General features: G+C 42.2%; 4 protein-coding genes across 4 annotated transcripts; 1 reads left to right on the top strand and 3 right to left on the bottom strand.

The window, feature by feature from the left end:
- Positions 1 to 228: 228 nt before the first annotated feature.
- Positions 229 to 9,811, bottom strand: LOC138967696 (uncharacterized). Its single transcript, XM_070340350.1, has 4 exons — positions 8,942 to 9,811; positions 7,475 to 7,601; positions 5,631 to 5,791; positions 229 to 364 (listed from the first exon to the last, which is right to left on the bottom strand). Exons 1-4 carry the CDS (start codon positions 9,109 to 9,111, stop codon positions 229 to 231), a joined length of 594 nt encoding a protein of 197 aa, XP_070196451.1. The 5' UTR covers positions 9,112 to 9,811.
- A 30,787-nt stretch (positions 9,812 to 40,598) lies between these two features.
- On the bottom strand, positions 40,599 to 46,050 carry LOC138966509 (uncharacterized). The gene is made up of 5 exons (XM_070338776.1): positions 45,780 to 46,050; positions 44,143 to 44,257; positions 43,122 to 43,258; positions 42,574 to 42,694; positions 40,599 to 42,057 (listed from the first exon to the last, which is right to left on the bottom strand). Exons 1-5 carry the CDS (start codon positions 45,979 to 45,981, stop codon positions 42,033 to 42,035), a joined length of 600 nt encoding a protein of 199 aa, XP_070194877.1. The 5' UTR covers positions 45,982 to 46,050; the 3' UTR covers positions 40,599 to 42,032.
- A 1,412-nt stretch (positions 46,051 to 47,462) lies between these two features.
- LOC138966508 (putative Polycomb group protein ASXL2) lies at positions 47,463 to 70,981 on the bottom strand. The gene is made up of 9 exons (XM_070338775.1): positions 70,892 to 70,981; positions 68,127 to 68,460; positions 65,672 to 66,048; positions 63,263 to 63,376; positions 61,346 to 61,455; positions 59,796 to 59,869; positions 57,887 to 57,995; positions 56,464 to 56,713; positions 47,463 to 55,565 (listed from the first exon to the last, which is right to left on the bottom strand). Exons 2-9 carry the CDS (start codon positions 68,218 to 68,220, stop codon positions 53,142 to 53,144), a joined length of 3,552 nt encoding a protein of 1,183 aa, XP_070194876.1. The 5' UTR covers positions 68,221 to 68,460; positions 70,892 to 70,981; the 3' UTR covers positions 47,463 to 53,141.
- A 92-nt stretch (positions 70,982 to 71,073) lies between these two features.
- On the top strand, positions 71,074 to 101,705 carry LOC138966507 (coiled-coil domain-containing protein 178-like). The gene is made up of 21 exons (XM_070338774.1): positions 71,074 to 71,171; positions 74,555 to 74,719; positions 75,333 to 75,389; positions 75,872 to 76,084; positions 77,207 to 77,347; positions 77,927 to 78,157; positions 79,276 to 79,426; positions 79,756 to 79,825; positions 84,778 to 84,920; positions 86,023 to 86,176; positions 87,066 to 87,161; positions 87,675 to 87,811; positions 88,554 to 88,737; positions 90,804 to 90,935; positions 94,907 to 94,999; positions 95,426 to 95,539; positions 96,674 to 96,819; positions 97,567 to 97,652; positions 98,375 to 98,448; positions 98,982 to 99,131; positions 100,021 to 101,705. Exons 2-21 carry the CDS (start codon positions 74,587 to 74,589, stop codon positions 100,318 to 100,320), a joined length of 2,805 nt encoding a protein of 934 aa, XP_070194875.1. The 5' UTR covers positions 71,074 to 71,171; positions 74,555 to 74,586; the 3' UTR covers positions 100,321 to 101,705.
- The last annotated feature ends 22,635 nt before the right edge of the window (positions 101,706 to 124,340 follow it).

Genomic DNA, 124,340 nt, shown 5'->3' with positions numbered 1-124,340 from the left:
TGTTTTCCTGATGAAGCTTTCATAAGCGAAAATTCGTATCGTCTTGTGTCGTTCTTGTATCGGTGAGTACAGTAATCCTTTGGTTTTTTTAATTTGTTCATCTTACCACATGCAGTCACTTCGTTGTTTAGATTTCTTTTTCAACGGACATCAACATAGCAATATCAACTGAAGATGCGATAAAAGAGCCAGAAGAAAACGAACAACTAGAAGAAATTTTGACCGACCTTAGCAAGTTTCAAATTTAGGTGTGGCATCGTACTTCCGGAGGGTACTCTGTATGGGCAAATCCTTTTTGGAGCGGGCCTCGCACTTTCTGAGAAAGTGACCATGGAAGTCGAAGCCGGCCTTCACGCTGTGAATCCTGGTGACCCAACATGAAGAAATTAGAATGTCATGTAAATCCTTTGCAGGGTTTGATTTACAAGTGCGCCCTACGCCATTGGCGCATTAAATCTCAAATTAATGTCCCATCACAATTCCCTTAAGTGCGTCAAAGGGCGCATAGAGATTACGTACCACTGCGCCACCAAATGTACACTTTACATCGGATCGCACACACACACACACACACACACACACACACACACACACACACACACACACAACCACACACACATACATACACACAACAAACACACACACACACACACACACACACACACACACACACACATACACGCTCAATGCTCACACATACAAAGATAACACGATATAGCGGTTAATTCTCAGATGGCACCATGTTGCACCCTTTTGCATCTTTGGTCAAAACGCGTACAGGCCTCTTTTGCGCTTCTTGCCTTCGATTATAATTTGATGTCCCATCGGAATTTGGTTGATGGGGACAAATGTCGACCCATTGCCTTTTTCTCCCAGGCTAAACCCTGTTTTGTGAGGACTTCAATGATGTCCGTTATCGCGGGCCGAATATAGCATGCCAGCCACTGCGGATGTCAGTGCGCATTTTGACACTGCGACAGTGACAAGCCGACCAATAGACACCTGGCATTTCTATTTACTAGTCTCCAATTGGTCGTTGCCACTACGTTTGACACTGCCGAGGTCAAAGGTTACACTGCGGTCCACAGGCCTCAGTTCGAATCTATTCCCGCAAGACTTACGGTTTACCAAGTGGATCCCTAAGTATTGCTAAGTCGAACCTTCGTTGGGTTAGGCTTGCTGCATTAGCGACCACACTGGTCTTTGTGGCACTGACTCATATCTTATTCCCCCCTCTGCTTCTTTACCTCTGTAAACTTGTAGAGCTAGTTATTTTTCGATAATGACCCAGCAACCAAACAAATAGCGAGCCAGCAACAGCCTGAATCCTCGATAGTGCAATGGGTTGAGAAGCTGTTCTGTTTCGGTACTACTTTTGCGACTGAAAAGTTCCGAACGCTCTAATGTACGAAGTATACATTTCTGGAGCAAACAATACAAACATACCGCATTTAAATTAACAACTACAGGCCTGAACACATGAATCTCCATATAAAATCCATGAGTTCGGTTGTTTTCTGAATCTAGATCTGCCGTGCACAAACCCGTTCATCACAAGCAAATTCCCAAGGCAAGTAACTCATACTCTAGCGACAAGAGTAGTTCCCCTTCTTTTAACGCAGTTTCTTCGACAACACTGACTGCAATCCGCCGGTCAGTTTTTAACAATATTTCATTTTATAAACAGATCACACGCAACCAAATGCACACATCTCATCAATTTAAACAACATAAAGCGGTTTCATACACTATTTTCCCCAGAAAACTGAACTTCATACAGTAATTAACGTTGGAACACGGGTGCAAATGTTCGTCTGCTAGTCCCATTTGACGAAAGAACATTATCTTAAGCGATACTAAAACATAAAAAGAACACACAATATCTGCCTTTACCGCCACAGCAGAATAACAGTATATCTGTGTACTTGATTTTAGTCCAAAACAGGGAAACTGACAAGAAGTGTAAACAGAATGGAATGATTTGCACGGAACTATACAACCGCGCATTAGTCGATCGCCTGCGCAGGTTGACTGGTTGAGTGATTCGGATTCGATCAAACTTTCGCACAAAAACTCCTGTTTTCTTTGAATAACTGAAGAAATGAGGAATAAAGAGGTTACACACCTCGTCTCAGTGATTATTAAAAATAATGGTCTCAGTTCGCGGTCATGAAAAAGCTCGCTGAAGCTCGCATTTTTCATGATCCGCTAACTTCGACCATTATTTTTAATAATCACTGAGACTCGGCATGTAACCTCTACGTACGTGTGTAGATCATCAGCTTGAACTGAGGTGCCATTTGCGCGCTCTACTTAGGGATGAAGCCTTTACGACAGGCGCAGTGGCGTAGTAGACACGACATCGGCCTCCTAATCGGAAGGTCGTGAGTTCAAATCCCAGCCTCGGCCGCGAGGTGGAGATTTTTCCGATCTCCCATGTTAACTTATGTGCAGACCCGCTAGAACCGTATCCCCCTTCGTTTGTACACGCACGCAAAAGACTAAGGGCGCAGGGAAAAGATCCTGTAATCCATGTCAGAGTTCGGTGGGTTACAGAAACACGAAAATACCCAGCATGATTCCCCTGAAGTCGGCGTATGCAGCCAGAATGGCGGGTAAAAACGGTCATACACGTAAAAATCTACTCGTGCAAAAACATGAGTGAACGTGGGAGTTTCAGCTCATGAAAGAAGAAGAAGAAGAAGAAGAAGAAGAAGAAGAAGAAGAAGAAGAAGAAGAAGAAGAAGAAGAAACCTTCAGGGCCAACCGTAGCACACACATCGGTATGAAGCCTTCCTAAGAGGCTTCATACTGCAGCATGGCTGGCTCTTAGGAAGGGCCTATACCGCGTCATGGCGTGACATTCCGCGTGTTTCCTTCCGGTTTACTGATCATGTTCTTCGGTTCCTTTTTTAGATTACAACCCTCTTTTCGATCACATTCAATAGGGCACTTGTCAAGAAGGGTGTTGCAGGTTGCGAGCGGATGATGTTGCTGCTTGTTTTGATAGTGTTTTACCGATAGTCATAATAACTAGCCAATCAATAAATATTACTAAGCAAAAGAAGAAGAAGAAGAAGAAGAAGAAGAAGAAGAAGAAGAAGAAGAAGAAGAAGAAGAAGAAGAAGAACACAACCGTAGCGTCCTCTTAGAAGGAAGGAAACACGCGGAACACGCGGAATGTCACGCCATGACGCGGTATAGGCCCTTCCTAAGAGCCAGACATGCTGCGGTATAAAGCCTCTTAGGAAGGCAGAAATGTGTGTGCTACGGGTGTCAGGGCACATTCCTTCCCGTGAAAACTGTCAGGGCACATTCCTTCCCGTGAAAACTGTCAGGGCACATTCCTTCCCGTGAAAACTGTCAGGGCACATTCCTTCCCAGGAAAACTGTCAGGGCACATTCCTTCCCGTGAAAACTGTCAGGGCACATTCCTTCCCGTGAAAACTGTCAGGGCACATTCCTTCCCGTGAAAACTGTCAGGGCACATTCCTTCCCAGGAAAACTGTCAGGGCACATTCCTTCCCGTGAAAACTGTCAGGGCACATTCCTTCCCGTGAAAACTGTCAGGGCACATTCCTTCCCGTGAAAACTGTCAGGGCACATTCCTTCCCGTGAAAACTGTCAGGGCACATTCCTTCCCAGGAAAACTGTCAGGGCACATTCCTTCCCGTGAAAACTGTCAGGGCACATTCCTTCCCGTGAAAACTGTCAGGGCACATTCCTTCCCGTGAAAACTGTCAGGGCACATTCCTTCCCAGGAAAACTGTCAGGGCACATTCCTTCCCGTGAAAACTGTCAGGGCACATTCCTTCCCGTGAAAACTGTCAGGGCACATTCCTTCCCGTGAAAACTGTCAGGGCACATTCCTTCCCGTGAAAACTGTCAGGGCACATTCCTTCCCAGGAAAACTGTCAGGGCACATTCCTTCCCGTGAAAACTGTCAGGGCACATTCCTTCCCGTGAAAACTGTCAGGGCACATTCCTTCCCGTGAAAACTGTCAGGGCACATTCCTTCCAGTGAAAACTGTCAGGGCACATTCCTTCCCGTGAAAACTGTCAGGGCACATTCCTTCCCAGGAAAACTGTCAGGGCACATTCCTTCCCGTGAAAACTGTTAGGGCACATTCCTTCCCGTGAAAACTGTCAGGGCACATTCCTTCCCGTGAAAACTGTCAGGGCACATTCCTTCCCAGGAAAACTGTCAGGGCACATTCCTTCCCGTGAAAACTGTCAGGGCACATTCCTTCCCGTGAAAACTGTCAGGGCACATTCCTTCCCAGGAAAACTGTCAGGGCACATTCCTTCCCAGGAAAACTGTCAGGGCACATTCCTTCCCAGGAAAACTGTCAGGGCACATTCCTTCCCGTGAAAACTGTCAGGGCACATTCCTTCCCAGGAAAACTGTCAGGGCACATTCCTTCCCAGGAAAACTGTCAGGGCACATTCCTTCCCAGGAAAACTGTCAGGGCACATTCCTTCCCGTGAAAACTGTCAGGGCACATTCCTTCCCGTGAAAACTGTCAGGGCACATTTATTCCCGTGAAAACTGTTCTCACTCGTTCAGATCTGCCCAAGCTTGTTCATTAGGCACAACAACAAAACAAACGTTTGTTTAGGGTAACGTGACCAAAAGAAATATATAGGGTCGGTAGTAAGGCTTTTATTAGAATTTAGTAGTTGACGTCATAACAATATAAAAACATCACAAACACCATTTTGTCTCAAGCCCAAAGGAGCTTACTTCCCTTTGTCTCGGTAAGGTTGACAAAATGTGCCAGCTTTAGGGTCGGCGGCTGGAAATATAGGGTCGGTCGGGTAATATTTGTTTTCCTTTTGGCCTTAGATATTAGGCCATCCCTCTATTTGAACCTTGTCAGATCTTAGATGGTGAACCTAATGGATCGTTCACACTTAAGGGTGAGTTTTTAATCAAACAAGTACATTTTTGACGACATATCAGACCAACAGATCGTGATCTGCAGTAAAGTCTTTAAAATAAATATCACGTACTCCCATAGGAAACGTTCGAATCACTGATGAGTCGAGCTGACAGGAGCAAATTCAACTTTCTTTCTGAACAAAGAGGCACAGCACACATTGAGACAGCGACGCAAACTCGGTCAACCGGCCAAGGCACTGCATACCATCAGCGAAGGTCACACAAATATACATGCACAACCTCGGCATTTAACTTAAACCTCACTGATGATATTCCCCCAGGCTAAGGTCTAAGACAGCGACGTCTACTTGGCCGAACGAGAGGGCCCGGTAGCTCCGGACGTAGAGCACTGGACATGTGAACGGAAGGTTCGAATCCTGGCCGGGATGGGCCTGGGTCAACTTTATGGGCAGACCCAGGGACGGTATCCATGTCCCATCCCCGTGTCGCCACAGTGGCACGTAAAAGACCTCGGTCATTCTGCCATAAGTGCACATGGCTGATACCACCTAAACACGCATACACGTGTGTATCTCATCAAAAGCTGTGAGGGCGTAAAACTCCAATAATCATATAACCCATATCTTGTCCTCAAGAGGCGAAATATTTAGCCTGTATGACATTACATTCTCTATTTTTTTATTCGGTCGAACGTAAACTCGACTTAGAACAGGGCAAGGTTTCTCACCTTTGCTCTGACTCCGCCAGGTGATTCTTGATGGCGTTGAAACCGGAGGTTGGGCACTGATGCACAGTGCTGAAGTCCTTCAGAAATGCTTCACCTCCTCGTTTCTCGTGCTGTTTCTTCACCTCAAACTTCTCAAACTGACTGCGAACTGCTTGCCATACCTGCCACAGTCACAGCCAACCGCTCCGTCATTATAATTATACATGGTAGTCGTATTCAGGAAAAAATAAAATTGTTTAGGTGGCTTCAGCGGCTGGAGCCATTTTAGCTAAAGGGATCTAAATTCCGATTTTAACTGGCATTCATGAGACCATCTTTGAGCGCTTTTATCTAACGAGGTTGTTACCTCGCTTCTTGCTCTGTACGCATGCGCGCAAACACCCTTACCAAAGGAAACCACCGCCTTTCAACGCTTCCTACTAGCCGCAATAAGCACGATCAGCGTGGCGCCCCATGGCATACAAGACCACGTGCGGACACAGCCATCCAAACATCAACAGATCATCGGCGGAATGATGCCGTTAGCGACTGTTAAGCCGAGGGGTAGATCCGGTAAGTTTAAAGCCGTCACGTGACGTCGGCGGGTCGAAACAGGGTTTAATGAATGGCATTTAGGGCGACTAACAGCACAAACAGCGCCACCATGCGGCCAAGTGCCGCTGAGGCGGTTTCCTGAATAAAGGTGCATTTCTTGCCGTCTGAACTGTCTTGTAAACCGCCTCAAAAGAAAACTCCCGAAGGAACAATAACGAGTGAGCATTTCGATTTATTCCGTTCGGTGTCTTGCTTTTATGGGTTGCATGATAACTAGTACTGGATAAGACTTTTTTTTATTTTTTTTTTATTCTCTTTTTGTGGATTTTTTTTTTTTTTTGTACATGTATATATATGCCGTACATTACAGGACATCACCTAAACAAGGGGACAAAAACATAAAACAGAAACACACTTGGACAATTACAACACACAGTGGGTGGGTGGGATGGGGGGGGGGGATGAGGGCTTGCATGGTGGTCGCAGTATCAAAGGTATGTAGAAAGAATAACCTAGGAGTTACATCAAAACATGCATATATATATACTAGCGCCAATCCTTGTAAAATTTATCTAATGTATTATTCATAACTGCGTTATACTTTTCTAAAATAAATCTTTGCTTAAGATTTCTACTAAATGTCTGAAAATGAGGGATCATTTTGTTCATTTTGGAAATATATATACGTGGTGTTTGGCACACATTACTAGCACATCAAAAACTTTATCTGTGACTACATTGAGGGCCCCAAAGGGGGGGTATCATCACGATCACGGGAAGGGAAATTTTAGCTTTCACGATCACAGTTACCTTGATTTTTGTTTTCACGATCACGAACACCTTGACGAATAGAGGATCATAGAGTGATACAGCTGTGAAAAATGTACGTTGAAAATAAAATGCTTTGCAATAATGCCCATCACGATCACGAAAACAAATGACGATCACGATCACGAGACTTGATTTTGTTGTCATCACGGATCACGGGCAAAGTCCCATCACGATCACAGAAATGGAAATTTCGGCAATCACGGTCACAGAAAGGTCAAAAAACGCCAATCACGATCACGATTTTAAACCCTTTGGGGCCCTCTACATTGTTCGCAACTCCAAAAAGAATCAGTTCTTTAGAGACTTTTAAATTGTCACAATGGGTGCAGTACCGGATAAGACTAATTGTCTAAGACTCTGGCATCATTATATGCTAGATAGAACATGCAACATGGTCTGTCAGAACAGACAACAATATCCGCTGCACGAAAACCTGATACCATCAACTTCACTGCAATACAAGTCGAACTGACACTGACCTTTTCGTCAAGCTGGTCAGCCATGGCGGTGAGGACAAGGTCATCGAGGTTGAGCACGGGCCACCCGGACACAGGCTCGTAGGGCTTGTGCTGCGGGTTGAGCAAGCCGATTTGGTTGTCGCGCAGCCTGTATGAACAGCACGCAGAAAAAAACTAGTTTTGTGGACAGGTAGGAAGAGCTGCTGTTGCTGTTGCTGCTGCTGCTGCTGCTGCTGCTGCTGCTGATGATGATCCTGATGATGACGACGACAACGACGACGATGATGATGATGATGAGGGTGATGATGGTGATTATGATCATCATAATAATGAAGATCATGATGATAATGATGATGATCATGATTATAACTACGACGACGATGATGATGATCATGATGACGATGACGTTAATGATCATGATTATGATCAGATCATGATCATGATGATCATGATGTATTCCGAGACTTTTCACTGCAGATAGTTCCCCCCTGTAAAATACCACAGCACTCTCCTTCCAGGCCAGCTTCTGAAAATCAACGCTGCCTAAAATTCGTTGTTTGGAACGGCTTTCTCAATTCTTTTCAAACCAAGTTCTGAAGCTCACCTTGACAGAAGATGTTTGTAGCCCTGCAAAAGCCCCCTCCATCCTCTACAAACTGGCTTGCGAAACTCACTGTTTCTCCATCAAAGCTTATACCATCCTCATTAAGCTAACCTTTTGAAACTCATTGTCAACTGCATGTGGTTTGCATTAAAAAAAAAACCAAATACTCAATCTTTTTTTACACTGACTTCTGAAACTAATGGTTGCAAGTTCTCTCTGCGCAACATCGTCTACACAATTGCTTTCAGCCGTAAATCTAACCAATCTCACCCCCTACCCGATCCACCAGGGGATACCATGCAGCGAAAGCATTGCGCTACTCACTTTTACCTTCGCACAAGTTATTTTCTGCTCATATGCCTACCTCCCCTTCCCCCTCTCTCTTGACCCTTTATGGCGTCAGCTGACGTCGGCGGTAACTTGCTTTAACGGGCAACTAATCGTTCAATAAACAATAACAGAAGAAGAAAAGCTACACACACACATACACAAACATGTGTATAATTGTGGTATATTCATGTATACATCTACGGCACACTGTAAGTTCTCAATTCAGGTAAACAAAGGCAATGCTTTGTATGCAAACATTTCCTGGCAGAGAACGGGTTAACTTGTACATGTACCAGTGCCGGACTGGGGGGGGGGGGGGGGGGGGGGGGGGGGGGGGAGGGGGGTCCTGATGTACCTCGTTGAAGACAATTCTGTTTTCAGACACGAGGATAGACCCACAGATTACCATTGGAATGTGAAATTTTCTCACCGTTCGCCACCCTGCCCCCCCCCCCCCCCCCCCCAACTGGGCGGCCCCTGGACACCTGCCTCATTTTTAAAATCCCCCCCCCCCCCCCTCTATTATACTTGATCCAGCCCTGTGTACAATTCACCGTTGTAAAAGTCTGGAGTTGATGTCTTCTCGGTCTGCCTGTTCTGTGCGGTGGATGTCGCTGCGCAGTCTGACCTTGATCTGGTCCATGCCCGGCTCGTCCTTGAAGAGGAAGTACTGCCGGCAGTACTTGCCCAGAACGTTGATCATGGCTTGCTGCCTGATCGCCATCTTGGTAGTCTGTGTAGTTCGTTAGCGTTACCGGTTAAAGGTTAATGCTGAGGACGATGAGGTGAGGCGTTGTGAGGTGAGGTGTGCCTTGTTGTGGTGGTGATGGTGTTGATGGTTGTGTTGGAGGTGGTCGCTGTGACTGTTGTTGTTGTTTGTGTTGTTGATGGTGATGGTTGAGGTGGTGGTGGTGGAGGTGGTGTTAATGTTGCTACTGCTGCTGCCGCTACCACTGTTGTTGTTGCTGCCCGAGTTGCAGAATGTGTGTCTAGTTTTTGTTCTCCGTGTCGCTCCTCATTTCAATATTTTGTAGTTGATGTCGCTGCCGTTGTTGTTGTTGCTGTTGTTGTTCTTGCTGTTGTTGTTGTTGTTGTTGTTCCTGCTGCTGCTGCTGCTAGAGTCACTAAAAGATTCGTGTTTTGTTTTGTCTGAAACTTGTGTTCTGTTTTTAGACTTCTTCTGACGAAACTAGTTCCTTCCTTGCACAAAAACAAACTTTTTTTTTTCTCCTTTTATTTGTCTTCTGAAAACTATCAGTGCTGGTTGCTTGTAGATGGACACTTTTCAGTCCACAATCATGTCATTACTTGGGCTGTCAACATGGAAATGTGTTCTTTTTCTTCTCTCTGCTCATCGTCGTGGGGAAGGAATTTGTCCAAAGTTTTGTTTGACGAGAGAAAGAGGATGTGCGTCATAGAGTTTAACATTTCACGTCATTGCTTTCTTTCTCGATCTCATGACGCAAGATTATAAATTGAAGATCGGAAAAGGCCAGAAAAAAAAAGCCTAATGCCAAGAATTTACCTATCTATCAATATGTCAAATGATTAACAAAGTGAGAAACTAAAATTGAAGACAAATTCACACAAAAATAAAAAGGGATACATGAAGGAATCCTTGCGTTAGTGCATCCGTCTCAATGCAAGGTCTTTCCGTCATAGGTGAAAGTGTGTGTGTGTGTGTGTGTGTGTGTGTGTGTGTGTGTGTGTGTGTGTGTGCGTGCGTGCGTGCGTGCGTGCGTGCTTGCGTGCGTGCTTGCGTGCGTGCGTGTGTGTGTGTGTGTGTGTGTGTGTGTGTGTGTGTGTGTGTGTGTGTGTGCAGTATGGATGTGGCGGACGTGCCTGTCTGGAGTGCTGTGGGTGTTCTTACTTCGTATGTTTTATTGTTCTTATTTTTGGTTTAAGGTTGTTGTCATAATATATGTTGTTTTGGTTGTTTTAAGAGCAGATGAACCACACTTTTCCATCCATTGTAATTAATTGTATGGACAGTAAATGATCTTATGTCTTATCTTATGTCTTAACATCGCGAAAAATGTCGCGTTTCAGTACGTATTGTTTCAGTTGGTTGTCACGTCATATGTCGCGGTACAGGGTCCCCCTGTTTGGATGGTGACAGTTTTTGGATCGCTTATGCACACACAGTTGTAACTATGACCGTTGTCTTTATGTTTCTCTCTGTTAATTCACCAGCGGCACTGTAATATGTATTAGAAATAGCACCAGGGTAAGGGTTTTTAAATGCACTGCTCTTCCAAGTCCTCTCAGATCAATTGACGGACGCAGGTAGATGATTCGTAATAGCAAAAACTCACAAAAAGCGGTTGTTACTCACTTTTCAATGACACATTTGGGAACTTGTATTTTATGGGTCATTCCTTATTCATAATCAATTAAAGCAGTGAATGTGTTTGATCATCACAGTAGGCCTAATTGCGTCACCTCCAAGTGTCAATGCTGTATTTGTTCTTACTCTTATGTTCAGTATATTTTCTCTACATGAAATCTGTCCGAAAGTAAACGTAACTAAAGCTGGTTGGCTTGGCATTGTAAGTGGGTGAAGAAAATATATACATGATGGGATGGAGAGGGGTGGTCTGAGGAAGAGGGGGTGGGTGGGTTGTTAGAGGAGTCGTGTGTTATGGAAAGGCCGTTAAATACAAATTAACACCACAGCAGATGTGACAGAGAAATCCGTATGCAAGACTGCTGAAACGAAGAGGAGAGAGGCGATGAGGCGGGTATTCGGTATCAAAAACCCGATTGACTGAAGGGGTTTAGGTGACGATTATCATAACTCCAGTGCTAACACCCGGTCATTTTGTCATGTTTTCATTGGATACAATTTCCTTGCAGTCGTCACCTTGCAAAAAAAGTTACCCCAGAAGTTTAGGCTCTTATTCAAATTAACCCCGTTTAAAAGCTGTACACATCCTCTCGACGAAAGAGAAACATCGCGGGCTATAATCTTTGATAATCCCCTCGATGTATGCAACTTTCTGGTCTGTCCACACCCTGCACGAGCCAGGTAAGTAGCTAGCACTCGAATCTGATGCGGGCGACACGCGAGTTTGAGATGGGTCAAGTGTGGATGAGGTAGCGCGCGACTCGTACGAAACTTGCGAAAAGCGGTTGACTCTGCGTGAAGTAGGAGTTAGCTTCGCTTGCCGTATTGAGTTTCGGAAACATTAGCAAAAGTTAAGTCTGGGTTTTCCTCGTATTTATGAGTGTGTTTTTTTTTTTTTTTAATAAGAGTTCAAAATGTTTTGCTTTTGGTTCAGAACTGTTTTGTGCTACTGCTGCTGCTGCTACTGATGATGATGATGGATGATGATGATTAAATAGATTATGTGGTTGTGGAGGAGAAACAAGTCGCGTAAGGCGAAATTACAACATTTAGCCAAGCTGTCGAACTAACAGGATGAAACTGAACTCACTGCATTTTTACAGCAAGAGCGTATACTCGTAGCATCGTCAGTCCACCGCTCGATGCACAGGCAGTGAAATTGACAAGAAGAGCGGGGTAGTAGTTGCGCTGAGAAGGATAGCACGCTTTTCTTTATCTCTATTCTTTTTAACTTTCTGAGCGTGTTTTTAATCCAAACATATCACATCTATATGTTTTTGGAATCAAAAACCCACAAGGAATTGGATGAAATTGTTTTTAAATCGATTTCGGAAATGTTATTTTAATAATAATTTTTATATTTTTAATTTTCAGAGCTTGTTTTTAATCCGAATATAACATATTTATATGTTTTTGGAATCAGAAAATGATGAAGAATAGGATAAACGTAAATTTGGATCGTTTAAATTTTTTTTTTTTTTTTTACAATTTTCAGATTTTTAATGACCAAAGTCATTAATTAATTTTTAAGCCACCAAGCTGAAATGCAATACCGAAGTCCGGCCTTTGTCGAAGATTGCTGGGCCAAAATTTCAATCAATTTGATTGAAAAATGAGGGTGTGACAGTGCCGCCTCAACTTTTACAAAAAGCCGGATATGACGTCATCAAAAAAATCGAAAAAAAGAAAAAAAAACGTCCGGGGATATCATTCCCAGGAACTCTCATGTCAAATTTCATAAAGATGGGTCCAGTAGTTTGGTCTGAATCGCTCTACACACACACACACACACACACACACACACACACACACACACACACACACACACACACACACACACACATATCATACATATCGTCTCGATTCCCCCCTCTACGTTAAAACATTTAGTCAAAACTTGACTAAATGTAAAAAGGAGAATGAGGACAAAGACAATTTGTCCTTCTGGTTTTAATTGCTCATAATTCTACTTGGGTCTCCATTTTTATTTCTATTTTTCTTCTTCGGGACGGTTGTAAGGACATGAACAATCAACAATTTATGTTAGTTCACCTGTGATGATTTTCAATTTTCATTTTTGTTCTCCTCCCCGAGCGTTTGACTTGGGGTCAGTTTAGCAACGAAGAGTTTCCTTATAAAGTTATAGTATTTTCTCATTTCCTTTCTTTGCCTTTATTTTGCCCCTCCTCCCCCACCACACCCAAACACCCCCCCCCCCCCCCCCCTCACTTTAACTTTAGTCTCTCGGCCTCAAGAGCACACGAAATAATTATGTAAAACTGAACACCCACGCGGCCACGCATCCACTGACACGCGCAGAACAGGTTCGTGCATGTACTGATATGATGAAGTATCTCGGCTTGCTCCACAGGAGCTTGTATCCAATCGCTGGTCGATCAATATTTACTCTTTATTCCCTACAGTCTCCTTACTACTACTATTCACTACTAGTAGTACGGGTATCAATCAATCAATATGAGGCTTATATCGCGCGTATTCCGTGGGTACAGTTCTAAGCGCAGGGATTTATTTTTTATTTTAATTTTTATTTTATGCAATTTATATCGCGCACATATTCAAGGCGCAGGGATTTATTTATACCGTGTGAGATGGATTTTTTTTTACACAATATATCACGCATTCACATTGGCCAGCAGATCGCAGCCATTTCGGCGCATATCCTACTTTTCACGGCCTATTATTCCAAGTCACACGGGTATTTTGGTGGAAATTTTTTACCTATGCCTATACAATTTTGCCAGGAAAGACCCTTTTGTCAATCGTGGGATCTTTAACGTGCACACCCCCAATGTAGTGTACACGAAGGGACCTCGGTTTTTCGTCTCATCCGAAAGACTAAGGGTAAGGATGCAGCAGTAAATAATAAGCATTCAGGAGTAAATAATGGTTGGATACAAGCTCCTGTGGCTTGCTCAATGACTTTCAACATGCAGAAAATAATGATAGTACTACACGTACATTGTATCACTGATAACACTGGGATGGGTCCCCGAGTTGAAAACATGTATTTTTAGGTTTACAGGTCACACTTGGATATCATTTTCAAGTGAGCATACCAAATGATTTGGAGAGATTACTAATGTGATTACTAAGCAAATGTATGGCTGTTTGGTTTTGAGATGGGAGGAGTACGTATGACATGGACATGCTTGCTGCGCTGCACTACGAACGCGCCACCTGTATGACTGTCAAAACGGCCTACCGTTATGAGCGTTTGAAGACTTGCTTTGTAGGCAGTAGACTTTTTGCCTTTTCGTTTTCTATTTTTCTTTTTAGCAGTCTCTTACACCATTAGCAACTTCATTTGAACCTGTTGCATACCTGTGTCCTTAGTAATAGCTTTATTCTTGAGGCAAGATGATCTGGCTCGTCTTTATTTATTTAACTTTATTGTTTTCCGTCTTTTACATATTTGCAATGTATTCTCCTCGTGACACATTTTATTAGAAAAAAGCAAAAATAACAACAACACTTAAAAAACGATACAACAAGCAGTGCATGCTTATTGGTAACTTAAGCAGTATTTTTGCGATGGAAGAACTGATCTCCTAGCAGCAGCAGCAGCAGCAGCAGCAGCAGCAGCAGCAGTCCTTTGCCTGTCGTACGGGCGTGCATGTATGCTTGGGTCTGTCTGCCTGCCTGCCTGTGTCCTTAGTCACACATATATTTAGCTTTAACAAATAATTGAAGCTATGTTCACAATGGCCATCTTTTGCAACCAATCACGACTCAACGACTCTGGCGTATTTTGTAGCCATATTTTACAGACTTGCATGACAAACTGTCGTCTCCTTCAAGCTGAAGCGACACAAAGCCTCAGCCGTATTTTCGCTGTAACATCATACCTTTATGATTAGCATGAGGGATAAAAAGTAAATCCCCTCAATCGTCAGGTTTCGTCTCTCGAGCCAGAGAAGTGCAACGCGAGTTACGAACGCAGCCGGGCTGTTGAGCTGTAGGGTAAACACTAGGCTGATTAGGGTTAAGTAGAAAGCCACCGCGTCTTGATTACCCATCTTTTCATGTCCAGCTTTTGCTGCTTTGGTCGGCTTTGTTTTTGTACTGAACGGGTCGTAATACAGTGGAACCCCCCTTTTAAGATCTCACAAAATCTGAGGAGAAAAATCATGGAGGTACATTTTACAGAAGTTATGAACCGATAATGTGAAGAAATAATTGGGTCTTAAGAAGGTGGGAGTCCTACTAACTCGGGGGGGGGGGGGGGGTCTAAAAAGGGGCGGGGTGGGGAGGGGGGGCGGGGCGAGGGGGAGACCACTTTTTTTGTTTTTGTATCGTTATGTTGTTTCTTGCTTCCTCTTTTCTATCTTCGGTATAATGTTCCTGCCCCAATATCATTCTTAGTGATCGACTGGAGGACTTCGATCCAAACTATGAACTACATATGCAGATGCAGACGTTACAAAGACAATTCTAAGGGCAACTGCATGCAATTTTGTCGTTGGTGATTTTAAACTGCAAAATATAATGTTACCTTCTATTATTCTTCTGATTATTACAGGATTAAGCACAGGCCGATTGTTCTGATCAATCAGTACCTAAAAAAATATGAATGTTAGAAATGCACTGAAAAACAATTGTCTTCAGCAGAGGTGTTAAGGTTACAACTGTCTTTTACCAGTGTTTACCAGTAATCTTTGACAACATGGATAAAATTGTCTTGCAACAAAGGCCACCACTCCCCCATTAACCACCAACCCCCAACACACACACACACACACACACACACACACACACACACACACACACACACACACACACACACACACACAAGCTTAACAAATGTGTTGCGTTTTACTTCAAAGAACGAGGTCTATTATAATTATTATATCTAAATATCAAGCAAACAGGTTTTTTAAAAAGCCGTAGGCTTGTTGTTGTTTTTAATATTTATAAAAGTATGAACATTTCATATGTAAACAGTAATAAAACATTGCTTTAACCAATTTTAAAAAAAGACTGCTCAAATATTCTGTGGCAAATCTCTGCAGTTAAACTGAAGCTACCCCCCTTTAAGCACTTGTAACTGCTCAATGTGTCAAGGAGAAAGATAGGGTCTTAAATTCGATTACGGGTATTATCAGTGTACCCGGCAGACGATCAGATCTACCCGGGGTGTGCCATAGGGGGGAGGTGCCTGGACAAGTATAACTGGAAGGGTATTTGATGGTGGGAGAAAATGAAGAAATCCGAGGATGGTGCTTGCACAGGGAATCCCGCTACTTATGTGACATCTCCCCTTTTGCCCTTTGACCCCGTGGGTCGAGGTGGGATGGTGTTTTGTGGGTGTTGGAAATAAGACCTGTGTCCCTCTCTCTCTCTCTCTCTCTCTCTCTCTCTCTCTCTCTCTCTCTCTCTCTCTCTCTCTCTCTCTCTCTCTCTCTCTCTCTCTCTCTCTCTCTTTGTAGAATGTGTTGTAACATGCTGGAATCGTCTATGATTATAGGCTGTGGCTATATCGGATATCCACGGGTCAGTGTCTCTAGACTCGATGCTATATCCACGTCACTGACGTCATCGTACTCAAGGGACGCTACTCTCGCCTTATATTTTCCTGCTTTCGGTTGGGCACTTCAGTTCACTGACTTCAGCTGTCAAATTGTAAAAGTCAAAATTCCCTTTTATTTTTAAATAACGACTCAGACTCCATGAGTGGAATACAGGGTCCAAAGTTCGATCAGCAGCACTTTGAAGAGGGGGGGGGGGGGGAGGAGGGGAGTTTATGTGATAAAATGTAAACAAAGCCGGCTGCCGTCCTACCGTTGCATATTTGTTGTAATCTGGTTCTGGTTCTGGTTCTGGATAGGTTACGTTGCAGGAGCCAGTAGCATTCTGATAATCCTCGCTCCACGGCTATCGCCAGTTGTCTCTCTGACCGAACGCTACAGTCCTACGCAAATCTATCAAAACAAGAATACAAGAGTTATCTCCCATATGTTTTTTGCGAGCACTGATCTAAATTTGAGATCAGTGTTCGCGAGACGAAAATGATTGCAGATTGGCCGACTTCGACGGTGATCTCCGTTCTGTTCTTCACAGTTATGATAAAGACATCGTTCTAAGGTCAAAACAAGTCGAAATTTTGGGACAGCTGCCGGAAGGAGACCGTAATATATGGTTGCATCACTGTCAAAAAAATCGTCTGCTCCAGCGAGCGCGAAACCAATTCAAACGGTAGATTATCACGTGACACTTATGCCATATTTAGATTTTTTTGCACAGTAAATACATCCGCGAAAAATAGCTCGCTTGAAACTGTCTAAAATAAAAATTCCTCTGTAATTTGAAAATTACAAAACTGACACCATGAAAAATCATTATCGACGATCGCGAATCTGCTTATATCAATAATACATTACAAAAAGCTCTAAATATGTTAAAAAAAATCGGTTTCCTTGCCAGACAAGGAAACTCAAGGCATCCTGTCAGGGAGAGAATGAGCCGAACTCATTTTAACTTGAGGTCAGGATGGAGCCAGTAGTGGCTATCGTCGCAACGGGTGAGAGAGCGCAGCATAAAAAGGTGTTAAAATGTTTAAAAGTCTTGCTATACATGCCCTTCCAGGTTGGTGATGTCAACCGATGGAATATGGGCAGTGTTAAAATCTGGATAAAAACACCGAGTGGTGCTACTCTGGTGGTGGAGCCCTGCCAACACCAGATGTGAATGCGCTGGTAGTTGCTAAGGGCGCCACAGGGTCTTTCAGGTGGTTCCACTCAGCTGGCGTCCTAACAAAAATGAGTTCCTGTACAGTTCTGATCTACTGTCTGGAATTTTGAAGGGCCTCGAGTTGTTATAGGCTTGTTTTTCAACTGGATTATCTGATGTACACCCGTGGAACTTTGTTGGTCTGATTTTCCGCTTGTTCTTGTCTGCGGGGGTGAGAAAACTTTCTGGGGGTATGGCTGGTATTAACCCTCCAGCTATCGTGTACAGCATCGTCAGGCGAAGTTGTCTACGCCGGTCTGCAAGTGGTGGCAAGTTCAGTCTCTGCAGCATCTCTGTGACGCAACCGGGTTCTCTGGATCTGTAATCTTTGCAGATGAATCTCGCTGCTTTGTGTTGAATCTTCTCGATTTTGTCGGTATCCTGTTTTAAATATGGGTCCCAGACAACTGCCCCATACTCTAGGGTCGAGCGAACAAGGGTGACATATGCCATGCGCCTACACTCTTGCGGGAAGTTGTACAGGTTTTTGCGTAGGAATCCGAAGACGGATCCTGCCTTGTTGCAGATGTTGCAGATGTGGGGTGACCATTTCAGATCGGAGAATATTTGGATGCCGAGGTAGGTGCACTGGCTGACATGTTTGAGGATGGTATTGTCCAGTGTGTAGAAGTACTGGGATGTGGGTTTGGTGGATAATCTCAGCTCTATCAACGAAATGCTTTGGAGAAAAGGAGAGTAGAGCAAAATAAAAGAAAGGAAAGTTAAGAAGGGGGAAAAATAAGTCAACACATTTATTTTAACAAAAATTAAAAAAAGACTAGGGCCAGGCTCGAACCGGAGGTCTCATGGACTGTTTAGCAATTCACTATCGTCTGAGCTACGGAGACAACATGTTCGTTATCGGAAAAATAGGAATCTATATTTTGTGCGATACTCCTGATGACTGCTATCGATCTCAACGAACGTTTTGAAAGTTGCACATGAGTGCACTCCTGGAAGGCTTTCAGTTTAGTTTGCAGGTTGTCAAAAGAGTTGATTGTTTCGTGGTAAAAACAAAATGGCGCTTGATAAGAGTGCCAACGCGAGGCTTTTCGTGCAACGATGACGTCAGTGACGTGGATATAGCCTGGGGACTAGAGACACGGACCCGTGGATATAGCCACAACCATAATTATAAGGTTGAGATTTCTAGCAAGACCAGCCTCTCTCTGTCTCTGTGCGTGTGTCTCTCTCAGTCTGTCTCCGTGTCTCCGTGTCTCTGCTTCAGTAGTAGTAGTGGTAGTGGTAACTAGTACACTTGTAGTAAGTAGTAGGTTCATACACAGTAGAAGTCATGTGGTGGTATTTGGCGGCGGTGGTGGCAGTTGTTATCGTCATTGTAGTAGAAGTAGTATGAATAGTGGTAGCAGTAAGTGTTGTTGTTGTTGTTGTTGTTGTTGTTGTTGTTGTTGTTGTTGTTGTTGTTGTTGTTGCCTTGTTGTTGTTGTTGTCATTATGATCGAAGATGTGCATGGTGTTTTCCTGTGTGTGGCAAAGTAGACACGAACTTTGCATCAAGCGCAGGATTTGAATTGTTTGAAATTCATAAATAAGCACGCATTAAACGATGCGAGTGCAGACAAGCCCAAAGAAAATCATCCTGATTTTCATTCACACTGAAAAACACATTCGAACTCTCTGTCCCATCTCCTACCCTCTCTGCACCCCAACCACTCCATCCCAACTACTATCAGCACTTCAGTTATCGCTGCTTATGAAAAGACCGTTGAATGACAACCTCTTCACACGCAGCATTCCGCAACGCGCACGAATCTCTCCGCCAGTGTTATCACCCGAAGTGTAAGTTTCTTCGGCATTATCACACTCGATTATCATCCAAGCAGCTCTAGTTAATTCACTCTAGGCCAGTTCCTATCACCGCAGCAGACGAAACAATCCCCTTCAATCCGTCTTGTTCAAACTTCTTGGTAATCAAGTTGTAATAGGTTTTTCGCCGGATCAGGGGACGGAATCCAACACAGAGCGAATCCTGTCAGTGGTCTCCCGTAGATTTTGTCAGACGGGGAAGAAGACAGGTAACGCTAGGAAGAGTAAAAGTCCAGAGGTTGTGTGTGTGTTTATTCGGCAGATTTGATGGAGATAGCGGCACCCTGGCGGCACTGATTTCGCTATAATTTTAGTTGATCCTGTTTTAATCTTGGGGTTGGTACAAGTTACGCGCTGTGGGTTTGGTCCTAGCCTGGTACGGATCAGTCAAGTAAAGGTAAGGGGAGTGCCGGGTATGTGAAGGGGGAAGTATGTATACGGTCCAGTTTTGGAGGGGTTTGTGAACCTTGGAGGACATTCTGGGATGGCTTCAGTGGGCCTAGAATCGACACCCCCTTCCCCAAAATATCCACCCAACAGGCGCGGCCGGGATTGAACACTCGACCTTGAGGCAGGCGTAACGCGTCTTATCCACAAGGCGCCCGTCTAACTGAAATCGAATCAAATCAAGCAGACTGTTCATATTTCTCTTTCTCTCGCCAACTTTCCTCCGACTTCTCGCTGACAAAAATTGGCAGAAAATCGCCATTGTGAACAGAAGTTTAGATGGGTCGTGGTCGGACTCCGCAGCCGGGGCTGCATTGCACGGACGGAGTGTGGCGGTTTAAGTTTACGACCACTAACTGCAGGCCTCGGAGGTAGAATAAATTACTCGTCAACTCAGTTTGAAGCTGGTCAGGTGACAGGTTTAGCTTCTTCAACTGAGGAGTTTAAATCTGGACTGAGCCAAGAACAAATCTTGGGACAGGTGGGTAGAGTAGGATGGAGCCGAATGCTTTGAATCGTCCGGATGATGTGGTGAGGGGGACAGAGTGGGTAGAAATACGGAACACTGTCAAGAAGATGGAGTAATATTAACACAATATTGCTTTCGAAACTTCAATATCTACAGCAATAATAATTACACTTTATTGTCCATTAAAATGAATACATTAAAACGAAAACTTTCCTTCGACACATCTAACCTGTCTATCAACGATTATCAAATAAAAGTCTGTTTTTAAAGCACCATAAATCAAACATTTTGTTTGCAGTCGTTTTTCGAGCTGTGCCTTGTCAGACAAGTTTTTAAAGAGAATTTGAATCTACAACTCCATTAAAGGTCTTCCAGGCCGCTAATCTTTGACACCATTACGGAATCGTCAGCTCCGGATCTGTAACATCGACATGCAGAAAAAAAACAGGAACCTAGATTTTACATCCCTGTCTTCTTACTTGACGCATTCAGAGCTTCTGGCAAGCCTTACGAAGTAGTTTCCTTCTACGGGTTTGACGAGAATGGCTCAGAAACTCTGCCTCCATGCACTTGACGTACTTCCCGTAGACGCTCGTAAATCTGATTGGCTAAGAGAGCGTATCGGCAACAGTACAGGCCGCTGACAGCCGCCATCTTGTCTGCCGTCCCGCCATCCTTTGCGGGTACTGGTCTGGCGGACAGCTAATCGCGGCCTGTGTTTTAATTACCGTGGGATTGCTGATTAAATCTGACCGGACGAGGATACCAGGAAAGAGGGTGTAATTGATTTACACGCACTTTTCGGACATGGGCTGACCAGTTGAAGTTTGTCGTATGTCCATGTCAGTTGAAAAGGTATTGTCATCCGAGATTCAAATGGTGACTTGAAAGTTTACCCGTATTCCATCATTTTCTTAAAAATAATAATGTTTTTTGTTGGAGACAAAGCAGTTTGGTGGTGTGGTGGTTTTTATTTTATTTTATCGAGAGTGACATCTCTTTTTTAATCAAATCTGAACTGAATACAGTAAGCTAAAGCTTAAGGTTATATTCGAATACCTATGACAGAATTGAGTTAGGCAAAGTAGATTTTATTCATGATCCTTACTGTAAGGTGTTTCGGATGTAAATTCCAGATACACTCTTTAGTGCATAAAAAAAGAGTATTTAAATATCAAATAGTGCGCATTCGTTCGTCTGCTTTTTTGCAGCATTTACATATCTGAATTAGGACATGCTATCATCTAGGCTTGTAGTAGGTTGAAAAGTGCTTTAGTCAAATATCATGTCATTTGACTATCTTGTGAATTAAAACCGTCACACACTGAATGCCACTAGATGCTCACAATTTCGGCACAGTCGAAACTTGGCAGGTTGAAGAATAACACGCAGGCCTTTCAATTTGTCAGCAAGTGGTATAGCTACCTCCACGACTGACACAGCAGATACAAGACAAGACGAAATTTATTCTTGGAAAAACCCGATATCTGAAAGTCAAGAAATCCCCCTTTTACATCTAGAAGGCCAGAAGAGCGGTCTGCTGTGTTGGTTTATGATCACGTTAGCCGCTTATCGTTAGAAGGAACCGTTAGGAGACAAGCAGCACAGGGACAACGGTTTCGATGAAAGACAAGGCTGCGCAGCGCAGGGCATGCACGTGAAAACCGTGAAGCGAAATTGCTCGAAGTAACTTAGCGTCCAGTGCAGGTTAGAGGCGTTGAAGGACGTTGTGATGTCACGACCAGTTAATTGTCGCAGTTTTGTGACTAGTTTATTGTTGCCGTTTTAATTTGTGCTCGTTTTCAGTGCTGAAGTGATTGTGGTTCTGTTGAGATGAAAGACGAGCGATGGCTGGACCGAAGGTTATCTCTAGTCATCTGGGCGCGGTTGAATTGTTTGTATGTGTCTGTATTCGTGTGTATCAGTCAGTCAGTCAGCCTGTCTGTATGTGTGTCTGTGTTTGTGTGTGTCAGTCAGTCAGTTAGTCTGTCTGTCTGTCTGGCTGGCTGTCTATCTGTCTGTCTGCCTGTATGTCTGTCTGTCTGTCTTTCTGTCTGTCTGTCTTTCTCCCTCTGTCTGTCTTTATCTCTCTTTTTTTCTCTCTCTCTCTCACGCTCCCTCTCTCTGTGTCTGTCTGTGTGTCTCTCTGTCTCTGTCTCTGTCTCTCTCTCTCTCTCTCTAATAAAGAATTGTCATTGTCATTGTCATTGTCATTCTCTCTCTCTCTCTCTCTCTCTTTCTCTCTCTCTCTCTCTCTCTCTCTCTCTCTTTCTCTCTCTCTCTCTCTCTCTCTCTCTCTCTCTCTCTCTCTCTCTCTCTCTCTCTCTCTCTGACAACGAGCTGATTTGCAGGTGAATGACAATGATACACCACAATTTTAAGTTTCCTCATTTTATTGGTAATATTATTATGCGCAAAAAACTCTGTCCCATCATACCACAAAATATCTAAATCGCTACTTGTAAATGGAACAATTCTACATTGTCCTGTAAAAAAAAAAGTGGGGGTTTGGGTTCTTCGCAAAATCCAATACTGCTTGATATTTGCTAATTTCAAACTTGTCGTGGGAACCTGTTTCATCCTGGTAATGGACTGTTTGTTAGTTGTTGATACTGTAGGACGGGCAGTGAAGGAAGGGTTAGTGCAGATTTTGTGTGTGTAGTTTTAACACACCGTCTTTAGCCCAAACCGGTGACATAACAATGCGACCGGTGGGCCCCCCCCCTCCCCTCCCCCTCCCCCCTCCCCTCCCCTCCCCCCTCCCCTCCCCCCGCAACACACACACACACAAACAAAACAAAAAAAAAGACGACCTCCTTATGTTGTCATGATTTATCGACTTAAAGCGGAAAAAAATGATGTACGTATGTCTATCCTCCGAAATTCCCCCTTTTTAAAACTTTCGCCGTGTGCTATCGTCTGCCGTTTTCCCCCTCAAATTCTCATGGGGGTAACAATTTTATTTTTTTCAAAAAGGGGATCTCTTACTCACATCAAAGGAAGAAGGAGAAGGTTAAATCTGTGCAAATAATCGTGCATCATTGTTAAGCGAGTGGCTGCCGCATTCTGCCGCAGCGGCACAATCATGACAAAATATACAATTTCTGTCGCCCCACAGCTAACCGTAAAACTATTCCAGGCACATCCCCGCCCCCCCTCCCACACCCCCCTCCCTCACCCTCTGGCTCCTTGAAAACTATCTCTTTCCCTGTTTCGCTGTTCATCCCCGCCCCGCTTATTTTCTTCTTCTTCTCTTTTCCCCCAAACATTTAGTCAATTCACAATAGGCCTATTTGACTAACTAAGCTACTCACAAAAAGTTAAGGATCACTATGAGAAAACAGGTGCTCAATAAAATCAGTTCGCTACTGTTATGTGGAGACTAAGTCGACCCTGCCCGGTTTACGAATTTCGGCTAGTCAGGCCTAGACTCGGTGATGACTGATCCTGGGTATTTAGTGTTTATCTGTCTTTTAGTTTCAGGCCGACAGATTGACTAAATGTTTTTATATCGCTTTCTGCAGCGGCTTGTTCTTTCCTTTCTCTGCCGTATTTCTTTTTGTAGGGGTATCATGACAAAAAAGTCTGCACTTTAGCAATGATTTGGTGGATTGCTTTGAAACTTTCGGAATATTTTACCAACATACTAGAGATACTTTGAGCGAAATTATGGATTGTTACAGGTGTTTGTTAAAATGTTATGCAATTTTTCGAAAGAAGTTTTTAATCTCGTCATAGGATTGTTCCCTTGGGTCCAAAAAATTCATGACTTTGCATGTCTTTAGAAAAATGATTGATACTGACACACACTGAGCGAGTTTTCGCGAGGAACAGGGTTGAGCTACGGTAGGGTCACTGCGCATGTCTGGTTTTTTTCTTCGCGGAAACGCTGTTGGGTTGTGTCCAGTCGCGTCCCTTGCAACAAGATGGCGACAAGCGCGTTACGGATTTACTGTTGTGGAGAGTTGATGGACGACGATGATGAACAAGCAGTACTGTTTTATTGTTGATGTGAATGTAATGCCAAAACATCGAACTATCGATTCGAACGTCAATGAAGAAGTGAGCGTGAAAATCGAGCGCAAAACAGCCGGGTAAAAGTTCAGGGCGCTAAAGTACATTTGAGCCGAAATCGCACCCAAACTCCTCTGTTGACCTCATTTCTTCCCAAAATAAACATCACTGCTAAAATAAAATGCATTAAAACCAAGACAGTATAGTATCCAACCCAGTATCCTTAATTGTTGAAAGGCTAAGTGATTTACAACAAATGTCTTCTCACAATCCGTAACTTTGTCAAAAAATATTTGCAGAAGTTTCTCACCTCGCCTTGGCAGCCATCTTGGAACTGGAGAGACCCTACGCAGGAAGCAAGGTTGAAAGTTGGTTAACCGGTGACGTCACTCCAGTCGTACCGGACCGAGTTTTTGCGACCTCCGGTTCAACTCGAGTCACCTTAGTTGACGCTAAAACTCGCTCTCTGCTAAAGCTTTATGTGCGTGTAAGCACTGACGCAAATTTGCTGGGCCTGTAAACACGCTACATTTTAAGCGATGATTCTGATGCCACAGCGATGCCCAACCAAGCGTGACCGTAGCATGTTTTAAGAGGCACCCAGCGATAACAGCTATAAGCGCGAAACAGCGTGAACGTTCCATTTTTGGCTCACGTAAGTGTAGCCTATGCGATGATAAACTTTGTCTGTCTGTGCGTGCGTGTGTGTGTGTGTGTGTGTGTGTGTGTGTGTGTGTGTGATAGAAACTTTAACATTTCCGAGTCTATGGATTACGTCAGTCTCGGTCAAAAGTGTTCGACGTGTGTGATAGAAACTATTTGAAGACGTCACATTATGACGTAAGAGGGTTAGACGTCACGCAAAGGAATTACTGAAAGTCTCGGTCATTGTTATTGTGAGCGGGCCGAGACTACTTGGCAGATCCAGGGTCTCGCTTTCTTGCACAGTTTCACCTATGCTTACTGTGTGTGTGTGTGTGTGTGTGTGTGTGTGTGTGTGTGTGTGTGTGTGTGTGTGTGTGTGTGTGTGTGTGTGTATGTGTGACGGAGTGATTGAGTTTGTGTTACTGTTTGTCGATTTCTTACGTGAGCCTTGAAGGCTTCGCCTCTTGTTTTCTCATGTGTTTGCATGATTAGCAAATTAACGCCAGCGGCTACACGCAAATAAAACTTAGACAGAATCTGTATCAATCATTTATCTGTGGATATACAAAGTCATGAATTTTTTTAAGACAAGTGAACAATCCTATGACAAGTTTAACAACATTTTCCGAAACATTGCGTCACATCTGGATAAACAACCGTACCGATCCAAACTTTCGCACGAAGTATCTCTAGTATGTTGGTAAAATATTCCGAAAGTTTCAAAGAAATCCACCAAGTTATTGCTAAAATGCTGTTCAGGGTAGATAATTGGTTTGACTTTCTTCTCGTATGTCAAAGTTGCAAAGATTTGCCTATTGTGATTTCTTGTCAATTTTTCATTCGGCTCTTCCGTTTTTGTCTGGTCGATTTTGAGGGTACCCTTACTTGAGCGGCGGTCACGTGATCCCTGTAAAAGAAATATTTAATCCAAAAGGTGATCCTGGAGGTTAAGTGAACGGTCATAACTGGCATATACAGTTTTAATTAAATGACACAGGAATTAATGCTTTAATTTGGGTTTGAAATTTGTTGCAATAATTTTTTGGCCAACTTTAGTAAGCACGTTGTAATTCATGTGTTTATGGGTAGTTGGTTGGGTTAGGGATGCAAAACAGTAGTTCTTACTGGGTCACAATGACTACGAAGGGCGTCTGTACTGCTCAAACTTGTAGATGCGTAAAGAAGGAAGGGGAAGTGAGTGGGAATTTCTTATTAAGTGGAGTGGAGACAATTTAATTCATATGTTCAGCCTCCCCCTTCCCCCCGCCCCCTCCTCATACACACACGAAGATACGATCAGACTAGCTGTACTACTCAAACTTCTAGATGCGGAAAGAAGGAAGGGGAAGTGAGTGGGGATTTCTAATTATGTGGAGATAATTTAATTAATATTTCCAGCCCCCCCCCCCCCCTCATACACACACGAAGATACGAACAGAGTAGCTGTTTACTGGGTCACATAATCAACGAAGAATGTTTTGCTGACGGAGGGTGGGGGGAGAGAGGGGGGGGGAGGGGGATAATACTCCTGAGCGAATACTGAAAGACAGTCAATATTTCTTAGCCGCCTCCCCTATCCCCACCAACATAAACTGTAGTTCCAATGACTGGTTCAACGTAGTACGGTTCTCACTCACTCCCCCTCTACCCTAGACCCGCCCCCCCCCCCCCCCCGGCTTTTTATTTTTTTATTATTATTATGGGTTTATTTTTCACGTCAAGCGGACTGAAACGGAATAGGGTAGTGACTCAAGGGAAGCAGCGGTTTAAAAAGGCGATCACTGAGCATACGCGTGAGGACACGTGGGCGACACATGCGCCACCTTGCGAAATTTGCTGTTACTTAACCCCCCTCACCCCAAGATGACGAGCTGGGATCTGGCTGTAGACAAAACAAGATGACGAAGTGATTTCTGCTTTCTGTGACGGATTTTTTTGCTGTTGTGGCTGATGCTTTGACAGGATTTTCACGCTCTTTTTCCCTTGCATGTGGCACTTTTGTTGTTGTTTTATTATTGTTGCATGATGTCTGCCTTCTGCACTGATGAGGCATCTATAGTGTTTTATTGTGATTGCATGCCGAAGTTTATTCTTGCTGTTGATGTTCGTGCGTGTTTCTTTGAGGGTTGTGTTATGAGTTGTTTCGGGTTTGTTTTGTTTAGTTTGGTTTGGTTTAGTTTTCCCCTTTGTTTAGCAAAAAAATAGAAGAAGGAAAAAAACAGTTCCCACAGGCCACTCAAGAGGTTTTCATCATGTGCGACACTTCCAGCGACAGTTGCATTATACACTGTACTAGTGTACTACCGCCACTGCAAAGAATACACATGTGTAGGGTGTTGGGAAAGGGAGGTTTGGCCATCTTTCATTGAGCGAATGTTATGTTTCAAGGGGAGTCTTTTGATGTGTTACGGTTTTTTTCTCTTTCCTACCTTTAGAAATGTGCAAGAAATCTACGTTTAGCTCGATTTCTTTTGGGTAATTTGAGATCAAGGGACAACCACCACCAACAGCAATGAGAAACACGTGTGCAGTATGTCACGGTACTGATGTTACTGCCACCGCAAGACAGGGTTGCTGACCAGCAACTTTCTTAGAGCTTTACTTCAAGAACACACTACGAAAAACTAGTACGTCCACAATAAAAAAACAACAAGAAAGGTAGGTTGTTGGAACGTTTGTTATTGACATTATAAGATGTTTGGTGGCTTGTTGACAGACCAGCTTTTTTGTTGGTCCAAGGGGACCATATCGTCTTTTGTTTCATCTTTATCGACCAAGGCCGAAGGCCGCGGTTGATAAATATGAGACAAAAGGCGATATGCTCCCCGAGGACCAACAACAAAATGCTGGTCTGACGACAAGCCACCAAACATCGTTTTTGTCATCATTTTGGTTGTGCAACAAAATGCACAATAACCCACAGGGAGACGAATTTTTAGAATCCAACTCCGGGCCACAAAGCATCGTCACAGTAGCACGAGATAACACGTCAAACTTGTATGTGACGTCAAACGTAGCTTGTTGACGCTTTTCTTCTGAAAATGTACAGAGCTGCGATATGTGAGTTCAGTAAGTGTTGAGCATATTTCTTTTCTTTTAAGTGTTTATGACTTTTCGTTGTGGATTTTGCGATTACAGAGATAAGTTGCAAATTGACCATGAGTCGCCGCGGTAATTATCAACATTGATTGGGTCTTTGAGAGTGAATGCTTACAATCGTTGTCCTCGGAAACACAAATCCAAAGCCGCGATGGTTCCACACATCAAACAATCAGCCTGATTGGCTTTTACTTCAACATCAATCCACGTTTCACCTGAAAGCTCAAACCCATTCACCACCTCGAGTTATTGCATGGGGAACATGAGATTTATTTCCCAGATGTTTGTGAATGAAAACTCGTGAAAATGATGACAAAACAATACATTCACATATATTTCGACCCAACGGTCTTTTAAGGGAACATACAAACAAATATTCACACAAAACTTATCTTGATAGAATCAGTTTACGTCCACTCGTCAGGAAGCCGAGCAAATGAATAAAGATGATTAAAATGTAAAGAGGCAGTCTCTTTGTTTTTAGTACGTCCACTCCAAATCTACTATTGCCAGAACTAGCAGATTCAAGCCCATATGTGACTATACTAATCTATAGATACAACAGATTTTTATCTCTCCAGAAGTGAAAGCGGCTAATCAAACTTATAGGAAAAAATGAAAGTCGCACACATTACCTACCCTAAATCACCTCGAGTCTTCAAAAAGATCTCCCCAAAGTCGGGTAGCATATGGAACTCTCTCCAAGCTCAAGGGCCGTTATTCCTAGCACGAGGGGCGTAAGTGTGATGTTTATACAACAAATATGAAAAACAACGATCATAAAATTACGCCCCGAACACTTGAGCAAACAGAACTTGTGTAAATCAGTCTCAAGCTGTGTGAAATGGGGGTAAATAGGGCAGGAAGGAAGGGGAAAAGTACGTGGTAATGTGCTCCCAGGGACATAAAACGAAATGGATATGTGCTGGGATGAATATTAAATCCCCTAACAGTGGGTTTAAATTGCATATTAGTCCTGGGTGAGTGGTGGTGGTGACGGGAGTTTGATGGTGTTTACATGATCATATTTTGGGGCACCCTCATCCAACCCCCCTCCCTCCCTTTCTTTTTGGGGTGGGGCTGGGATGAGGAGGTCGGGTATTGGTCGTGATGGGTATGTAAGCTCAATCAAGTGATGATGATCTCTTGTATCATTATTCAATATTAAACTGCTCAGAACATTGTCTGGGGTCAGATTTCAGAATCTCGCCTTTGGAGTGCCAAAAAAGATGTATGGCCCGTTGGATGGTTTGCGATGCGTAGAAAGACAGAAGGGAGGGGGGCAGGGCGGGGCGGGGACGGTGGGGCTGGTGACTCTTTGGCTTTTAATTTAGAAGAGCGTTCTATTGCTATGGTTTCTCACTCAACTATCCAGGGAGACCAAGCTATTGTATGTTTCTTCGTGCAGATGTTTCAGTCTCCAATACACGAGTTTGCTCCATTTTGGCTAAGATTCATAACTAATAATTATAATAATCCAAACAGAGTTATAGATACAAGAGACTCCCGTGGCCTGCACCAAACCAACCAAGCAACCTGAACCTCAGACCAATAATCTCAAACGCTGCGCTGTGTGTGAGAGATTCACGACCTCAGAACAGGCGTGTGGACAGACACGGGAGACAATCGTCTTCCCAAGGCCGATAACTCCCAGGCGGCATGACGGCAGCAGACGACTTGGTGTCAGGACCGTTAGAAGGCGCGCAGAAGCTGAAAGGACGCATGTGCTGGTATCGGGGGGTCGTAACTTTCAACGTCTGCCAACAGGGTGCAGTCTAACTGGGTGTTGTATGCTGCCCTAAGATCATCCATCTAAGTCGGTCACCTGAGGTTCATGACGATGAAGATGATTTGAAAATGGTGGAGTACGATGACGTACCGGTTGACCCCTTTGAGGAAGTTCTTTATCGTTCCTGTCTCTCGTCGTTTTGTCGTGAAAGCATATAACACTGGTGGGAAAAGGTTTGTGCCTCGGTGGGTTAGCGCGATCATATCTTAGGTGCCACAGCATTTTTAGTTTGATGTAAAGCTAGGCAGTGACAACACGGTCGCGTTTAGCTGAACTTTATAAAATGTTAATTAATTAATATCAACCTCTGGCCATAATTATTCGAAGGGGCCGCTGGCACGTCCTGTCACTGATAAGCACAAAGGATTTGCTTCAATCGGTACACGGTGGTACTCACCAGAAGTAATGGCGCGATGTTCCACTACCTGGCGACTTTATTTCAACTTCGTCAATATTATAGAAACCATTTTGACAACCGGGCGTATGGAAAACAGTTCAACATGATCAGGTGTTCTGCTAATAAATATAGTCTGGAGATGACTTTCAACGGTCCACGGCAGGCTGGTGCTTGTACTTCCCCACGGGGGGCCTTGTAATGGGGCTTAATGGGCAGCCTTGATCAAGATCCACAGCTACACGCCACGAAAAGTTCTACATCCATACCTTGGTTCTACAACTACAGAATCGAATCATGGTCATCTTCAACCACAGCTTCGGCCTGTGTAATAGGGCTTAAAGGCATATTAACTCGATGAATATACACGCTAATTGCTTTACCAACAGCTGGAGACATGCTAAATTAAGTTCCCTGCAAAATATTGTGGTCTAGGACCCCTTAAATGTTGAGATATTGGAATTTTTATTTTGATCTAGATCGTCCTATTTATAGATTTGCCAACAGAGGGAACGTTGACGCAAGGGAAATAACTCCGCGTCTTTGTTGACATCCTCACTTTTTCAGAGGCTAGAACAAGCTGTAATGCATGTATATGGTCCGCGCATTGCGACATATCGTCATTATATGGCCTTATGATGCATTTGACATCGATTGTGGGCAAACTACACTTTGTAAACACGGGAGCGCGTACATATGCCTTTAATGAGCAGCATTGATCAAGTTTTACAGCTACACGCCACGAAAAAGTTCTACATCCATACCTTGGTTCTACAACTACAGAATCGAATCATGGTCATCTTCAACCACAGCTTCGGCCTGACTACCAGCGTCAATCCAACGTCAACAACCACACCTTCTATTCATCTACCTCGACTAGAGCTGTGATGCATCAACCACAGCCACAGCTTTGACTCAACTACCACAGCTACTGCTTCGTCCAACAACACCTTCGGCCAGCCTTCAGCTTTTTCCTCATTCTTCGAACTTTTTGTGGTTTTCTTCCCCCCTCCCCCGGCCCCCCCCCCCCCCCCCCCTTCTTCCTCATCTGAAGTCGGGGTAACACCCGTACCCGGAAACACATGCCTTTAGTGGTTTTACCGTGAGGGCGTAAAACAACATGTAACAACCTGCAACGTTGATTCAAAGTTAAAAGGTTAACTAAAGGTAGTCCCATAACCGTTTTCGGTCATTTGGGATATCTCAACTTCTCTAGTGTCAGCTTTATGAGGGCGGTGCCCATCTCCCCTCCCTCGCTGCTTTTACCTTCCAAGACAATTAATCAATAGGATTCAAAGTTACAGATAAGCAAGAAATAAAAATCTGCTTGCTGCACCACCGAACGGCTTATGTAAAATTTATGGGCGATACTGGTCGATTCGTACGGATGGTTCTAAGCGAAAATTTCCAAATCAGTTTCTTTCGACTGAAATCTGAAAATATCGTGAAACATAATGGTCAAACAGTAAGGGTTATCATCGGTACGTATTTGTTTTGATATTTGTGTGATCCAGAGTAAAAAGTTGATAACCAATTTCTGTGGGAAGAGGCTTTGTGAAAACGTGACTGACTTTGAAATTTAGGTCAAAATAGAATGCTATTCATATTCCCAGATTTCAAGATGACAACATTTGTTGTGTGCGTGTGATAAAAATGGCAAAAACACCAAAAATATTAAAAAGAAATAATTTGGAAAGAATGCTTTAATTAAACTAAGAAATAATTATTTGCAAGGGTTGTCCGCGAAAAATAACCAAGAGAGTAATAATAATCATATGTACTTTCACGTGCTAACATAGCCGCTCTTGCCTTTCCATGGTGTGATGTGAAGGAACAAATGGGAACTTCAAGACTTCTTAAATATATAATATTAATAAATCTAGTATTTGAGATTTCAGTCCTATCAGTCCGGATTGGAGATCACACACACACACACACACACACGCGCGCGCGCGCGCGCACACACACACACACACGCAAACACACACACACACACACACACACACACACACACACACACACACACAAAATCATGCTATGACGGTTACTTGTTCACTGGTGTCTAATATTATGGCTTAGCGCGATCACTGTTAAACGCACCGCCATGCACTAGCTACCATGTTGTATAATGTACCAGGAGCACCGCACACAACCACACCGTCTCAATCAGGGCAGCGTGAACGCAAAACTTGACAAGTAGAATTCCAACCACCTTTCAAGGTACAGGGATAAGATCATTTTGCGGATGATGGATTGTGGCGATAAAACAGCCGATGTGAAAAAGGCTTGGAGAGGCAGAAAGCAGAAATGGAGAAGTGTGTGTATTTCTCTGTGCAAGTCCCCCGAGCTGACAGAATCAAGTGAGACTTTGTAAATCAGCCTGTCTCAGATTTGGGTCACACTGCTAAAGGCACAGTCGGAGCCGCCGTTACATATAAAGACGGCTTGATTATATTCTCATGATTTTTGCTTTTTGTGGTGCTTGGTTTTTTTTCCTGCAAGGACTGTAGCCAGGGCCGGACTACCGGGGGGGTTATGGGGGTTGCGCAACCCCCCCCCCCCCCCCCAGCCTAAACATGTACCTCACTTATTTAAAACATTTTTTATTATTGTTTATTTTATGCCGTTTCATGCAAGGAGCGACCATTTTCCTATCTCAGAATATGACCTACCCATCAGCTTCAGGGGGATTCGCCCCCTGACCCCCACAAGGGGCTCTGCCCCTTGACCCCGCCAGGGGTAACATCCCACTGGACCACCACTGGCACCCCCCGTCCTCTTAGCCTAGTCTGGCCCTGGTAGCTGATTTCAATTGCTTTGTGTTGGCAAAGTTAAAGGCTGACATAATTATAGTCCTATTTAATTAGTTTAATTACTTCCAGGGCTTTTCCCATCGTTGCGGGGATGTATAAATTAAGCTTCCTGCAAAGTTTTAGGTTTGAAGTCCTTACCAATTACGAGAAATAATTAATTCTTTATTGCATTGTTTAGCAACAGTTCTCCAGGGATTGGGCTATTTTTAGACCGTTGACGTCACTTCGTGACGTTTCGTAAACCAAAGATGGCGTCGGAGACAGTCAAATGGCAAAAAAGATAGAAGTAAACCCGTCTAAAGCTGTCAAGGCCACTAAATCTGCTGAGAAGAGAAAGTGGACTCCTTGCTTCATCACCACGCAGCACCAGCGCTGGGTCGCGCTGAAAGAAAGATTGTTTTCGTCAGAGGCCCATCGCTTCAAATTGAGAACCAAGTACAAAGGGAATACTGAACTCGCCAAAGTTTTGCTGGACACGTGAGTACTTAGGCCTATTAGAAAATTAGATGTACTTGTAGCTTGTCAGCTGAAGCGAATATGTACTGTGAGAGATCGTATATTTCCGCCTGCGCAATTTCCGGAAAACATCCACTTTCACTATGAGACTGTTCTGTTTACATTCGACACTATCAACACCACTTTGCAATACTGAAATAATTGTTTCTGTGTTCGAAAGCTACAGCCAATCGTTATTATATCCCCTTAGGTACAGTTTTATAACATTATTGGCACATGTAAACAATATGAATTAATTAATGAACGCTACGAATATGGCAGCCTTTAAAACAGATATGATTTGACAAGAAAAGAAGTCGAAGCAACGAAACTATTTTATTAAAGTAGGCTACATTTTGTTCTTAAGTATTTGTTCTCTTCCGAATTAAATACCTTCTTCATGGAAACAAAACCATAGTTGATGAAAGCTGGCTATGTTTTGAACTCGACTTGAGACTGTAACTTCTGATGAAAAATAAATTGAGGCAGAACTATGAAAGCTGGCTATGTTTTGAACTCGACTTGAGACTGTAACTTCTGATGAAAAATAAATTGAGGCAGAACTATGCAGCTGGTTGATGAAAGCTGGCTATGTTTTGAACTCGACTTGAGACTGTAACTTCTGAGGAAAAATAAATTGAGGCAGAACTATGCAGCTGGTCCCCCCCCCCCCCCCCCTTTCCCCGTCGCGATATAACCTTGAACGGTTGAAAACGACGTTAAACACCAAATAAAGAAAGAAAAGAAAGAATGCAGCTGGTTGATGAAGGCTGGCTATGTTTTGAACTCGACTTGAGACTGTAACTTCTGATGAAAAAAAAATTGAGGCAGAACTATGCAGCTGGTTGATGAAAGCTGGCTATGTTTTTGTCGTGTTCCGAGCGTACGTAAACAACACTCACATCAGGTACGTTCATCTAGTTTACTTGTCTAGCAAACTGCTACAGATGACAACAATACAAGGTCGATGCGGTAAGCCATGCCTAATCAGTGTCCCGCGTGCATGCCAGAGAGCGAAGCGAGTAGTGGGCGGAAAGGCACCGTTGCACATGCGCGCCCCATCACATGACCGACCGAGTTCGACCGACACGACCCGAGAGGTACCGAATACCGTCACATCTCCCCCCTTCAAATAAAAAAGATATAATGATCTTGATGAAACGAAACGTTATCGTTATCATTTAAAATTAAAGTTCAATAGGGGTTTCAGTAACAAATCTTTCGACCGGAACCGAAACAGTCATTGTTTATTTGCTGTTGATCTGCGGAGTCGATGGTTCACTCTTCGAAGCGGGACGGTGGTCTCACAGTTCGTCCGCTGCGGGTTTTGATGACCGGAGTCGACGGTTGCTGCCCTGGGTTAGGCGCCGCTGGAGGACGTCGCGGGGACCCAGGCGTCGGTGGAGGTTCCGGAGAACGAAGACCTGGCTGGTCTGCATTGCGCTGGCTTGGCGTTTCAGGAACAGGACTCTGTTGGGTTGGGACAGGGTAAAGGACAGGGATGTTGGTCATGGTAGGCCTGTCTAACACTTGTCGGGAAGACAATCTGAGGTGTCGTCTGTTCCGACGATACTGTCCCCTTTCTGACCGTATCTCGTAGGACCGTGGTGCACATTGACGCAGGACTGTTGCTGGTTTTCCCCAGGACTTTTCGTGGTCTAGTTTCTGGAGAACAGTGTCACCTGGTATTAGTGGCGGCAGGGTCTCTGTCCCATGACGTCTGTCGTGGTCACTCTTGTTTCTGAGCTTTGCTTGCTCGTCCCGCGCCTTGATCGCATCCCTTCTGACCGTCTTTGGGATGAGATTGCTTGCGAGAGTAGGGAGCGTCGTTCGCATCTTTCTTCCGAGTGCTAGCTCCGCTGGGCTCGTTCCTGTTGGCGTCGTAGGTGTAGCCCGGTGACTGAGTAGGGCTAAGAACGGGTCTTCTTGAGCGAGAATCTTCTTGGCCTCTTGTACTGCTCGCTCGGCTTCTCCATTCGACTGAGGAAAGTATGGACTGCTAGTCGAGTGAGTAAACTTCCATGCTGCTGCAAAGTTCTGGAACTCTGTTGATGTGAACTGAGAACCGTTGTCCGTGACGATGACATCTGGTATTCCGTGGTGTGCGAAGATGTTCTTCATCCGTCCAATGACGACTTCAGATGTCTCTCTCGGAAGATGAGCGATTTCAAGATATCTTGAATAATAGTCAATCAGAACAAGATAACTCTGTCCCTTGAAGTCACACAAGTCTGCAGCAACCATCTGGAATGGTCTGTCTGGGAGTTCTGTTGTCATAAGTGGCTCACTTCTTTGGGATGGCTGCTTCTCTTCGCAGTGTTGACATGCTGACACTCTTTGCTTGATGTTTTCGTTGATGCCTGGCCACCAAACTGTCGACTTTGCTCTTTCTCGACATTTGGTTATCCCGAGATGGCCTTCGTGAATCCGGTTCAGCATTTCTTCTCTCAAGACCTGCGGAATGACGATCCGGACGCCTCTGACGAGAAGACCTCGATGTATGCTGAACTCCCCTCTGAATGCGTAGTAGTCTTTCAGAGCTGGCTCTACGTCAGTGACGTACCTGGGCCAACCGTTGGCCGTGTAGTGTAGAGCTGCTTTGACGACAGGATCTTGCTGACTCAGTGCTGCTATCTCGTCTAGTCTTTTGTCTGAAACCGGCCATGAAGATTGGACAGCGTCGACGTGAGCTTCCACATCTTCCGCCAGTAGTGTGGCAACATCGGCTCTGTCTTCCGATGTCTCTTCTCTCCCCTCTTGGACAGGCGACTGAGGACTTCTCGACAAGGCGTCAGCCACCACAAGTGTCTTGCCTGGTGAATAACTTGCTGTCAAGCTGAATCGCATCAGTCTCATCAGCATCCGCTGACATCTGATGGGCGTTTCGTCCAAATCTTTGGTGTTGATGAGAGGAATGAGCGGCTTGTGGTCGGTTTCGAGCGTAAATTTCTCCAGACCGATCAGATAACGTTCGAACTTTTCGCACGCCCACACAGCAGCTAGACATTCCTTCTCAATCTGGGCATACCCTTGTTCCGTTGATGTCAGAGTTCTTGAGCAGAAAGCGACTGGCTTCATCTTCTCCCCGTGCTGCTGCAGGAGTACGCCGCCAATACCGTAGCTGCTCGCGTCGGCACTGACCGTTGTCGGCTTAGTCAAGTCGAAGTAAGCGAGAGTAGGAGCTGCTGTCAGGAGCTCTTTCGCTTTTGAAAACGCGAGTGTCTGTGGCTGTCCCCAGTTCCACGCCTTGTCTTTCTCCAGCAACTCGGTGACAGGCTTCAAGACTGACGACAAGTTTGGCAGAAATCGTCCCAGAAAGTTCATCATGCCCAGAATTCTTCTCAGTTCTGTGACGTTGGTCGGGTCAGGCATGTTGATGATGGCATCAATCTTCTTCTTGTCTGGTCTGATTCCGTCGGCGTTGATCACGTGACCAAGGAACTCGATCTCTGACTGCTTGAAGCTGCATTTTTCCTTGTTGAGCTTGAGCCCGGCCTCGACAATCTTCTTCATGGAGCTCTCAAGATGCTGCTCGTGTTCTTCATCTGAGTTGCTGTAGATGAGAACGTCATCGAAGAAACAGATCGTGTTTTCTTCTCCCTTCAGGATCATCTCCATCGTACGTTGGAAAATCTCGGGAGCGGAGGATATTCCGAACGGAAGTCTTTTGTAGTAGTACCTTCCGAATGGCGTGATGAAGGTTGTGTACTTGGCAGTTTCTGGGTCGAGAGGAATTTGATAAAACCCCGACGTTGCGTCCAGCTTGCTGAAAATCTTCGCTCCTTTGAGTCGATGCAAAATGTCGTCGAGAGTCGGAATCGGGTACCTCTCCCTCTTGACTGACAGGTTCAGCTTTTTCAAGTCCGTGCAGATCCGGACCGCTCCAGATTTCTTCAAAACTGGCACCATCGGAGAACACCAATCTGTAGGCTCGGTTATTTCCTCAATAATTCCGGCCTTCTTCATCCTTTCCAGTTCTTCTTCTACCTTCTTCATCAAAGGTATGGGTACTCTCCGAGCTGTGTGCAGACTGTAGGGCTGGCTGTTCTCTTTCAAGACGATCTTTGCCGGTGGGCAATTGACTGGTTGCTGGTCCAACTCACCGAACGCTGGCTGTATGCTGTCGAGACGTTGGACAAGTCCCATGCGTTTACAGGCTTCTCTGCTTAATAAGCTCTCTGTCTTGCTGTCGACGACATAGATATCCAGGTGAAACTCTTGACCGTTGATGTAGGTAGTGTCCCTAAAGAATCCTATGCAGGATATCTGTCCGCCTGCGCCGTGCATGACTGCACAGGTGGGGATAAGTTTGGGACACGGGACAAGGGTCAGGTAGAGGGATTTGGAAATGATGGTCACATCTGCACCTGTGTCGATCTTGAACTTGATCTTGCGACGTCCAAATGATAGGTCAGTGTACCATGCTGGTTCAGCTCCCTGCTTGTGTACGACACCCATGTAGTACACTTCTTCTGCGTCGACAGCGTTGACTTGCTTGGAACGGCAACAAGAAAAGTAATGTCCGTACCTGCCACAGCCGTGACACTGCTTCCCTTTTGCTGGACAGTCACTGTCTTTCTTGTGTTGTCCACGTCCGCAGCGTGAACATGATGCGTCACTTCTCCCCTCCTGAGGAAAGCGACGACCGCCACCACGCGGATGACGAAATCCACCCCTGGAACCGGCGTGCTTGGTTGCTGGACCGCTGCTGCCACTGTCACAGCTGGTACCTGCTGCACCTGCACCGCCGCGAGGGCGTCTGTTGAATCGCTGCGTACCGGTGTGTACAGCGTCAACACTGGAACGTTGCTCAGACAGCTGTCTCTTGACTTGCTCGTACTGCCTGGCTTGCTTAATGGCGTCTTGCAAATTCAGGTCTGCTTGCATTTGTAACTTTTCTGAGAGTTCTCGGTCGTTCACACCAAGGACGAACCTGTCGCGAATGGCTTCGTCGCGGTTATGAAAATCTGCGTGCTCAGAAAGTTCGTACAGGGCTCTGACGTAAGGTTCGATTTGCTCGCCGCTGTGTTGGCTTCTGGTGTTGAAGACAGCTCGAACGTGTATGACGTTCTTTTGTGGAACGAAGTGCGTGTCAAATAACTTCAGTACGTCCTCCAGTTTTGCTTCGTCATTGTCCTCGTCATATTCGAACTGTTCGTAGATCTGTTCGGCTTGTATGCCCATAGCATAGATTAAGGAACTGACCTGGACTGAAAATTGTTCTTTGTCTAGTTTAGAAGCAACCCTGTAGCGTTCGAAACGCTTACGCCACGTGAGCCACTGGTCGGGCCTCCCAAAGTCGAGTGGTTCAGGCGGTTTGAATGGCATGCTCTTCTTCTTCCGTACGACTATGCTCGACTATTTCAAAACTCACGGTTGGGTAAAGAATCCCACCGCTGCCACCATGTCGTGTTCCGAGCGTACGTAAACAACACTCACATCAGGTACGTTCATCTAGTTTACTTGTCTAGCAAACTGCTACAGATGACAACAATACAAGGTCGATGCGGTAAGCCATGCCTAATCAGTGTCCCGCGTGCATGCCAGAGAGCGAAGCGAGTAGTGGGCGGAAAGGCACCGTTGCACATGCGCGCCCCATCACATGACCGACCGAGTTCGACCGACACGACCCGAGAGGTACCGAATACCGTCACAGTTTTGAACTCGACTTGAGACTGTAACTTCTGATGAAAAATAAATTGAGGCAGAACTATGCAGCTGGTTGCTGAAAGCTGGCTATGTTTTGAACTCGACTTGAGACTGTAACTTCTGATGAAAAATAAATTGAGGCAGAACTATGCAGCTGGTTGATGAAAAATGGCTATGTTTTGAATTCGACTTGAGACTGTAACTTCTGATCAAAATTAAAATGAGGTAGAACTTTGCACTGCGCTGGTTAACCTAAATGCATGCACAGGTTAATTAGTTATACATGCATCTATTTCATTGACAGACAGATAACAAGTAACAGCTTTTACAAACGAGGTAACACCTTCAACGGCAACAAAACTGCATCATTTCAGTTAAAACATCAATTGCGCCGATAAGCGCAGTACACGTGTACCAGCAAAAGATAATTTTAAGACACTCGATCCACTGAGCCACCGAAGAACCGGGATGGGTGGCACTGGAAAGGAACGCATGACAGTAAAACAGGGCAGGGGAGATAACCGAGACAGGAACTGTGACACTGGTGGTGGGAGTACCGCGCCTGATGCGACATTCCTGGAATTCCAGACTTCTCCACTAGCTTTTCTCATCCTGTCTTGGAATGGTACTTTTTATTGAAGCCGTAGAGCATTCCTGTACATGTACAATGATCCATGTGACTGTAGCAGCAGATTCGTACTTTTTTTTTATTATTATCCATTGTATTGTAAACTTGAAAACGTAGTTAGTCTTGTGCTGCTTGGATATATATAGTATTGCATAAATAGCAACAAAAACGAAACATAATAATAGGGGCTGAAGATTCACTGCGCCCCTGCCCCCCCTCCCCCCCCCCCCCCCCCCCACCTCTCTCTCTCTCTCTCTCTCTCTCTGGGCGGGGACGTAGCTCAGTTTCAGTTGGTAGCGCGCTGGCTTTGTAGCCAGTTGGTCGCTATCAGCGTGGGTTCGATCGGAGAGATTTATTTCTCGGAGTCAACTTTGTGCAGACTCTCTTCGGTGTCCGAACACCCCCGTGTGCACACATGCGCACGAACAAGATCCCACGTTCACAGCGAAAGTCTCAGGGCTTGGAAAACACGAAGACACGCATGCATCATCTCTCGTCTCTGATTATCATGTTCGTATTTCGATACTCTGACGAGACAAACCCAATGCTGTTGTGTCGAAGAACTGACAGCCACAGCGGGCTTGTTCGAATCAAAGTATCACACCATATCTTCAGCGTACAATTACCCATACAATACCTGTCCCAATATAGACCAGTTGGTCTAAGAGGACGTTAAACCCTAATAGTCAGTCAGTCTCTCTCTCTCTCTCTCTCTCTCTCTCTCTCTCTCTCTCTCTCTCTCTCTCTCTCTCTCTCTCTCTCTCTCTCTCCAAATCGACAATAAAAACACCTGTAACTTTCCCTCACATAATGCATTCTAGACAAAGTTCGTTTTTCTTTTTAAAAAGTGAACTTTATTGCTTTTATTTCAAATATTGGCATACAGACAAGACTTTGAGAAATTAGCATAAAACACTACGACCAGCGCAGCAAAGGAACGATGAATAAAATCTGATAATAATATCAAAAAAGTAATTAAATCGAATTATAGCTTATCACATAATGTGATTGCTCAGTTAATTGCCTATACATGTATACATCTTGCAAAATATTCACAGAATTTGAAAAAAGTTTGATGCTCATCAGATATGATCCCAAAAAGGAAACAAAAGGCATAGTTTTAACTGTATATTAGACATGTAACATTGAACAGGAAAAAACAAAACATAGGTTGTCAATTAAATTCTCTTTGAATAATCAAATGTAAATACAAAACGGACCACAACCTTGTTAAAATTCATCACATTTGACCACAAAAGACATACAAATCAAAGTGTAATGATACATGTATACAATAAAGACATGTCAGGTTTAACAAGTTCACTCTGACAAATAAAGTTATTAAAACAGTAAGACTGGAAATTCGATTACATTTTCATTGAACGATTAGACATTTATACAAAAAAGATTGATACATGGAAGAAAAATGGACTTTGTTTTTTAATGGTGAGTTTTTATCATGTTTGATTAGAGCTAATTGGCCATTTCACAAAGGTACAAAGTAGTAAAACTGTAATGCTGATAATGTTCAGGCAAGACCATATAGTGCCAATGTAATACAAAATTAACGAGGAATGAGCAAAAGCTTTTCCCCCATATCTACAATGTCCGGGCACTTGTTTTTAGAAGACAAAAAAAGAAAAAAGAAATCTGATTGAAAAGACCAGAAACATACCATTGTGCAGTAACACTTTGTTAAATGCAGTCTATTTTGATTCTTCCATTCTCAAAAGAAGAAATTAACTACGATCATAGCTATAAAGAGATTCCAGACTCTCATACATCCATACTACTCCTTCAGATTGGTTGGTTGTTGGTTTTTAACGTCGTTTCAACCTATTCGGCTATGCGTGTCGAATGCAAGTTCGTTTTCTTTTCGGTTTGCATGGTGGTCTCATGTTAAATATGTGTTTACAAAGAACTTATGAGTAGAGTACTATATTGTCTTACTGTTCAATGCATGCTTTTATGAATAGAGTACTATATTGTCTTACTTTTCAATGCATGCTTCTATGCGGTTCGCTTTCAGAAAGTTAAAAACAAACCACAATCAGAACCTTTCAGAGTTCTTCGTACCGTAAGCTAGAAGACTTCTCCGTTACAATAAAAGAAAACGAGTTTTATTTGCAGGTTGACTTGATTACGTTGTAAAAAGCTGGAAACCGAAGTGCGTAACCAGTTCTATGTTGCTTTGATTACGTTGTAAAAAGCTGGAAACCGAAGCGCATAGACAGTTCTATGTTGATTTCATGCTGTTTTCGATGTATCGACTTGACTCCGTCTCAGCCTGTGCCGATGGAGCAGTATCTGAAAGAAGAGTGAACGAAAGACGCATATTTACGATCTGTGTAATACTCTGGGGAAAGAGCAAGAGAGTGAGAGAGAGAGAGAGAGAGAGAGAGAGAGAGAGAGAGAGAGAGAGAGAGAGAGAGAGAGAGAGAGAGAGTGAGAGAGAGAGTGAGAGAGAGAGTGAGAGTGAGAGAGAGAGTGTGAGAGAGAGAGAGAGAGAGAGAGAGAGAGAGAGAGAGAGAGAGAGAGAGAGAGAGAGAGTCTGACTGACTGACTGACTGGCTGATGATTAGTTCATGGGGATAGACAGCCTTGTCTTACAACTTTTCCTTTGACAAATACGACATGTATGGAAAAGACACAAGACTGAGAGACAAACAAACAATCAGACAGCGTATCACTACCAAGCATGAAGTAAGTCCATCCAGGCATAAACTGATACCAGAACAAATGTACTAATTACTATTAATAGGAGGGGGAGACAAACAAACAATATCTGACGCTGATGGCGTCACGTCAAATGACGTCACATACCCGCAAGTCTGCTGACAGTAAACGAGGGTGAAGTTGTAGACGAAGGAAGTTGTGTCGGCACAGTTTCCACTCAGCTCTTTCCAGATGTAACACGTTCTGTTGTCGCTGATGTCAAAGCATGCTAAAGGTAAACGCATTTAAAATTTGTTATCAAAGAAATTGGATTGACCATCTGTGGTCTCGATCCGGGCAGCATACGGAAAGGCGATTGCAACGACTGGGGCGTTCCTGCCTGTCTGTGCGTGTGTGTGTGTGTGTGTGTGTTCACGGTGAGCGAGTCGTCAGTGCTTGCGCGCGAGCGTGCGTGTGTGTGTGTGTGTGTGTGTGTGTGTGTGTGTGTGTGTGTCAGTCAGTGTGTGTGTGTGTGTGTGTGTGTGTGTGTGTGTGTGTGTGTGTGTGTCAGTGAGTGAACTGAAGCGTATGTGCGTGCGTGTGCGGCGCGCGTGTGTTTGTGTGTGCGTGTGTGTGTACGGTGTGAGTTCTATGTATACATTTTTACCAACGTCGACCCCCCCCCCAAAAAAAAAATCCTGGTCCCACACACTCACATGAAGGAGCGGAGGTGGAGTAAGAGGGCGCCCCACACTGTAACTGCGGACAGCAGTCAGGGTATGCTGACCCCGTGTTTTCCACCGTCACACAGTTGACCGTGTCCGGGTTCTCCGATGGCACCAGGATGCGGCACCTTCGTGTTTAGACAAATAAGACGAGTTGTATAAGTACAGTATTTGCACAATCACAAACTTATTGATTTCAATTCTCAAGCACTGAGACAATCGATACTACCTTTTGTTTAATGCCCCCGCATTGAAACTTTCTTCTTCTCCTTGTTTGGTTTAGACTTTCTGTTCAAAACATTTTCAGTTAAAACTTAAAGTTGCATCCATTTTAAGACTTGCCCCTTAGTTATTAGAACTGTATTTTTCTCACATTTTGTAAGTCTTAAAATGGGCAGGGATGTCCTTGTCCCTGCCAGTTTCTGGGGCTTCCAATCGCAACCAACGACCCGCATATTCATTCAAGGAGAGATTCGATTGAAATTAGCACATGCACAGTTCAAGGGAAGCAACTCTACATTGCATGAACGACCGTAGCAAAGTCAAGTAAACTTTTATTATCTCCAATATCATGAATATGACAATACTGTCAATTTGTTCTTGGCAAAAGATTGGATACTCTTTTCTCTCTCTCTGTCTCTGTCTCTCTCTGTCTGTCTGTCTGTCTGTCTCTCTGTCTCTCTCTCTCTCTCTCTCTCTCTCCGTCTCTCTATCACACACACACACACACACACACGTACACGTACACACACACACACACACACACACACACACACACACACACACACACACACACACACACAAATGCACACACGGTGCGCTATAGTTAACCGATGTGCGAGAGAAAGATAGACACAGACTGACAGTTATACAGGCAGACAGACACTGAGACACGGACAGAGGGCCATGGAAAGAGGAATAAAAAATATATATCTACACATTAATCTCGATCAAAACAGCAACAATAACAACAACAACAACGAAAAAACGGAAAAAAACGTAGACGCATTACCCATGCGTGACAGTATAATTCCCAGAGGGTTCCACGTGGCACACCTCCTTGTTGCAACCAGTGGTCCATTCTGCTTGGTCCCCAACCTCTGCTCCTGTGTCATCTATACATGGACCTGAAATAAATTGAGAGAATAACAGTCATTGGCAAAAACGAAAAGTAGGTACAGTTGAAACGCCCCCCCCCCCCCCCCCCCCCCCGACCTGAAAAGAATGAAGAGCATAACAGTCAGCGGGTAAAGTATAACACCCCCCCTCTGTTAAGACCTAACACAAAAGCTGAGGAAAAAAGGTAAGACACAGGCAAATTTTAGATTGGAGTTAATTTTACAGAGGTTATAAACAAAAAATCTGGAGAGAAAAAACGCGGTCATAGGGAGAAAAAAAAAAACCAAGTCGAGTAAGGCGAAAATACAACATTTAGTCAAACTGTCGAACGCACAGAATGAAACTGAACGCACTGTAGTTTTTCACCAAGACCGTATACTTGTAGCATCGTCAGTCCGCCGCTCGTGGCAAAGGCAGTGAAATTGACAAACCAGAATAGCGCGGTAGTGGTTGCGCTGAGAAGGATAGCACGCTTTTCTGTATCTCTATTCTTTTTAACTTTCTGAGCTTGTTTTTAATCCAAACATATCATATCTATTTATGTTTTTGGAATCAGAAACCGACAAGGAATAAGATGAAATTGTTTTTAAATCGATTTTGGAAATTTAATTTTAATCATAGTTTTCATATTGTTAATTTTCAGAGCTTGTTTCTAATCCGAATAAAACATATTTATGTGTTTTCAGAAAATGATGAAGAATAAGATGAAATTGTTTTAGAACGTTTTATAAAAAGAAATATGTTAATTACAATTTTCAGATTTTTAATGACCAAACTCATTTATTAATTTCTAAGCCTCCAAGATGAAATGCAATACCAAAATCCGGCCTTCGTCGAAGATTGCTTGGCCAACATTTCAATCAATTTAATTGAAACATGAGCCGGGTGTGACAGAGCCGCAACTTTTACAAAAAGCCGGATATGACGTCATCAAAGACATTCATCGAAAAAATTAGAGAAAAAAAAGGGTGAGGCCTCTTGTATAAAAGGACGACTGAGAAGGAAAAGAAGAAGAACAAGACCAAAGTATGACCGAAGCAGAATAAAGATAAAATGAAGCACAATTGAACTATATATTTGTGAACCTACCTCTAATTTTGAACAACAACAAAGCCCCAAACATACCTATACATCATTATTGTAAGCATGCCTCATTGTAACATGCAGTTTAGAGAGTTGCCTTTTCACGTTCTTTTCATGAAATACTTTTCCGACGAATTTACCACATCACCCCAACTGTTAGATCAAAATTAAGGATACTGATTTGTCACTGGTTCCCTCTCCTGTAACATATTCACTGACAAACACACGGCCTACACACACACACACACACACACACACACTGTGACATACACACACTGACCGTGACCAGACACACACACACACACACACACACACACACACAGTGGCACACTCACGCACGCAGACACGCACACACACACACACACTCTCTCTCTCTCTCTCCTACTCCCCTACCATGACATAAACACACTCCAATTAACACTGGGTTTCTCCACCAAGTTTACTCACCGACCAACAAAGTTTTAGCGACCACCATCGTTTCATTGGTAGTGGCTATCGGGGCAGCTTTGACCTCCAAACCACCGTTCAATATCAACATTGCTACCACCACGACTGTCGCCACATACAACAACGACGGTAACTTCGTCGTACCATCGTTGTCCTTCGTTCTTCTTCTTCCACCTTTCACCGTACCACCGACACCCGCCATTTTGGCGAGCTTATTTGGAGAATGTCCCGCACCCAAACAAATAAGAACGGTACGGTATACTATTGGTATGTGCGAGAAGTACAAAAGAAAAAGTGATATCAATGCGATATGTCGCCTCAGAAAAGTGGTGACTTTTCTCTACTTTGTTTTGTTATTTTCCCTTCTTGTTTGGTTTGTGTGTGTGTTGTTTCGGTGAGGGTAGATGAGAAAGGTAAACAGTGGCCTTGGGTTAGTGTACCTATAGTTCAATAAGTACCTGGCACACTTCCAAGTTTCCTGACTAACCATTCAAGGGTAGTATGACTTTTCGCCGACATTGTCAACTTTAGCTTGAAGCCCTCCAGTATTATTCGCACAAGTAAGATGGGGGGGGGGGGGGGGGGGGGGGAGTCTTACTGTTGTCGTTCTTTGGTTATTCTGTGCAAAGAATTCTGATCAGAAATCAGAATGAGAGTGTTGGGCTTAAATGTTACCCCCTTGCTTTGTATTATCCCGGAAGACGTACTGTACAGTACACACTGCCCAGTGTTGTTGACATGCTGCCATTGACGACGAGAACAATATTGATAGTGTAGGGGAGGTAAACGTGCTTAAATCACACAGGTTGCCCAGGCAAAGTTTTCTCCCCTTTCCCGATCGAGCTCGGATTATGCACCTAAAGCCTTGTTTTCTACTCGCAGCGTTTTCGTATATTTATCAAATTTTACAATATCCAAGATATTGTCATGCAATGCAATTTTAATAAGTCGCACTAAGCGATGTCTGAAAAAATTAGCCAAATAAGTCTGTCGGATTATTTTTAGCAAAAGTAGTAAGTCCTGGCATTGGCCGAAACACTTCAACCGAGACAGCGCAAACTGGTGTCTGTAAAAAGCAGAACAACGTGGAATCTAATTTGCATTCATCAGATTTTCTTTATTTTGGAGTACTATACATTTTATAGTGAAATGCAGTCTGGACTGGGTCAAGATACATACACCCCAACCACCCTCTGGGTCAAGATACATACACCCCAACCACCCTCTGGGTCAAGATACATACACCCCAACCACCCTCTGGGTCAAGATACATACACCCCAACCACCCTCTGGGTCAAGATACATACACCCCAACCACCCTCTGGATTCCCAGTCTGCTGGAACACATTTAGGCAAATATGTCAAATATAGACAAGTTAAAAAAAAAAATTTTAAATAAAGTTTAGTCACTTATGGTATTCTAAACTTGTTCAAATTTGACCCACAAGACATGATATCTGCATCAGCTTGTGTTTTAATGTGTGTGATGTGAATGCTCATGTGTGTGTGTGTGTGTATGTGTGTGTGTGTGCATGTACCAAAATGTGTGTGTGTGTGTGTGTGTGTGTGTGTGTGTGTGTGTGTGTGTGTGTGTGTGTGTGTGATTCCATGCATGTGATTACATGTTTTAATATTCTACACTTTTGCATTCCCACACAAAGTCACATGATCATGATACATAGCTGGTGTCACCAATCTTTTTATCCACACATAAAATTTCACAATCTGCATGTACAAGTTATACCATTACATCCGCGTTTGCATCACACAATTTTTGCACGCAAATGAGATTGGTTTTTCTCTCAATTTTACGCAATAATATACTCTCTGCACACAAAATGAGATACTGTTTCCATCCATTTATCCACTTTAGTAGTCAGTATCCTAACATAGGAGTACATGCCCAACATGTATTCATCTTCAAAAACATGCTCTGTACACACATGAAAATGTAAAACTATACTCATGATTGCAGGACAGCGCATGCACATGAAAAGACAGATGGAAAAAAAACAAAAGACAGACACGCCAAGACAGAGGACAGAAACAAGATACTAATTTATGTCGGATAAACATACATACTCTACAAAAAAGTGTGAGAGTGTCCAGGCAAAGTGCTATTCTGATTCATCTGCTGGAGCTTGACAAATGAGTATAACAGAAATTAGGTTTGTGTGTCTGTGTGTGTTCACTTTTGACTGACGGAAAGAGAGAGAGAGATTAGAATAAAACTCGAAATCTGTGGAAAAAAACTAAAACTGAATTGGGAAAAATTAAGGACTAAGAAATTTATGAAGAATTGATGCCATTGACTTCTTCATTCAAAACATCATGCAAACATATTCCTTTTAACTCACATTTACATCCTACTTATATTGTATCTTTCTTTCTTTATTTGGTGTTTAACGTCGTTTTCAACCACGAAGGTTATATCGCGACGGGGAAAGGGGGGAGAGGGGATAGAGCCACTTGTCAATTGTTTCTTGTTCACAAAAGCACTAATCAAAAATTTGCTCCAGGGGCTTGCAACGTAGTACAATATATTACCTTACTGAGAGAATGCAAATTCTTTCTTTCTTTATTTGGTGTTTAACATCGTTTTCAACCACGAAGGTTAAGAATGCAAGTTTCCAGTACAAAGGACTTAACATTTCTTACATACTGCTTGACGAAAATCTTTACAAAAATTGACTATATTCTATACAAGAAACACTTAACAAGGGTAAAAAGAGAAACAGAATCCGTTAGTCGCCTCTTACGACATGCTGGGGAGCATCGGGTAAATTCTTCCCCCTAACCCGCGGGGGGTACTTATATTGTATCTGGCATTAAAATGGTCTATGAAGAACAAAGGCAGAGGAGGGAGAGAGTCATCAACACATTTCAAACACTCAAGAAAACCGTCATTATCACATAAGATTACCCCCACATGTCCAGACCTCAACAACCTGACAAATTCACCACATACACATGAATACACATAGGTAAAATACGAAACAAAGAAATCTAAGTCCTTGTAAAGAAAAAAATATATAACAAAATAAATAAGAACAAAAACTTGAAAAGGAAAGATAAATACAAATGAAAAATACTGCAGAATCAATGATGCATGCAAACAAGTATTCAACAAACAGATTTTGTTGTAAAATTAATTTTCTGCATTCATATATTCCTGTTCACGGCAATGTGTTATCAGCAGATTTTTTGTTTCTGGCCTTGACAACCTACCAAAACTACATTAGCTAGTTGTCTCTAAATCTATTACCTCTTTTTACACACATTCGTGTGTGGGTCAGCAGTACATTGTTCTTAAATTTGCTATCCAATACTTTGGTTTTCCCCAAAGCTAAAGATATTACGAATCAGCCCTATGGAAAGAAGACAAAAGGACACACTAAAAATGTTCAAACCAAAACATCCCTTGTTTCAAAATTGAAACCTGTATTCCACACATTATTTTAAATGCTATGACAACAACAGTCACTGGAAAAAAATACATACTGGAACACAGAAAAGTATAAAGCAACTAAACAACTTGCAGTGTGACAATTATCCTGCTGACCTGATCAGAAATTATCCTTTCAACTACAGCAACAAGAGAGAGAGAGAGAGAGAGAGAGAGAGAGAGAGAGAGAGAGAGAGAGAGAGAGAGAGAGAGAGAGAGAGAGAGAGAGAGAGAGAGAGAGAGAGAGAGAGAGAGAGAGAAAAAAAGAAGAAATGGTTCACACAGTCAGAACAAGCAAAACACTTTTAGTTGGTGAAAAATCACTGAAGGTTCTAGCCTCTAGCTGTACACATGCTGTCAGCATCTGCAAACACATGCAATAACAGCCAAAGGAGCTTTTATGCATGCTCAGCCACACAACACTCAATCTGAAAAATAGAATGAGGTAAACAAGCAGCATAGTCATTATAGCACTGGCTGCAGAGATCAGTATGTACCTTTTTCTATTTACAGTATACATGTCACATTCTTTACAATATAAAGTTTGCTCATAATTCATCAAATATTCTATTTCAAATTGCAAGCAAAGTTCCACAAAGAACTCATCTTTTTATCAAGCTGCATGTAATTTCCTTTCACAACAGTACATTCACAAAATATTCAGAGTTGTGGTTGAATTTGATAAAAACAAAATTACAAAGTCTGTAACAGAGCACTCAATTTTTACAAGGCTTGCATTTGTTCCATCAAATTCAAAAACAGCATCTTTTTGTCTCTTCTTCCCCCCTCCCCCACCAAAAAAACCAAAAACATAACAAACAAAAACCCACACACAACGTCAACACCAAAACAAACTGAAACACACACCCTCTTTGACTGAGCACAGGCTCAATCTACGGTATATTCTTACCAATTTCATCACACTTCAAAATTGTATGTGGGTGGTAATTGGTATGTGCACCTGCAGATGCATAGGCTATGACAGCTTGGTGACATTCAGCAACTAACATTTACAGTTGCATACGCAGTGTCATAGGTGAGAAAAGCATCAGCCATTCATTTCAAAGCACAGAATTTGAAGCAATTTATAAATATAATGGCCCAACTTGGTGTTTTTAAGCAATTCTGAAAGCCAGCCAGCTGTACCAACAGATAGCAGCTCATTACAAACACAACATTAGTAAACTCTTCCTGTGTCTCGTGCAATCTTAAAACAAATTAAAAATAAAGAAAATAAAAAAATAAAAATATAATTTTCCACTGGTGTGATTTTTAAGCACCTCATCTCAGGACAAAGAATTTTGTTCAGAATCAACAATTATAGGACCTTGTTCAACTCCTTGTAAACTCGTCCTACTAAGACCTTGTAAACTCGCACTCGTAGTTAGTCAGCTTATGCACTCATAATATATATATATATATATATATATAATGTGTGTATCCGTGTGTGTTGTGTGCACCTGTGTATGTGTATTTTGATACATGTGTAAATTTCAGAAATATCATAATCAAGAGCCCCTTAAATATCATACCACCCAAAGATCTCACTTGCCTATTTGTTACAAATCGTCACGCTCATAAGAAAAATACCTATCTCAGTGTTAGGCATTTCTGTAGTGAAAGGGTATCTATCATGTGTTAGAAAGTACAAACTCTCAGACCATCGGAAACCATTGCCACGGTAACGTAAGCAAAACTGCCGATCTCGTTTCTTGAGTTAGGCACTTTTTCTTTATGATACAGGAAGACTTGTTTTGAGAATGTGGAGGTATGCAAAAGCTCTTTGTGGGTTGTTATGCAGTTTTGCTGATTGAAAATGTTGCTGTCAGCTCTTTATCTCACGTTTATCCCGTGGTAACAGCTCGAGATAGGCAGTATGCAACTTATAACTAAAATGAAATAGGCAGATTATTCAGAAAACAAAGAAGGTTTTTTGCATTTTTCTCAAAACATCAAAAAATGACATCGGCAATTATCTTTTGAGCGTGACGAAATGTGCATGTAACTGTTAAAAGAGAAGGGAGACAATCCATCCTGACAATCATCACTGGAAAAAAACCATAATTACGTGAACAACACTGAATTCCATTTTCAACATCAAGCAACATTTTATGTTCACAACAACTTTCCCAGGTAAAAGTGTAGTACGTGAGGTAAACCATGGTTGCAGCCTTTTCCTGTTACACCTTGCAATTGCATTAGTTTGTAGAATATAATCAGATACAAACAGGACATCACACTAATGACTCATGTGTGCGTGCACAGACAGACATACACACATGCAATGACACACACACAATGCGCACACAGGCAAGCACACACACACACACACACACAATGAGCAAACACACACACAAACACACAATAGTTTTCACTTTCACAGCTAGTGCCACTGTTCGAAGGTATATCCAGAAACACTTTTTTTCCAACCTGAAGCATGTACCTGATTGTTGTGTAACTTGAAAATCTTGGCACAATTTTCACCGCATGTACTGTCAAACGCAATTTATTACAATGATTTGAATGATGAATAATAGAGAACAATATATCATATCATCCCTGCAAATGGGTTCGACTTGAAGCAGTCTTACTGTTTGCATTGATCCAGTCAATATACTTGGCCTTCATTACTTCATTAGTAGTAGTACACATTTTTAAGTTAATTGTATTTTTGTAGCACATGTATACATACATTACGAGTACAGGTTGCATCATCCAATCAGTAGAAGACAACGTTAAAGTGCCACTCCCTAGTCAATATGCAAAGTTAAAGTGAATTTAGAGTAAAAGAACACACTCACAGCATATCTGAACTTGCAATGCATCATTCTAAATTTCTATGCAACTAAACCTAATGTAACTTTAAACTGTAGTTTGTAAACATAACTCTGAAAACACCATGATCAACGCTGGATTTATTTTTATTAAATGAACTTATAAAGTTCAGGGGTACAGATTGAGAGGGGGGGAGGGGGGCACATGGAGACTGAGTTTAAGCAGAATTTGGATCTTCCGAAGATCAGGCCAGCTTGTCAAAGGTACTGTCGCTACTTACGTCTGTAATGGTACATGTACAACACTCCATCTCTCCCCCTGATCTGAAATCCCTAGCCCACAATAAGCTGAGAAACTTGGTATCTCCCAGTCTCACTTCCTCTCAGAGAAACCCGCACTCGGGTAAAAACTTTCAGTTCATGTCGTGATTCAGTTTTTAATTTCCAGATCGACTTGTCATTGACAAAGTATTGCTTGAGTTGGTAATGTTGTGCATACTTCTTAACCAACAATTCAATGAAAAAATGACTACTTCATCTGAGAGTGATACACATACAGTTTAAATTAAAATTGAAGGGGCTTCGTACAAAGTGATGAACAAAGGGATCGTGATCTTTTAGTTTTAATAATTATAAACAGATGAACTAACATGCAGATTGACAGAAACCAGAAGATAAGGCCAAGGGTGCAGGAAGTTTGTTCACAGAGGGATTTATTTTTAAAACGACATAAAAGATAAACGCATGTGACATTGTCAAAGAATGCATGATCAGGCACAGGATGAAAACAACTGACATTTTCAGGAACGAGAGACAGAAAAACAAGAGGAAAAATAAGACTGGCTTTACATTTACAATTTGAAGAGGTACCTGGAATTTGTTGATACAACATCAACATGTACTTCATTGAATTTTGAAAAGGCATGCAAGGGGTACACATACAATTTTTCCAAAATTCATCAATTTAGAAATTAGAGTCTGATTCTGAACAAGATACCTGACACCGAGTTTACAGGGGCCACTTTGAAGAAAGGCAGTGAGGAACTAGCTACCTCAGCCTGTACAATTTATCAGCCTCAAGCCACAACAAAGTCTGCCACTGCACAGTTTTGTAAGAGAAGAGAGAAGCTCTGGGTGAGACGGTCAGGTGGGTGTCCTGACCAGACACTTGACACACAGTTTTGAGGGCCCAGTGCAGAGTTCATGACAGAAGGCTCCACACTGCATGCACATGACCATGGCCTTGTGATTACACATACATGACTGGCCTACCTCGCTAGACCCCAGACCTATCACGCCCCCGTTGCGACCAGCCTGGGGCAGGACCACCGTGTGATCCCCAGTCTGACCAGCAAGGACGTGAATCCCTGGCAAAGAGTTCCCGGCCGGCGTTACCGCCACCGTGGCCGATACGGACAGAAGCCCGGTCAAGTTCGTTGCTGTTCCCGCCGACACGTTGTTGCCAACAGCGATGTTGAAGGATTGGATGGATGAGAGATTATTTGCTGCGGCACTGCCACCTGCCTGATGGCCTACAACCCCCACCCCCACCAGGGGAGCGGAACCCAGCGACTGGGCTCGGAGGGCTGCGGCGGCCGACCCGGTCTGTGACCCTTTCGGGGACTGCGTGCTATGCAGGTGGACTGCGTTGCTGCCAGCTGTGCAGGTCACAGGTGCGGAGACGGGGCGAAGAAGTGCGGACGAGACCACCATTACGGTGGGGACCCCTGTGGAGTGGGCCCCTGAGTTACGACCGACTTGAGTAGCAGTGCCAGCTTTGGATAAAAAATGATTGGACTGATCTTGATTGTTGGCGCTTGCAGGGGGGACAGGACCACTGTCCCCGTGTGCTGTCACTGAGGCGGTGCTAGCATTTAACGAAGCACTATCTCTCCCCGCCGCAGGATGACCTGCTTTGGCTGCTGTCACTACGGGGCCGTTCACAGCTCTACCCACACTCGCATTGTTCACCACGATGTGCAGGTTTGGCAGCGGGGAGGGCGAGGAGGCAGGATGGTGAGCCGGCGTTCCCGTACTTCCGACACTGGCCGAACGCACCAACACTGGAGCAGATTCCACGGAAGCAGTCCTGCTCTCACAGACGACGTTGTTAGGTGGAGCACTCGCCGCGCGAGAAGGAGCCGTGTTGTTGAGGAACGCCCGCAGAGCCTCCTGCGTAATATAGCGCATGCTGCCGTGAGATGAATTTTTCGGTGCACCTCCGCTGGCAGGAACGGTCAACACTCCCCCGCTACTGGCGGGAATTGTCACCAGACCTCCACCGCTTGTGGAGAACGTCACAGGCTGTGAGCCTATCATGCCGCTCGCGACACCAGACGTGGTCATCAACACCACTTTGCCACCCTGCGTAGCCGTGGTCAGTTGAGGCCCGGAGTTGGAAGAGGGGACAAGGATGATTTTGCTGGTGGTCGAATCCAGCCCTGCGTTTCCTGCGTTGGAAACTGCCCCTGGTGACCCCGGCACCGAGAGAATTTTGGTCAGCCCCGGAGAGGCCCCACGACTGACCGTGATGATCTTTGTGGGTGTGCCTGATCGGCCAATGCCCAGGACAGGGGAGGCTGGCGGGATGAACGTGTGTTGGAGCTCGGGAGTCCTGCTTCCGCTGGAGAGCGCGTCCATAGACACAGGAGACGGCGAGGCGCGAGGGGAATGGGTGAACAGGATTTTGGACGCACTGGTCTGAGCAGGCTGGGAGGGAGAGGGGGGTGTGGTTGTACTACTGGACCCTGAAGTTTCTGTGACGTTGCCAGGCGTTAACCTCCCTGCCAGGCTTTTCTCCAGCTCTGCCTGACAGATCTGTTGCGAGCGGGTCAAGTTGACACCACTGGGTTCCGCCGGGACGACACTTCCCGCCGCTCCTTTCTGCGCCACCCGGCAACGCACAATGTTGGGCTGATGTTTGGCACCTCCTCTCGCGGAATCTACAGCGACAGTTTGAGCCTGAGCCGTTCGGGCTTGTGTGATGGCCTTGATGGAAGCCAGGGTCTTAGGCTGCAATTGCATCTTGAGGGAGCCGGCATCGCTGCTCAACAGACTCCTCATGGCCGGAGAGGAGATGGGCGAAGCGTTGGGAGAAGTGGAGCCAGACTGAGCGCGCGCAGCTATCGTCTGGGCCTTGATCTCAGCTAGGGTTCGAGTCCTGCCCTGAGGCTTGATGACGATGTTGGCCGGCACCAGCCCCGCTGGGTGTCCTGACATCACGGACACACCGCCAGACACTGTCATCCCGACTGAGCCGGCCACTGTCTGAACAACAGTCACAGAGGGAGGTGCTCTCCCCTGCCGAGCCAGTTGAGTCTGAGCGCGGATTTGAGCCAGTGTGCGAGCTGCGGCCTGAGTGGGTTGACCCAGGGCTACTCGTTGCTTCTTGGGAGGGGAAGGGCCCCCAGTGACCTCTAAGCGCGAGTCTGTGCTGCGAGATCGCATATTGCCGTCGGGCGTTCGGTAGATGACGATTCCCGTTGGGGGGTGAGCAGCTATGGAGGAGGTGGTGACAGTAACAGCCCGCTGACCCACTGGCTGAGACACAGTTGCCAACAGACCCACCTGCAAAGGGAAAATTCATCCTGTAAATTCAGTACACAGGCAAGATTTATACAAAAATTAATACTGGTCCATACGGTGATGTCTTTACTGACGACAGAAGTTCTTACATTATCAAGTGCAGTGTTTATATAGCTTTGAAACTCTATATGGCTTTGAAACTCGATAATACAACCAAAAGTTGTTTTGCATTTGACCAGAATTTTCACTGGCCAGCCGTTTTCTGCTAGGATTTGTTACTCGCCCCTGGGCAGGTGATTTGGCCATCCTTGTATTCAGAAAAGGGCGGGGATGTAGCTCAGTCGGTAGCGCGCTGGATTTGTATCCAGTTGGCTGCTGTCAGCGTGAGTTCGTCCCCACGTTCGGCGAGAGATTTATTTTTTAGAGTCAACTTTGTGTGCAGACTCTCCTCGGTGTCCGAACACCCCTGTGTGTACACGCAAGCACAAGACCAAATGCGCACGAAAAAGATCCTGTAATCCATGTCAGAGTTCGGTGGGTTATAGAAACACGAAAACACCCAGCATGCTTTCTCCGAAAACAGCGTATGGCTGCCTAAATGGCGGGGTAAAAAACGGTCATACACGTAAAATTCCACTCGTGCAAAAAACACGAGTGTACCTGGGAGTTTCAGCCCACGAACGCAGAAGAAGAAGAAGAAGTATTCAGGAAAAAAGAATGGGAAGACAATCTGTGAGATAATGAACAAGTAAATATTTTAAACTACCGGAGACACTGAACTTGCTGCTGAGAAATATGCCAAACTTTAACACATTGTACTTATTTGTTTTAGTGTTCTTGTGTGTTTATTCATCGACAATGTAATTTCTACTTGAGATAATAAAGCATTATTATCCAGTGAAGCCTCAGTGTCAAGCGTACAAAAACCAGCACCCCTTACCTGAGAAGTGACAGAAGTGGACGCAGCAGTAGACAGGGGTTTCTGGGTAACGGCAGGCAAGGGAGGTCCAGTGTCTGCTGAAAGCGAGCGTGCAACGGCTCTCTGCCGCAACATGGCCGACACCAAGGTGCTTTGGCGATTGGGAGGCTTGACCTTGACCTTGATAGGACCAGGTGAGGCAGGAGCAGCAGAGACATCTGTCTGCTTTGCCTGTGATAGATCCGTAGCTTTTGGAACATCGGACAAATTTCTGTGAAAGAAGAAAAACGGAAAAATGAGACCCACTGAAAAATTCCTTCCATAGATTGTCAGAAAGACAATGTGAACAAACAAAGCTACAGCATTGATGGAAACACTTCTATTTTGATCTGGAAGCATGGACATCGGAAACATTTGGTTACTGCTGACTCTTTCTTCTCTACGAAAAAATATGCATCTGGATCAGGAGCATTGAAGAAGTTGGCTTCCACTGACAAATTTATCCTTGAAATGGAGGGGGGGGGGGGGGGGGGGGGGGGGATGGATAATTGAACATCCTTCAACTACTCTTCTCCCTTTTTCCTCTTACTTGTAATTTACTCCTGTTGCCTTTACCAGTGACTCACAATATGTTAGGCTAAAGTCAGATAAACAAAGCATGAAATTTTTTTTTACAGAAAGGTTCACTTTAAATGAACTGACAGCAGTGACACAGAACTTTCAAATACTTTTTTAAACTACACCAAACGGCAAAAATTACCTTTAGTGGAAGATATTCCCACTAAATTCCTACACCCTCGACTGGCATAAACCCCCTACACCCTCGACTGGCATAAACCCCCTACACCCTCGACTGGCATAAACCCCCTACACCCTCGACTGGCATAAACCCCCTACACCCTCGACTGGCATAAACCCCCTACACCCTCGACTGGCATAAACCCCCTACACCCTCGACTGGCATAAACCCCCTACACCCTCGACTGGCATAAACCCCCTACACCCTCGACTGGCATACACCCCCTACACCCTCGACTGGCATAAACCCCCTACAAGTCAGCACAACCCAACTTCTCTCAGCCACCAAATAGGCATTTAAAGAGAGCCGGAGAAGAGAAAAATTGCGAGAGAGAAATTCAAGTTTTACGCCCTCACGGAAAAGCCATTAGGGGCATGTTCCCGGGTTTTAACCTGACTTTAGATGAGATACATAAGTTTATGCGTGTTTAGGTGGTATCAGCCATCTGCACTTATGGCAGAATGACCGAGGTCTTTTACGTGCCACTGTGGTGACACAGGGATGGGAGATGGATACCGTCTCTGGGTCTGCACATAAAGTTGACCCGTGTCCGTCCCGGCCCGGATTCAAACCAGCGACCTTTCGATCACAAGTCCAGTGCTCTACCACCTGAGCTACCCGGGCAAACTGCCCTCCAACACCAACCTTTGACCCCATACGGGCTCGAAGTGCTTGGCTTTCCATGGGTCTAGCTCCTTCTGTTCCTTCTCCTCCTCAGCTTTCAGTCTCAGCTGGTTCTCTGGGGTGAACTCTCCTGCAGAAACCATTATCACATTAGCATCTGTGCACTTCACAGTAGAAACATGCAAACAAGGCAGTTATGCTATTATGTCATGTAAATCAGAGTAAATGAATTCAGTTTTCCTTCATTTGCAATTCTTTCGCATCAATGTGCCTTTGCAAGTCAATAAATAAATAAACCTGTGTTTAGTTTCCAACATGTGATCATTCGAGACCCCTGGTGTCTCAGTCGGACTTGGCTTGCATGGACTACCAATCTACAGTGGAGTCCGGGTACAACGAATCTCAAGGGAGATACATTTTAGTTCGTTATATCAGTAATTCGCTGTAGAGTTTTCAACCCTAAATGGCCTCAAGACAAGTTTTCCCACTCACCTTCAAATGATCGTCCCATCGATCTTTCCTTGGAGAGTACAATCTCTGCATGCTTCATAATATAATCCATAGAGAGGCATAGTTCAAATGTTCACTTTACTGTAATTTTAGAAGTAAAATTTAAAAAGTCGTGTAAAAGCATGTACGGTATTTTCCGGGTCATAAGGCGGGACTTTTTTTCCTGGAGTGTATCAAAATAGAAAAAAATCAAAGAGACCGCCTGAGTACCAGTCAAACAACTTGTGATAATGCATGTTTCAGCTGAGACATCAAAGAGACCGCCCCATAGATTAAACTGTCACTGACCCCTGTGCAGGAAGTGTTTCCTCTCTCATATGACAGGGGAACCACCTCATAGCTAAAACTGGGTCATTGACCCCTGGGAAGAAGGTCAGTGTCTATAAAAAACGCTCGCGCTGGACCCGAGTACTCTTCAGACATTCACACACACACACACACACATACACACTCTCTCTCTCTCCCTCCCTCTCTCTCTCTATGTATGTCTAAAAGGGACAGGTTGGAAGATTAGGCATTGCCTAAAACCTTTATCCCTTTGTATTAAAGTTTTGAATCTGAATCTGAATCTGAATCTCTTTCTTTCTTACACACACACACACACACACCACACACACACACATGAGTACAGACTCATGCACGCGCGCACACACACACACACACACACACACACACACACACACACACAAACACAAACACACACACACACACACAAACAGTAACACTAACACATGTGCACAAAATGAACACACACACACACACACACACACACCGCGCGAGAGAAAAAGACTACAGGGAGGCATTGACGTCAAAGACTTTCGACCGTGACGTAATTACGTCACTATTCTTGGTTTACGGTACCATTCCGCGGCTTTGCTACGAGTATGCCATAGTCTTGGTTGGCCGAGACCTTGCACCGTTCGTTGTAGCCTTGTGACTTTTAGAGACAAAACTGCTCTGGGGGGATGAAAACGTGTTTGTTATAAGAGGGGTTCGTTATGCAAATGAGTTCAAAAGGTTCGTTGTAGCCCGAAAGTAACAAGTAAGAAATAGAAGGCTGTCTGCCGGGAAATCAATGGCAGTTCGTTAAAAGCGGGATTTCGTTTTACCCAGGTTCGTTATAGCTGGACTCCACTGTAATTGGCTCGCATGGACTACCTATCTAAATATAAAATAAACTCTACACAGGAAACATATCTACTCTGAGCCCCTAAACCCTTCCCTAATACTACTTTTTCTTCCTCTGAGTTCATGGGCTGAAACTCCCACGTACACTCGTTGGTTTTTACGTTGGTTTTTACGTGTATGACCGTTTTAACCTGCCATTTAGGCAGCCATACGCCGCTTTCGGGGGAAGATCCCCAATACAAATATGGAACAAAACAGTTATAATAACTTATATTATCAGAGACAGACTTACCTTCAACCAGCCGGTCTTTCCACTCCTGGCAGGCTTTGCCAAAAAATTCATTGTTCAGCGCTGTCGGGCTGGCCCTGAAATCATGGAGTTCAACATTAATAAAACACAAATAAAAAAAAATGCCTGTTACTCAACTACAAAATGCAAATCTTTACGTAGGGCAGAACCTGAGCGCTTACCCTTGGTGAAAACTTTCACATGCTACGCACATACCGGGAGGTAACTACCATGGACCATGCCTTATATGGCATAGAGTTTTGTTTTTAAGAGTTACCTCCCCGTGTTACCATGGATGAGTGCTTCAATACCTTAGCAACAAAATGAAGTTATTGCTATCTATGTGAGTTGGGTAAGAATATGTAATTTAATATGAACCACTGCTACACCAAACAGAGTCGAATTTTGCAACATGTTACAGTGGCTAATTGAAAGCTTAGGTAGCACCATTATGCACAATTTACTTTCTTTTTACAAAAATGAAATCTTCCCCAAAACCAAACCCCCCTGGAGTTCCGCGTCTTAAACTATGTTCCATCATAGACCATTTATCCTGGACCGCCAACTAGCTCTCTCTCCGCTCTTTCTCTCTATTACGAGGTAGCGGCCTCTCGCATTTAGGAACCTACGCTTAAATGGCCTTTCAGAAATCAGGGGGATGTCATATCCGGTGTCGATTGTAAACATGGACGAAGTTGCTGAGGTAAGTTCTGAAAATGCTAAAATAAACTCAGCTAAAGTGCATATATGGAACATGTTTTTCAATGAGTTTTGTTAAGTTTAGTTTGGAGTTTTGGAAAATCCAGTTCATTGTCACCTCCCATTGTCACAAATAACTGGAGCGTGCTTTCTCTTCACTGTCTTCGAATCGCTCGCCTTTCAAACCGGACGCTAAGCGCCCTTGAAAGTCGAGCGTCGTAACCTCGAAGGGTCACGTGACGAGTTGGCGGTCCAGGCTATTTGGTCTATGGTTCCATCAGAATTTAGTTTGAGTTTCCCCCACCCTGTATGTTTCTTCCAGACTGGATGAACCCTGGACATGTTTGAAGAAGCACCAAAATAAATATTTTATAAATATATGACTACAAATTAAAATGAGAGAGAGAGAGAGAGAGAGAGAGAGAGAGAGAGAGAGAGAGAGAGAGAGAGAGAGAGAGAGAGAGAGAGAGAGAGAGAGAGAGAGAGAGAGAGAGAGAGAGAGAGAGAGAGAGAGAGAGACTGACTATTGGGGCTTAACATCCTCTTAGACCAGTTGGCCTATATTAGGACAGGTATTGGTAATACGCTGAGGATATGGTGTGATATTTTTGACCCGAACAAGCCCTGTGGCTGTCTTCTGTGACACGCTAGCATTGGGTTTGTCTCATCAAAGTATCGAGAGAGAGAGAGAGAGAGAGAGAGAGAGAGAGAGAGAGAGAGAGAGAGAGAGAGAGAGAGAGAGAGAGAGAGAGAGAGAGAGAGAGAGAGAGAGAGAGCTAGAGAGAGAGAGAGAGAGAGAGAGAGAGAGAGAGAGAGAGAGAGAGAGAGAGAGAGAGAGAGAAAGAGAGACTTACCTGAGACCGTTATCTGTCAAGGACAGCTGGTCGCACTCTGGCAGCAGTTTGATCAGTTTGTACTGATACTCTGCAGGCAGCATGCCAAACGTCTTGTTGTTCAGCAGGTTCTGAAAAGGTAAACACCACAATGCTTTTATTCTTATTATATTAACAAACTTTACTCTACTCACTTAACCAACAACAAATCTTCCAACAACTCTGCCCACCTCTGGCAAACACAGTAAATCCACTTTTGTCAAAAATTATATTCTTATGCTATCATAACGAGCGCACCAGTGCACATTTTGATGGTACATTTTGAGTTTCTAAGATAATCAGTTTCTTAGTTCTTATAAAGACAGTTAATTTAAACAAAATTAAGTTCTCCAAAAAATGGCAGAACACAGGGACTAAAAAGCATTTTGGACCTTAAAACGTGTTTGCCGTTTTCCTCTGTACAAACTCGATCTTCCGAAGGCAGAACACAGTACCTGCGTGGGTTTTTTTTTCTTCTTCTTCAGCGTTCCAGAATTTTCTGGTTACGTGTGAGCTCGTTTGCCCATTTGGGTTCCCCACACTATGCTCTGAGAGCATAGTCAGCTTCACTCCGCTTTCGTTGAGTAGGCATGCTGAGTATTTTCGTGTTTCCATAACCCACCGAACTCTGACATGGATTACAGGATCTTTTCCGTGCGCACTTGGTCTTGTGCTTGCGTGTACACACGAAGGGGGTTAAGTCACTAGCAGGTCTGCACATAAGTTGACCTGGGAGATCGGAAAAATCTCCACTCTTAACCCACCAGGCGGCAGCGACCGGGATTCGAACTCACGACCTCCCGATTGGGAGGCCGACGTCTTACCACCACGCCACTGCGCCAAAGACCTGCGTGTTGAAATGATGTTCAACAGAAACAGAACTTCAGAAGAGAGAAAACAAGTCGCGTAAGGCGAAATTACTACATTTAGTCAAGCTGTCGAACTAACAGAATGAAACTGAACTCACTGCATTTTTACAGCAAGAGCGTATACTCGTAGCATCGTCAATCCACCGCTCGATGCAAAGGCAGTGAAATTGACAAGAAGAGCAGGGTAGTAGTTGCGCTGAGAAGGATAGCACGCTTTTCTTTATCTCTATTCTTTTTAACTTTCTGAGCGTGTTTTTAATCCAAACATATCACATCTATATGTTTTTGGAATCAGGAACCCACAAGGAATAAGATGAAATTGTTATTTATCGATTTTGGACATTTTATTTTAATAATAATTTTTATATTTTTAATTTTCAGAGCTTGTTTTTAATCCGAATATAACATATTTATATGTTTTTGGAATCAGAAAATGATGAAGAATAAGATGAACGTAAATTTGGATCGTTTTAAAAACAAATTATTTTTTTTACAATTTTCAGATTTTTAATGACCAAAGTCATTAATTCATTTTTAAGCCACCAAGCTGAAATGCAATACCAAAGTCCGGCCTTCGTCGAAGATTGCTTGGCCAAAATTTCAATCAATTTGATTGAAAAATGGGGGTGTGACAGTGCCGCCTCAACTTTTACAAAAAGCCGGATATGACGTCATCAAAGGTATTTATCGAAAAAAAGAAAAAAAAGTCCGGGGATATCATTCCCAGGAACTCTCATGTCAAATTTCATAAAGATCGGTCCAGTAGTTTGGTCTGAATCGCTCTACACACACACACGCACAGACAGACAGACAGACAGACAGACAGACACACACACATACACCACGACCCTCGTCTCGATTCCCCCTCTACGTTAAAACATTTAGTCAAAACTTGACTAAATGTAAAAATGAAAGAGAAAATGAACTACGCCTTCTTATAACTTTGTTCTAATTTTGGACCAAAAAATCACATTTTTCAAAATAAATATTGTCAAATCTGTATGACTCAAGGGGGAGTCAAGCAACTGACCTTCAGATTGATCTTGCCCAGGAAGGAGTTTGGTGACAAGTCGATGGTTCCCTCCTTGGTCTGTTCTATCTGTGCCGCTACACTGATGGCACGCTTGTTCGTCCGTCGACGAGGCTACATTTGCATCACACATAAAGAATGTATAGTAAGATGCACAGTCATGTACAGTCTGTCAATTTTTTCTTTGTCACAAAAACTGTTTCTAAAAGCGCACAGAATACTACATGAATACATCAGTTCTTTTCCAAGAATAAAAAAAACAAATTTCTCCCCACTCACAGACACATGCGATCCATTTTGAAACAGGCATGGGAAAGGCTGATCAGCTTACTGACCACATTTTCTATCCATACTGAAAGACTGCAGTGAATACTATTTTTTACTAAGATTTAAAATCAACATTTCAAACCACTTGGCCACCATGAAAAAGAGGACATCGAGACAAAAATTAAATATTTCTCAAGGCTTCCAAACTAGGTAACACAATCACAAACTAGGTAACATAATCAAGCAGTCTGTTCATAGAGAGGTTTGTAACTTGTTCAGGGGTGTACCTTAACTTTTTTTGCTACCGGCCAGGGGGGCCGGTAAGTCAAAAATTGAACCGGCCCCCCAAAATCCCAACCGGCCCCCAACCTGCCGGGATTTCTTACAACCGCCCCAGCGGCTCGTCGCGTGCTAACCACATACACAAAAGACGTACATTCATACTTATAATGCATACATGTGGATTTGCACTACTAATAACTACCACAAACACACACAAAACTTGATGACTAAAGTGCTATGTTTTAATATAATGATAATTAACCTTGTTTTTATAAAGAATTTAAAATAAAAGCCGCCACAAAGAAACAAGAAATCAAAACCACATTCACACCCTGTCACACAATCACACACTAAACCTCACTAAAAGTTACCCCCTTTATGTACCCCCTACCACATAATTTACAAAAGTAATTTACTATGGAACTCTACTTACCACATAAACACACACTACAAAAGAGTAAATCAGCATTTTTTTTTTAATTTAAATTATGTTTTTTGTTGTGTAAAACCAAGTATAAAAAGCTGACTACAAAAAAAAAAAATTCTAAGTTGCTTTCTTGTTTTGTTTCTTTTTCTTTATGTCTGTGTTATTAATATTACTGTCAGATCAAGCAGAAGTATAAAAGTTGCATACCAGCCAAATTTACCACAGCTTAAGTCATAAATAATCAAAAGCATTATATTTCATTTCTATTTCCTAATGAAAACAAACAGATGTTCAGATTTCCTGATCCTAGAATTGTTCACAGGTGATCTTTATGCTTTTGATTAAGCAGAGTTGCATCCCTTGTCCTATTGTTGAAGGTCTGTCTTTTCTTCTTTATCACATATAGTGGATCGGGTTGGTTTTTTTTACTTCCATAGTTGAAGGGAAATAATTGACAGCAGTAGTACTGTCACTACTTGTACTAAGTTGGTCAGCAAAGCTGGTGTTAACATATTTTGGAAAATGGTCTCAATGAGTATCCCTGCAGTCAATGACATAATTATACATTTCCCAGAAACTGGATCAGTGGTACATAGCAGGCACATCAAAGGAAAAATACAGAGGGCTAGGGGGAATATGTTTGCTCTGGATGGGCGGTCAGATCAAAGGCAGATGCATTGTAAAAGCTGGTTGGCCTTGAGACCTGGGTCAATGACCGGTACTAGCAATCTGAACACAGCTGCCTGTCGAGACACTGACCTTCTTACTCGGGGTCAATGACCGAGTTTTTATCTGAGAGGAAACTGTTTTACAACATGTGAAAGTCTCTGAAGGATTAAAAAGTAAAAGGGGGGGAGTTAACGTCCTCTCAGAAAATATTTCCATTTGGGACAAGAATTGGTGATACGCTAAGAGACTGAAGGATTGGTGAGCGCAGGATAAGATATAAGAGAGGGGGTGAAGTGAATAGCGCAAAGAGGGGGGACGAAGGGGGGTTTAACTATTTTGACTGCTGATGCAATCGCCAGCGGCTCGTGGCACTGGAGGGGTGATGACACGGTCAAGTGAGGCGGAGGGGGGTAGCTGTCTAGCCAATGTGTCTGGCCTTGATTGGTGGTCCTTCTGAAAGTGGGGGAAGGGGGGGGGGATGAGTGGGCAGTAGAGAAGTGACAGATTTTGAGATCGCCCGCAGAGATATTTGTTCGCCGGCCGTTCCGATTGACTACGTTGCCTAACAACTTTGTGCTTCAGCGAAATTTGAACTCGCCAGGCGGGCGATTTTAGAGGAATTTCGAACCCGCCCGACGCGATTTGAAGTCCCCGGGGGCGAGCGGGCGAGCGCCAAAACTCACCCCTGCTTGTTACTTGAACAACCATGAATGCAGAAGTGAAAAGAGAATATAAACGATAACAAAATAATAGTTAATACATACTTTCATGCTCAACATGTTCCTTGCATTGGGTGACAACAGTTCTCGCAGTGAACGTTTCGGACGACCGCCGACAGCAACGACAGCATTAGTCTTGACACCACTCCCTCCAGGCGACCCCCCAGCATTCACCGCTTTGGCTGCACTGGTCACCGCTTTGGCAATACTGGTCAGCGCTTTGGCAACATTGACCACAGCTTTGCTGGGTCCATTGCTGGTGACTTTCTCTGCTGGTGGTGCAGAGGCGGTACTGGTGGTGGCAGGAGTAGTGTCACCGGACTGACCGGTGTTGTCTTTCGGTGCAGCGGCGACTGTGGTGACCGCTGGTTTACTGGCTTTGGGTTTCGCCTTGAACTTAAAGTCTGACGGATCAAACTTGTCTGTAAGAAAAGACACAGTGATGCCATTAGCATATTGTCCAAGGAGTACTGTGTCAGTTTTGCAGAGAAGTCCTGATGAACAGTATCAGTGATTACTATTAGTCCTTTAAGTCTAAAATAGATTTTTGTTGCTTTGTAATTGCCTGTGAACAAGCGCTTCAGCATTTTCCCGTACATTCCTCACATCTCTCCATCATCAAATCCATGATGCTTTTTGTTTTGGACAAAACAGCGCACAGTAAAGGCCATGTCAGACGCACAACACAAAACAGTGTTTTCTTTCAAAACAAACACAAAACAGTGTGATTCCTGTGTGACATCCCCCAAAACGTGTTTCAGAAAACACTGTTTCGTGTTTTCGCATCGTGTTTTGGGTTTTAGAGCATGCTCTAAAATCTGAAAACACGTTTTGGTAGTCAGCCAATGAACGCGGACGATCAACTCACGTGACGCGGTTTCCGGCACCACGGAGATAAAAAAAAAATGGCCGACTCAGATGTGGTACTGATTTAGGGTAGTATCGGACCCATGAATCCTAACTAGAGTCTATGGAGCCTGTCACGATTGAAGAGTGGCAATAATATCAGTGGGCGCTGCCAGCCGTGTGGTTTACAAACCCAAACACAGCGCGGTAGCTGGAAGGGTCAAGCTGACACTGACCGTATCAGTGGGCACTGCCAGCCCGGCGTGTTGTTTAACCCGAACACAGGGCGGTAGCTGGACGGGTCAAGCTGACACTGACCGATAGTTCTGAGAAAACACGCACCGCGCTTCATCTGTGTGTTTCGCGTGTGACATCCCCTCTTTAAAAACATGTGTTTCCCCGACGTTTTGAGATGGTGTTGGACGGGTCAAGCTGACACTGACCGATAGTTCTGTGAAAACACGCACCGCGCTTCATCTGTGTGTTTCGCGTGTGACATCCCCTCTTTAAAAACATGTGTTTCCCCGACGTTTTGAGATGGTGTTTTTGTCGAAAACATGGTTTTGTGTTGTGCGTCTGTCTCCGCCTATATGTACATACCAACAGGCCACAAATTAACTGATTGTGCAACAAAAAACCCAGGGTATCACTATCACCATCGATCAAAATTCAAATGGGCTTAATTTACACTAAACAATTACATTAAAACCTAGCTAAAAATTACCACTTCAAAGACTCATGCAATGCTGATTAATAAATTTACGGGGCTATGATTATAAACCCTCCCTTTTTTCTTATATCAACTCAAGCGTACATTTATGAAGACCACCCCCCCCCCCCCCCCCCCAAATTGTTTGCAGTAGCATTGAAGTGTCAAAGCAGTTACTATGACGAATAGCAGTTATTATGGCGAATATTCATCGGGCAAATCTAAAAGAGTAGTCTTCTCCTGCTAACATGTTAGCAAAAACACTCAACTCCATCGTTAAACTAAGAGACTGTAGTTTTTTCCCCTTTCAATTTAACTTAGTAAAGTCACCTTGAAAGAAGGTAAGGGCCAAAATTGACTAATCAAAGCAAATTAGGAATGCAATGGGACTAAACTGGATTGAACATGCATAAACTCAATGAACTCACACACCAATTCAAATTATACAGGATTGATCAACAAAACAAAACCACAACACTTGAACAATACAATAGCCATGCTTGTGGTATGTAACGGAACAGAAAATGCAATAATGCAGTCACCGTGAGATGACGTCTGCACCAAACAGGACGCTGATGAGAAGTAACAGTTCCCCCCAGTCTTATTTAGACCCTGATGACCACCTCTAGGTAACAACCACCTGCCCATACCCCAAAACTGCAAAAGGAGCCCTGACAAGTGACAAGTTTTTTCTTTCTTCTTTATAAATCACCATTCCAATTTCCATAGCAAACACCTATCTAAGAGTAAGAGTGTAAGTATAGTGACCACTTTCTGTTGTTAGTGTTACGGAAAGGTTCATTTTAACTGTACTTTCTTGTGATTCATGCAACTTCATAAAAAAAAATTTTTTTTTTTTTTAAATGCACTGTTCACAATGGCTGTACAACAAACGTACAACATGTACAGTTAAGAAGAGCACTAGACACCTCGCAAAGGGTTTACATTTTTTGGTGCGCAGCGACTGCCGGGCGCTGCGTCGACTGGCAGTGGCCGCACCCGCATCGCCGCTCTCCATTGGGTTCGCTTGACTGGCCATAGTCAGCAGTATACATTATGTCACGCTTGGCTGGGATCACATTCTAACTCTGTTTGGATCTAGAAGAAATAAGAGTGGAAAGAACACATGGCAGCTGCAGGTAGTGTCAGCGTGATATGTCCAGCCGCTGGCTTGGGTGTGGTCTGTCTTTCAACGTCTGAGCAACTGCAAGGCAATATTTCCTCGCTAGGCTTTGAAGGTGTGAATCTTGTATCCAATTCCAAAGCCGGCAGTAACACACTGAAACATGCAAACATTTATAACAAATTATTATAAATATATGTTAAATTAAATGCACACGAACGTGCAAAAAATATTGTCAAATAATAACAGTCTGCAAAATTAGTGACTGTACATGATGTAAGTTTTAACTGTAAGAAAACAACAACAACGAGCACAAACCGTCATTACGCAACCAGTTACCAGAAAACACATAAATATCACTGGCATGAAGATAAGGTTCTACATTTGCAAGTGCAACAGAGGTAATATGATGTTGGTACGCAGTCAGAACAAGAATTGTTCAAGCCATCGTTCTAGTTCTAGATGGAGGCTAACTGTTTGTCAATGTGCTGCTTTTTCCCCGTGTGGTAAAACCAAATTTCATAGTAATTTACAGATAACTGATAGTGATAGACTGATACTGTTATTTACATAGTGAGTTGTTTCAGTGTTAGTCTAATACTGCTAGTACTTCTACTGCTAGATAACTGATAGTGATAGACTTCTACTGTTTTTCCCCATGTTTACACAGTAAAAATAAACAAGAGGCGAAGCCTTCAAGGCTCACGTAAGAAATCGACAAACAGTAACACAAACTCAATCACTCCGTCACACATACACACACACAGTAAGCATAGGTGACACGGTGCAAGAGTGCGAGACACTAGATCTAGATCTGTCTGTAGCCTACTTACGGGGACACGACTGCCAGATCGACACTGCGCTTTCGACAGCGCTTCCTCGCGCAGACACTGGAAACACGCTGTGCAGATTAACATGTAGGAAATCTCCTTTATCAATTTTTCTGGAGCTACGAAACCGAACAATGTGAAATCGTCTTCTCCGAATCGGCGAACTGCAGCTCGGTGATAACTGTATCTATACCACAATCCTTCACGCGATCTGACCTAACCTTTGACCCCTGACCTGGTCTACATACCACACACGACACAAACCAGTCACCTGTTTTTACCCCCCAAAACCCCCCACCAGCCGTTTTCTTTGGATATACACTTTAACTACATACGTGCCGACGAAATGTTGATGCTGTTGCTTGAATATAACCAGGTAAAATTAGTATATGTGTTCAGTCAAATGTTAAAAGTTTCTACCACAGACATACATATGTATACGCACGCACGCATGCACGCACAGACAGACAAAAGTTAGCATCGCATAGGCTACACTTACGTGAGCCAAATATCATGATTTACACTAACCACTGACACAATGCCCGGCGTCCACATTAAATTTGCGTTATGAATCTATGATGTTGGTCATACTCATACTTGTGTTACACATTATGAATCTCTATTATAACTTAAAAGCTGAGCCTTGCGCGTTGGCTTACGACTGACTTCAAACAAGATGGCAGAGTTTTCTTCCTCGCAATTTCGAAAACTTATTGACTTAGCTGTAGAACTTACTAGAAGTTATGAACTGAAGCACACTGGACCAACATTTTCTTGGAGCACAAATACGCAAACACAGTATTATACTCACAGTTGTTTATTCGGAGAAATGTCATAAAAAGCTATAAAATGCAGAGCCAAGTTAAACCGCATAATGAAAAATGTCATAAGCGTGGGGTCACTTATTCTTCAAAATCCCACTCTGCAAAAAGAGTCAGAAGGTGTTGAGTAACAGTAGTGTTACCAGGCCTATACAGAGTGTCTTTCGATTTTCTTTTAATGATGACACATCCTGATCCTTCATTATAAATTTTATCAATGTTATTAAATGTCTGATCCAACAATCAAATCGAATCATAAGATATATGTTGTCTCTGACACTGACAGCCACAAGCACTGCGGCAGAAAATACGAAGAACTGCACACTGAGGTCTAACAGTTAATCATTAATGAGGTATGAGATATTTTGCTGTAACATTCAATTTCAAAACAGGTGTTCTATGTAAAATTGTTGAGAACGTCTGTTTAAATTCAATATCAACTTACTTAGTAAGTCAGCCTCAATAACCTTTAAACGTCAAAAGCAAATTGCAAAAAACTGCATGAAAATTATCTGAAACTGAAATTTTCCAAACTATCTGAATGCTTGCTTGCAAGTGCATCAAAAATAGCAATAGCATAGATCTGTCCCACTCCAGCATTGCAAAACTGAGCAAATCTGAACTGAAGTGTAAACTTACACCACAGGCAAAGTAAAACTACTGCAGAATTTCATGTATTTTAGCTACCAATAAACAACAACTCTATATCTGTTAAACTTTTGATTGCATGGATCATAATATTCCTTGCCCGATCGGAAAATTTCAAACAACTGTGCAATACATTATTCCAGGCAGGGAGGCACTTATTTTGGCGGACCAACTATGCTGGCAATATTTACACGTTTTGATTGCAGTTTTGCTTAATAGATCCACCTCAAAATATACAAAATCACCATCAAAATAAAAATATAAAGCTTCTTTTGATACTGTACATACCCGATTTTCAAAATGCACGCACTCCATAGGCATATTAAAAAAATTACATTGTCTTGTTTATCGAACGACAGCATAGAAGGCGGCCGCCATTTTTGATTACAGAAGGTCAGGGATTCGGTACAGTTCGGTCAATTCCGTGAGCCTCGTTTTCACTTCGGAAAGCTTGTGTTCATTTCCGATCGGCCGTGGATACGTCTGGCGTCAAAATGGCGGGCAGTGGGTAATCCAGGCAAGTGCAAATTCGCATAAAAAGCTGAATTTTGAGCGGATACACCCACACGTAAGTGGTTGACGGTACTAACGTTGTTTTTTCGTTTTCACTGTATGATCCTTTCTCCGTGTTTCTTCTTCGATTTAACATATTTTGTGCTTGGTTCTTTTTTTTTTCAAGCCTCAAGGATCCTTTTTGGCTCACGTAAGTGTAGCCTATGCGATCGTAACTTTGTCTGTCTGTGCGTGCGTGCGTATGTGCGTATGTGCGTATGTGCGTGCGTGCGTGCGTGCGTGTGTATGTCTGTGATAGAAACTTTAACATTTCCGAGTCTATTGTTGACAAATGTTGTGATCAATGGTAAACTTTGCTGCGAAATAGATAAGCACCAGGTTTGGTATATCAATATATTAAGACTCTGACATGGTCTACGCATGCCCTTTTTGTGCAATGAATATAAGGCCTAAAAAAAAAAATAGGTGTGGTTACGGTAACCCGACCTACCCTATTTTTAGGGGCCGACCCTATAACTTTTTATTACATAAATGTCAAACAAACAAAAAAAACACACAAGAAAACGAGTGCAGAAAACGCAATGAAAGCGAAAGCGCCCGAGTCGCACACTTATTTCCCTGTCAAGTAGGTTTAATTTGTACACATTAGAAAAAAAAGTTTTAAAAAAAAAAGTGATTGCCTATACCTTCCTACCCTATTTTTTTTGGCTATGTTACCGTAACCATATATATATATATATATATATATATATATAACAAATTTATATATAACGAAATCAAGGAAAAGAAAAGCCAAACAAAGAATTTCAAGTGGCAGCCCAAATTTTCGACCTGTTGCCAGGCCTTCCTCAGGGGCGTGTAATATACATGTATATATATATACATTATTCCCGAGTACGCTAGTACTAGGGCTCAGCAGACTTTAATTGTGTGTCTGTGTGTCTTTCTCCACTTAACAGCTTATTGCTGGGAAACTACTGGGCGCAGTTCGTTCAAAAGTTGATACACTAACTTGATAATAGGTCCGATTGATCGTATTAAAACTTCATAATGTTACCTGGGACCTAAATGCGAAATAAACCACAAAAACGACTTGGCCGTAGGAGGAGTTCACACCCGCCGGGCAACACGCAGCCATTGACCTGATAGAACAGCCGAACGCGTCACACAAAAATACGTCATGACAAAGTTACACGCAAAGCGAAAGAGACTTTGACGTCATTTACTTTTGTTCGGAATTTTCTGTCTGTTCCTAGCTTGTCAGTGAAGACCTGACGTGAGTAAGCTTACCCAAAACGTCTTTGTTCTCTATTCTCATTGCAGCTGTGAAATAATCAGTCTTGTGTCTCGGTCGTGTAGGTACAGAGTTTGCTTCTGCAATCATTGTGTTCGTGTTGATGACGGCTTCATAAGACAAAATAATAAGCGAATCTATCGCGAGGAAGACGTTTATGTACAAATCACCGAACCCAACCCATTTTTTGTGTGCATTTTTCTGAAGAATAAACTGCATGTGGTTAATTTAATGCTTGTCGAAACGAGCCATAAGGCTTTAGAATAAAAGATTTCACGCATTGCTTGGCCATCTGATCACAGATGAGGTCGCAGTTTGTAGGTTGAATCTATGAATCGGCCAGAGATAGATCTGCATTTCTGGTCAGAAACCAACATTCACACCACAGACATTCCAAACATTTATATTTATTGAGCGAGCCAGTCTGAAGAGTACTCGGGTCCAGCGCGAGCGTTTTTTATACTCTCAACACACACACAGCAATTGAGGTCACACACATGCTTAAACTGCCATACTGTACACCCCCCCCCCACACACACACACACACACATCACACAGTGACACACACACACACACACACATCACACAGTGACACACACACACACACAAACATAAAATGATACCCAAACACACAAACAAGCACATGCATACAAAAAAACAAAAGACATCATAGTGACAAACACACACAAACAGAACAATAGCTGGCAGTGGCAGTCACACACATGAGAAGAAAACTAAGCCGAAAGTGAAATTTAAAGGCACACACAGCTTCCCGTAAACCATTTGTTTCTGATCACTTAGCTCCCCGTCGGAAACAGTTCACGCATGGTCGTGTCTCAAAGCAGACGATTTTTCTGCATATAGCTCGCTTTGTTTGAAGCCAACCGCCGCCGATAAGTTTGTGTGACTCGCAGCCGTTTGTTGCATTTTAGAATCTGAGGTACACAATAACGTGCTATTGCAGATACAGCCAGTCGCATTGAAATCACAAACTGACGACTAAAATGTGAAGAAAAAGGAAAGTGGGTTCATGATGGCTCAGGGATTAGATAAACCACGAAATCTGGTGTGTGGTTTATGCGAGCTAAATAGCAATTCAAACGAACTGTTCCATTTAATGCTATTAATTGCTATTGCAAGTGTGTTCCATAAGGTTAGAACTGCTTTTTCATGAGAAGATGTAGATTGTTTTGTAAACCATTTTAGACAAATTGGGGCTTTAAGTAACAATAGCTGGCACTGTGGCAGTCACACAAAATAATGAGAAGAAATCTCAGCAGAAAGTGAAATTTAAACTTGTCAAATATAAAAGAAAACTTCAGCAAAAGCAGACCTGTGCACATTTACGGTTTCTCCGTAATTTCTCCGATTTTTATATGCAGAATACGGTGCTACGGATTTTTAATTGAAATTCCGATGTTTTACTCGACAACAAATGTTGTAGATGTGCACAGGTCTGCATAGATGTCTTGTTTGGCACGATCAGCGTATTCATGACTTTCCGACCTTGACATTGTAGTTAGGGTCATGTGGGCGTCGGCATCATTGTCCAATCAGAAATAATCAATGATCATCTCCAAAGTGTGTTCCGGTCCGAAAAAAGGTTGGTAAAAAGAAAAAGAGAACGTGGTTTGACAACTAAAGGGCATTTTGACCGGCTCGCACTCCAGCATCGTTCCCGTTATTCTCAAGACAACCTGGAGATCGTAAAATCGTCTTCTCCGACACTTGCAAGAACTTCACGAAAGAAGAGCTTGCAAAGCTAAAATCTGCCCACTACTCCACTGTGCAGGCGAGGAAACGCCAGGCTGCTGCTGTCAAAAAAGCTGCTGTCAAACAGTCCAGTGATGAATGAATGTCGGAATGACAGACCAAAGACATTTACAGAACAAATGTTACAACAGTGTTGATGTTTCACCTTGGCTTGTTAATAAATAGTAATTCCCATTCTACTGCGTCATAGTGTTTCAGTTTGTGTGCTTTGTGAGCAGAATTATGTCTTGAACTGTCGTTACAGCTTACTACTGAAACATTTTAAAAACTACTGAAATTTGGTTTGTTTACTACTGATAAGCGTTTTGAGTGTGCACAGGTCTGCAAAAGTATTCATCTGTAATTTTTTGCTGTTGTTTCTTGCCTTGCAGAGCAAGCAAAAGGCACTGTTGATCTGCTGAAGATGGCAGCGTCAAAAGTTGTACGTGTGGAAGATGTACTGCAGGAAGGGGACAGGGTCTCTCCAATGCAACTGCTGGGAAGAGAGGAGCACAGTGGGGAGAGCAAGTCCACACATGGATCATTATCAGTAACAGGTATATGGTGACAGAACACTTGATCTTGTTTAATATACAAGACACGAAACAATGTTTGATTTATTGCAGGCATGAGATTTTTGGAATCATTCTTATGATCAATACATTGTCTGGGGGGGGGGGGGGGGGGGGGGGGGGACATTTTTTGCTTCAGGCTTTTGTAAAATTTCTATTTTCATGATCTCATTCTCATGGCTGACTTGCTATTCCAGTGGATTTAGCTTTTATGCCAGACATCCCTTCCCCATTTAGCATTTGTGTGGGTTGATGGATGAATGGATGGAATGCAGCTGCATATATAAATAGGTTGTAAGTGCAAGTGAATAGGGAAAGAGCTCATTACGTATTACAAGGAAGGCTGTGCACAGGTGTGATGGAAGTGAATTGTACTGTTTGTTTCTTCATTAACCAAGTCAAGTCAAGTCAAGTTTTTATTGTTCATTACCCAGGGGCATTATAAACAATATATAAACCAGTGACACTTCTTGATAGCATAATACATGTAGTTGTATACATATATGTTAGTTCCCTTAAATTTATTTCATGTTTGTGGAGTGTGAAAAATTAGTTATCCGAACCCATTTGGTGAATTCTGTGTATTTTTAATGTGCAGCTTTGGAATCACAGAAAGATGGTTCTGAGGCAGCAGAGGAAGAAGCCGAAGCAGAGGGTATCAAGATTTTCACAACTCTTTGTGTGTTTGTGTGTTTATGTTTATGTTCAGATGTATTTTGTAAAAATATAAATAAAAGAATGCGCAGAGTTTGACTTAGTCTTTGAGTTCTGCAGTTGTCCGCAGTAAAATATTACCATATTTTTGGGACCACAAGGCGCTTCGGTGTAAAAGGCGCAACCCCCACTTTTAAGGTTGAAATGAGAAATATCCACACAAAAGGCGTTTTCAGTGTATTGGCAGAAACGAGAGTAACCCTTCTTGGTCTTCAGCATGCCAGTGCTCTCTTAGTAACTTAAAAGTCTTAGCCTACTAGTCTTGGTGAAAGAAACATGCTGGCTGCACATTCAGTTTTATACTGTGATTTACACAGATAGACAAAATGTAATCATTTCGCTTCATCAGATTTACGCGACTTGTTTGATTTATTAGACACATCCTTTTTTTCATAATATAGCACTCATGTCCTTTATTTTCAGATGAAGTTTACCCTCTGCCAGAAAACTGGCCCCGCATAAAGCAGCTGTCTCGGCCCATGAGCTGTGCACTCAGCAAATCCCGGATGCCTTGTGTGCGTAAAGCTGTTTCACACATGGAGTTGATTCAGAACATCATTGAAGAGTGGTTCAAGCGGACTGTTGAAGAAATCAAGAGTCGATCCTCTACACGCTGTTCTACCGCTTCTGCGATGGGTAAATGAGTGTTTGTGTTTGTGGAGGGAGGTAATGAGGGTTGTCAAGTGTTATTGACAGTAAAGGGGAAAGAAAGAAGCGTGTATATAGTTTAACTAGATGATTACCCGCTTCGCCGGGTACCGGCTTCGCCGGGAAGAAGTAGAGCCGAATACCAGGCTGTGCCTGGGACCCGGCTTTGCCGGGTGTACGCCGGCTTTGCCGGCGCACGAAGGAAAGGAGATAAACGCGCAAAACACTGGAGACCTTCTAAAAATAGTAACGTGCGGTGACCTTCTAAAAATAGTAACGTAGTAACGGGAATATGGATTGACGCCACACGGAGGAAGGGAGATAATCGCGGCTGAAAACACTGGAGAAGATAAGGAAGAGTTACTGGTAGTGGATCCCGACAACAACAACAAAAAACAAAAAAAAATCGGTTCAGCGCGCACAGCGCTGCGCGCTGAGAGCACGTGTTGAAATATCTCATCGATGAGGTTGTGTCCGGGGTGTAGCTGAATACGGTGTCCAAATTTGAAAAAGATCCACCGAGAACTTTGGCCGTGCATCGCGAACAGACAGACAGACAGACAGACAGACAGACAGACAGACACTTGTCGTATATATATATAGATGTCCGAGGGTTGTCAAGTGTTATCGACAGTAAGGGGGAAAGAGAGAAGTGTGTCAGACTGTTACTGTATACATTTTATGTAATGATGGTGCAAGCTCTTTTGCACAATGGCAATGAAGTACCGAAGCATGAATCCTACGTACCTCATGTCCAGATTGGTACCAAATGGTTTGTGAGTCCAAATTATCATCACAATGCAACAATTGATTATCAAAATTTTTATGTTAAGCCTTTGAGTGATTCATTCAGAAAGTGAATGATTTAGTCCATGTTGCTCAATTTAACTGTGCTAAAAAGTGTAGTTGCACTAATTCAGAAGTTGTTTTTATTTGCATATATATTACCAATGATTACAGAGTAATGCAACGTGGTCCGTATACATGTAGTATCATGTTTTGGTCTGCATGGTGTGTCTTCTAAAAATGCAATATGTAAAGCGACGCAATTTGTTATAATATATAATTTGTTCACATATGCATTTTCTGTATTATGTATTGCTTTTGCAGCTATACCAAAGAAGCAGCTGCGATTTCGTGACCCAAGTGTGAGCAGCCATTCCCGCAGTGCTATCTCCAGCATGTCCAAAGTGTCCTCAAGGGGTTCCTCTGCTACGCTTTCTGTCCATGGTCTTGGAGTCGACTCACCAGGTGTGTCTTTTTTCAAGTACATTTATATAGCCTAATATTAGCACCACTCTTACTTTTCTTGCGTGATCAGTTATGAGTTGTAGACTTGAAAAAAGGAAGCAGTCACAATGATGCACAGGTCATATATAGCATGCATGTTTATTCAGCAGTTCATCAATAAGATGTAAAACAATTACTTACAAGAATCTGGAAATTATTTCGGGGGAAGCATGTTGGGTATTGCCGTGTTTCTATGACCCACAGAACTCTGACATGGATTACAGGATATTTTCCATGCTCACTAGGTCTTAATTGTGCTTGCATATACACATGAAGGGGGATAAGGCACTAGCAGGTCTGCACATAAGTTGACCTGGTAGATCGGAAAAATCTCCACCCTTAACCCACAAGGCGGCAGTGGCCGGGATTTGAACTCAAAACCTTCAGATTAGGAGTCCGACGATGTCTTATCCTCAATGCCACTGCGCCCGTCTGTTTTATTTTAACAGTGGGAAAAAAGGTTATAAGGTTGGATTGGCGGCATAAAATATAGGGTTGGTCAGGTTATCATAACCTGATTTGTGTTTCCTACACTAACAGAATCAGCTCAGGAGGCGGAAGAGCAGGATGACGAGGAGCTGGATGTCCCCTACCTGGGGGCCGGGGATGTCATCGATGAGGTCATCACCCTGCTCGCACGACTGGAAACTGATCGCCAGGATACCCTCAAGCGCTTCAAGACAGAGACAGCTGCGGGTGTAACCTTGAAGCAAAAGATTGATGACCTCTGTCTTCGGAGGCTGCGAGAGCTCCCCATTCTCGTGCAGAGAGGTATGAATAAGGGCAATACGTGTGCTCTCTGGCAGTTTTGAGAAGTGTTTTTTTGGATGATTGACTAAATTGCACTTTTTGTTGCAGTTGATTTTTTTCTCATATCCATGCCTTTGAGTTCACTTAAAAGAAGAAATAGACAGAGGTGCATGCATGCATGCACGCACGCACACACACACACACACACACACACACACACACACACACACACACACACACACACACACACACACACACACACACACACACACACACACACACACACACACACACACACACACACACACACACACGCAAACACACAAAACCAGCTCTTGTAGCCCACATACTTACGTTACCAATGATGATGACTTGCTCATACTCAGTTTATTTCACAAATGGGGGAGGGGGGGGGGGGGGGTCTGAAGTATATGGTTTGTTTCTAACACACTCACTGCTTTTCATTGTCTGAAAGGCATTGATACAATCGTACTCGCCATTTTAGACCTCGAAAAATCCAAGGAAATCATGTCTTAAATGGAGGGAGGCTTAATAAAGTTAACCTTCACCGGATCTCGCTCTGGACTACACAGTCCGGATGATGTGGGTCGTGTACGACCCATGCTTTCTAAAGAAGGATTCAACGTAAAAGGTATGGGTCGTACACGACCCACGTCATCCGAATAGGGATAAACTCTTTACCGCCTCTTTGCAGAGTATGGGTCGTACACGACCCACGTCATCCGAATAGGGATAAACACTGTAAAATACCGTCTTTAATTCCATATGGGTCGTCCACGACCCACAACATCCGGACTGTGTAGTTCAAATGACGTCATTGTTTATTTGTTTGTTTACAAAGATATTCCTTTGCAAATTGGTGAATAGGAAGGTTCTATGGTTTTTGGGGATTACACGAAGTCTCAATCCAAAACCCCCCATAGTTTTAGAGATACCGACACTTTTGTGAGGCTCTGGGTCGTCCACGACCCAGGAAGTACGGTGAAGGTTAAAATGTAAAGTAACAGAGGTTAAACATAGTCTTGAAATGGAGGAACTATCAAATCATTTAAGTGTCTTAAAAGGGGGTTCCAATTAAGAATACAACTTTATTTCAATTCATCTGTTTTGTGTTACAGAGCACGAGGCATGCATAGTTGACCTGAATGAGCTCCAGTGGCATTTGGCCTACACAACACGCACCCTGTCCAAGGCACAGAAACGTAAAGATACGGCAGAGCTCATGAATAGTCGTCTCAAAGAGGACATTGAGTTTGTCAAGACACACATGTAAGTTATGTCTGTATGAGGGAAGTGTGTGTGTGTGTGTGTGTGTTAGTGTGTGTGTATGTTTATGTTTATGCGTGTTGTATTTGTGTGTGTCTATGTGCGTGTTTGTGTGTGTCTGTGTGTGTGTTTGACTGTGTGTGAGGTTACGCATTAAAAAGTCTGAAGTACTGATGTTTGGTAGCATGTACAGATGATTGTTTTTATGTTTGTATGTTTGTGTAAAGCCATTGGGAGGGGCAGAAGGTAGGTAAGCGATGGCATTATTTGTTGTTAATATTTGTATCCATGATTATATTGATGATGATGATGATGATGATGTTGATCAACAGACCCCTGGTAGGGGAGAAACTGGTGTTAGAGCTGGAGGCGATGGACAGGATTAAGAAAGCTCAAGTGGAGGTTAGTACATGTAAAATAAAGAATAAAATAGATACATATTATTTGTTGGTCAAGAACGCTGAAACAGAGTACACAAGTGTTCCAAGAGTTGTCTTTCTTGTGAGAAACAGCTTACTCAGGCAGTGATCCGTTTGCGTGTGTGTGTGTGTTCTGACTTAGCCATTAGATTTCTGATTATTTTTAGCAAAAAAAGTGCTATATATGTGAGCCTGCATGAAAAAAACAGGCTAAATGAGAACATTTTTACTTTTTACTTTTTGAAATGATATGAAACTTCAGACTTTGACAAATGTTTTACAAAAAAATAGAATTGATCTAACTGTAATAGTTTTTCTTACAGTGCTGTTTTGAAATACACAGGTAAAATCCTTTTGGGATGATGAAGTTGGATGATCAATAAAGCGATTTAGCAGTAAATCTGAAGATTGATAATTTTATCCCTTTAATTCTGACCTATTTCCATTGTAGCCGAAAATAGCTTGCTGCGTCTTTAGCCGGTGTAATATACGCGTTGTTGGTCATCCACAGATTCACATACGTATATCAAAGACAAGACCGTTCGGTTTCATGTCTGCCGTTTATTCCATAATTATCAGGATACAACTGCCGCCTTGCCGCACTACATCAATCTCTGACGTCATCCAAGCGTCTTTATAGGCTAAACTATCAAATCGTCTTATTAGACTAATCTAGTACAAAGTCATGGATACGACAGCCGGGTTTCCCATGCAGGCTCACATATCCTTTAAGTAGGTAGTCCCACTGATTTAAAAAAAATTAAATTACCAAAACAAAACTTATACTAAATGCAAGGTATGAGCAAAACTAAGAAGCACCCAAAATTATATACATGTATGTTTAATAGTTTTTGAGATATGACACTTAAGACATCGTGAGCATTGGGGCGTCTACGTGAATTCCTTATTTGGAAGCAAGTTGGAGGGGTTATATCACAAGAAAGGAGATAAACAGTTCACTGTTAATTTCCTTTTCCTTATAATAGGACTATATCAAATGAAAAGTTGTCATAAAAATCTACCTACCTCAGAATGTTAGTGTGCCATTTTAGTGTAAAAACAAGAAGGGCAAAGCCCATACGACTCACATGCTTGACCTAAACCTAGCAATGACATCATACACTAAGAACTGCTTTACACATTTTTCCTACCAAAATACATGTGACCTTGACCCAAGGTCAAGGTCATCCTAGGTCATGCAACACAAAGCTGTTAATTCAAGACATAGGAAGTACAATGGTGCTTATTGGTTCTTTCTACCATGAGATATGGTCACTTTTAGTGGTTCACTACCTTATTTTGGTCACATTTCATAAGGGTCAAAGTGACCTTGACCTTGATCATATGTGACCAAATGTGTCTCATGATGAAAGCATAACATGTGCCCCACATAATTTTTAAGTTTGAAACAGTTATCTTCCATAGTTCAGGGTCAAGGTCACTTCAAAATATGTATACAATCCAACTTTGAAGAGCTCCTGTGACCTTGACCTTGAAGCAAGGTAAACCAAACTGGTATCAAAAGATGGGGCTTACTTTGCCCTATATATCATATATAGGTGAGGTATTCAATCTCAAAAACTTCAGAGAAAATGGGAAAAATGTGAAAAATAGCTGTTTTTTAGACAACATTTATGGCCCCTGCGACCTTGACCTTGAAGCAAGGTCAAGATGCTATGTATGTTTTTTGGGGCCTTGTTATCATACACCATCTTGCCAAATTTGGTACTGATAGACTGAATAGTGTCCAAGAAATATCCAACGTTAAAGTTTTCCGGACGGACGGACGGACGTCCGGACGGACGGACGGACGGACGACTCAGGTGAGTACATAGACTCACTTTTGCTTCGCATGTGAGTCAATGACGACATAATGTACGAAAATGGTGACATTTGTTATAAATGTCCAACTTTGGAAGTGAAACAAATAAACATTTATGGTAAAAACTACACAACCAAGCTAATTTTGTAGTCTCCTGAGTCTCAGTTATTAGCCTAATTAATTCTGACCCAGTGATGCTAGCCATTGTCTGTCTGGAAGGCCTCAAACTTGACTATTAACACCGTTTTTTACAGGTTCACGACTATAACGCTATATTCCCTCATGTCGGTTGATGGTATCTCTGGAACCAATCTACCCACAGAAAAGTATGACATACCAAACTGGATGATTTTAAAAGATTAGAAACACTGGAATAGTTTTAAGTACATTATCATACCCCTCAAGAAAAATTTGTGAGGTTAGGGGGAGTTACGAGAGAAAAAATGAGAATGAATCGGGTGAATATACTAAATATGATGAAAAATCAGAAAATGAGCTGAAGACTGAACAACACACAACCCTGCATTCTTGATGTTGTTTTAATGTCAGAACCTCTTTACTATACTTTTTCTTCACTGGCAGTAAGTCGATTTGAACAGCTGGTACAGGGACTGCAAAGCTGCAAAGTTTGTGGCAGACCATCGCCTTGCTCTTTGTCCACAGGGGTCCATCTGGATACTCCAGTCAAACACAAACCGGGCAGAAATAGTGTCCATGTCAATGGATGCTGGCCACCCAAAGTTCTTGATGCCATCTTGCTTCATGAAAGATAAAGTTGCAGTCTCCTCATCTTTCACTTGAAGGACCTCTCCAATAAAATATTGTTTGTCGTAGTAGACTGCCACTCTCTTTGTCCCTGTGTTGAGAATTTGCCATCGAAATCTAGATCTTCAGCTCCCTCCTCCTCGTCTCCTTGACTGCTATCCGACTCCTTCTCGTCTTCTTGACTGTAATTGGAACTCTCACCGTCTTCTTCACTGGAGCTGCTGGTGTCAGGATCATCGACCCGCTGATGAAGTCGCGGTCGCTTTGACTTCGGTTGGATAGGGTCGACAACACAGTCCTCATCCTGCAGGTTGTTGTCCACTGGCACTCTGACAGGGGGGCCTTGAGGGTAGAATTCCATCAGAAAAGTTTTGAAGTCAATACTCAGTGTTTCGTGGGTACGAAAAGTCCTGCTTCTGATCCAAAAAATGTAAAAGTTTGGTATTGTCCACTTCTTCACTTAGTATCATCTGAGCTTGTTTCCGAAATTTCAGAACAAGAGAAAACAGAAGTGGTACCTCATGTCCAAATCTCACAGACAGCAATTTCTCTGCAAACTCTGTCAGGTCTTCCTGTGTCTTTCCACCATGCAGCTCGTCGTACAGCATGCCAAACTGGAGAATGAGGCGGCTTGTCATAGATGAAATTGCTGGCACTTGACAAGGACAACCCCTGCCACTTCCAGGGCCCATGGCAGACAGATGATCTTTCATCGTTTGATACGTGTCATCAACTGTAACAATCACAAAAGCACAATAACTTATTTGTGTGACACTGGCTGCTTAAACTCAAAACTGACACAAAAATGTTTTGTTTTTTAAATGCAAGCCCTAAGTCCCCTTTCTTGCGTTTAGGAGAATGAAAAAACTTTAGAGATGTAAAAATGTATCAACAAATACATTTAACATCAAAAATACAACGCAAGGTGGCGAGGAAAACACTTTTGGGACTCATACTTGATCTGAAAGACATCGACAGTACCCTTGTAGCAGACGCCAAAAAGGCGTTTGCAGCTAGAGTTACCGTCCTTGCCGAATCTCTGTGGTCACTTCGAACTTTTGAAAGTAAAAGAATAAATGCAAACAAAAGCCATCTTGCAAAGATTTTTAGTCAATTATAAGATATGTTCTTTATTTCCCGTATGGAATCGTTATTTTTTGTACAGTGTATCAAATTTAGCTGTGGTAGTTCGTTGAAGTTTCTTCACTGGTCGCGCTTGCTGTTGTGTAACAGACGCTCGAGTGTTCATGTTCGAACATTCAAAACTATCAAACTTAGATGAGTGAAACTTTAAAAACTATTTGCAAGACAAAAAGATTGGAGGTTGGTTCTACCAATCTGGACATTTACTTACCCAAGTATGGACGTAAACAACCGAGGATCGCGAATCTTTCTGCAGCATCAGACTGCTCCGTAAAATCGTCACGCGCCGCCATGTTTAGCCTGCTTTTGACTGGTTCAGAAACGGGGTTCCCACTTTCTACGTCACGGCGCTTCCGCCACAATTCAGTTACGTAAATGATTTGACTATGAGTATTTAGAGCAAAAAACGAACTTTACATCGATATGTATCAATATAGGATTGATATTGTGCAACTAGAAGTTATTTCTTGTTGAAAATCGGTCTTTTTCAACGATGAATTACGGAAACTTGCTCCTTATTGTTTTGTACGAAACTACGCCTGTTCGAAAGAGCCGAGTCTCCCCTTTCATTTGCATATGGTCATGTGATATTTGATTCATTCTGTAAACCGCGCGAGCAGCTGAAAGAAGGTAGGGGGTAGTCTGCGAAAACTCGTCCAGTGTCGCTGAGGCCGGCGCCTGAGAAATTTTGCGTGAATCCTTGTGTTTTTAAACGCGAAATGTGACGTACAAACGATAACACAAAGCAAATAAAATACACAGAACAAGTCAGAAGATATCATTCTTTATTTTCATCACAAAATAAATCATCAGAGGCAAAAGTAAGGTGGTGAAATGGTAGGTGAAAGTTGATGCATTTTCAGAAAAAATGGTACTTCCGCAGGCTTAAAAAATCAGTGGGACTACCTACTTTAAGTAGCTAAAATAATTCCTGTTTCTTGTTTGTGCAGTCTCTTTCGAAGAGTGTTATTGTTTCTTTATTAATTATTTGTATGAAACCCTGAACCTGCAGCCTTTTTTTTGTAATCCGTTGTGGTCACAGACCATTTGTTTGGAGGAATACTAGTACATGTATATAAAAATAATTTGGGGGGTGGGGCTTTTTTTTGCGTGGTTGCTGATCCTTGTTTCAAACATTTATGTGGTTGTTGCTTATGTTGATTTCTGATCCATAAATCTTTTTTTCTTTTTGTGTGTGATCACAGACCAACCAGGAGTTGATGACAACCAAACAACGGCAGGCCAAAACAGAGCAGAAGTCAGAAGAAGCATTGAACAAAGCGGAAACAGAGAGGGGGCATATCAAAAGAGAACTGGACAATGTGCGAGACAATTTGACTCTAATCAGGTGGGGACAAGGACATATCTTTTACTTGAAACAACATCATCTGAGGGGGTAACAAAAAAACGGAAACAAAACGCATTGACGTCATTGCATAGCCAAAATCAAGAATACAAAAATAAGTGTGGTTATAGTTTATGGAACATTGAATTGAGGAAGGTTAAGTAATTCATGTGATTTTTTTGTTTTGTCTACGATTGAACGTTCCATAAACTAATATTTCTTGTTTTCTTTTGTTTTTTTTAAATTTTGAGTTTTTAAGCTTTTTTGACTCACATGCGAAGCAAAAGTGAGTCTATGTACTCACCCGAGTCGTCCGTCCGTCCGTCCGTCCGTCCGTCCGTCCGGACGTCCGGACGTCCGTCCGAAAAACTTTAACGTTGGATATTTCTTGGACACTATTCAGTCTATCAGTACCAAATTTGGCAAGATGGTGTATGATGACAAGGCCCCAAAAAACATACATAGCATCTTGACCTTGCTTCAAGGTCAAGGTCGCAGGGGCCATAAATGTTGTCTAAAAAACAGCTATTTTTCACATTTTTCACATTTTCTCTGAAGTTTTTGAGATTGAATACCTCACCTATATATGATATATAGGGCAAAGTAAGCCCCATCTTTTGATACCAGTTTGGTTTACCTTGCTTCAAGGTCAAGGTCACAGGAGCTCTTCAAAGTTGGATTGTATACATATTTTGAAGTGACCTTGACCCTGAACTATGGAAGATAACTGTTTCAAACTTAAAAATTATGTGGGGCACATGTTATGCTTTCATCATGAGACACATTTGGTCACATATGATCAAGGTCAAGGTCACTTTGACCCTTATGAAATGTGACCAAAATAAGGTAGTGAACCACTAAAAGTAACCATATCTCATGGTAGAAAGAGCCAATAAGCACCATTGTACTTCCTATGTCTTGAATTAACAGCTTTGTGTTGCATGACCTTGGATGACCTTGACCTTGTTGGTAGGAAAAATGTGTAAAGCAGTTCTTAGTGTATGATGTCATTGCTGTAAAGGTCAAGGTCAAGCATGTGAGTCGTATGGGCTTTGCCCTTCTTGTTTAAGTTTATTTTTTATTTTGTTGTGCTTGATGTTTTCAGTGAAGAACTGTCAGAGGCTAAGATGACCTTCAACTCGTACGTGCACCAAGTGGATGACATTGGCAATCAGCTGGTAGACAACTCTCAGGAGCTGAAGGTTCTGGAGGTCAAGGTTGCCAATGTCAAGGCCGCTGAGGAGATGCAGGCCACAAAGGTAGAGTAGAACTCTTGTTTAAGACCTCAGAAATGAGAGAAAAACAGGTCTTGGAGAGGAGTGGGTCTTAAAATGGAGCTACATTTACACAGGTTGTACCAATAGAATATCTGAAAAAGGCAAGACCTTTAAAGGGAGGAAGTCTTATTATATTGGAAGGACTTTTGAAAGGGGGGTACTATTGTGTATTGGCTTGTGTTAGCTCAGTTGGTAGTTCGTGTCACGTGTTTAAATCCAGGCTCGGACAGACATGGGTGAACTTTACAACCAGATTCAGGGATAGTATCAATGTCCCACCCCCCGTGTCATTGCTATGGCACGTAAAAGAACTTGGTCATTCTTCCAGAAGCGCAGATGGTTGGTTTACACCTAACACACACACACACCTCCGTAGCACTCTGACACAACAGGCGTAACAGCCATTGGTCTGGTGTTGGAGTTCTGATTGTGTCTGGTGGGATAAGGGGAAGATTTGTCCTGTCTCTCAGGTCAAGTTATGTGCGAACCTGCCAGTCACGCCTTATCCCCCTTTGTGTGTACACACAAGCATAAGACCAATTTAGTGTGCTTGGACAATATCCTGAAATCCATGTCTGAGTTTGATGGGTTACAGAAAAAGGAAAATACCTTGCATGCACACCCCGAAATTGGAGTATGACTGCCTGTTTATACAATGCTACTTTATGGCTGTTGTAAATTGCTGCAAAATGTGTGATTGTGTGTGTGTGTGTGTGTGTGCATGCATGTGCATGCGTGTGTGTGCATGCGTGTGTGTGTCGGTTTGTGTAGTTTATCATTCCATTACTGCATTTAACAGTAAACATTGTAAAAGCAAGATCAATGAATGCAGATGTGACTCTGGGCCTTATTATATAATTATTTGCTGTAGGTGCATGCACTTCAAGTCAAGATCACAGATGCTGAGTTTGAGTACCGACGTCTGGAGAATGAGAACTCACAAGCTGAGGAAGAACTTAAAATAATGGTAAGAGATTGTTTGTTGCTGTTATTGTTGTTGTTGTTATTTTGTTGTTGTTTTCCCTGTTGAAGGGATTAATTGATATTAGCACATGCCTATGTTCAGAGGTTTTCATCTACATGTATATGACTGTCAGTATCTTGGGCAGTATCCACACCACGTTCATGTTTCTTATGTTATACATACATCCCTTCAACACATGCTGTTTGGTTGCTGTCAGCCTTTTTCAGCAATATAATCAATGCTGGGCAGAATTGGATACAAATATATACATACCTTATATCAAATGAATTCACACAGCTACAGGCGCAGACACACACTTTCACACATATATAGACACTCACACACATGCACGCAACCACACATGCACCCCCCCCCTTCTACCCCCCCCCCCCCCCACACACACACACACACGCACACACACACATAATTGTTAATATGCTGTCAGTATCAAATGCAAGAGATTTATTTGAAGTAACCATGTTAAAATTTTAACAAATGTGTTCTGATCTTGAACAGAGAGCAAGAAACGCTTCCAAACTGGCAGAGCTGGAGAGGAAACGCAAGGTACTGGAAGACAAGCATCGCAAAGTGGTGCGCAGAAATGAGGAGCTTACCATAGACATCGGGGATACACAGGAAAAGATCAACAGATGGTATGTTGGGAAAATATGCTTGGATAAGAGAATTCATTGTTCAGATGCCGGCCCGTAATTATGTCAAGAGACGAGGTACTCAGTGGAACCCCATTTTTTTAAGACCAGGTCTTAAAAGTTTGGGAGTCGATATAAGGAGGTACATTTACAGACTTGATGAACAGCTAGAAACTGAACAAAATGTAGGGGTCCTACGAAGGGTGGTCTACTGTGCTGAGTAATGCACTGTCAGTGATCGATGTCACATCTATTTCAGTGTGAAAGCTGTACTCTTGTTGTTGTTTTTTGTCATGTCTGTTCATATGAACTGATTTTTGACTGTTCCTTTCCATGCAAGGTACTGTGTGTGCAGTGGTGGACATTCCATTTTAGTGGATAGTTTTGATGTGCACATGAACATGAACACTGTATGTGCATACTCAGAAATATTTTGCATGATACCAATTAAAGAATCAGGAAATTTCTCAGTGAAGGGATTTGCGAGATTTGTACAAAGATTTGTTTGAAATGTTCTGTTTGTACGAGGTAAGGGGTGCAGCTCTGTCACAACACTAATAAATCCTGACAGTCATTTCCGGAAAACGTCTATTACAAACAATATTTTCCAATCATGGAGCTGCACACCAGCTTGGTATCATTGCCCCGGACTCTATCAGGGCCTCTAATGCATTACCCATGCACTCCGGTCAGCTTTCTGAGCACATCTGTGCTGTGAAGTGACGTCACACTCTCTGTTTGACAGTGACCAGCAGAAGATAGCGGACGACAAGAACATCTGTCGCATCCAGCGTGAGATGGACCGCGTGGCGACCATGATGGCGGCCACCATGGAGGAGCACAACAGCGTGTCCTCCATCAACCACCACATCCGCGACCAGCTTAACTCCGAGCAGGAGAAAGCCTTCCGCACTGAGGAATCCCTCAAGGTAGATTGATTATACCTTATTTGTTTTTGGAAAGAACACATGGTTCACCTGTGGCGTACAAATAGCTCTTATCTTTCTCAACAGTCTTCCGCTGACACTGGGTTTGATTAACACTGACTACAGCACAGTGCGGTTAGCAGTATCGTAACCCTTCTAAAATCCACAAACGCAAAATACAACTTAATTGCTGTTTTTCAACAGGTGCTTCTCTTATTTTTCTCCATCAAATGCGCACAAACATGCACTTTTTTTGTAGTCTTGGCTATCTACCTGAATATGAGGTGTTTTTTTGTATGAATCTGACGTCACATGGCTCAAAGAAGGAAAATCCAATGTTCCATCGATACATTTGCTATTGTTTGAACAACAAGAACAAATACTTTATTGTGTGTCTTTAGAAAACAGAAATGTGCCTTTGTGCAGAGCTGCCAACTGCTATCCTTTCAGTGTAGCATGTTACGGTTCAAGACAATTAAAAGACAGTTGTGTAATGATTGTGCATACAGCATGACTTCCCTTCTTTGTCTCTGTTAATCTAGGGAGAAAATATCCAGCGATATTTCTCCGTAGGCCTAAAGTTCGGCCATGACCTAGGCAAAATAACTTGCGCAGCCGCAGAAACAAGAAAATGGAAATCTTTTATGAAATGATTGGGAGCCACGCAAATTTGACCTCTTGATTCCGACCATGAACCCGCTGTTGATAATCTGGAAGGTCGTACCAGAAATGCAGATCTATCTCTGGCCGATTCATAGATTCAACCTACAAACTGCGACCTCATCTGTGATCAGATGACCAAGCAATGCGTGAAATCTTTTACTCTAAAGCCTTATGGCTCGTTTCGACAAGCATTAAACGGATGAAATTAACCACATGCAGTTTATTCTTCAGAAAAATGCACACAAAAAATGGGTTGGGTTCGGTGATTTGTACATAAACGTCTTCCTCACGATAGATTCGCTGATTTGTCTTATGAAGCCGTCATCAACACGAACACAATGATTGCAGAAGCAAACTCTGTACCTACACGACCGAGACACAAGACTAATTATTTCACAGCTGCAATGTGAATAGAGAACAAAGACGTTTTGGGTAAGCTTACTCACGTCAGGTCTTCACTGACAAGCTAGGAACAGACAGAAAATTCCGAACAAAAGTAAATGACGTCAAAGTCTCTTTCGCTTTGCGCAGTGTAACTTTGTCATGACGTCTTTTTGTGACGACAGTATACGCGACAATTTGTTCGCTTCCGGTGTCATTTTAGACTGAAAAGCAACTCAAAAGAAGGAGCTAAGCCTGTGTCTTGAAACAGCTGAAACACTCTTTTGGATTGCCGTTTCAATGTTAATCAAAAAGTTAAAGAAAAAAAACAAGGTTCAGTTGCGAACTGACAGCGGATTGAGCATTTATTCCTGTTGATGAAGGTACGATTGAAGCTTTATTCTCTCCGTCAACCAACAAGACTAGATTTGTAGCAGACGAAAAACAAAGTGTGCATTTTTCCTGTCTTGTGAAGGCGATTATGTCGTTATAAGTTATCTGTACGTTATGAAGACATTTCAAAACAAAATTTAGCGTTGATGCGTCACGGGATATAAGCTTATACGTTTTCATCCATGAAATTGTTTTTTTCGTCTCGGCAGGGTGAATGCATTCATGATGTCTTTTACGGAACTGGAAAAAACTGGCCTTGCCAAGACTGAAACAAAATATAGTTCTACAACTTCTAGGCTTGGGTTGATTGCCCATGGTGAATTTCCAATGATTTGTTTCCACATCCCATGACAAATTCTCTTTACTTTGGTCATGCCATATATACGTTACAGCTCCGTCCATCCATGGTATCGCGTGATATTTTGTCTCAACGGGGTGAAAGAATATAATGACGTCACTCTCGGCAGAGCCTCGAGTGACGTCATCATATTCATTGACCCAGTCTCGACAAAATATCAGGCGATACCATGGATGGACGGAGCTGTAACTTATACATTCAAAGAGTATGTGTTTCTGTAATAGGTTGCTTCTTTACATCTGAAGAAAGGGTGTTTTGTTATTTATGCTTTCAGAACAGAGTGGAAACATTGAGACGGCAAGTAAAGGAAGAGATGCACAATCGGACAGTTCTTCAAGCCAGAATCAACTCAGACACCGCCGAGATTGATAAAACTCGCTCAGAGTCTGCCAAGAAAAAGGAGAAGGTACATGCTGACGTATCTGCTTACATGTTCTTTAATGACTGTGAAGCACTGTCTTTACTGAAAGAATACACTGTCAGAGTAACGGACAACTAGTGCAGCTTAAGCACAGTGACCCCCCACCCCCCCCCCCTCCTCTCTTTTAAGACTTCTCTTTTAAGACCATCTCTTTTTTTACGATCAGAATTTTTTTATCCATTTCAAAACTTCCCCCCTTTTAATATTTGATTTTCTCAGATTTGGATTATTTTTTCACATTTTAAAAAGGGGGGGTCCACTATAGTTTTAAAGATTTTTCTAGTTTGGAACAAGGTGATGTTTGGTACTGCAAGTTTTTGAGGCATATTCACAGAATTGTCCTGGGTAAACAGGAATCGTTTTGATGCTTGATTTTTGTGTATTCAAAAACCTGCTGACGCAATTGTCATCGTTATACATATGAAAATAAGGTGCTTCTTTTTGTCCCAACTGCTAATCTTATGTGGAAAAGTGCATAAACCCTCTGACATATCAAATACACAGCTGCTGTTCAATGATTATTGAATCTTTGGCATTTTATGAAAGCAACTCTCTCACAAAAAGTTGTTATTCTTCATGCTAAAGTCAGTTTGCAAAATATTGCTCTGTGGCGCATTGTTTCTGTGTCGTCGCATATCGCCATATGCTTCATGTGTTTCTTTTTAAAAGCGAGCGCGATCTCTGGTAAATCTAGAGAACAATGTGAGGGTGTAATGTGCAATAAGTATCATGGTTGATAATGTGAATGGAACATACTGTCCAGGTCAACTTCTTGTTAATTTTCTCTTGTGCAAGCTCTCAGGATGTATATATATACAGTACCACCTGACCACTGATGAGACACAATAGTGTCGAAACACGTGTCTGGTCTAGGTATTAAAACAATGGTCCTCCTCAGGACTAGATGTCCTTGTGATACGTCCCCCACAAAGGGACTTTGCATTGTAAATCTCGGTCCCCCTTGAGGAGGGTCTGATGCTCCCAATAGGCTGTCTGTGAAGGGATACTTTTTTCTCTCTCTTTCTCTGCTAAGAGATTTTAACAAATCTCGGAAGAAAGTCTCTGCTGACTTTCAATTGTTTCTTTCACAATTTCTGATGTTTTATATATATATATCTATATATATATATACGACTTGTGTCTGTGTGTGTGTGTGTGTGTGTCCGCGATGCACGGCCAAAGTTCTTGATGGATCTCTTTCAAATTTGGTGGCCATATTCAGGTACACCCCGGACACAACCTGGTTGATGAGATATTTCAACACGTGCTCTCAGCGCGCAGCGCTGAACCGATTTTGGTTTTTCTCTGAATCCATTCCCAGTAACTCTTCCTTATCTTCTCCAGTGTTTTCAGCGTTTATCTCCCTTCCTTCGTGTGGCGTCAATCCATATTCCCGTTTCTATTTTTAGAAGGTCACTGTCGACAACGCTCAATCCATATTCCCGTTATACTATTTTTAGAAGGTCACTGTTCGCCGGGTATTACTCTTCTCCAGTGTTTTGCGCGTTTATCTCCCTTCCTTCGTGCGGTTTGCCGGCGTAAACCCGGCAAAGCCGGGTCCCCGGCGCAGCCGGGTATTCGGCTCGACTTCTTCCCGGCGAAGCGGGTATTCATCTAGTAATATGGTCAGGAATCTGTCAAGGTGTCCAAATGCAAAAATCCTGTTCTGGATACTTTTATTACTTTGTATTTTATTCTGTTTTTAAATGACTACAATATAAACAATACAGTTATGAAGTAATCCTCATGCAGATTCTATCCATGCCAAATTTACGTCTGTCAGTCGTCTGGATGCTGAGAAAATTGACTTTGTTCAAGAAAAAAAGCACCTTTTTGGGCACACAAGGCGTTACGCGAAACGCATGGTACATTGTGCATTGAATAACCAAGTTACTGATAAGGGTATCATCTCAATCTAATTTATAATAGGTCCAGAAATGGATGGAGAAACATATGTTAGATTAATGAAAGTTTGATCTGAACATAGGTTTTGGATTTTGAGCGTTCTTTTTTAGCTGGTCTGTATGTTACATTTGGTGTAAATAATCATGAAAAAAGGGAAACTATCTTAAAAAAATGTTTCTGGTCAAACTTACTTAAAAATCATTGCAGAGGAAGGTCATTAGGTAGGATGATTGTAGTTTTTTTAAATTGAGCGAAAAAGTTGTGTTTGATGTAATTTAATTGTACTTCTAAGTTAAAAATATGCGTTTGGTGTAAATGAAATTGTATCTACTTGCCCAAACAAGTTTTGTCACAGTCTTTAAATAATGCCATGATACACAAAAGTGTGTGTTTTCTTATACCTCAGACACATGGTAGTTAAACTATGGTCACAGGATTCCTAGTGCTTGCACCTGTTGGCTTGTAGAGAGACTTAAGTGAGGCCTTCTGACAAGGGTGTAAATGTAACGTACATACTGAGAATACTTGAAAATGACAATGAATTTGTTTTAGAGACAGAAGATAACTTATCAGCTGCTTAAGAACAACCAGCAAGACCAAACCTTTGTTTCAACATGAAAACAAGCACATTGAATGACAAAATTTACCTCAGAAGGACCACTGTTGGGACATTTTGGTGTAAATGTAACATACATCACCTTGTTTTTTTTTACTGAGACCATATGCAGCACATAATAATGCTAAAAACACCCCATAACAGTCTGTTCAGGGTTTATGAGCTAAATAAAAGATAAATTACCCTTGAAATGGACCTGCAGATCTTCGGAGCCTTCTGTATGTTACTTTACACCATCCTTTTGTGTAAAGATGTACACACAACCAAAAAGGCACAACCATTAATTTAACCCTTTATTTTGACTTGAGACAGGTAGCTTAGAACAAATAAGTTAGAAATACTGTTTAACTGATGTGAGCATAGTCCATTAAATGTAAATTCAGTACCTTGTACTTGCTGTTTGGTGTAAATTTAAAGTAACGTACAGATCATGGGTAAAATTAACATTTGGTACCGTAGTGGAGTACCAACCTGACTATTCTATCGTGAAAAGGATTTGTTATGATTTCTTGTTTGTAACTCAAAAAACTGCAGACCAAAATAGTGTAAAAATATTTAAAGAGGGTGATTTGATAATAATTTCTACACCGCTGACCGTGCTTTTTTCAAATTAAGTAATAACCTTATGATTGAGGTTAAGGTTTGCAAAACAAATGACATGAAAATTTACTGGAACCTTTTCTGCACTTCCATAGAGAATTTCATTGTTTTAAAAACAGTGTAAATAGGTAAATGTTGAATTGTATCTTTGATTCTGGGCTTTGGTGTAAAGTAACTAACGGATAAATGATTTTGCTTATATTGAGACAGGAGAAACTTTTTTCAAGTGCTGCTTTAGTACAGATCAACTCTACATTCAGCCATCAAGCCATTGGATAGTGAAGCAGTTGCCTAAAGCTGAACCTAAGAAAATGACAGCACCTTAAAATTATGTTATGGTGTAAATGTAACATACCGTCATTTGTGCTTTATCTGCAAATATTTGATAAACCGAACACTTGACTGGAAAATAAAATGCTGCAATTGAAGGACATGAATACCGAGATGGTTATTCATGTAAATTTAAGGAGGTTTAAAAAAGTCTAAAAATTTTAACACTTTTTAGACTCCTTGACAGATTCTTGGCCATATATATTATATATTATATATATATAATCTCGGAAGAAAGTCTCTGCTGACTTTCAATTGTTTCTTTCACAATTTCTGATGTTATATATAGATATATATATATATCTTGCTTCAGTGCACCCTTTCTTGAATCCTTTGTCTTCTGTCTTTGTGAAGAAGGTCTGTCTTGTGTAGTATTATTTGTTTTTGCATGTTTTGTATTTGCCTGTTTAAACTATAATTGTGAAGGCCAAAGCAATTAACTTAAGGCTCTGAACAAACTCTTGGCCGTTGGTTTTACAGTTGTTTTTTGATGTGATGACAACAGGCAGACAAGGTTGCAAATGATGTTGGATCTGCAGTTACAAGCGTTCTAGAAAAGGTGCAAAAACTGCGGTCTGCCAAAGCCAAAAAGAATGAGGTAAATATGTGAACTTGTTGGAGAAATATTATCATTATGGCACACCCTAAGTCAAGTAGATGGTATTGAAAAGTTTATTTGGACTTTTTTTTTTTTAAATTGAAACTTAAAATGTCTTAACATTGTCAAAGGCTTACTTTTGGAACATCACATTTTTGCTTTACATAGAAATAGACAGGGACAACAGTCTCTTATCATCTTGAGTGAGAAATGATATGTGATGCATTTCACAACTGTAAATAACGTACAAACTTAATGATAAGTTAAACTCCTCTTTTTACAATTTGAACATGCATGACTGATTTGGCAATGTGAACAAATGAGTATGTTCAATTCAAATGTTGTTTATCCATTGTGATTTGAGTGGATGGTTAGTTATTTGTTTAACCTACCCTGAGCTTGAAAGCTATACATTTCTTTTTGCAGCAAAAGCAGTCCTTGAGCAGCCAAATAGATGAGACGAAGAAACAGCACGCCCAAAGCTTGCAGCAGTTTGGGGACCGCTTGTCCACCATCACCCCGCACTACAACATCCTCAGGGTAAGTACTGTGAATATTTTGTGTGATTCAGGCTTTGAATATAAAACTCATGTATGGTTTCCCAAAAACTTTGCGGACGCGTTCTTTCTTGTTGACCGGTTGTAGGTGGAAGGAAGCATTGCCTTATGGGTATTCAAACGGTGGTATGAAATTTTTGGATTGGGTACGAAACGAGAATTCCTCAACAGTTCACCACTCTTGCCAACCACTCCTTCACATAAATTATATTTTCCTTCTAGGCACAGAAACGGCCTGTAAACCTTTTGGTTGCATGAGCAGCACAGTTTTTGTGTGATTCAAAGCTCTCCCAGTCAACTGTAGAGATCATGCTTAGGAAATGCGTGAGGTAAATGTTATAGTAGAGAAATAATTGTTTGTACAGTATCTCCAAATCAAAACTACATTTATACGATTCGATTGGAGAAGATAATTTAAGGAATAACTTTGTATTTGCATTTTCATGTTGCAGTCTTCAGCAGTGTCAGGATTTGTGTGTGCATGAGCTTGTGAGAGTGAGAGAGTATGTGCATGACAGTATTGACGTTAATTGGTAATTACCAATATTTTACCGGCTAAAATGAGGAAATACAGGGGGAAAAATGGCTGCCGGTATGACCTACCAGTTAATTTTTAGAACTACCGTTTTTTTTGCTGGTAAAACAACAAAACCAGTACTCTGAGTTGGACTCTTACTGGTTCCAATGACCAGCCTACCGTTTTTTTCTGGACAGTTTGCATCATAAAAGTGTGTGTACCGGACGGTTTAAAAAAAATACCAGCGCCATGACTGCATATGAGAAAGAGATGGAGAGACAGTGTGTGTGTGTGTGTGTGTGTGTGTGTGTGTGTGTGTGTGTGTGTGTGTGTGTGTGTGTGTGTGTGTGTGTGTGTGTGAGACAGAGAGAGAGAGAGAGAGAGAGAGAGAGAGAGAGAGAGAGAGAGACAGAGTGTATATGCATGAGACAGACAGAGACTGTGCTTGTACTTGAGTGCTTGTGTGTGTGCATGCATGCATGCCCTGCCTGCACTATTTAACAGAGATACGACTGTTTAAAAAAAGAACAAATGCAACAACAGCTACAAATAAAACAATCACCATTATATCGCAGTAAGTATGTCTCTCTGTTGCAACAGGCAGAGGTTGGCAAGCTGGCCAAAGAACTGGAGCAGATGGCATGGAAAGCCGACATGATGAATAAGAAGATAGAGGAGATGGACGCCTCTCAGAACATGATGAAAAAATTGTCGGTCAAGACCGAGGCTGCTGTGGAGGCACTCTTGTAAGGCTTGTGTGTGTGGCTGCAGTGGCTGACTGACTAATTAGTTTTAAAGTCCTCTTAGGACCAATTGGCCAATCTTGGGACAGGCCGAGTGGCTGTTTTCTGTGCCGGCTAAATGTAAAACGGGTGTGTATGCCTGCCTGTAACGACTAGCATATATTGTTGATTGGATTTTTGAAGCTTTTGTGTAGTTTCTGCTCTTGTGTGAGCGTGTGTGCGCATTAGTGTGTGGCTGTGGCTGGCTCATGACTGGCTGTATGGATGGCTGCATCTGTGTCTGTATTTGTCTGTTTGTCTGTGTCTGAGTGTCATCCTGAAATGGTTCTAATTGGCAACAGAGTTATGGCTTTCTGTGAGCAGGAACTTTTTAGGAATTTAGTCTGAAATATATTTCATCTTCAGTTTTTGCCTCTTCCTTTCTCCGCCTCAGGTGAACTACCACCCTGATAACCTTTCACTTTTTAGGGTCCTTGCTGGGAATTTTTGTTCTTATTAGACCAAATTACCATCCGCGTTTGGGCAATTTCTGGAGGCTTAAGGAAACTTTTGGCATCTCCTTTCCCCCAGTGTAATCATAAGTTTGGCAGTTTTGTGAGATTTGAACTAATTACGTTAGGGCATTTCGCTTATTCTGGGTGCCAAACGACATCTCTGTTTTTTATGGTCACAAAAAACAATTGTCATCCTACGAGTGATTTAAAGCTTGTTGACTTGTATGTATGGCTGTAATATTTTGTTGGTCTGCAGGGAGGAACAAGATGAACTGAACAAGCAGCTGGAAGCAGCACGAAAACTTGATGATGATCTGAAAGTCCAGCTGCAGGGTGTGATAGGTGAGGCAGTTATTCTTCCATTACTTTTCACTGTATGCTTGAATACGCTGGTTATCTTTTGGCTCAGTCCAACACCGTAGAGTGCCTTGTGTGTCTGTAAGTGTCTGTGGTTTTTTTTTCTCCACAGTCTGCGTTTGAACTCAGGGTTTGTTTTGAACGTCTTACTGTGGGTTTAAAAATAAGAAGTTTTCTTGGCTGTCTGTTGCTGTCAAGTGTTCAGCAAATTTTACCCATCAGTGTTATGCAATGGGTCTGCAAGTGCATGACTGTGTTGGTCTGTGCATGTTCTGTTTTTGTGTGCCACTACAGTTTCTTCTCTTTTCAGTTTGTCCACCTAAATATGCGTTTTAAAGTGTCCTAGTCCGTCAGCTGTGTGTTACTGTTGGCCACTTCTTTCTCTTGATTATTAATCACTGACTTAGTAGCTGACTCAGCATTGAACAACCAAGAACTAATACTTGCGTTCAAAGTCAGTTACCAAGCTAGCTGCATGTGTATACTTTTACGATAAGCGTCTCAAGCTCGAGTCTACTATCACTGCTTACTCTATTACCCTCGTTGAATAAGGAATTGTTCTTGTTCTTGTACTTTTAGTGTTCATTAATATGCTTACTTGTGGTTGTCTGGTTGTGTACTTTATCAGTATGTTTAACTTTTTAGAGTTTGGGATTTTAAACTAAAAGGGTTCATTGTGTTAATCTGTTTTATGGTGTGACTTACAGATCGGTTGGTTGATGGAGAAAGCCGCCATTCTCGATTCCTTCTGGACCGCAAGTCTGTGCTGTACCAGCAAGATGTAAGTTAGATTGTTTTGTTGTTACAGTGGGTTTTTGTTTGTTTGTTTGTTGGTGCCTGTAATTCATTGCGGTCACTGCATGTATTTTGAAAAGCTACCCTTCTCTCAAAATTAAATATTTCAGAAGGAATTTATAACTTATGGTGAAGATATGCTGCACTATTTCAATCTGTGTGTGTGTGTGTGTGTGTGTGTGTGTGGTGTGTGTGTGTGTGTGTGTGGTGTGTGTGTGTGTGTGTGTGTGTGTTTCATATATGTGTTTTGCGACTTGTGACTGATTTGACATTTCAGGTACAGCAATTTGTATCTGTTCTGATGAGTACCTATCTACGATGCACACACACGCACTTTTACACAAATCTAAAGAGATCAGGCTTTAAAAGGGAGGAAGTCTTTAAATGGGGGTAAATTTACAATCTTAAAAGGGAGGGAGTCTTAAATGGGGCCCCCGGTCTGAAAAGGGGATTCCACAGTGTTGAATGTATTTTTGAACATTTTTTTGTTAATCACTTAATGTCAACGTTTGTCAACAGGACGACAAAGTAAACAATCTTGGGAGGAACAAAGACCTTGCTTCACGCTACAGACAGCTTCAGAACCAGTTTCTGGTCACAAAGGAGAAATCGCTGAGGGATTACGATGAGCGCCTCAAGCTTGAGTCTACCATCAGTGACATCAAACAGGTATTTTTTTTAATGTTTTCTATTTTCTTTATTTTGTTTTATTGTCCATTGCTTGGAAATTCAGGTTGGCTTCCTCTCAGTGGTATTAGCTAGCAGCAACTGAGAGTTGGCAGTGCTACCCAGGTGTATGCATGTGTGTTTAGGTGTAATCAATCACCTGCGCTTATGGCAGAATGACCAAGATCTTTTAAACGCCACAGTAGTGACATTTGGGTGGGACATGGATACAGCATGGATTTGAAACCATGACTTGCAGATCTCTAGTGATGGGGAAGGGATGGGAAGTTGTTGCGGAGGACATGATTTTGCAAGCCGAGCCGGGATGGACATGGGTCAACTTTATGTGCAGACTCAGAGACGGTATCCGTGTTCCACCCCTGTGTCACCACTGTGGCATGTAAAAGACCTGTCATTCTGCCATAAGTGCAGGTGGCTGATTACACTTACCTAAACATGCACACACCTGGGTAGCGCAATTCTGTTGCTGTTAGCTTTCCACTGGGTGGAAGCGACCCGAATTTCCCAGAAATGGGACAATATAGTAATGAAAATGAAAGGAATAAACAAATTCAGCATTCTTGTATCATGTCAGATCACAGGAATGTTCGTTTTGAACATTAGAAAAAAGGCTTGTGACTTCCTAGCAAGCGGCCGAACATCCCGTCAAGCTAAGTCTTGTTTACTCATTGTTTGTCTGTGCACTTAAAAGACAGTTGGGTCGATATATTTGTGACTGTAACTTCTTGTTTGGTCCATAACAAACGTTCCAACAACTTACCTTTCTTGGTTTTTTTATCCATTCAATAGCAAAAAGACTTCTTAGTATAAACTACAGTCAATCCTGCAAACCTGTCAGCACTTTTGCACAATTCCTCTTTCTCCCTCGCAGTTGAAGAGCCTACAGTCCAAGATGCACGGGGCGCTGGCGGAATTCTTCAAGCTGAACGGTCTGTACAACGAAGGAGAGCTGACAAGGCTGGAGCAGGTTTCGTCAGAGAACGGTCTCCGGGTTGGAAAGCTACAGTCGGACATGGAGGATGCTCTGGGACTCATCACCGACTTTCTCCAGACGAAGATGGATGGCACACGAGCACGGCAGATGGCATGGGAGGCTGTGCAAAGGATGGAAGAGCAGAAAAAGGCCTTTAACTCTGGTCGTCCTGACAGTTCTGCTGTTCTTGCGTCCTAAAAGGTGGGGAGGGCCCTGAGATGTTTATGGTTGGTGTTGTTGGTGTTTAAATGCATGTTGTCTTGCTTTATAAGAGCAGGAGAAAACTGGGATGTTTATGGTTGGTGTTGTTGGTGTTTAACCTTCACCGTGCTTCCTGGGTCGTGGACGACCCAGAGCCTCAGAAAAGTGTCTGTATCTCCAAAACTATTGGGAGTTTTTGATTGAGACTTCATGTAATCCTCTAACACCATAGAACCTTTCTATCGACCAATTTTTAAAGGATATCTTTGTAAACAAACAAATAAACAATGATGTCATTTGAACAACACAGTCCGGATGTTGTGGGTTGTGGACAACCCATATGGAATTAAAGTAGGCATTTTACAATGTTTATCCCTATTCGGATGGCGTGAGTCGTGTACAACCCATACTCGGCCAAGAGGCAGTAAAGAGTTTATCCTTATCTGGATGGCGTAGGTCGTATACGACCCATACTTTTACGTTGAATCCTTCTTTACAAACCATGGGTCATACACGACCCACATCATCCGGACTGTGTAGTCCAAAGCGTGATCCTGTGAAGGTTAAATGCATGTTGTCCAGACAGCTCATGCGCTAGCCTATATGTTGCTTCCTAAGAGCAGGAGGAAACAGTGATTTGTATTGTTGGTGTTGTTAATATTTAAATACTTGCTGTCTTTGATGTACAATGTGGTGAAGACACCTTGGGATTTTGATAATGCTGTGATAAATGTTGAGTTCACGTTTTAGTTCTGGTATATGGTGTTATAGTGATTTAGCATCCATGGCTGTGTGTATGCTGCTGTGACTAAAATCATTTGACATGGCAATTTTAATTGCCTCATATATTTTGTTGATATGGTTTAAGCTTTTTCTTTGTGCTGAGTTTATTTGCTTCTTTTGACTGTGATATCTAAGCACCGGTTATACTTTTTTTTTTATGGACCATGCATTTGCATACTTCATCTTGACTTCTTCAGTGTTTGACGGTTGTGTCACTTGCATTAGCATACAAGTTGGTTTAGTTATGCTTATAATGGGTCTTGTTTTTGGAGTACAGTATGTTAACCTAGACAGTACATTACATGTACCCAAAAAAGTATATTGTGCCAAGCAAGTAACTGACAGTATTCTGCTGTATGCAACTTTTTGCATGCCTAAAATACAAAACAAATTAAACTGCTGGTATGATATGTGTGCCTTGGAAGTGACTGCTGAAATGTCAACCGCTGAAATGAATAGAAAATATGAATGCTCTTGCCATCCATTTTTTTTTCTCTGCTTTTTTGTACTGAACTGTTTTCTAGTGGACTGACTGCTGAATAAGTAAAAGTTCTCATGCACCTGTTTTGAACTTCTAGCTGTTTTTTTATATTTAGTCAAGTTTTGACTAAATATTTTAACATCGAGGGGGAATCGAAACGAGGGTCCGGTGTATGTGTGTGTGTATGTGTGTGTGTGTGTGTGTGCGTGCGTGCGTGCGTGTAGAGCAATTCAGACCAAACTACTGGACCGATCTTTATGAAATTTGACATGAGAGTTCCTGGGTATGATATCCCCATACGTTTTTTTCATTTTTTTGATAAATGTCTTTGATGACGTCATATCCGGCTTTTCGTGAAAGTTGAGGCGGCACTGTCACGCCCTCATTTTTCAACCAAATTGGTTGAAATTTTGGTCAAGTACTCTTCGACGAAGCCCGGGGTTCGGTATTGCATTTCAGCTTGGTGGCTTAAAAATTAATTAATGACTTTGGTCATTAAAAATCTGAAAATTGTAAAAAAAAAAAAAAATGTATAAAACGATCCAAATTTACGTTTATCTTATTTTCCATCATTTGCTGATTCCAAAAACATATAAATATGTTATATTCGGATTAAAAACAAGCTCTGAAAATTAAATATATAAAAATTATTATCAAAATTTTTTTTTCCAAATCAATTTAAAAACACTTTCATCTTATTCCTTGTCGGTTCCTGATTCCAAAAATATATAGATATGATATGTTTGGATTAAAAACACGCTCAGAAAGTTAAAACGAAGAGAGGTACAGAAAAGCGTGCTATGCAGCATAGCGTAACCACTACCCCGCTCTTCTTGTCAATTTCACTGCCTATGCCGTGAGCGGTGGACCACGAGTATACGGTCTTGCTGCGTTGCATTGCGTTCAGTTTCATTCTGTGAGTTCGACAGCTACTTGACTAAATATTGTATTTTCGCCTTACGCGACTTGTTTGTTTTTGTTTCTGTTTTTTTAAATGCAGGTTATGTGACAAGAACATGAAATTTCAACGTTGTTTTAATTTTTTTCTAAATACCAGTACACTAATTGATTGATGAAACATGACTTGTTAGGTAAATCCGTCCTTTCTCTTTGAGAAATAAATACATTGCCATACTTAATCCAGTTATTGCTTGTTTGCTCTACGCTCTGTGTGTGTGTGTGTATGTGTGGGTATGTGCCATGTACTGTTCTTGTTATTCACCTTACTTTCTATCTTTTCCCTTCCTTTCTTTTCATGACGTCATATCTGGCTTTTTTATGAAAGTTGAGGCAGCACTGTCACACCCTCATTTTTCGATCAAATTGATTGAAATTTAGGTCACGCAATCTTCGTCGAAGTCGAAGATATGGCATTGCATTTCAGCTTGGAAGCTTAATAATTATATAATGATTTTGGTAATTAAAAATTGCATCATTCTAATAAAAATAAAGTTTTAGTAATAAATCCAAAATGGTTTTATCTTATTCTTTATTATTTCCTTATTCCAACACATATAGATATGTTATGTTTGGATTAAAAACAAGCTGAGAAAGTTAAAACGAATACAGAACAGTTCATTTTCCTGCTAAGCGCAAACGCCACTGCGCTATATGATCGGAACGAAAAATTGTTATCAAAAAGAATCCTCTTTAATTCTGTTTTTTGGGGCTAGTTTAACATTCAATGTGTTGGGTTTGGATAATTCTGGTTATTGAAATGGTAGCTAGCATGTACAAGTCTGTCATTTAATGATTTCATGTTGGTGACTGCATGTATAATGTCTTCAAAAACGGGGGAATGGTTTTTAAAACTTGAATAACTCTTACTTTTGCGATTACAATTTCAGTTTAAAGTTATTTTTGATCACAAAAAAAGCGCAATTACAGTTAAACCAGACTTTACAATCAACACAATGTTACTGTTACGTAAACCTTACAAATGACGTCACAGGCTTGATGTCAATACAAATCAAGGGAGACATTCTGGAGCTGGATCATCAGATACATTAGATTTTCATACTCACATATAATTTGATGTATGCTGATTACGTACAAACAGAGATATTGGCTAAACCATACAACCTTGAATGGAGACACTGTTCCTAACTATCTTATTAAAAACAAGAACACTGATCGAGGTGTGATTGACCATCAGTCAATCGAATGCACTGAAATACATCCGGGTTTTTTCGTAGCTTTATTATTAATAACGGTACAGAAAGAGAGAGATAGCGAGAGAGACATTTGAGGGGCACTGGCGCTTACAAAACGTATACCGTCTACTTTTAATTGCGTTCTTGTGTTATAATGCTTGCGCTTTGAAACATAAAATTCAAGATGAGCATAGATATACCAAACATAGTTGCCATAGTGGAATAAGTGTACTTCAAGTCCTTGTTAGAGGGATCGGAATTCACGTTCAACCTTAATTTGTGCCTAGACACAACGCATGCAGGCTTTACATTCAGCCACTGTGAATTAACCAGGTTTATCCTACATAGGCTACGTGAGAGAGACCACTCGTTACATAACAATATCGTTCAAACCACACGTGTGTAGATCATGTAAATGAGGTCATGTCAAGCCAGTCTGGCAGGGACCTGTTTTTCAACTGCGTGTGATGCCAAAGTCACAGAGACAAACGCCATTATAGAAAAACAGTTGCGCTCGCTAATTCTCCATGAATTTTTAGAACTAACACGTCACGCTTCACTTTCCAGAGTGATGTTTTTTTGCTTTGACGTAAGAGATTGCACGAGGCTATGGAAGAGATCGAGGTTCCAAAAGAAGCGTCTTCTCGACTGCGGGACGTTTTTCTTCTTTCTTTTTTTGGTGTTTAACGTCGTTTTCAACCACGAAGGTTATATCGCGACGGGGAAAGGGGGGAGATGGGATAGAGCCACTTGTCAATTGTTTCTTGTTCACAAAAGCACTAATCAAAAATTTGCTCCAGGGGCTTGCAACGTAGTAGGGGAAGGGCCCCTAATATGGACCACTTTTTGTGTATTGCTGATAACTAGCTTGTTTTTGTGCAAAGAAGTTTCATTTTGTGTTTGGTAGTCCTTCTTTCTTAGGTGAACCGTTAGGCCTAATTAGAGTAAAATAGCTTTAATACACATTCAGCAAAAATTAAATACAGAAAAAATCACAAAGGGTCCATATTAGGAGCCTGGGCGCCTAATATGGACCAGTGAAGCGGCCTTCACGAATCACTGTAAAAAGCCCCCTATATTTCAAAATAACATGATACAAATTAGTGTACAAGTCAGCCTAATTAAAATATGCTTTAGATTTATCTGTTTCGGGTTGATGAGAGCATTATTTGAAGCACACCAGGAAACTAAAGAAGCTTATCAAAAACAGAGTGAAAATAAGTGAAATTATCAACTTCCACGAAAAGACTTTTCGTTGCATTTTTTTTAAATCTCGAGGGCTAGTTATAGGTTATTACCAGCAAGCTTCTTAATGAATTAATGAAAATAGCCTTTAGCTTTTATTTTCTTCGATTTGTTGAAGGTGGTCCATATTAGGGGACTCGCACATACTTTGAGATTTTGCTATTATTTTAGTTTGCAGTAGAAACTCGGGGTCAACACTGCTAAAATGTAACAAATACGGTTTTGGCTGTCATATATAGCCATTTCTGTTTGATAAAAGCTTTTGCTGTAGACAGAAACGAGTCCGTTTTAGGCCGCAAATTTAGAGTGAACGCTGCCAAAAGTGAAAACAGAGAAAAAGCCTAACTGTTTTGAGATTTGTGTTTCTGCAACTGTTTTGACATGTGCAAGTTATCTAAAGAGGGTGAATACAGCGAATAAAACTTTTTTGAGCGCTCTAGCGCCGTTAGTTGGTGGTGGTCCATATTTGGAGCCGGTCCATATTAGGAGCCCTTCCCCTACAATGTATTACCTTACTGGGAGAATGCAAGTTTCCAGTACAAAGGACTTAACATTTCTTACATACTGCTTGACTAAAATCTTTACAAAATTGACTACATTCTATACAAGAAACACTTAACAAGGGTAAAAAGAGAAACAGAATCCGTTAGTCGCCTCTTACGACATGCTGGGGAGCATCGGGTAAATTCTTCCCCCTAACCTGCGGGGGGTCGGGACGTTTTGAGTAAAATACACGTAAGTACAGTATGTAGGATAAACAGAATACTACATGGCTTGCTGTGTCGTATTCTCTATAAGCAAAATACACAAGTAGCTGGCTAAATCAACAACAGTTATTCTCCTCTCTACTGACATTTACTAATTTTGGGTTGATGCTTTGCGAATGTCATGTTTTTAGGAAAACACTAACGTTTGCGTGTCACGGGCACTGGTTGAAAACGGACGGAACACAATCCCCTGCAATTGGGATATCTTAACAGGATAACCGGCAATCGTATCAGACAAGCAAACAAACCAACCAAACAAAGACCAAATAAAACGAACAATGGGAAAGGAGGACTTCACTACTTGTCTATGCATGACAACCCACGTGGCATGGGCTGCCACGGATCCATGCATATTACAATATGCAAATCACCTTTGTAACCGGACGGACCTTATGACAATAGAATCGTGATTGGATCTTCAGAGCTGTTCCGCAAAACTTGACAGGTTGCCGTTTGTTTGTTTTTATATTTAGTCAAGTTTTGACTAAATATTTTAACATCGAGGGGGAATCGAAACGAGGGTCGTGGTGTATGTGCGTGTGTGTGTGTGTGTGTGTGTGTGTGTGTGTCTGTGTGTGTGTGTGTGTGTAGAGCGATTCAGACTAAACTACTGGACCGATCTTTATGAAATTTGACATGAGAGTTCCTGGGTATAAAATCCCCGAACGTTTTTTTTATTTTTTTGATAAATGTCTTTGATGACGTCATATCCGGCTTTTCGTGAAAGTTGAGGCGGCACTGTCACGCCCTCATTTTTCAACCAAATTGGTTGAAATTTTGGTCAAGTAATCTTCGACGAAGCCCGGGGTTCGGTATTGCATTTCAGCTTGGTGGCTTAAAAATTAATTAATGACTTTGGTCATTAAAAATCTGAAAATTGTAAAAACAAGAAGAGCAAACGCTCGATCGAGTCACTTTCGCAGTTCTGAATATTATATGAGGCATCAGATGGACAGGAAGAAATTGCTATTCACAACACAATGAGTCACGTTCACATAAAATTTGAGCCCGGTCACTTTTATAGTTTCCGAGAAAAGCCCAACGTTAAGTTGTGTGTTGCCGAACAGAAAAGGCTAGTTATCTCCCTTGTTTTTCTGATAACGTTCGTAAAAGGCTACAGATGTAAATACTTTGATGTAAAGAATAATCCTACAAAGTTTCAATCACATCCGATGAACTTTGTCAAAGATATAAAATGTCTAATTTTTCCTTTGATGCTGACCTGTGACCTTGAAAAAGGTCAAAGGTCAACGAAACCATCGTTAAAGTGTAGAGGTCATTGGAGGTCACGACTAAACAAAATATGAGCCCGATCGCTTTGATAGTTTCCGAGAAAAGTCCAACGTTAAGGTGGTGTCTACGGACGGCCGGCCGGCCGGACGGCCGGCCGGACAGACTAACACTGACCGATTACATAGAGTCACATTTTCTCAAGTGACTCAAAAAATAACAATTTATAAAACGATCCAAATTTACGTTTATCTTATTCTCCATCATTTGCTGATTCCAAAAACATATAAATATGTTATATTTGGATTAAAAACAAGCTCTGAAAATTAAATATATAAAAATTATTATCAAAATTAAATTGTCCAAATCAATTTAAAAACACTTTCATCTTATTCCTTGTCGGTTTCTGATTCCAAAAACATATAGATATGATATGTTTGGATTAAAAACACGCTCAGAAAGTTAAAACAAAGAGAGGTACAGAAAAGCGTGCTATCCTTCTTAGCGCAACTACTACCCCGCTCTTCTTGTCAATTTCACTGCCTTTGCCATGAGCGGTGGCCTGACGATGCTACGAGTAAAATGGCATTGCGTTTCATTCTGTGAGTTCGACAGCTACTTGACTAAATATTGTATTTTCGCCTTACGCGACTTGTTTTTTTCTTTTTTTTAACAAATTGTGTCGACAAAAACATCCGTCATTGGCGTGACAGCTGTCGTCACTTCTTGTGATTAGACATACGTAGAGAGAGAGAGAGAGAGAGAGAGGGAGAGAGAAAGAATGGAAGAAAGAGAGAAGGAGAGAGAGAAAAAATAAGAATGATGAGGCGGGGTTAAACATTCAGGCAATCGAATGCACTGAAATACGTCCGACTCTCTCTTACCGTCTTTATTTTACAAGGGGAAAGAGACGGGGGGGGGGGGGGGAGAGACACACACACACACACACGCACACACACGGACACAGACAGAGACTAAGATAGAGACCCGAAGATTTATTTTGTTTAACTTTGAACAAAACTTAGGAGGCTAAAGTTTTAACATGCTTGAAAAAGAACGTCGCCAGATGACGCCATAATATCTCGCCTTTCAACAGGATGTCATTTGCATGTTCACGAATCGATATGACGTTCTCTAAGCATTATAATATTAAATATCTATTCAAGGAATTTATTCATTTTGAGCATATTTTCAATGTCAATCACATGACAAGTACATGTATATATTTTTGGATTCAGCAAATTATGAGGAATAGACGATCATTTTGTCTGTTTTGTTCCAAAAATACAAAAAGTGGTTATTTAACGGGTTTCTTCACTTCTAAGCACATTTTTTTTAATCAAACACAACAAAAATATATAATTTTGTTCGGATTCAGGAGGGAATAAGTAATATAATGATACCTCTTTTTTGATTCAATACCGATTTTTAAAAAAGCAGAAAAAATATGCAACTTTTGAATAAACAATTCATAAACGAATGTTTAAGGTACCAAGCTGAAATGGAATCCCATAGACCGGACCGAATTAAAGATTATGTGACAAAAATGTCAATACAATTGCTGAAACAATGTAGCCGCAACGTCAGTGCCGCCTCAGATTTTGAAAAGAGGAAACTATGACGTCATCAAATAGCCCTACGAAATTTCGGAGAAATACAACACAAGGAAGTGCCCACATTAATGTGCACATCGATTCTGGTAGTTTTTGAGAAATCGTCACGCTCAAAAACAATGCCTATCTCAGTGACAGTGTTAGGCATTTCTGTAGTGAAACTACAGGGGAAGCTACTGGAAGGGTATCTATCATATGTCAAAGAGTACAAACTCTCAGACCATCGGAAACCATTGCTGCGGTAACGTAAGCAAAACTGCCGATCTCGTTTCTTGAGTTAGGCACTTTTTCTTTATGATACAGGAAGACTTGTTTTGAGAATGTGAAAGTATGCAAAAGCTCTTTGTGGGTTGTTATGCAGTTTTGTTGATTGAAAATGTTGCTGTCAGCTCTTTACCTCACGTTTATCCAGCTGTCACCGCTCGAGATAGGCAGTTTGCAACTTATAACTAAAATGAGATAGGCAGATATTGTTCAGAAACCAAAGAAAGTTTTTTGCGTTTTTCTCAAAACATCAGAAAAAGACATAGGCAATTATCTTATGAGCGTGACGATTATGCTCTGCACAGACAGACACACATATCTAGGGAGACAAACCGCACCCTCTGCCCTCGTTAAATTATTCAGTAAATATTGACTAAATGTAAAAAGGGAAGAATGCAGGCTTGTCCATAAAAGATGTACCTATTTTCATTTTGCTCTGACATTTATTTTTTTTTCTTCATATTTCTATTTAGGCTTTAGGCAGAGTGTATTGGAAACATTTGTTTTTAGGAGAATATGAGTTTGAATGTGATTGGATCACTAACCCGCGAGTCAGTCAACTCAAATGGGCGACGATTATTTCGCGACCAGATTAGCGGAATGCACTTGGTGTTCTCGCGGGAGAACACACACACACACACACACACACACACACACACACACACACACACACACACACACACACACACTTTCGCAACCTTTTGACTTTTTTGTTGACCGCGAGCCAAATACAGCTTAAAGCCATCCTCCGCCTCCCTTAATTAAGCCATCTGTTTTTGATCACTGAGATCCCATAGCTTTTACATACAGTGCTGTACAAACGTTTAAACATACTTCCATTATTCCGGAAATAACTCTGTCAGAATTTTAGGCGGTCTGGAGGAGAAGGACCCCCTGTACCGCAGTCAGATTTTTCACAACAGCCGGAACGTGTTCCACACCGTTCTGACCCGGCACTATCCTGCGTTCGGGGCGAGAGACGATGTGTAATGCTATGCGGCGTGCGCTAGATATGATACCATTTTCTTTCGAAGCAACGAATCGCCACGGATGGCTTGCTGATCACTCGAAGTGTTCGCTGAGCACGTGTGTTTTTATAAAACTCACGTGACCTCAAGCCAAACCCACATGACCTCGATCAAAACACGTTGTGATACGTGCCAGCGATCCTTTCCATCTTCTGAACTCCGATGAACTCGTGAACGCTAATTTTCGAAAGAAAAGTGTATCGGTAATGTTGAACTTTAGCGTCGTAAATTCATAGCGCAAAATCCAGTGGCATTATTTACTTTTTTAAATTTTTTTATACAAGTCCCTTTAATCAAACCAAAAAATAATTATCGTGAAACTAATTGATGGATTAAGCTCCAAACATAAGCATACTAATTAATTTGGTCATATGATCGAAGCAAATGACTGCCATGGAAACTCCACTCTCGCCTGTACTTTTTGAGAAAACTCAGGTCTTTTAACATCAGACAAGAAATCCTTCAGATGTTTTACACTTCAACGTGCAATAGTGTGTTGTACTTTGGCTCCGTGTGTTGGGGTGGCAACATCAACAAGCAAGACAGGGATAGATTAGATAAATTCATCAGGAAAGCAAGTGGGGTGGTTGGGAGGAAGCAGGACAATTTCACATCAACACATGAACGACGACTGACTGACAAGGTACAGAAGATTTTGGCTGACGACTCGCACCCACTCAGACCGGAATTTGACAGTAGACGGACAGACAGGAGCAACAGATTCAGACAACCAACCGCAAGATCTGGATCTGGATCTGGATCTGGATGTAGTACATTGCAGTAGCCAATAATGGCTGTCGTCGCAATGGGCGAGAGAGCGCAGCGTGACGGAGTTTAAAAACTTTCTATACATGCATGCCCTTCCAGGTTGGTGGTGTCAACTGCTGGAATTTGGGCAGTGTTTAAAAGCAGGATAAAAACACCTGGCGGTGCGCCTATGGTGGTGGGGCCCTGCCAACACCTGATGTAAATGTGTTGGCAGTTGCTGAATGTGTACCACGGAGTCTTGTAGGCGGTTCCATTCAGCCGGCGTCCTGACAAAAAAAGAGTTTCTATACGCTACAGAAATTCGTTCATTCCATCTGCAATTCACATCTTCAATTCTCAGGTGGGGCGGTAGATGCTGGTGTTGTCGCTCTGATGCACGGGGTCAGTGTTCTGTATTGTTTCAGTATTGTTGATTTTGTTTTGCATGATTATATGTATACTCTAAACAACGAAGTGACTGTGGTAAGATGAACAAAGTTAAAAAAACAAAGGAATACTGTACTCACCAATACAAGAACGGGACAAGACGGTACGAATTTTCGCTTAATATGGAAGCTTCATCAGGAAAAACAAGAACACAAAAGACAACAAAAAGCAGACGCAACACGGAACGAACAAGGTTTGAAAGAAAATGGAGGGGAAACACGCAAAAAAGGGGAGGAACTCTAGGAACGGAAATGAATGAAAGGGGAAAGAAGTGGTTGGATGATGTCATGGGCACAGGCATACTAGACTAAAAGTGATACACATTCATAAAAGGGGGGGGGGGGGGGGGGGGGGGGGAGGGGGGACTGCAACCTTCGAGACTCCCTGGTTCGATCCTCTCTTCGTTCGCCAGTTCCCCTACAACCCGGCACACACGCATGCCATAACCCTCGTTGCCACACCTGCCCCCACATTTGCCATTCTACCACTCTGAACGGCCCCCAAAAAGATTTCAACATTAAACGCACGTTCTCTTGCACCAGCCGCAATCTCATCTATGCCATATCCTGTCTCAAATGCCCCAAAGTACTCTACATTGGTGAGACCGAAAGAACCCTCTCTACCCGCTTCACCGAACATCTGGCAGATATTCGGCATCGCCGCTGTAGGTCTGTTGCCCAACATTTCAACAGCAGCAACCACACCTCCGTGGATGCACGTGTGAAAGGTGTCTGGCAAATGTACAGCACCTCCACAGACAGAAAACAAGTAGAGTCCGATTTTATATTATTCCTGGGCACATCCACACCTGACGGTTTGAATGCGAAAATGTGATGTACTTGTATTCCCCAACATACTGTGGATTTACGGTACGTGTGTGTGTGTGTGTGTTTGTGTGTGAATGTGTGTGTGTGTGTGTGTGTGTATGTGTGCGTGTGTACGTTTCCCCCCCCCCTCCCCCCCTCCTTTTTTTTTTTTTTTTTTCCCTCTGTCCCCCCCCCCCCCCCCCCCCCCCCCCCCCCCCTTTTATGAATGTGTATCACTTTTAGTCTAGTATGCCTGTGCCCATGACATCATCCAACCACTTTTCTCCCCTTTCATTCATTTCCGTTCCTAGAGTTCCTCCCCTTTTTTGCGTGTTTCCCCTCCATTTTCTTTCAAACCTTGTTCGTTCCGTGTTGCGTCTGCTTTTTGTTGTCTTTTGTGTTCTTGTTTTTCCTGATGAAGCTTCCATAAGCGAAAATTCGTACCGTCTTGTCCCGTTCTTGTATTGGTGAGTACAGTATTCCTTTGTTTTTTAACTTTGATTATATACTCTTATTCTACTCTCTTAGACAATATGTGATAACCGGCAAGGCGCTGACTTTCGTTTGTGCATTGTTGATGGTGAATGCATGTTAATTTATTTTTAATATATACTTTCTTATGTGATAACCAATGTGCTATATTTTCTCAGGACAAAGAACAAATGTTTATTTTGAATGTTTTATGTATGTTATTATTACGGACACAAACGCTCAGCAATGCAATTTCTCTTTTAGAGATTAATAAAGTTATTGTATTGTATTGTATTGTATTGTAAAACGCATACGTAATATTGACAGAGTTGTCTCCCTTCCTTCGAAAAAAATGCACCAAAATGGCTGCCGCCGATGTTTTCCTTCTAAAACCCATGTAAATCACACCGGGGACTGTGTTCCGCCTGTTTTCAGCTGGTCCCGTTGTTACTCCCGTTTTCAGCTGGTACCGTTCACGCAACGTTTCCAAGATGGAACTACAAGAAGGCAGACTGGAACATATTTGCGAGCCTCACAGACCCCTACACCAGGGGCCTGAAGACAGACGACCTGAACATCAACCGGGTCACCAGGAACTTCAACCAGGCCATCCTGAAAGCAGCTTCAGAAACAATCCCACGGGGCGCACGCAAGAACTATAGGCCCTACTGGACGGAAGAGCTTCAGGAGCTTGAGGATGAAGTCAGCAGTATCAGAGAAAAAGTGGAGGAGAACCCCTCTGTTGACAACAACATCACCCTGAAAGCAGCCACTGCCAAGTACAGGAGAGCCTACCTCCAAGCAGCAAGATCAAGCTGGAGGGAGAAGCTGAACCTAGAAAGGGACGGCAACAAGCTGTGGAAGCTGACGAAAGCCATGAACGGCGAAGACACAAGAGCAGCGACAATCACCATCTCGCAGGGCCAAGAGTTGCTGACAGGAAGAAAGGCTGCCAACCTTTTCATTGACAACTACGAGAAAGTCAGCAACATCACTGTACCAGAAGAAAGAAGAGCAGAGATACAGGAGGAGAGAAGAACCTCCAATGAGCATCAGCCAGAGGAACACATGAACAAGCCGTTCAACCATCAGGAGCTGGCAGATGCCATGAAAGCCTTGCATGAAAGAAAGTCGCCAGGGCCAGACAAGATCACCAACGAAATGCTTCTACATTTAGTCACAAGGGCAAAAACGCAGCTACTGAAGCTCTACAACAACAGCTGGAAGACTGGCCATGTCCCGCAAGTCTGGCGAGAAGCTGATATGGTCCCGATCCACAAGAAGGGCAAAGACCGAGCGAAGGTGGACTCATACAGACCCATCAGCCTCACTAGCTGCGTGGGCAAACTCATGGAACGGCTGATCAACACCAGGCTCACTTGGCATATGGAGAAGAACAACACCTTTTCTCCAGAACAGGCCGGCTTCAGGCAACATCGCTCGACCGAGGACCAGGTTACATACATCGCCCAGAAGATCGAAGATGGCTACCAGGACAAGAAACACACCCTGACGATCTGGATTGACATGGAGAAGGCCTTTGACAAGGTCTGGAAGGAAGGGCTGAAGCTGAAGCTCCAGAAGAGTGGCGTGGCCGGATGTATGTTCCAGTGGATTTGCCAGTACTTGAACAACAGGAAAGCAAAAGTCCATGTAAGCGGGCAGTACAGCCGGAAGAAGACGCTGAAAGACGGAGTCCCACAGGGTGGAATCCCCAGCCCCACCTTGTTCCTATAGTCTTCATCAACGACATCGTCAAGGACCTCCCTCGAAATGTCCATGGAGCCATCTACGCGGACGATCTTGCACTCTGGTGCTCAGAAGAGCACATCACAACAGCAAACCACAGGATGCAAGAGGTGCTGAAAGTGCTTGAGGACTGGACAAAGAAGTGGCTCGTCAACATCAACACCAGGAAGACCACTTACACGATCTTTAGTCTGTCCCCGAAAGAACTGAAGGCCAACCTCAAGCTCTGCGGACAGACGCTGCAGGCTGACAACACCCCTACGTACCTTGGCGTGACCTTTGACAGGCGACTCACCTGGAAACAGCAGACAGAGAAAGTCGAAGCCAGAGCCAAGCTAAGGTTAGCACTAATGAAAAAGCTAACTGGCACAACGTGGGGCGCAGATGCAGCAATCCTCAAGAAGATGTACGTGGGCAGCGTCAGACCAGTACTTGAGTACGGAGTGACAGCATGGGGCACAGCAACCAAGTCAAATTTTGACAGAGTCAGCAAGGTGCAGAACCAGGCGGCCAGAATCATCACTGGCGCCATGCGGTCAACCCCTATCCAAGAGCTGGAAAACATCATGGGCCTTGAGCCCATGGAAGACAGAAGGGACACCAAACTCCTCACCCAGGCAGCTAAATTCAAACGACTGCTAACTCACCCCATGAAAGACAGACTGTGCCAACCAACAAAAGGAAGACTGAAGAGAGGAAGCTTCATCCACCAGACGAGGGTGTTGGAAAGGAGACACCAAGATATCCTGGACCAGCAACCCAAAGATATCCCCCAATACCTTGAAAACCCAAGCTGGAGTGATGAAGGAAGACCCCAGATACGCTGCAGTATTCCTGGCGTTGGCAAGAAAGACTCCCACAGCTGTGCTGAACTGAAGTCTCTCACCATTGAACACATCCACAACTCCTACCCCCAACGCCAAAGGACTCATGTATACACTGACGGATCTGCCGACCAGGCTGTCAGAAGTGGTGGTGCCGGAATCTACATAAAGTACCCAGGAGGTCGAGAAGAAGAACACATCTCCCTCGCTACCGGCCTCTACTCCACCAACTTCAAGGCTGAAGCAGTAGCGCTCCAGACAGGTGCAGCCCACATTGAGCACAGTCCACTCTCCTCCAACAACGTTGTGTTCTTCAGCGACGCAAAGTCAGTCCTGCAGGCCTTAGACACTGCCAGAGACAAAGAACTGAATGACCTGTCATCCGCCTTGACCTCCCTGTGCAGAGCCCACACAGTCGTGCTGCAATGGGTCCCCTCTCACTGCAACATACTAGGCAACGAAGCCGCAGATACTCTGGCAAAGGAGGGCACTACGAAGGACCAGAATGACAGATCAACCACCTTCAAAGAAGCCAAGACCATCATCAAGGCCAAGCAACACAAAACGTGGTTGCAGCAGCACCCACACTACAACAAAAACGACGCCTTTCACCTGCTCACAAGGTCTAAGCAGGTCCTCATATTCAGGCTGCGGACAGGCCACAACCGAATGAACCACCACCTTTTCACCAAGTTCAGAATTGGCCAGTCAGACCAGTGCCCTTGTCAAACAGGCAGCATGACAACGGAACACCTGCTGCAGACTTGCCCACTACACGGTGGCCTCAGGAGCCAGATCTGGGCGGAGGCGACCACAGTGCAAGGGAAGGTCTATGGCAGTCTGGACGACCTACAGCGCACGGCAACATTTGCGCGGAGAACCGGCGTTTCCATCTGAGTGATCGACAAGAAGAAGAAGAAGAAGAAGAAGAAGAAGAAGAAGAAAGGGGAATAATTGGTCTTTTTGCAGACAGTTACTTACGTCTATTGCTTACCTGGTTCACTGACAGTGGCCGAATGTAGGGCCTGCATGCAGTTTATTTTGTGTGTGTGAAAATGAACGTTCAACGTAAATTTCTCTCTGACAAGGATTTGAAGTATAAGTATTCCTCTATTTGTACTATTTTGGGTATATCTATGTTCATCTGTATCAATTTCGTGTTTCAATGCGTCATCGTTATGTCATAAGAAGCAATCAAAACAAGCGAGTGGTGTACGTTTTGTTACGCGCTTGAGCCCCTAAATGTTTGTCTGTCCAGCGTTGGTGTCCAGCGCGGAACAAAACTCGACTGACATGAGTTTTGGTTTTACGCTTCTCGTGCCTCAACACCTTGAAGAATGGTCGGGAAAATGCATCAGCATAACAGCAATGAACTATAGAACAATCTTATGATACAGAAAAGCCATAAAATGATACCGTTGCTTAGCATTTCTTCATCTTGATCAGCTTTAGTGCCCCAAAAGCGACATTCCGCTAGTACTTCAAGCCGATGCGGGTCACATAATAAACCTAGTCAGATTTATAAATAATTAAAAAAACAGCAATAGAGAGACAAATTACTTAGGTTAGTGCTAACAACATCCGTTTCCGGATCTGGGTTTTTTATAAGACATAAGTTTTACTTTAGTGCAGACACTTACGTTTTCTGGTCACCGGTACCAGCTGAAAACGGGAGTAACAACGGGACCAGCTGAAAAAAGGCGGAACACAGTCCCCGGTGTGGTAAATGAAAGGCATCTGTACAGTTCATTCCGTAACTTCAAAGGTATCTACAATGACTTGTTATGCTTACAAGATTTAGTGCAGGTTCTGCAGTAGAAAACTCTTCTTGAATTTACGACGCTAAAGTTCAAAATTAGGTTCTGCAGAATTAGAGGCTAAAGGCCAGAGATGACACGACATTTTGGTCCAAAAACGTATTTTGGGTTCTCAAAGTTTTTAGGTACTTTGAATTGAACACCATAGAATCATTGTGCGAAGTCATCGTCAACCTCTTTCTTGCAATAAAGCGATCATTTTAAAAATGTTTAATTAACATTTGACACCATTTTGAAAACTGTTGACGTGTTTTTCTCAGAATCGTTTTTTTGAACACAAGCACCGTCAATGGGAACTATTCATCTTCGAGACTAATCGTTCAATCTTCTTACTTTTTACATTTAGTCAAGTTTTGACTAAATGTTTTAACGTAGAGGGGGGAATCGAGACGATGGTCGTGGTGTATGTGCGTGTGTGTGTGTGTGTGTGTGTCTGTCTGTGTGTGTGTGTATGTGTAGAGCGATTCAGACTAAACTACTGGACCGATCTTTATGAGATTTGACATGAGAGTTCCTGGGTATGATATCCTCAGACGTTTTTTTCATTTTTTTGATAAATGTCTTTGATGACGTCATATCCGGCTTTTCGTGAAAGTTGAGGCGGAACTGTCACGCCCTCATTTTTCAACCAAATTGGTTGAAATTTTGGTCAAGTAATCTTCGACGAAGCCCGGACTTCGGTATTGCATTTCAGCTTGGTGGCTTAAAAATTAATTGATGACTTTGGTCATTAAAAATCTGAAAATTGTAAAAAAAAAATAAAAATTTATAAAACGATCCAAATTTACGTTCATCTTATTCTCCATCATTTGCTGATTCCAAAAACATATAAATATGTTATATTTGGATTAAAAACAAGCTCTGAAAATTAAATATATAAAAATTATTATCAAAATGTTTTTTTCGAAATCAATTTAAAAACACTTTCATCTTATTCCTTGTCGGTTCCTGATTCCAAAAACATATAGATATGATATGTTTGGATTAAAAACACGCTCAGAAAGTTAAAACGAAGAGAGGTACAGAAAAGCGTGCTATCCTTCTCAGCGCAACGAATACCCCGCTCTTCTTGTCAATTCCACTGGCACTGCCTTTGCCACGGGCGGTGGAGTGACGATGCTACGAGTATACGGTCTTGCTGCGTTGCATTGCGTTCAGTTTCATTCTGTGAGTTCGACAGCTACTTGACTAAATGTTGTATTTTCGCCTTACGCGACTTGTTACATTTAGTCAAGTTTTGACTAAATGTTTTAACATAGAGGGGGAATCGAGACGAGGGTCGTGGCGTATGTGTGTGTGTGTGTGTGTGTGTGTGTTTCTGTCTGTCTGTCTGTCTGTCTGTCTGTCTGTCTGTCTGTCTGTCTGTCTGTGTCTGTCTGTCTGTGCGTGTGTGTGTGTAGAGCGATTCAGACCAAACTACTGGACCGATCTTTATGAAATTTGACATGAGAGTTCCTGGGAATGATATCCCCAGACGTTTTTTTATTTTTTTCGATAAATGTCTTTGATGACGTCATATCCGGCTTTTTGTAAAAGTTGAGGCGGCACTGTCACACCCTCATTTTTCAATCAAATTGATTGAAATTTTGGCCAAGCATTCTTCGACGAAGGCCGGACTTCGGTATTGCATTTCAGCTTGGTGGCTTAAAAATTAATTGATGACTTTGGTCATTAAAAATCTGAAAATTGTGAAAAAACAAACATTTTTTATAAAACGATCCAAATTTACGTTCATCTTATTCTTCATCATTTCCTGATTCCAAAAACATATAAATATGTTATATTTGGATTGAAAACAAGATCTGAAAATTAAAAATATAACAAGAGGCGAAGCCTTCAAGGCTCACGTAAGAAATTAACAAACAGTAACGCAAACTCAATCACTCCGTCACACATACACACACACAGTAAGCATATATGTGACACGGTGCAAGAGTGCGAGACACTAGATCTAGATCTGTCTGTCTCAGTGTAGCCTACTTACGGGAACACGACTGCCAGATGGCCAGATCGACACTGCGCTTTCGACAGCGCTTCCTCGCGCAGACACTGGAAACACGCTGTGCAGATTAACCTGTAGGAAATCTCCTTTGGTATCTTCTTTATCTATTTTTCTGGAGCTACGAAACCGAACAATGTGAAATAGTCTTCTCGGAATCGGCGAACTGCAGCTCGGTGATAACTGTATCAAGTGTTTAGCAATTCGTCTCGCATCTGTCATTACTGATATTATTTCAGAAGATGAAGTCGGTTTTATTAAAGGGAGACAATCAAGCGATGTTATTCGATTGATTGATGACGTAACAGATTTTATGAATCAGAAAAATGAACCAGGCATTTTACTTGCCCTTGACTTTTCACGTGCTTTTGACTCAATTTCCAAAGATTATATGTATTGGGCATTTAGAAAATTTGGTTTCGGTGATAACTTTTTGAATTCCGTAAAAATGTTAACGAATAATACCACAAGTTGCATCAATTACATGGGATGGATCTCTGAGGAATTCGACGTATTAACCGGAATTCGTCAGGGATGTAATTTTTCACCGATGGCCTTTGTCCTTGGCCTAGAACTTTTAGCCATTAAGATACGCAGTGACCCAAATATAAAAGGCTTAAAATTCCCGTCATTTCATTCAAAAACCAATTTGGAATATATTTTAAAATTGGCAATGTATGCAGACGACGTAACAATGTTCCTTAAAGATAAACACGATCTCCAACAAGTACTGTTAATAGTAAAACAGTTTTCATGTATTTCAAATTTACATCTGAATGAAAATAAAACAGAGGCAATGTGGCTAGGATCCATGAAGAACAGTCTTGAGCAATACTGTAATATAAGATGGAAAAAACAGTTAAAAATTTTGGGTATAATATTTAGAAACGATATCGGTGCTTCTGACATTGAAGAGAATTGGTCAGTACGGTTTGATAGAATTGAAAGAATTGTTGGAATGTGGTCAAAACGGAATTTAAGCATTAATGGTAAATTGTGTATAATTAAAACTTTTTTGATATCCCAGTTTGTATATGTTTTGCAGGCACTCTCTGCACCGACAAAAGTGCTTGATAGATTAAATACTATCCTTTTTAAATTTTTGTGGAAACGGAAGTACTCAAATAGTAAAGCTTTTGAAAAGGTGAAACGAACAGTTGTATGTAATAAAATAGAAATAGGCGGTATTAACATGATAAATATGCATGATATGCAGACATCCTTTTTGTTATGTTGGGCAGCCAGGTTACAACAAACAGATTTTGCAAATTGGCAATTGATTCCAAGACATTATTTTGAGGTTCTTGGAAGCCAGCTGTGTTGCTTTAAATCAACTGCCAAACCGAAACAGTTTATTGGTCTGACCAGAGTTAAATCAAAATTTTGGCAACAAGTTTTAAAAATATGGATTGAGAACAGATATTTATTTCCTGTTCAAAAAGAAAGTATTTTTGATCAATGTTTGTGGAATAATGCAGATATTATTTTTAGAAAGAATGTGTTGTGTTTTGATAAATGGATTGAAGCCGGTGTGAATTGTGTACGTGATGTATGGATAGACGAAAATATTGTGTCATTTGAACATATTTGTGCCATTGTCGGATATAGTGCCACAAGGCTGTTTGAGTACAACGCTTTGCACACGGCCCTCTGCGCGCGAGCACTGCGAGACAACACAGTTAAAGAAGACGCGGGTGACGAGCCTCCTGCGACCTGTTTTCAGGGCGTGCTAAATAACCCTTCCCCGAAGAAATTTCGTGCGATATTAACGCAATCCAAAGCCAGTGAACCCTGCTCTGTAAAATTTTGGTCCCACAAATATAACATTTGCATTGACGAAAAGTATTGGGTCCTGGCAAGTGCATGTACAAGCGAAGAAAGATTAAAGTTACTCCAATGGAAAATTTTACATAATATTTATCCAACAAATATTTTATTGCATAAAATGAAGTTAAAAGAAAATAGTTTATGTAGTCTTTGTAATGAAATGGATTATATTGAACACTTCTTTTGGAAATGTAGCAAAATGAAATTGTTTTGGGAAAGTGTTAGAAGATGTATATTTGTTAATACGGGAGAAAATATTATATTAACAGAAAAAGATGTATTGTTTGGTTATTCTCCAGAAGTGCAAACCCCCACAAACAAAATTATTAATCATATTTTGCTCATTTCAAAAATGTGTATCAGTAAGTACAGATATGGTAGGCCTATTGATATAAATGTGATGTTAGGATATGAATTAGCGTTGAGATATTTCAGCATTGTGTAAATGTTGAAGGATGAATGTTGATACGTTATAGACGGATGCTTGAATTTTTTGATTAAAAGCCCCACAATGATGTGCTTGGCAAATTTAAAAAAAATAAATAAATAAAAAAAAAAGTCTATAATAATCAGCACTCGCCAAAAACATCAACTTTCAGAAATGACTCTGCAGCTCTGAGTCTGTCCCTAAATGAGCACTCCATTGAGCAAGTATCTGAGCACCGTTTACTGGGACTTACTGTTGATAATAATCTCAAATGGCAGACTCACATCAATGGAATCTGCAAAAAAAATTGCTAAAAACCTGTTTATTTTGTCAAAGTTACAAAGCATTATTAATCTAGACACAAGAAAACTATTTTACAATGCCCACATAAAACCCCATATTGATTATGCTTCCATAGTATGGGACGGGTGTAGTGAAGTTCACTTGAAGAAGCTGACATCGCTCCAGACTAGAGCTGCTAAACTAGTTCTGCCCAGTCCATCTCTTTCTACAAAGGAAAAGATGAAAAGTATTGGGATGTTAAGCTTAACGAAGCAGCTTTTGTATAATAAATGTTCATTTATGTATAAAGTCGTCTATAAGGACGCCCCAACATATCTTATACAACTCTTCAAATCATCTCCGTCATATTATTCAAACACTCGAAATAACCTTGCCTTGCCAAGGCCCCGCATCGATTTGTTTAAAACTATTTTTTCTTATTCTGGTGCGTTCCTTTGGAATTCACTACCTGTAAATATTAGGTCATGTCTGTCATTATCTTCTTTTAAAAGACAGCTCCGAAAGCACCTCTCTAACGACTAAGTCGGTGTACAATTTGTGCGAGTGTGTGTGAGGGTGCGTAAAAGAGAAAATGTATAATATTCTTCCACAAGCACACTAATGTTTGTTATACTTTTCTCTACATGATTGTGTTTAATTTGATTTCTTTTTTTATTCTTCATACTTGTTCTTTGTTTCATGTGTGTATTATAGTAGGGACTAGCTGTAAGAAAGGACCATAATAATGTTATCATCCCTCGGTAATAAAGTTTTCGAGTTCGAAAAAAAAAAAAAAAAAAAGTCAGGTGTTTTTACCCCCCAAAAAAACCCCACCACCCGTTTTCTTTGGATACACACTTTAACTACATACGTGCCGACGAAATGTTGATCATTGCTTCAATATTTTGAAGCTGTTGCTTGAATGATAACTAGGTAAAATTAGTATTTCGGTGTTCAGTCAAATGTTAAAGTTTCTACCACAGACATACATACATACATACATACATACATACGCACGCACGCACAGACAGACAAAAGTTAACATCGCATAGGCTACACTTACGTGAGCCAAAAATTATGATCAAAATTAAATTTTCGAAATCATTTTAAATCACTTTCATCTTATTCCTTGTCGGTTCCTGATTCCAAAAACATATAGATATGATATGTTTGGATTAAAAACACGCTCAGAAAGTTAAAACGAAGAGAGGTACAGTCACGGTAAAGCGTGCTATGAAGCACAGCGCAACCGCTACCGCGCCATACAGGCTCGTCACTTTCACTGCCTTTTGCACTAGCGGCGGACTACGTTCAGTTTCATTCTGTGAGTTCTACAGCTTGACTAAATGTAGTAATTTCGCCTTACACGACTTTTTTGTTTGTTTTTACGACGCTAAAAGTTCAACCGGATGTTGTGAAAAACGTGACTGCGGTATAGGACTCCTCCAGACCGCTCATTACCCTGCTGACTGAGTTATTTTCGAAAATCGTCTATTAAGGACAGGAAATAATAAAGAGATGGAATTATCGAGTCGCTTTGTCCTCGACATTATTCTTGGTTTGATGGTTTTGATGTGATTTCTCATGACGCCCTTGTCTGTGCTGGTGCTGTGGGCGAATCTCGACAGGAAGCCACAGTAAACAAAACAAGTTCGTTTTGTTTCTGCTTCTCCTTATAGAACGGATAAACCCGAGAAGAACATTAAAGCGCTTTCTATTTTTTCTTATCTTGTCAAGCATCCTGATTAAAATTACCAGTTATCAATAAATATTTTAAAAACATTTAATTAAAGGAACTTTTTACGCACTAGAAAGGAGCGTGATAGAGGAAGTCACTAAACCTTTATGACAGCTCAAACTTTCTATTTTTCTCGTTAAAATTAAGGATGTAAAGACGAGCGAAGGCAAAATTAGACCTGCTATGCCATTCTGTAACCATTCGCTCTGCTGGAAATGTCAGATACTTCAATCGTTGTTTTCTGTTTTTGTTCTGTTTTTTAGGTTGGTTTCGTCAAAGCAACAGTTCCACTTTTTTGTCTGCTGCTTTCGTTTGTTCTCTTTGTGACCGCCCACTTTTTCCCGTTCGTTTAGAATAAAGTGGCCGCATTGTTTAAAAGTTAAATAAAATTGTAATCTACCCTTTTTGTTGTTGCCTTTAGCAACGACGACGACGACGACGGCGACGACGACGACGACGACGACGACGACGGCGACGACGACGACGACGACGGTGATGAAGATGATGATGATGATGATGATGATGATGATGATGATGATGAAGATGATGATGGTTATGATGGTTATGATGATGATGATGATGATGATGATGGTGATGGTGATGGTGACAACAATGTTGCTGCTGCTGCTGCTGCTGGAGATAAAAGGCCACCTTACTCTCCGTTACGATTATTTTGTAAGTCACCCTCGATTACGGCTTTTCATTTGGATAAGAGTATGCTTCCACATGAACAGATACCAAAATTCAACAGTCTGGCTGTAAATTCAGGAAAATTAATTTTTCTGCTGCATTCTAAGCGTCTCTCGTCGCATAACTTGCACTTGTAAGCATAAAAAGCTATTTGAATCGTCACTCGGGTTGCGGAATAAACTGTGTAGACACGTTTTATTTACATGGGGTCAGGAAGAAAACACAATCGCAGCCATTTAAGGCGAAAACGAAAGCTAAAAAAATAAAAGACAGTCGAAAACATACCTTTTCTGCAAGCAACGACACACGTGACAGAATTATGCTCGTATTTGTAACTCATTTCGTCAATTAAGATGTATATCTAAGGCGCCATTTCTGGACAGTTTTCTGGCAAATTGCACCTTAGAATTATCTGGGGACATTCGCGGGGCTGTAATTTATAGATACACCTGTAATGATTTGCTCGAAAATGCCCCCTAACTATGCTATGTTATCAAACAATCTTTAATCGATGAGCGGCTTTCTTCAGAAAACTTCTGGAAACGGAGTCCCCACTTCTGTTCGTCGTCATATTTTATTCAGTCCTAGCCTGATGGGTACGCATTTATCGAAGCAGACGAAAACTGAAT

This window comes from Littorina saxatilis, linkage group LG5 (assembly GCF_037325665.1).
Source record: "Littorina saxatilis isolate snail1 linkage group LG5, US_GU_Lsax_2.0, whole genome shotgun sequence".
Classification (NCBI taxonomy): domain Eukaryota; kingdom Metazoa; phylum Mollusca; class Gastropoda; order Littorinimorpha; family Littorinidae; genus Littorina; species Littorina saxatilis.
Note: the sequence above shows the minus strand (reverse complement) of the source record. Positions and strands in the feature narration are given on the sequence as shown.

Excerpts from the sequence above, each read along its gene's own strand:
- LOC138966509 (XM_070338776.1), bottom strand. The coding sequence starts at position 45,981 with ATGGCGGGTGTCGGTGGTACGGTGAAAGGTGGAAGAAGAAGAACGAAG. Across the intron at positions 44,258-45,779 it reads CGCTAAAACTTTGTTGGTCG|GTCCATGTATAGATGACACA; the intron begins GTGAGTAAACTT and ends AATTTATTTCAG. Across the intron at positions 43,259-44,142 it reads AATTATACTGTCACGCATGG|GTGCCGCATCCTGGTGCCAT; the intron begins GTAATGCGTCTA and ends CTAAACACGAAG.
- LOC138967696 (XM_070340350.1), bottom strand. The coding sequence starts at position 9,111 with ATGGCGATCAGGCAGCAAGCCATGATCAACGTTCTGGGCAAGTACTGC. Across the intron at positions 7,602-8,941 it reads AACTCCAGACTTTTACAACG|GCTGCGCGACAACCAAATCG; the intron begins GTGAATTGTACA and ends CTGTTCATACAG. Across the intron at positions 5,792-7,474 it reads CTGACCAGCTTGACGAAAAG|GTATGGCAAGCAGTTCGCAG; the intron begins GTCAGTGTCAGT and ends TGACTGTGGCAG.
- LOC138966507 (XM_070338774.1), top strand. The coding sequence starts at position 74,587 with ATGGCAGCGTCAAAAGTTGTACGTGTGGAAGATGTACTGCAGGAAGGG. Across the intron at positions 84,921-86,022 it reads GACAATTTGACTCTAATCAG|TGAAGAACTGTCAGAGGCTA; the intron begins GTGGGGACAAGG and ends TGATGTTTTCAG. Across the intron at positions 90,936-94,906 it reads CTGCCAAGAAAAAGGAGAAG|GCAGACAAGGTTGCAAATGA; the intron begins GTACATGCTGAC and ends TGATGACAACAG.
- LOC138966508 (XM_070338775.1), bottom strand. The coding sequence starts at position 68,220 with ATGGCCAGTCAAGCGAACCCAATGGAGAGCGGCGATGCGGGTGCGGCC. Across the intron at positions 66,049-68,126 it reads GTCGCTGCGCACCAAAAAAT|ACAAGTTTGATCCGTCAGAC; the intron begins GTAAACCCTTTG and ends CTTTTCTTACAG. Across the intron at positions 61,456-63,262 it reads TGGGCAAGATCAATCTGAAG|AACCTGCTGAACAACAAGAC; the intron begins GTCAGTTGCTTG and ends TTACCTTTTCAG.